Consider the following 108,074-nt stretch of genomic DNA (forward strand, 5'->3'; position numbering starts at 1 on the left):
AAAAAAAAATGTCAAGCTTTAAACATCTCATGGAGCACTGCTCAATCCACCATCTGAAAATGGAAAGATTATGGCACAACTGCAAACCTACCAAGACATGGCCAACCACCTAACTGACAGGCCGGGCAAGGAGAGCATTTAACAGAGAAGCAGCCAAGAGGCCCATGGTAACTCTGCAGAGATCCACAGCTACTGAGCTGCAGAGAACCACAGCTAAGGGGGGAGAATCTGTCCACAGAGCAACTACTAGTCGTGCAAATCTGGCCTTTATGGAAGAGTGGCAAGAAGAAAGCCGCTGTTGAAAAAAAGTCCATGGGAAGTCCTGCTGGCAGTTTGTGAGAAGCCATGTGGGGGACACAGCAAACATGTGGAAGAAGGTGCTCTGGTCAGATGAGAGCAAAATTTAACTTTTTGGCCTAAAAGCAAAACGCTATGTGTGACGGAAAACTAACACTGCACATCACCCTGAACACACCATCCCCAGAGTGAAACATGGTGGTGGCAGCTAAGCATACAGCCGGAGATACAATGGAGTGGCTTAGATCAAAGCATATTCATGTGTGAGAATGGCCCATTAAAAGTCCAGACCAATTGAGAATCTATGGCAAGACTTGAAAACCCCTGTTCACAGACGTTCTCCATCCAATCTGACAGAGCTTGAGTTTTTTTGCAAAGAAGAATGGGTAAAAATGTCCCTCTCTAGACGTGCAAAGCTGGTAGAGACATACCCAAAATGACTTGCAGCTGTAATTGCAGGGAAAGGTGGTTCTACAAAGTATTGACTCAGGCGGGCTGAATACAAATGCATGCCACACTTTTCAGATATTTATTTGTAAAAAATTGTGAAGACCATTTATCATTTTCCTTCCATTTCACAGTTATGTGCCACTTTGTGTTGGTCTATCACATAAAATCCCAATAAAATACATTAACATGTTTGGTTGTAACATGACAAAATGTGAAACATTTCAAGGGGTATGAATACTTTTTCAAGGCACTGTATATACAAAGCATTGTCTTCTTAGATCAAAAGGTTTCCACACATTATCACTTCCATCACAAATCCCCATAGCAATGAGTTTGTTTCATTTAAGCATAATGGGTTGAGATGTGCAAATTCTTTATTTCTATGCATCCCACACCTGATATTTGCATTATCACCTAGAACAGCCTTAACCGCTTGCCGACCACCGCACGATTATTTACTGCGGCGGTCAGCCCCTCACAGGCAAAGCGACGTACTACTACGTCGCTAGCCTGTGAGGGTCTCAGGAGCGAGCGCGCGCCGCCGGAGGCGCGCTACCGCACGGTCACAGACCCACCCGCGCGTGTGACCGGCGGACCTGATCGCCCGCCGGTCACTCGCGATCGTCAGTGGAGAGGGAGAAAGGCAGGCGGCTAATGTAAACAAGCCGTCTGTCATTCTCCCCTGTGTAGAAACAGTGATCATACGGTTCTACTATGTAGGACCGTTGATCACTGTTCCTACACATCAAGCCACAGCCAATCACAGTTAGAATCACGCCCCTAGGGACACACATAGCCCTCCCTTTCAAAAAAAGTTAACCACTTCACTGCCAGTGTAATTTTACAGTATCAGTGCATATTTATAGCACTGATTACTGTAGTAATGTCACTGGTAACCCCAAAAGTGTCAAAAAAGGGTCCGATCTGTCCGCCGCAATGTCGCAGTACCGCAAAAAAATCGCAGATCGCCGCCATTACGCGTTAAAAAAAAAAAACAACAAAAATGACAAAAATCTTTCCCTTTTTGCGATTTTTATTTTACCAAACATATGTAGCATAAAACAGTTTGGCCGAAAATGTTAAAAATTTTTGATTTTTACATTTTTTGGGGGGGAATTTCATATAAAAAAAAATGTGAAAAATATTGTTATTTTTGCAAAATTTACGCACTTTTTTTGTTTATAGCGCATGATCAAAAAATCGCACAGGTGATCAAATACCACCAAAAGAAAGCTCTGTTTGTGGGGGGAAAAAAGGACGTCAAATTCGTTTAGGTACAGCATCGCACGACCGCGCAATTGTCCGTTAAAGTCACGCAGTGCCGAATCGCAAAATAGGCCCTGGTCAGGAAGGGGGTAAAATCTTCCGGGGCTTAAGTGGTTAAAGCGGCTCCCTCGCTAAATAAACATGTTAAAGGCAGCCTGTTAGGCATCTTCCAGGTGAGCTTTCCTGAAAAACTGACAGGCAGACCTAATCAGAATCCAGACTTGTGTCCTTTTACATCGCCCAACCTCCAGGTGCGTCCTTTTCCATTTTTCCCAGACCTAAATGTTACAGTTTGGAGGTAGCCTGATCTAAACGGACACATTGGGGTTAATTTACTAAAGACAACTAGACTGTGCACTTGGTAATGTGCAGTTGCTTCAGAGCTTAGTAAATGAGGTAAAGCTTCACTTTACAAAGAATACCCAATCACATGCAAGGAAAATAAAAAAAAAACAGCATTTTTGCTTGAACATAATGGGATGCTGGAAGTCAGCAGAGCTTCTGCTCAATTAATAAGCTTTGGATTGCAGAGTGCAACTATACCTTCCAAAGTGCAATGTCTATTCGCCTTTAGTAAATCAACCCCATTCTGTTTACATTTGGCGGTCCATAGTTCCAACATGCCTCCACCATAGTCCACTGTCAAAATGAGGACAAAAATTACTGAATTGGCATTTCTTATCTCAAAAGTGACCTCTACCCCACCCTGCTTCAATTCAGCAGGAGATTTGCTTACAAGTCCTCTGCTGAATAAAGCAGAGTGCGCCCATGTGAAAGGAACCTTGGAGTATATTTATAGTACTTACCAGTCCTTCCAGTGGTAAAGTAGTATTTTAAGAGCAGCGTTTAGAGGCATTAAAGAAGAAGTAAAGTCTGTTTTGTTTTTTTACCTGCAAAGTAAAGGCATAATGTGCTAGTATGCATCACATACTAGCACATTATATGACACATACCTGCAAACGAAGCCCTCATTGCCCCTGCTGGAGGCAGCATGCATCTTCAGCCATCTTCCTTCCGGGTCCATGGACTCCGGCTGTGCTTCTGCCTGGGGCCGCGTGACGTCATTCCTACGCATGCGTGGAAGCAGCTGGTCATGGCACAGGGCTCTGAAGAAACAGCAGGGTCAGCCGTTCCTCCAGAGTGCATGTGCGGATGACGTCAATGGCGCAGTATACAGAAAATATCTCCTAAACGGCGCAAGTTTAGGAGATATTTACAGTACCCATAGGTAAGCCTTATTATAGGCTTACCTATGGGTACAAACATAAAAGGGAAGTTTACAACCACTTTAAAAAAAATGCAGCAAAGCTGCGTTCTGGGAGGAGCTTACAAGCATAATTTATATGTGTACGCATATAAACATTCAGAAACATAAATCGGCATGTAAGCGTAACTCTATTTCAATGGCCAGAATAAATTGATATTTTGGCCAGTAGAATGCATTTAAACGCAACATCATACGTGCTAAACGCATGTACATATGCACATAAAAGCGCATACATACACAACATCAGAGGCCTTTTTTCTGCCAAGTTCTGGCAGAAAACATCCAGCGTATTAGGAACATTCATATGCCCGTGTGGATGAGGCCTTAAGAGTGGCACAAACACTCTTTAAAAGAGTGTCTGTGCCACCATATGACAAATGTAGGTAAATGTGACAAATTCATGTATGTTAGAAACATGTCCTATACATACTTCTTTTTCAAATCCAGCTATGTGCACAGTTTTCAAGGACGCTGTGCAGGTAATCTTCATTGGTTGCTAGGACGCTGGCGGCCTCAGGGCTTCCATCATTCTTGAATTCAGTGATGTTCGGCAGCCGAGTCTATTTTAGTTCCAACTCTGTATAAGTTCCATGTTGTTATTATGTACTGAAACAGAGCTCTCCTACCTTCTCCATGTCACAGTAATGGTGACGTGAGCGACCAATCACCACGCTCCAGCACTGACATATGGGAGTGAATCACATGGCCTCCATTCCCGCAAGTACTTGGTATTTCTCTTTGCTTCTGATCCTCAAATGGAATGGTGTGGGAATGAAAAGAAAATGGGCATGTGCAGTTGAAAAGGGCGGCAGTTAGGAGATCCTTCATATTGTACCCTGTATGAGCAAAGCGAAGAAATTTTAAAGAGGAGCTCCAGTTTAATTGGTGTTTATTAAAACTCAGCAGCTACAAAAACTGTACTAGCTGACTTTTAATAAACAGACACTCACCTGTCCCAGGATCCAGCATTGTGCTCACCGGAGCCATTCTTTCCATCCGTGTTCTATCCCCAGTGCTGGTAACTCAAGTGTGGGTACCTGGCGGTGACAGCTTGCAGCTTCAGAGCAGGTTGCCCGCTGCACAAGCCTGAGCCGCGCTGCACCTTGTGGATGGTCCCACAGTCTTCAGGGACCTGTGACGTGTCTTAGAAGACTGCAGTGAGGGAGAGTGGGGGGAGAACTTCCACTCCAAGCGGAAGTCGGTCGGGGATCGGTTAAAACCAGGTATCCACTCCCCCCCCAGCCCCAAAAAAAGTGCCATTACGTAAAGAGGAGGGAAGAAGGAGGCCTTAAAGCAGAACTTTCTCCCTTGGGTGGAGTTCCACTGTAATGGAAATAACATTTTTCAATCAAATAATTTTTTTAAAGAAATACCTCTTTTGAGAGCCAGTGACAACATCGCTGGGTCTGTCTACTGGTCTTTGCCAGCTCTTGCAAATGTTACAGCAACCTTCTTTCTATGCTATTATACAAAAGAACACATCCCTGACATCCCTTCAGATGTGCATGCTCCCAGTGGCGTAGTGGTAGGGGCAGCCGGTGTGGTCAGCCAGGGAACATTTACATACCTGCCAACTGTCCCGTTTTTCCCGGGACAATCCCGGAGCATGTCCCGGGTATTTTACAGTGTCCCTGTTAATCAGGGACAATGTAAATCACAAAAAAAATTTTTTTTTTTTTTTTTAATTTTGTGCCACACAGTGTCGCTCTCACCCCAGCTAGGAGTTGTAGTTCTGGCAGCAGATTGTCTCTCTCTCTGTGCCTGCTCACTCTTCCCGCCTGTCGCAAATTTAACGTGTCACCGAAGGCAGGGTGTCAGCATGGTGCACTTTCCAAAATCCGCCAGCAGGGGGAGGCAAAGCACCTTCCGACAAGCTGGAGGCCTCACACTACATTAATTACTACTATCAATAATGTTTTTTTATAGATATAATTTATACACCTGTTAATTGATACATATATATAGTTAAATGTGTGTACATATCCGTGTATGTGTGTGCATATATATATATATATGTATGTATATTGCTCAAAAAAATGAAAACAGACCTCAATCCTCAATGGGAAAAATCTCATGCTGGATATCTATACTGGTATGGACTTGGTATGTGCTAGGATAATATTGACTGGGTAATGTGTTAGGATCTATACTGGTATGGACTATACTGGTATGGACTCTGTAATGTGTTAGGATGGTATGGACTGGGTAATGTGTTAGGATCTATACTGGTATGGACTGGGTAATGTGTAGGATGGTATGGACTGGGGAATGTGTTAGGATCTGTACTGGTATGGACTGGGGAATGTGTTAGGATCTGTACTGGTACGGACTGGGTAATGTGTTAGGATCTATACTGGTATGGACTGGGTAATGTGTTAGGAAGGAAAGGATGCTACATTGTTTTATGTAAATGAAAATTATCACCCTACAGAGGGCTGAATTCAAAGACAGGTGAATAAAGTGTGAAATGTGCTCAGGTGTGGCCATACAAAAAATGTAATATGGAAATATAAATAAAGTGCAAGGTGTAAATAAGTACGATAAAACCTAATTATAGCAGATAGTATAATCATACTTATTTACACCTTGCACTTTATTTATATTTACATATTACATTTTTTGTACGGTCACACCTGAGCACATTTCACACTTTAGAATTGCAGGGAATTGTGATGAGAATTTTAAACTTTAGGCAGAAGTAGTGCAGCTGAATGGGAGAATTATTCCAACTCTGCTACTTTGGCCTTAAGTTTTCAATTTCCTGTAATTCTCTCTTTATGAAGTAGACCCTATAATCTGATAAGTAGGCGGAGATTAATTATGCGGAGTGGGCGGAGCTTCGGGGAAGTGGGTGTGGTAAGTAATTGATAACTGTGCTGCAAAGTGTCCCTGGAAATTTTTTTCAAATGTTGGCAACTATGCATTTAGAGGGACGCAGATAGGGCCAGCGGTGGGCAGATCCCAACCCAGGGTGTGTGCAGGCAGTGGGACTAAGGGGAGGAGGGGGTCAGATTGGGTGGCCGGCAGAGGAGGAGGAGCCTCCCAGTTGGTTGCTTCAGTTGCTGCCACCGCCCGAAATCCTGCTGGAGATATTCTCCTGCCTGCATGCCTGCATGGGACACAGCTAACCCTCCTGTCCCTGGTTCTGCAGTACCAGTGACATGTGGAGGAATTGTGTGCGAAGAGGAGGGGGGTATTTGGGTGGTGTGATCAAAGTGGAGGAATCTGTCAAGGTATCTGGAGGTGTGATCAGAGTAGGGGGATCTGTGAGGATCTGGAGTTGTATTTAGAGTGGAGGGATGGGGATGTGGGGATCTGGCAGTGTGATCAAAGTGGAGGGATCTGGTGAGGGATCTGGGGATGTGATTGAAGTGGAGGGATTTGGTGGGGTATCTAGAGGTGTGATCAGAGTAGAGGGTTCTGGGGGTATCTGGAGGTGTGATCAGAGTAGAGGGTTCTGGGGGTATCTGGAGGTGTGATCAGAGTAGAGGGTTCTGGGGGTATCTGGAGGTGTGATCAGAGTGGAAGGATGGAGGGGGGTATCGGTGTGTGTGATCACAGTAGAGGAAATCGGTGTGTGTGATCCTAGTGGAGGTAATCTGGGTGTGTGATCAGAGTGGAGGAATCTGGGGGAAAGAGGAATCTGGGGGTGTGCCCAGAGTGGAGGAATTGGGGATATCTGGGGGGTGTGATTAGAGTGTGGGGTGAGATATCTACAAGTGTGATCAGGGTGGGGGTATCTAAAAGTCCACGGGTTAGAGGGTACAAATTACTTGCCTTTCCCTGGGCGCTGACAACCCACGCTATGCCACTGCATGCTCCACCCTGCTGGCCACTGGGTGCTGCACATTTTAACAGTGTAATCTGTTTCTTTCAGTGTAGTGCACCCCCTAAAGAGCCACTGCAAAATGTAGGCATATTTCCCCCTTCAGAGCACACAGAGCCAGACACACAGTATTTTCAGCCTTTTTCTTCTGGCTTTAAAATCAGTTTAGGGATTTTCTTTTTTGGGGTTTCTGTTGGAGAACAATGAACTTGGCTGGGAATTGGGAGCATGGGATACCCTGGGACTGCAAAACATGAACTTGAACAAACTTAAGGACTGCTAACTTTTTGGCTGCTCCTGCCCAACACTTGAAATCTGTACAACCTCGGCTGCATGTGTACAACAGTCAATGAATTTCACCCCTACTTGGCTGTACTTGCAGAACTTCTGGCTGCACTCCCAGCAGAACGTCCCAAAGAAACTCTATGCTGCATGTGACCTGTCCTCTTCCTAGAGACTCAAGCACCACACAGTCACTCTTGCAGCACTGGAGTCTTGTACCTACTCAGCCACAGAATCATTGGTTGCCTCCTGCTGATTTCTACCAGGCTCTTCCCAATGCGGGAGATGAAGACTCACATTGCCTCTTGGACAACTTGGACTCTCTCCCACAGCTTCCCACTGGCTCATGTGAGCTTTTTCCTGACCCTCCGGAGTTTTGGGTTACTCTGCAAATACGCCCCTCAGCTAAGCCTAGCTGGGACCTCTGTGTCTTCAGACTGGCTTTCTTCCGTGCAGGAGGGCAGGACCCCTCAACAGGGGTCTGCTGGAGTAGACTGCACTCAGGAACACTGCCCTACACTTTAACTGCACTGCTTAAGAATATTTATGGACTCTCCTCCCACCTTCTGGGCACACACCTCCCCAGGGATTGGCTCTGTCCTCCCTTGCACTATGTTCTGGAAATCACCAGAAAAAGGAAAAGTAGCAGAGCAGCAGCCTGTGAAAAATTTAGCAGCCCAAATTAATTAGCCCCTGCTCTACTGGTTAGTGGAACCAAAGATACAAAATTGTTGATGAAGAAATCCAATAGCTGTGAGAGGTAGGCAATAACAGTACAGATAATGAGGAGATGGAAATGATAATAGAAGCTGATCAGACAGGAAATTAAGGTGGTCTCAAGAAAGCTGATGCAACTTCAAAGAGTTATATTTTGGAGATGCAAGTTTGCGGGAAATTGTAATCAGCTTTAACACAGGAGAGGAACACTTGCAACAAATGTGGGAATAAAAGGCATTGCTGAGAGTCAGCTTTAAAGTGGTTCTAAAGGTTGGAGTTGCTCTGTGCAGTGGTTTTACACAGAGAAGACCCGATCCTCTTCTTTTTGAATCTGCTGAATGACCCCATCTGCTGACTGACCCCATTAGCAAGCCTCTTCCTATGGGGGCACTCTAACAGGCTCGATCCAGAGCTGCGCTTCTGTGATAGGACATTGTGCATTCACACACGGAGCGTGGCTTTGCCCCGCCCCCACTCTCTCCTCATTGGCTCACTGACTGTGATTGACAGCAACAGAAGCCAATTGCACCTGATGCTGTGTGAGCCAATGAGGAGAGAGAGACCCAAGAGCTTCTGGCTCTCATGCACATCACTGGTTTGAGATGGAGCTCAGTGGGGCTAAAGGGGGGCTGGGGGGACTGTGGCACCCAGAAGGTTTCGGCTTTTAATGCGCATCACTGGTTTGAGATGGAGCTCAGGCGTACTAAAGGGGAGCTGGGGGGGCTGTGCCACCCAGAAGGTTTTTTTTACCTGAAAGCGAAGTTCCGCCTTCCCCTCCACCCCCTCCAAAAATTAAAAATCAGTAGCTACACATACTGTAGCTGCTGACTTTTAATATTAGGACACTTACCTGTCCTGGAGTCCAGCGATGTCGGCACTGCAGCCAATGTTTCCATTTCCTTGTGGCTTCACGAGTGGGTCCCTACTGCGCATGCGTGAAGCATGCTGCGCATTCCTATTGGCTCAGCAGCAGGGGAAGGAGGAGTGGGCCAAACTTCCGAGGGACGGTGCCGTGGCACCATATCCTGGAAGTGGGGAAGGGTACCTGTCAAAAACAGGTACCCATTCCCCCCTCCCCCCTGAAAGGTGCCAAATTTGGCACCGGAGGGGGGGAGGAAGCAAAAGAGCGGAAGTTCCACTTTTGGGTGGAACTCCGCTTTAATGCAAAGAGTGCGTTTAGGTAAAATACGTTCTGCCTTTAGAACCACTTTAAGGCAAGGTAGTCAGCTTTAAGCATGCTTGTCATCTCGTGCTGCTTACCACTGAACCTGAATGCTAATCACAAACCAGGCAATACTCTTTCTGCTTGGTTGCAGAGTGCTAGATCACTATGACACACTATCAGCAGGGAAAGGATAAAGGTGAGACAATATGCAATATAATATTACTACAGTACTTATAAATCAGTGGCTAACTTCCTCATTGACTCCTTCTAACAATCTATATGCTTATGCAGGTTTTGGCAGGAATCCTCATATGAAATGCACAATTAAAACTACCATAAAATTCCATAAGTAGTGCATTGATAATGTGCCAAGGTGTCCTCTCTTAAACTCTGTATCTTTTTTTGCTTACAGCTTTGCAGTCAGTGTTTGGCCCGGCTGCCCGCAGGATATTTGCTGTGTCACACTCCCATGGTCCTCCACCTCAGCTGACGACTGTGGGACCTGAAACCCCACCATGCTATGAAGAGGCCTTGCGGATGAGTCGCTTCACTGTCGCCCGCAGTACTCATAAGCCTTGCATTCTTGCCCCTGTCCCTGAAGAAAGAAATGAGATACCCATACCATAGAGGGCATTTTTAATATAACAAAACCATGGCTTTATTTCTAGCAAAAAATAAATAAAAATCTGAGAGCAGGACTGTATTAGCCGTAATTTCTGTACCAGAAAGTACAGAACGTATCCCTGGGCCTGCTCATCCTCAAATCCTGATTTGATTAAAAAAAAAAAAAAAAAAAAGTTATCTTTATACACATTTAACCACTTAAGCCCCGGAGGATTTGGCTGCCCAAAGACCAGCCCCTATTTTGCGATTCGGCACTGCGTGACTTTAACAATTGCGCGGTCGTGCGACGCTGTACCCAAATGAAATTGACGTCCTTTTTTTCCCACAAACAGAGATTTCTTTTGGTGGTATTTGTTTACCTGTGCAATTTTTACTTTTTGCGCTATAAACAAAAAAATAGTAACAATTTTGAAAAAATAACAATATTTTTCACATTTTTTTAAATGAAATTCCCCCCAAAAAATGTAAAAATCTAAATTTTTTTACATTTTAGGCCAATTTGTTTTCTGCTACATATGTTTGGTAAAAAAAAATCGCAATAAATGTATTTTGATTGGTTTGCGCAAAAGTTATCGCATTTACTAACTACGGGAAAGATTTTTGTCATTTTTATTGTTTTTTTTTTCAACGAGTAATGGCGGTGATCTGCTTTTTTTTTTTTTTGCGGGACTGTGACATTGCGGCGGACAGATCGGACCCTTTTGGGGGTACCTGTGACATTACTACAGTAATCAGTGCTATACATATGCTCTGTTATTGTAAAGGGAAGGGGTTATTTTTATTGGTGATGCAGGGGTTAAGTGTGTCCCTAGGGGCGTGCTTCTAACTGTAAAGGGGTGTGGCTAGTGATGTAACCACAGAGACATACGATCCTACATAGCAGGATCGTATGATCTCTGCAGTTACACCAGGGAGAATGACAGGCAGCTTTGTTTACATCACCCGCCTGCCTTTCTCCCTCTCCAGCGGGAGATCGCGAGTGACCTGCGGACATCGGGTCCACCGGTCACACGCGGGAACGAGCGGGGGCGGGAGCGCGCCTCCGGCGGCGCGCGCTCGTCCCCTAGAGGCTCTCAGGCTAGCGACGTAGTACTATGTCACTTTGCCCGTATGGGGCTGACCGCCGCAGAAAATATACTGTGGGCGTTTGGCAAGTGGTTAAAATGTTTTTTAATTCTTAGAAATGTTAAAAAAAGTTTCATTTTTTTTGTTCAATGTAGTCATTTTTAGATTGACCTGTAGGAGGAGTTCCTAAATTAAAAAAAAAAAAAAAGGATCTTTGATAAGAAGTGATCAAGACTGCTCAACTATGTCCACCCTTTCCATTCAGCTGCTCCATTCATAGAAGCCAGTACTAAAGTTTCTATGAATGAGCAGTGTTCTATGAATGGAGGGGGGGTGAACCTTTCAATCGTCTGAGGTTAGTCGTTTATGTAAAAAATGTATCCCAAAAAAATGTTGCAATAACTGCTTAACCACTTCAATACCAGGGACTGTTCCTGCCCAGGCCAATTTTCAGCTTTCAGTGCTGTTGCGCTTTGAATGACAATTGCGTGGTCATACAACACTGTACCCAAACTACATTTTTTTCACACAGCTAAAGGATTATTTTGGTGGTGTTTATTCACCACTGGGTATTTAAATTTTTTGCTAAATAAACAAAAAAAGACTGATTATTTAAAAAACATGTTTTTCTTCGATTCTGTTATGCAATTATGCAAATAAATAATTGTTCTTCATAAATATAGGCCAAAATGTATTTTGCTAAATTTTTTTGTGAATTTCTTGGGTGAAAATAACCAACATTAGTGTATATTATTTAGTCTGTAGGGTTTAGTCCACAAACTATTGTATACAGCAGCAGTGGCGGCCGGCCCATAGGGGGCGCAGGGGCGCCGCCCCCCCCCCCCCCCAAAAAAAAAGAAAAAGAAAAAAAAAAGATTTAAAAAAAAAAAAAAAAAAAAAATTTTTGCCCACAAGGGGCGCCCGTCTCATTGGTGCCTATGGGGGTGGGGTTTTCCACCCGCAGAGGCGCCGATAGACGGCCTTCTGGGGCGTAACTGTAGCGCAGAGCTCTGCGCTCCACCACCCCTCTTTCGGCGTCCGCCGCATTGGTGCCGATGGGGGTGGGGTTTTCCACCAGCAGAGGCGCCAATTGGCGGCCTTCTGGGGCGTAACTGTAGCGCAGAAAAATGCGCTACACCACCCCCTTTTGTGATGTCTTGGATCATGATTGGTCCAGACTCCAGCCTGGACCAATCATGATTCAGGACATCCATGGTGACCTCGTTGGGGGCGGTGCCGGTGCGTGCATCAGTCACTCACCGTCACCGCCCGGTCACTTTCCCGCCGCAGCCCGCGAAGAAGAGGAGTCGCGAGGAGGGGAGAAGCCGCCGCCAGGAGCCGAGCAGAAGAGGACGGACATCAGAGTCGCGAGGAGGGGAGAAGCCGCCGCCGGGAGCCGAGCCGTCGCCAGGTAAGTGCCTATTCCACCACCTGCGCCATGCCTGTGCCATGCCTATTCCACCACCTGCACCATGCCTGTGCCATGCCTATTCCACCACCTGCGCCATGCCTGTGCCATGCCTATTCCACCACCTGCACCATGACCTTACCACCACCTGTGCCATGACCTTACCTCCACCTGTGCCATGCCTGTACCATCTGTGCCATGCCTATTCCACCACCTGTGCCATGCCTGTACCATCTGTGCCATGCCTATTCCACCACCTGTGCCATGCCTGTACCATCTGTGCCATGCCTATTCCACCACCTGTGCCATGCCTGTACCATCTGTGCCATGCCTATTCCACCACCTGCGCCATGCCTGTGCCATGCCCATTCCACCACCAGCGCCATGCCTGTGCCATGCCTATTCCACCACCTGCGCCATGCCTGTGCCATGCCTATTCCACCACCTGCGCCATGCCTGTACCATCTGTGCCATGCCTATTCCACCACCTGTGTCATGACCTTACCATCACCTGTGCCATGACCTTACCATCACCTGTGCCATGACCTTACCATCACCTGTGCCATGCCTGTACCATCTGTGCCATGCCTATTCCACCACCTGCGCCATGCCTGTGCCATGCCTATTCCACCACCTGCGCCATGCCTGTGCCATGCCTATTCCACCACCTGCGCCATGCCTGTGCCATGCCTATTCCACCACCTGCGCCATGCCTGTACCATCTGTGCCATGCCTATTCCACCACCTGTGCCATGACCTTACCATCACCTGTGCCATGACCTTACCATCACCTGTGCCATGACCTTACCATCACCTGTGCCATGCCTGTACCATCTGTGCCATGCCTATTCCACCACCTGCGCCATGCCTGTGCCATGCCTATTCCACCACCTGCGCCATGCCTGTGCCATGCCTATTCCACCACCTGCGCCATGCCTGTACCATCTGTGCCATGCCTATTCCACCACCTGTGTCATGACCTTACCATCACCTGTGCCATGACCTTACCATCACCTGTGCCATGACCTTACCATCACCTGTGCCATGCCTGTACCATCTGTGCCATGCCTATTCCACCACCTGCGCCATGCCTGTGCCATGCCTATTCCACCACCTGCGCCATGCCTGTGCCATGCCTATTCCACCACCTGCGCCATGCCTGTGCCATGCCTATTCCACCACCTGCGCCATGCCTGTACCATCTGTGCCATGCCTATTCCACCACCTGTGCCATGACCTTACCATCACCTGTGCCATGACCTTACCATCACCTGTGCCATGACCTTACCATCACCTGTGCCATGCCTGTACCATCTGTGCCATGCCTATTCCACCACCTGCGCCATGCCTGTGCCATGCCTATTCCACCACCTGCGCCATGCCTGTGCCATGCCTATTCCACCACCTGCGCCATGCCTGTACCATCTGTGCCATGCCTATTCCACCACCTGTGCCATGACCTTACCATCACCTGTGCCATGCCTGTACCATCTGTGCCATGCCTATTTCACCACCTGTGCCATGCCTGTACCATCTGTGCCATGCCTATTCCACCACCTGCGCCATGCCTGTGCCATGCCCATTCCACCACCAGCGCCATGCCTGTGCCATGCCTATTCCACCACCTGCGCCATGCCTGTGCCATGCCTATTCCACCACCTGCGCCATGCCTGTACCATCTGTGCCATGCCTATTCCACCACCTGTGCTATGACCTTACCACCACCTGTGCCATGACCTTACCATCACCTGTGCCATGACCTTACCATCACCTGTGCCATGCCTGTACCATCTGTGCCATGCCTATTCCACCACCTGTGCCATGCCTGTACCATCTGTGCCATGCCTATTCCACCACCTGTGCCATGCCCATTCCACCACCAGCGCCATGCCTGTGCCATGCCTATTCCACCACCTGCGCCATGCCTGTGCCATGCCTATTCCACCACCTGCGCCATGCCTGTACCATCTGTGCCATGCCTATTCCATCACCTGTGCCAAGCCTGTGCCATGCCTATTCCACCACCTGTGCCATGCCTGTACCATCTGTGCCATGCCTATTCCACCACCTGCGCCATGCCTGTGCCATGCCTATTCCACCACCTGCGCCATGCCTGTACCATCTGTGCCATGCCTATTCCACCACCTGTGCCATGACCTTACCATCACCTGTGCCATGACCTTACCATCACCTGTGCCATGCCTGTACCATCTGTGCCATGCCTATTCCATCACCTGCGCCATGCCTGTACCATCTGCGGCATGCCTATTCCATCACCTGTGCCATGCCTATTCCACCACCTGTGCCATGACCTTACCATCACCTGTGCCATGACCTTACCATCACCTGTGCCATGCCTGTACCATCTGTGCCATGCCTATTCCATCACCTGCGCCATGCCTGTACCATCTGCGGCATGCCTATTCCATCACCTGTGCCATGCCTATTCCATCACCTGTGCCATGCCTATTCAATCACCTGCGCCATGCCTGTACCATCTGTGCCATGCCTATTCCACCACCTGTGCCATGACCTTACCATGACCTGTGCCATGCCTATTCCATCACCTGTGCCATGCCTGTAACATCTGTGCCATGCCTATTCCATCACCTGCGCCATGCCTGTACCATCTGCGGCATGCCTATTCCACCACCTGTGCCATGCCTGTACCATCTGTGCCATGCCTATTCCACCACCTGCGCCATGCCTGTGCCATGCCTATTCCACCACCTGCGCCATGCCTGTACCATCTGTGCCATGCCTATTCCATCACCTGTGCCATGCCTATTCCACCACCTGCGCCATGCCTGTACCATCTGTGCCATGCCTATTCCATCACCTGTGCCATGCCTATTCCACCACCTGCGCCATGCCTGTACCATCTGTGCCATGCCTATTCCACCACCTGTGCCATGACCTTACCATCACCTGTGCCATGCCTGTACCATCTGTGCCATGCCTATTCCACCACCTGCGCCATGCCTATTCCACCACCTGTGCCATGGCCTTACCATCACCTGTGCCATGCCTATTCCATCACCTGCCCCATGCCTGTACCATCTGTGCCATGCCTATTCCACCACCTGTGCCATGACCTTACCATCACCTGTGCCATGCCTGTACCATCTGTGCCATGCCTATTCCACCACCTGCGCCATGCCTATTCCACCACCTGTGCCATGACCTTACCATCACCTGTGCCATGCCTATTCCATCACCTGCGCCATGCCTGTACCATCTGTGCCATGCCTATTCCACCACCTGTGCCATGACCTTACCATCACCTGTGCCATGCCTATTCCACCACCTGTGCCATGACCTTACCATCACCTGTGCCATGCCTATTCCATCACCTGTGCCATGCCTATTCCATCACCTGCGCCATGCCTGTACCATCTGTGCCATGCCAATTCCACCACCTGTGCCATGACCTTACCATCACCTGTGCCATGCCTATTCCATCACCTGTGCCATGCCTGTACCATCTGTTCCATGCCTATTCCATCACCTGCGCCATGCCTGTACCATCTGTGCCATGCCTATTCCACCACCTGTGCCATGACCTTACCATCACCTGTGCCATGCCTATTCCATCACCTGTGCCATGCCTGTACCATCTGTTCCATGCCTATTCCATCACCTGCGCCATGCCTGTACCATCTGTGCCATGCCTATTCCATCACCTGTGCCATGCCTGTACCATCTGTGCCATGCCTATTCCATCACCTGTGCCATGCCTATACCATCTGTGCCATGGCTATTCCATCACCTGTGCCATGCCTGTACCATCACCTGTGCAATGCCTGTACCATCACCTGTGCCATGCCTGTACCATCACCTGTGCCATGCCTGTACCATCTGTGCCATGCCTATTCCATCACCTGTGCCATGCCTATACCATCTGTGCCATGCCTATTCCATCACCTGTGCCATGCCTGTACCATCACCTGTGCAATGCCTATTCCATCACCTGCGCCATGCCTATACCATCACCTGTGCCATGCCTATACCATCACCTGTGCCATGCCTATTCTACCACCTGTTCAATGCCTATACCATCTGTGCCATGCCTATTCCATCACCTGTGCCATGCCTGTACCATCTGTGCCATGCCTATACCATCACATGTGCCATGCCTGTACCATGACCTCAAAGTCATGCAATTTTTTTACCTTGTTTTTTGCCGCGAAGCAATACCTATTACATTTTTGTTTTTGCGCCCCCCCAAAAATTTTGAGCACCAGCCGCCACTGTACAGCAGGGGTCTTCTTCAAGCTATGGCCCTCCAGTTGTTCAGGAACTACAATTCCCATCATGCCTAGTCATGTTTTGGGCATGTCAGAGTTTTACAATGCCTCATGGGATGTGTAGTTCTGCAACAGCTGGAGGGCCGTAGTTTGAGGATGCCTGGTACAGTATAACTGAAAATTGATCAATCCTGATGTAATGACAGCCTTATGAGGCCCTAAAATGCCAGTACAAATACCCCACAAATGACTCCTTTTGGAAAGTAGACAGTCCAAGGTATTCAGTATTCAGTATGCAAAGAAATGCCTAAAAAAATGCCAGAAAAAACGCCTGAAAAATGCCCCAAAAAAAAATGCCTGAAAAACGATACACTCAGGCGTCAGCTAACAAAAAAGCTTGCAATCTGCCAAAAAAGCTCATGTACTTTTTTGAGCTTCAGGTGTTTTGTTTCAGGCGACAAAATGCTCATATATGAACAGGGGCCATTGAAATGAATAGGATTTTGCTTGTTGGGCTTTTTGGGACTTCAGAGATGAGCGTTTTATGAGCTGAAAACCACTCAGGTGTAAACGGCCTAATACAGGAGGTGCGCCACTGGCCAGATCCCCAAGGTAAAACTCATGAAAAAAAAAAGAGAAAACCAATGCAATCACCCAGTACTGGGACAAGGTCATCCAATGCCCAGGGCAAAGAAGTCAAACTGCGCTCCCCCCGCTCCTTCTTCATTATGTATGAGCTTAGTGGATGATACTCCCAGCAGTCATCCACTTGTTAAAATGCCTTGCACCAGAATGAGCTCACTGGTGGCTCTATCCATACAGTAAACTGCTGTGCCAAGGGCAACTGTCCCTCCTGCCCACCCCTTGTCCCAGGCCCTGCATTCACCACATCTAAAGATTAGTAGGGGCAATGAATTACATTTTTGTTTTTCGGTTTAATACTGCTTAAGTGTGAACTTGTGAGGACAAAAATATAAACTGAGATTTCTTAATTGGTTTTTAAAGGTAAGGTCTTCATGAATGGTTATTATGATGGTTGCTTTCTACCAAGTGTGTCACTAACCTGGAAAGAGGAATACAGCTACTGACATCTGAAACATCTCCTGCTGCATGCTTCTTGCTGGTCAATGCCTCATTAGAGATCAGAATGAGAATCCAAATCTGCCTCTTCATCTGTCTCTTTGTAATCTACTTTTATTTCACCATGATGATACTAACTAGTATCTTTAACCACTTAGGGACCGGAAGGTTTTACCCCCTTAATGACCAGGCCATTTTTTGCGATATGGCACTGCGTTATTTCAACTGTTAATTGCGCGGTCGTGCGACACTGTACCCAAATAAAATTAATGTCCTTTCTTTTGGTGGTATTTGATCACCTCTGCGATTTTTATTTTTTGTGCTATAAACAAAAAAACAGCGACAATTCTGAAAAAAAAAAAACAATATTTTTTACTTTCTGCTATAAAACATTCCCAATAAATAAAAATTCAAAAAATAAATGTTTTCATCAATTTAAGCCATTATGTACTCTGCCACATATTTTTGGTAAAAAAAATCCCAATAAGTATATATGGATTAGTTTGTGCAAAAGTTATCGCGTCTACAAACTAGGGGATATATTTGTCATTTTTATTTTTTTACTAGTAATGGCGGCGATCAGCGGGACTGCGACATTGCAGCGGACAGATCGGATACCTAACTGATACTTTTGACACTTTTGAGGGGTCTAGTGACAATACTACAGTAATCAGTGCTAAAAATATGCATTGTTACTGTAATAATGACACTGACCAGGAAGGGGTTAACACCAGGGGTGATAAAAGGGTTAAGTGTGCTCCTAGGGAGTGCTTTCTAACTGTATGGGGGATTGACTCACTGGATAAAACAGAGACCTGTGTTCCTAAATAGGAGGAATACAGGATCCCTGTGTTCATCTCTGACAGAACGGCGGTCTGCCTTGTTTACATAGGCAGACCACCGTTCTGTCTCCATGGGAAGCGATCTTAGGTGGCAGGCAGACATCGCATCCACCGTACTTGCTGATTGGCTTCCCCTCTGGCTAATCAGCGCGTGTGCGCTCCCACTATCTATTACACGAAGCGTTGTACAGGTACATCGCTTCATGTAATAGAGCTGAACTCTCGCCATAAAACTATGGCAGCCTGTCGACAAGTGGTTATAAAACAAGAGGAAGTGTTAAATCTTGCTTGATGATTTTTAGGAAGACATAAATCATATAAAATACTGTTGTATATCTCAAATAAACCATTTAGAACAGGGTTCTAATCTAGCTTAAAACTGATAATAAAGAGCTACCAGCACAGTACAGACAGGGTAATTATGTTAAAGTAATTATAAAGGAAATATTTAAAAAAAAACTAACAAACATGTTTACTTGCTCTGTGCAATGTTCCCCCACCAATGGTCCTGGCCCCTCGACCCTGTCGAGTGACCCAAATAGCAGGCCTCTTGCTGTGGGGGCACTTGAGCAGGCTCGCTTCTGAGCCATGCTCTGTGTGTCCATTCACACACAGAGCATGGCTCAGCCCTGCCCCCACTCTCTCCTCATTGGCTCACTGGCTGTGATTGACAGCAGCAGGAGACAATGGCTCCCGATGCTGTGTGAGCCAATGAGGAAAGAGAAATTGGGTACAGCGGCTACTCTCATGCACATCACTGGATCAAGATGGGTAAATATAAGGGATGTTGGGGGGAAGCTGCACTAATGTCAATCAAATCCAAAGAAGAGCGGGCAGGGCGGCGGCTTTTGATGACGAAACGTTGGCGATTACAGACGTAACGTCCACACGCCCCCTTACGGAGCCGGCTGCTTTACATTGTTTGATGCTGCTTGGGACACTGGCGGGACGCCGCTACCTGATCCTGGAAACAGCCCTTTTTATGTACTTGTTTAATATCGTCTCATTGTGAGTAGTGCTCTTTTTAATAAATTGGATTTTATATGTTACGGAATTACGCTATGGGCTTTTATTCTTTTCATATACTCATACATGTATGATGGAGTGATTAAGAAGCACCTGAGCTTGACAACCGCTGGTGACATTGGTATAACATCTTGCTGGGAGAGGCTGTCTCATTAAATTGAGTAGCCAAGGAGCTCTGGTAAGCTGCTTGTGATACTTGTGCACAGAGGTGTCCCCACCCTTCACTTTCCCCCGGGTGTCACTGAAAAGGATTGCTCTTCTCAACACTTTGCATGTGGATTCATTTTCATTTGCATTTTTTGGGACTTTATTCAGTATTTTGGACACTATCTTGTTTATATTTTACATGTATTTTGTGGTTTTCCACTTGTCACATTATTATTCAAATCTTCATTATTTTAGCGCTGCACTTTTGGAAAGAATAAATATATATATATATATATATATATATATACACTATGGTTGATCTGAAAAATGCTTAAAACAGACTAGATATAGTGGATATAGACTAGCTTATTTACCATTTATTGCAAATAAATCTGCACATAAAATTAAAACCGCTGCACAGTTACACATAAAAAGAACATCAAAACCATTGGATAAACATGTGTTGCTTCCAATATGCCTAATGGTGGTCATACAAGCTTCTATAAAGTATTGATTTATTTTCCAATAGTAATAATCAATCTATAGTTGATAACTATTCCGATATGCCACACACAGGGAAGTGGATACCGCTGCAACTTACAATCGAAAGTTACAATTGCATCTGTTTCCACCATGTAATGTCAGCATCCGATCTATTGAAATATGATCGTATTCATGAACAAAGTATCTCAGTGCTGCTAATTGATGCAAAGCGATCGATAATATTTCACCTTAGCCGATTGACTTTGTTTTGAGTCTAAATCATTTGGAAGGGAAGTTTTGGCTATTTGATTGTTTGCATTCTTGATTGTCTTGTTTGAATCTCCCATCAACTGGATGAAATAGAAATCGAAGTATGGTTGGCTTCTATAACAGTGACAGTAAAATTAGCTGTGTAACATTCCAAGCTACCAGCAGATGGTGCACTAACGTCATTCCACTCATTTCTGAGCCATTTAAATTCTCATTAATGTGGAGATAAATGTGAATCCCTCTAAATAAACCAATGAACAACATTACCATGGGAATTCTGAGTAAAGTACAAATGTGATCACATGCCAGAGATATCATTTCATTATCGCCTAGTGCTCCCTCAGGTGCTTTCCAGTCACTGCTGGCAGTCTCTGGGTCACTTTAGGGAGATTAATTGTCATTTTTTGGAATAATGAAGTCAAAGTAACTGCTAACATTTAGTAAGTAAGTGACTCAAAGGCAAGCAGTGTTATAGATTAGATATACTGTAGTAGTAGGCAAATACAGCAGAGTGACATTTTTTAGGTAATGAAATCGGCTAACAGGCTGATTTACTAAGGGGGTTGAGGATTTTCACATAATAAATTGTGTGACTATTTACTTATTCTTTTCAAATTATATCTTTATTTCTTTAAGTTCAGTTACATACATTTATAATCATTATCTTTTACATTTTAATTTCCAAAATCATAATATATACAACATCTATTTCCTATTTACTTATTCAACCACGTCCAAATAAAATAAGAAAACACGAATTTGCTTTTCACATGACTGGATAATCTAAATCAGTGATGGCGAACCGATGTTTTGGAACTACATTTCCCATGATCCTCATGCACTCTGCAGTGTAGTTGAGCATCATGGGAAAAGTAGTTCCAAAACACCTGGGGTGCCAAGGTTCGCCATCACTCATCTAAATATTCAATCAATTTATTATGCAAAGGTTCTCAACCCTTTTAGTAGATCAATCTCTATATGTCTGCTAAAGGGTGCATAGAGTAAGCAGGAATAGATTTCTGCAATATAGGCTCTGGCCTAGGGTGCCCAGCGAATGTGGTATGAATGACCATAGAGTGCTCTTCAGCACTTATAGCAGAAAAAAAAATATTGTTTTTTTTTTTTTTTTTAGAAATGTTGCTCTTTTTTTGTTTTTAACGCAATAAATAAAAATCGCAGAGGTGATCAAATACCACCAAAAGAAAGCTCTATTTGGGGGGAAAAAAAAACATTGATTTTATTCGGGTACAGCGTCACACGACCACGCAATTGTCAGTTAAAATAACGCAATGCCGAATCGCAAAAAATGGCCTGGTCATTAACCACTTGCCGACCGGTCACGTTGACCATACTGCGGCAAAGTGGCTCAATATCGTCCAGCGACGTAGACCTACGTCGCTAGACTCCTCCCCTTGTGGGCGGCGCACGCGCGCCACCAGAGGCTCGCTCCCGCTGTATTCAGTCACAGCGGGAGTCAGGCCAGGGGAGGAGCGTCTGTGATCACCGCCGCTCTTCCCCGATCGTCAGGGATCGAGTGTGGAGATCCGCCCCTTGTGTAAACAAAGCAGGCAGATCTCCTAAGTGACAAACAGTGACAGATTGCAGGGTTCAGCATAGCTGAACATGCGATCTGTGCTTGTGTCACACAGTCCCCTCCCCCCACACACGTTAGTAAGCACCAGGCAAACATTAACCCCTCCCTGTCCAATAAAGTTAACCCCTTCCCTGCCAGTGTCATTTTTACAGTAACAGTGCATATTTATAGCACTGATTACTGTAATAATGTCACTGGTACCCCCAAAAGTGTCAAAAATGTCAGTCAAGGGTCCGATCTGTCCGCCGCAATGTCGCAGTCCCGCGAAAAAAATTGCAGATCTCCGCCAGATCGCCGCCATTACTAGTTTAAAAAAAAAACAATAAAAATTACATAAATTTCCCGTAGTTAGTAGCTGCGATAACTTTTGCGCAAACCAATCAAAACACGCTTATTGCGATTTTTTTTACCAAAAATATGTAGCAGAAAACAAATTGGCCTAAAATGTTAAGCAATTTTAGATTTTTACATTTTTTTGGGGGGAATTTCATGTAAAAATTTTAAAAAAATATTGTTATTTTTTCAAAATTGTCACTATTTTTTTATTTATAGCGCAAAAATTAAAAATCGCACAGGTAATCAAATACCACCAAAAGAAAGCTCTATTTGTGGGGGAAGAAATTACATAAATTTAATGTGGGTACAGCATCGCACGACCGCGCCATTGTCCGTTAAAATAACGCAGTGCCGAATCGCAAAGTATGACCTGGTCAGGAATGGGGTAAAATCTTCCGGTCTTAAAGCGGTTAAAAATACGCTCATTGAGAATTTTTTTGTCAAAGACATGTAGCTAAATACATTTTGGCCTAAATATATGACAAAAATTGAATATATTGGATATTTTTTAACTTTCAAAGTAGAAAAATATTGTTATTATTTCAAAATTGTCGCTTTTTTTTATTAATATCGCAAAAAATGAAAATCGCACAGGTGATCAAATACCACCAAAAGAAAGCTCTGTTTGTGGGGAAAAAAAGAAGGTAAATTTCAGCAAAAAAAACTAGGGCAGAGCAAATTGCACACATAATTAACGATGATGGGAGGATGGTTACAGAGGACACTGAAAAAGCAACCATGCTTAATGCTTTTTTCTCGTCAGTCTTTACACAGGAAACGGAGGGGTACACTGACCATGACTGTATGGTTAGTAGTAATACACAGGTCTTGCCACTATGGCTTACAGAGGGTGAAATCAGGGAAAGGCTGGATAAACACAAACAAATCACCAGGCCCGGATGGCGTACGTCCGAGAGTACTCAAGGAACTCAGTAAGGTTATATCCAGACCACTGTTCCTGATCTTTGCTGACAGTATTAGGACAGGAGATGTACCAGGGGAGTGGAGGTAAGCCAACGTGATTCCGATATTCAAAAAGGGGCAGAGGTATATCCCGGGAAATTATAGGCCTGTCAGTCTGACATCGATAGTATGTAAACTTCTGGAGGGGATGATAAGGGACTATATCGTAGAGTTTGCTAAAGACAACAACATCATCAGCAGTAATCAGCACGGGTTTACATATGGGCGTTCTTGTCAAACCAATCTCTTAGCATTCTACGAGGAGTTGAGCTGTGAGCTAGATAGGGGCAGACCAGTGGATGTGGTGTACTTGGATTTCGCAAAGGCATTTGATACAGTTCCCCACAAGCGCTTAATTTATAAAATAAGGTCTGCAGGTATCGACAGCAGGGTTTGCTCTTGGATACGGAACTGGCTAAAAGGGCGTGTCCAAAGGGTGGTAATAAACAGCGCATACTCAGACTGGTCTGAGGTAGTAAGCGGGGTGCCCCAGGGCTCAGTCCTGGGACCAACCTTGTTCAATTTATTCATAAACAGCATTGAGGACGGGATCAGTAGTTCGTTATCAGTTTTTGCAGATGACACAAAATTGGCCAGGGCAATAACTACACAGAATGAAGCAGATATCCTACAGAATGACCTGGACAAAATAACGGAGTGGGCAACGACATGGCAAATGAGGTTTAATGTGGAGAAGTGTAAGGTTTTGCACTTGGGGACTAAAAACATAAAAGCACAATACACGTTAGGGGGGGAACCCTTGGGGGAATCAAAAATGGAGAAGGATCTGGGAGTCTTGGTTGATGATAGATTAGGCAATAGCATGCAATGTCAAGCGGCAGCTGCCAAAGCCAGCAGAATATTAGCATGCATAAAGAAGGGGATGTATTCCAGAGATAAGACTATAATCCTTCCACTTTATAAAACTCTGGTCCGACCGCATCTGGAGTATTCGGTCCAGTTCTGGTCGCCAGTCCTCAGGAGGGATGTGTTGGAGCTGGAGAGAGTCCAGAGACGGGCAACTAAACTGATTAGGGGATTGGAGGACCTTAATTATGAAGAGCGTCTGCAATTGCTTGATTTATTCTCCCTGGAGAAGAGACGCCTGAGGGGGGACATGATAGCAATTTACAAATATCTCAATGGGGATCTCAGCTTAGAAAAAAAGCTGTTCAGTCGAAGGGATTGCACCAGGACTCGAGGGCATACAATGCCATTAGAGGAGAAGCGTTTTAACCTCAGGCAACGTGGGGGGTTCTTTACTGTGAGGGCTACAAGATTGTGGAATTCTCTACCACAAGAGGTGGTTTCTGCGGGAAGTATGGTGGCTTTCAAAAGACTCTTAGACGTACATCTCCAGGATCAGAACATTCAGGGCTATGTGAGATGATTACAGCCACACACGCCTACACAGGTTGAACTGGATGGACTATTGTCTTTATTCAACCTCATCTACTATGTAAAATTTCGTTTGGGTACAGCGTTGCATGACCGCGCAATTGTCAGTCAAAGTCGCACAGTGCCGAATCGCAAAAAGTGGCCTGGACGTAGGACAGCAAAATCCTCCGGTGGTAAAGTGGTTAAGGGGGTAAACCTTTCCGGTCCAGAAGTGGTTAATGTTTGCCTATGTTTCAGGTTAAGCTGGTGTCATGGTTTCCTATTTTAGGGTGGCTGCTTTCTCTTGAAGCATCCTATGGAGCCACCATGGCATGCAGGGACTAGAGTTGTGTCCCCTCCCCTGTGTTTATCAATAGAAACACACAGACTCATAGCCTAGAATGGTAAGGCCCCCTCCTGCTTCCATCCCCACCAAGCTAACAGACTGGCTGGTCACTGCGCTGTCCACTGTTAACTCTTTCCTGTGAAGACTGAAAGTTCATGGAAGGAGCACAGAGAGAGCATGAGCCAACAGCATTGAAAGTTCTAAACTGCATGTCGTGGGGTAAGAATTTTAACCAATAGTTTACTGGGGAATGTTTTTTTTTTTATGGTGCTCAATACGCTAAAAAAACGCTGAGGGTTTAATACTACTTTCAGGAAGTACATTAACCACTTGCCGACCGCCGCACGACTATCTACGGCGGCGGTCAGCCCCTCACAGGCAAAGTGACGTAGGTCTACGTCGCTCGCCTGTGAGGGTTTAGGGAGCGAGCGCGCGCCGCCGGAGGCGCGCTCCCGCTCCCGCGTGGTCACGGACCCCCCCGCGCGTGTGACCGGCGGACCCGATCGCCGCCGGCCACTCTGCGATCGGCGGGGGAGAGGGAGAAAGTCAGGCAGCTTGTGTAAACAAGCTGCCTGTCATTCTCCTCTCTGTATGAGAGTTGATCACATGGATCTACTATGTAGATCCATTGATCACTCTGCATACAGTTGAAGCCACAGCCAATCACAGTTAGAATCACGCCCCTAGGGACACACACAGCCCCTCCCTCTCAAATAAAGTTAACCCCTTCACTACCAGTGTATTTTTACAGTAACAGTGCATATATATAGCACTGATTACTGTAGAAATGTCACTGGTAACCCCAAAAGTGTCAAAAATGTCAGTCAAGGGTCCGATCTTTCCGCCGCAATGTCGCAGTACCGCAAAAAAAATCGCAGATCGCCGCCATTACGCGTTAAAAAAAAAAACAACAAAAATGACAAAAATCTTTCCCTTTGTTAGTAAACGCAATAACTTTTGCGCAAACCAATCAAAATACGCTTTTTGCGATTTTTTTTACCAAACATAGGTAGCATAAAACAAATTGGCCGAAAATATTAAAAAATTTTGATTTTTACATTTTTTTGGGGGGGAATTTCATATAAAAAAAAGGGAAAAATATTGCTATTTTTGCAAAATTTACGCTCTTTTTTTGTTTATAGCGCGTGATCAAAAAATCGCACAAGTGATCAAATACCGCCAAAAGAAAGCTCTGTTTGTGGGAAAAAAAGGACGCCAAATTCGTTTAGGTACAGCGTCGCACGACCGCGCAATTGTCCGTTAAAGTCACGCAGTGCCGAATCGCAAAATACCCTCTGGTCGTTTAGCAGCCAAATCCTCCGGGGCTTAAGTGGTTAATACAGAGCTGTAATCATTTGTGTCTTTTAGATATGGTAATATCAGCTTAAAGCGGTTGTATCCTCACAACAAAAATAAAAAACCTCCAGGACAAAGGCATAATGAGCTAGTATGCATCGCATACTAGCACATTATGAAATACTTACCTTAGAATGAAGCCCCGACATGGTCGCCCAGACAGCGCTGAGGGAGCTGTCATGTTACCTCGGCGTCTCTTCCGGGTTTGGCGGCTCCGGCGCTGTAAGTGGCCGGAGCCGCGATGACGTCACTCCTGCGCATGCGTTTTTTTGGATTTTACTTTCCGGCAAAGAGCTCTGAAGGTCCCCCGGACCTTCAGAGCGCATGCGCCGCTGGTGTCAGTGGCTGCATGCATGGCGAATATCTCCTAAACCTTGGAGATATTCATTTTACCTACAGGTAAGCCTTATTATAGGCTTACCTGTAGGTAAAAGTTTAATGGCGGAGTATACTACCGCTTTAAGCCCTGGTTCACACAGGTGTGGCTTTGAAATTGCGATACTTTGGCACGATTTCAAAGCTGCACATCAGTGCAATTTGCACTGCCGATTTCATTGCGGCTTGCGACCTCATTTAACAGAAGTCTGAGCAAGTCGCAATGAAATTAGTAAAAGGTAGTGCGGGAACCTTTTTCATAATCACTGCGACGTGAGTCGCACCGACATATATACGGTTCCATTGCTGGCAATGGGGCCGACTTGTTTTGTGATTTGGAACTGTCAAATCACATGACAAGTCGCACCGGTTAGAACGGGGGCTTAGGGCAAAAGGGGATGGCAAGGAGACTAATCATATGGAAAATAACTGATCCATAACCATGATTAAAGCCTTGTAAGAAAACAACACAACACAATGCACAATGGAGACTTTTCTTTCCTCTATAATGAGAAAGGTTCTTTAGGACTGAGTCATGTGACATAAACGCAGAATTTGGCAGCCAGAGAGAAGGAAAACAGGAACTGTGCTATGATGTTTTTATAACATCTGCTGACTCATGTGTCCAGTATAGCAGCTTCTTCCTTATACATTCACAGAGCATTATATAATCCACTCATAACGGATAACATCACACATATGATCCTACATAGTCATTACTGTCACATGATTGTTACACACGTATAGCAAGGATGACTGCGTACCTTATCTATGCATGGTCAGAGGTAATATTCACCATATCTGATTATACATCAGGCACGCACAGAGGCTTCCTGGGTGTGCAGGACTGATTCTATCAAGGCACAGGCTTAGGTGCAGTGTATGTGTGGGATTTGATCAAGTCTACTTTTTCAGAAAGCTCCCCAGCATTGCAAGGGTTAAATGCTTGTTTAATCTAGGGGAGCAGGGATAAGGCGTCATGCACACGGGCACTTTGGTCCCTGTTTGTCTAATCGGGCACGCAGGAGGTACAGATGCAGCACCAGCAACCTGTAAAAATCTATGAAAGGCTGGAATGGGCATCAGATGCTGTATCCAGCAGTACTCATGTTTAGGGCGCTATGCCTCCAAAGCAGTGCTTCTCAACCTTTTTCAGTCAAGGCACCCTTTAAATGATGTAAAATCTCAGGGCACCCTTTAAATGATGTACAATCTCAGGGCACCCTTTAAATGATCATGTACAATCTCAGGGCACCCTTTAAATGATGTACAATCTCTGGGCACCCTTTAAATGATGTACAATCTCAGGGAACCCTTTAAATGATGTACAATCTCAGGGCACCCTTTAAATGATGTACAATCTCTGGGCACCCTTTAAATGATGTACAATCTCAGGGCACCCTTTAAATGATGTACAATCTCAGGGCACCCTTTAAATGATGTACAATCTCTGGGCACCCTTTAAATGATGTACAATCTCAGGGAACCCTTTAAATCATGTACAATCTCAGGGCACCCTTTAAATGATGTACAATCTCAGGGCACCCTTTAAATGATGTACAATCTCTGGGCACCCTTTAAATGATGTACAATCTCAGGGCACCCTTTAAATCATGTACAATCTCAGGGCACCCTTTAAATGATGTACAATCTCAGGGCACCCTTTAAATCATGTACAATCTCAGGGAACCCTTTAAATCATGTACAATCTCTGGGCACCCTTTAAATGATGTACAATCTCAGGGCACCCTTTAAATGATGTACAATCTCTGGGCACCCTTTAAATGATGTACAATCTCAGGGCACCCTTTAAATGATGTACAATCTCTGGGCACCCTTTAAATGATGTACAATCTCAGGGAACCCTTTAAATGATGTACAATCTCAGGGCACCCTTTAAATCATGTACAATCTCAGGGCACCCTTTAAATGATGTACAATCTCAGGGCACCCTTTAAATGATGTACAATCTCAGGGCACCCTTTAAATGATGTACAATCTCTGGGCACCCTTTAAATGATGTACAATCTCTGGGCACCCTTTAAATGATGTACAATCTCTGGGCACCCTTTAAATGATGTACAATCTCAGGGCACCCTTTAAATGATGTACAATCTCAGGGCACCCTTTAAATGATGTACAATCTCAGGGCACCCTTTAAATGATGTACAATCTCAGGGCACCCTTTAAACGATGTATAATCTTAGGGCACCCTTTAAACCATGTACAATCTCAGGGCACCCTTTAAATGATGTACAATCTCAGGGTACCCCATTGTAAAGTGTAAAAAACGAAAATAGTTTTTCATATTGTAGCTACCTCTACACACATGGGACACCTAACATTAGAGTTGATTTTTATAAAAAAAATGAACTGTTTAGACCTGTGCACTGCCGAAAAATTTGTTTTGTTTCCTTCTGGTTTCATTCATTTTTGTTTTTTTTTCCATTTATCAGATCATTCGTTAGGATTGGCATTCGTTACTTCAGATCATTCGTAACTTCGGATGCATTCATATTCGTTCCGTTCCATTCGTTTAGATGCGGCATTCGTTACTTCTGATAATTTGTAATTTTGGATGCATTCGTATTCATTCCATTCCACTCGTTTAGATGCGGCATTCATTACTTCAGATAATTTGTAACTTCAGATGCATTCGTATTCGTACCATTCCATATGTTTAGCTGTGGCATTCATTACTTGGAATAATTTGGAACTTCGGATGCATTGGTATTAATTCCGTTCCATTGGTTTAGATGGGGCATTCATTACTTCGGATTGTTCGTAACTTCGGATGAATTCATATTTGTTCCAATCCATTCCATTCATTTAGATGCGGCATTCGTTACTTCGGATAATTCGTAACTTCAGATGCATTCGTAATAATTTATCTCTCACTCTCTGTGTCTCAATAGACTCACAAATCCAACAAAACAGTACCACTGGCCCACCACTAGTGATGAGTCGAACACCCCCCGGCATTCGTTACTTTGCATAATTTGAAGCCTCAGATGCATTCATATTCATACCGTTCCATTCGTTTAGATGCGGCATTCGTTACTTCAAATAATTCTGAACTTTGGATGCATTCGTATTAATTCCGTTCCATTTGTTTAGATGCAGCATTCGTTACTTCTGATAATTTGAAACTTTAGATGCATTCGCATTCGTACCGTTCCATCCATTTAGATGCAGCATTTGTTACTTCGGATAATTTTTAACATCAGATGCATTTGTATTCAATTTCGTTCCATTGGTTTAGATGTGGCATTCATTACTTCGGATTGTTCCTAACTTCGGATGAATTCATTTTTGTTCCGTTCCATTCCATTCATTTAGATGCGGCATTCGTTACTTCGGATCATTCGTAACTTCAGATGCATTCGTAATAATGTATCTCTCACTCTCTGTGTCACAATAGACTCACAAATCCAACAAAGCAGTACCACTGGCCCACCACTAGTGATGAGTCGAACACCCCCCCTGTTCAGTTCGCACCAGAACATCTCGAACAGGGAAGAATTTCTAGCGAACATGCGAACATGCGAACATGCGAAAGTCTATGGGACACGAACATGAAAAATCAAAAGTCCTCATTTTAAAGGCTTATATGCAAGTTATTGCCAAGAAAGTGTATGGGGACCCGGGTACTGCCCTGGGGGACATGTGTCAATGTAAAAAAAATGTTTTTAAATCAATTGTTTTTACAGGAGCAGTGATTTTAATGATGCTTAAAGTGAAACAATAAAAATGAAACATTCCTTCAAATATCGTGCCTGGGGGGTTCCCTTAATGTACCTGTAAAGTGGCGCATCTGTACAGTATAGGGAGCCTGCTGCAGCAATACTGACATTCCTAAAGGAAAAAATGTCATTTAAACTTGCTCGTGGCTGTAATGTATTGTCAGCTCCCGGCAATACAGGTAAATAAAAAATGAAAAAAAAACGGCATAGGGTCCCCCCCAAAATCCATACCAGACCCTTATCCGAGCATGCAGCCTGGCAGATCAGGATAGGAGGGGACAAGCATGCACCCCCCCCTTAACCATACCAGGCCACATGCCCTCAACAGGGGGGGATGGATGCTGTGGGGCAGTGGGGGCTCTGCCCCCCCCACCACCACCACCACAAAGCACCTTGGAATGAAATCGCATGGAAGTTCACAACTATGCAATCCAATGCCTGTACCATTGCACTGCGATCTGCAAACTGATCTGGGGGTGTCATTAACTTTACACTGACACCCGCAGCGGCTCACAGATGTCAGTGTGAACACCCTGCAATTCAGGTGCAATACGGGAACCCGCCCAGGAATGGCGTATGAATCCAACCTTAGAAATAACAGCCTGCTAAATACCATGCCAAAATTAGCTCGCTAATGATGCCCATAGGCGTGTAGATCTCATGAAGTACCAGCTTCCACTGTTTAAAAATTACTTTAGGCTACATTCAGACGGACGATTAGCTCACCCTCTGATTTCTTGCATCTGGAATGACAGGTGTGCGTCCAGGCACGATCACCGCAGTTAATTGCTGGTTGTGTGAACAGTCACGAATAGCAGCTGCTTGCACACACCTGTCATTTTGAATGCAGGAATTCGCAGACTCCTGCCGCTGGAAATCGCAAGGTGTGCTGATCGCCCCTGTGAATGTATCCTTATCTACTTATAGGGCTTTATTTACTAAAGCTGGAGAGGGCAAAATCAGGCTCACTTCTGCATCCAATCTCAGCTTGTTCAATAAAAAGCAGAAATCCACCCAAACGTAGAAGTTCTGCTTTAAAGGGTTTGTAACCCTACACTATGATTCACTGCCAGACCCCCCTATTTTAAGCTGCCATCCTGCACTGTGTAATTGTTTCTTAAAAACAAAGTTTCAGGGCTACAGCAGGAGGGGCCGAGATCTCCCTCTGATGTCAGCCTGGAGGTCACGTGACGGCCCCTCCTGCTGTAGCCCTAAATCGGTGTAAGAGAGCGACTGGGAGTCACCTGACTGTCCTAAAGAGGGGGGGCAGACACATCTCTCATAGACTCCCAAGCTGACAGGCAGGGAGGGGAAGGGGGAGAGCAGAGAGAAGAGCTGCGGAGTCACATAAACTGACCACAGCGTAAGGGCTCAGCAGCCATGATAAACCGTGGTCAGTTTTCAGGGGGAGGTCAGAGCCCGCAAGGATCAGCCAGGTATTTTACAGCTTCCAGAGGGTCAGGTTGGACAGCACTGTGCTGTTTAACCTGCTATAAGGGAACAGAATCCCCTTTTTTTTTCTTTTTTTTTTTAGGGTTACAACCACTTTAGGGACTCCTCATCCCCTTACATGCCACCTCTGGCATGTCATTTTTGTTTGGGGGGGGGGGGGAGTGGGTACCTAGTTTTGACAGGTACCGACACATAGCAGGTCCCAGATGATTGCCTGGCCATTGAGGAGGCGCAGCGTGACTCGTGCATGCGCAGTGCGCACCCAGCTCTGAAGCTGCAAGCTGTCATGGCCAGGTACCCACACTTGTGATGCTGGCACCAGGAAGAGGTGAGAGAGAGAGCCAAGGGTTCAGACGGTCACATCGCTGGATCGTGGGACAGGTGAGTGAGTGCTTATTAAGGCCTATTTCACACATGCTCTCCGTTTGAAATGAATGAGCACTGATGAAAAACTAATGAGCACTGATGAAAAACGGATGAGCATTGATGAAAAATGAATGAGCACTGATGAAAAACGAATGAGCACTCATGAAAAACGGATGAGCATTGATGAAAAATGAATGAGCACTGATGAAAAACGGATGAGCCCTGATAAAAAATGAATGAGCACTGATGAAAAACGGATGAGCACTGATGGAAAACGGATGAGCTCTGATAAAAAATGAATGAGCACTGATGAAAAACGGATGGACACTGATAAAAAATGAATGAGCACTGATGAAAAACGGATGAGCACTGATAAAAAATTAATGAGCACTGATGAAAAACGGATGAGCACTGATGGAAAACGGACGAGCCCTGATGAAAAACGGATGAGCTCTGATAAAAAATGAATGAGCAATGATGAAAAATGAATGAGCACTGATGAAAAACTCTGCTTAAAGTGGAGTTCCACCCAAAAGTGGAAGTGCTCCTGACCCCCTGATATGCCACAATTGGCATGCCATTTTTTTGTTGGTGGAGCGGGTACCTAGATTTGACAAGTACCCGCTCCCACTTCCGCTCGGCCCGCCTAGGCAGCTTGAGTGGATGTTCTCCTCTCCTCTCCCTCTCCCTCTCCCTCTCCCTCCCTGCAGTCTTCTGGAACACGTCACAGGTCCCAGAAGATTTCCCGGCCACTAAAGAAGGGCAGCACAAATCGTGCATGCGCAGTGCGCACCTGGCTGTGAAACCCACACTTGTGATGCCGGCGCCGCAGGGAGAAGAGGGAGAGAACCGAGGCTCCTGTCAGCCGCATCGCTGTATTGTTGGACAGGTGAGTGTGCGTTTATTAAAAGTCAGCAGCTACACTTTTTGAAGCTGCTGACTTTTAATAAGCACAAAATGTCTGGAACTCCGCTTTAAAGCTTTGGCAATAAAACCTCAAATCTGATTGGTTTCTACACAGAAATGAGTCTGGTTTTTCACTCTCCAGCTTTAGTAAATAAACCCCATAGTGTCCAACCCAGTCTGATTTTATCAGCACGTAGGGGATTGGGAGCTGTGGTCAATTTCATTGATCTTTTAATCCATATTTAGCTTGAAAGGGTTCGTTTTCATCAACAATCAATTTTATTGATCAGGAAACAAATGGCCATATTTCAGCCTACTTTTCACACAACTGGTCGATTTAGATGGTCATTGGATCAGCGTTGTCGGGCATCAATCATGTTTGCATGGTAATGTTCTGCTTATATTGCATTTACAAATAATAGCATAATTAATGTAAGGTTTGCGTTAGTCCCATACAGTCGATGTAATGCCTCGTACACGCGATCAGATAATCGGACGACTTATCTTTCGCATTTTGTTGCATGATACTAAAATCGAATTCACCAATGCCTACTAAATGTATGATTTGTTTCCTACAATTCTGGAGAAGCTTACTGGTTGCGTAGCTACGTATTGGAAGTGATGTCATATAGATGTGACCCCTGTATGTCCGTATTGTAGAGGCATATCCATGTATTGCTCTCCGCACGTTTAATCATTTGCTCGCATTTATTCGCTCGTTCTCATAGTACAAATGGAGAACTGTACAGGACCCAGCACTTCCAATTGCCATCTTGGGGATACTGGTATGTTTGGCGGTTTGAACATTGTTTACATTTTCCCATCTCCTTTCGGGTTATTTTCGTGTTTCCGATCATGCGTGGTCTTTGTCTATCGATTTGTCCCCCTAATGACCAGGCCATTTTTTGCGATTCGGCACTGCGTTACTTAAACAGACAATTGCGCAGACGTGTGACGCTGTACCTAAATAAAATTGATGTCCTTTTTTCCCTACAAATAGCTTTCTTTTGGTGGTATTTGATCACCTCTGCAATTTTATTTTTTTGCGCTATAAACAAAAAAAGAGCGACAATTCTGAAAAAATAAAAATATTTTTCACAATCTGCTATATAACATTTACAAAAAAACTATTTAAAAATCATTTTTTTTCATCCTTTTAGGCCAATTTGTATTCTGCTATATATTTTTGGTAAGAAAAAAATCCAAATAAGCGTATTTTGCTTGGTTTGTGCAAAAGGTATCGCGTCTTCAAACTAGGGGAAAGATTTATGTCAATTTTATTTATTTTCTTTTTTTTTATTGGTAATGGTGGCGATCTGCGATTTTTAGCGTGACTGCGACATTGCGGCAGACAGATCGGACACCTAACTAACATTATTGACACTTTTGGGGGGACCAGTGACATTACTACAGTAATCAGTGCTAAAAAATGCACTGTTATTGTAATAACGACACTGAGAAGGGAAGGAGTTAACCTAGTGGGTGATGAAAGGGTTAATTGTGAGCTTAGGGGAGTGTTTTCTAACTGGGGGGAGGGAATTGTGAAATGAACATAGAGACCTGTGATCCTATATAGAAGATCACAGGCGCTCTGTGATCTTTTCAGAGACAAGAATAGGCAATACACACTATACAACTGTCTTTAGATTTTTTCCTTTAGATTTACCAAAACCATATAATATGAGATCAGACCTAAACACTTTCAATTTGTATGCAATCAGACAGGCCCTTGCATTACATAGTTGAAGGTAAATCTAAAGGAAATCAAACAACAAAATTTGTATAGTGTGTATCTAGCTGAACGGTCGGCTGTGTTTACAACAGCACACTGTTCTTCCCTCTCGGCAGGGAGCGATTGTGGGTGCCACCGATTGCCGCCGGTGGCACTGGCCCTGTGAATCCACATCCCTGCTGCCCAGTGGGGGCAGGAGCATGCTGGCGGTGGTGCGCGCTCGCCACCAGGACCGATCCTGCGAATCGCTGTACAGGTACTGCGATTTGTGCAGCCGAGCCAGCCTGCCACAGTATATATGCGGCGGGCAGTCGACAAGTGGTTAAACGATTGTCATTCGCTAGGCTATCGTATGAGAAAAGTGTTTGTCCCTTCGGATATTGTTGGGCGAACTGTTGTGGTCGGCTGTAGAAAGCTGTATACTAACGATCAGATTATCGTGCGATCAATTCCAAAAATATTTTTTTTTTCTTATGAGAATCTGATTGCATGTACGAGGCATAAGTATTCAATATGCAATATTCTTGTACAATTTTCTGTTAGGTTTACCACAAACCACATAATATGAGGTCAAAGCTAAACAACACTTTCACTTGTATCCAATTGGGCAGGCCTTTGTACTACATAGTTGAAGATAAAATTGTAAGAAATTTGTATAATGTATGGCCAGCCTTATGGGCCATACACACTATAAGATTTTCTGAAGACTTTTTCCATTAGATTTACCAAAACCATAAGTGTTTAGGTCTGACCTCATATTATGTGGTTTTGGTAAATCTAAAGGAAAGAATCTAAAGACAATTGTATAGTGTGTATGGCCCATTGGTCTACGCTGTCCCTGTGGACTGGTGCAGACACAGACAGTACACACCTGCTCCTTCATACGGCCTGAGTCACCTGTTTACCTTGCTGAGTCCTCATGTGATTCACAGTCACAAGACTGGAGAGCACAGAAACCACAACAACGCAGTCCTTACCTCCTCCCACAAACACTTACTGAAATACCGCCGCTATTAACCCCTTTGCTGCCTGCACAGGAGCCACAGGCGGCGGCACTTCACTATGCTGCATAGCTTTTCCCTGCCATCATTTCAGACAAGAAATGAAAAGGTATTATAATAGATGTAAGCCCTAGCAATAAACTTCTCTTATTAATATCTTTATGGACTGCTAAAAGCATTTCCTTAGATGGCCTCATGCACAAGGATGAAAAAAATGCACTAGCATGAAATCCCAGCGTTTCTCCATGCCCAGAGAGTCGCAGAGGGTGCATACAGCCGCCCAGAGAAGTGAATGGCCGCACGCTCTTCTATTAATGCTTTGGTGCATCAATATAAACGTATATAACTTATTTCCCTATGTGGAATACATCAAACGCATATACGCGGCGTGTTCATGCTGATGCCTGTATGATGCGTTCCATGAGCATTGAAAATGTCATATATGCCTGCGCATAATAATGCAGATTAATAAGGTAGTAAAGGCTTTAACCTCTTCATGACCAGGCCATTTTTTGCGATTCGGCACTGCGTTGCATGGACGTGCGATTCTGTACCCAAATATAATTGATGTCTTTTTTTACTCACAAATAGAGCTTTCTTTTGGTGGTATTTGATCACCTTTGCGGTTTTTATTTTTTTGCGCTATAAACAAAAAAAAGAGCGACAATTTTGAAAAAAAAAATGAAAAAATGTTTTTCTTTCTGCTATAAAACACAGCCAATAAAAAAATGTAAAAAATCGAATTTATTCATGAGTTAAGGCTAATATGTGTTCTGCTACATTTTTGGTAAAAAAAATACCAATAAGCGTATATTTTTTGCTTTGCGCAAAAGTTATGGCATCTACAAACTGTGGCATATATTTATGGAATTTATGGAATTTTTATTTATTTATTTATTTTTACATTGCGGCAGATAAATCTGACACTAAGTGGCAATTTTTGGGGACCAGTGACACCAATACAGTGATCAGTGCTAAAAAAATGCGTTGTCACTGTACAAATGACACTGGCAAGGAAGGGGTTAACATCAGGGGTAATCAAAAGGTTAAATGTGTCCCTAGGGGGTGCTTTCTAACTGTGTGGGATGTGCTTTGACTAGGAGAAAGCAGAGATCCGTGTTTTTGCTTGGCAAAAACACAAGATCTCCGTTTTCCCCTCTGACAGAGGGGCGGTCTGCCTTGTTTACATGGGATTACACAGGATACATTCTATCTCTCCTGAGAACAATTGGTGGGTCCAGGCGGAAATCGCATCCGCTGGACCTACTGATTGGCTCCCGTTGTGACAAAGCACAGTGGGAGTGGTTCGCCAGCGGCGCATGCATGCCCCAGACCCTGTGCACACAATCACATACAGGTACTTAATTTCACACAGGAGGGCCGCCCTGCCACAGTATATCTGCATGGGGCAGTCCAGATGTGGTTAAAACAACAAAAAATGCACAAAGCTCTGCGCTTACAAAGGCGCATGCGCATATTAATGCTGATTAAAGCATTAGTAAAGTATTTTTAAAAGAAACAAAGCCTGCAAGGTAAAGGCATAATGTGCTAGTATGCATCGCATACTAGCACATTATGAAAGACTTCCCTTGAAATGAAGTCCTCCAGCAGCACGCTGACACCGCTACAGATGCTTCCATCTTCACCCGGGCTTCCTTTTGTGTTCGGGGGCTGCGGCCGCTTGAATGGGCAAGCAGACACAACACCGGAAGTGACGTTACGGAGCACGGAGGAAAAATCCCGCGGCACACAAGCGGATAACAGTGATTTTAAACTGTGAGTTGTTATATATTTTCCTTCAAATAAATATGTGAAATTACTACACTATGTTGGCCCCATTATTTTGAGATACGAGGAGGTACCGGAGTACAAGGCATAACTATACCTCGGAAAGGAGGAAATATACCAACACCCCCCACACTTGATCTAGCAGATCTATGAGAAGATTGGTAAATCTATGAGAAGAGAGGATCTGATCTTTAACCACTTAAGCCCCGGAGGATTTGGCTGCTCAAAGACCAGGGCCTATTTTGCGATTCGGCACTGCGTGACTTTAACGGACAATTGCGCGGTTGTGCGACGATATACCCAAATGAAATTGACGTCCTTTTTTTCCCACAAACAGGGCTTTCTTTTGGTTGTATTTGATCACCTGTGCGATTTTTACTTTTTGCGCTATAAACAAAAAAAAGAGCGACAATTTTGAAAAAATAACAATATTTTTCACATTTTTTTATATGAAATTCCCCCCAAAAAATGTAAAAATCTAATTTTTTTAACATTTTAGGCCAATTTGTTTTCTGCTACATATTTTTGGTGAAAAAAATCGCAATAAGCGTATTTTGATTGGTTTGCGCAAAAGTTATTGCAATTACTAACTACAGGAAAGATTTTTGTAATTTTTTTTTTTTTTTTTAACTAGTAATGGCGGCGATCTGCGATTTTTTTTTTTGCGGGACTGCGACATTGCGGCGGACAGATCGGACCCTTGACTGACATTTTTGACACTTTTGGGGGTACCAGTGACATTACTACAGTAATCAGTGCTATACATTTGCACTGTTACTGTAAAAATGACACTGGCAGGGAAGGTGTTAACTTTATTAGCGATCCAGGGGTTAAGTGTGTCCCTAGGGGTGTGATTCTAACTGTAAAGGGGCGTGGCTTTTGATGTAACCACAGAGACATAGGATCCTACATAGCAGGATTGTATGATCTCTGCAGTTACACCAGGGAGAATGACAGGCGGCTTTGTTTACATCAGCCGCCTGTCTTTCTCCCTCTCCAGCGGGAGATCGCGAGTGGCCGACGGACATCGGAGCCGCCGGGTCACTCGCGTGGTGATGGCAGTGAACGAGCGGGGGCGGGAACGCGCCTCCGGCGGCGCGCACTCGCCCCCTATTGGCTCGCGGGCGAGTGACGTACCGATATGTCACTTTGCCCAGGAGGGGCTGACCGCCGCAGTATATGTACTTGCGGCGGTTGGCAAGTGGTTAATAGATCTAAAAGCACATTGCTTACAGCATTAAGGTGAGCAGGTAGCACACCTAAAGGTGATGAGCACTGAAGAGCAATCCTAATTCACAGAAGAGGAAGATTGGATTTATTTATTTTACTGATTTGGACACTTGAGCACAATATATTTTTTATTTATTTATTCATATTTTATTAATCCCATTTATAGAATATTTGAAAGAAGAATCATGACACTTTAGGTTCCGTTCACATGTCAGCGTTTGGATCGCGGGCAGAACCACAGCGGTTCCGCCCGCGATCCGGAGATTTATTGCAAATCGCAGGACGCCTAGCGTTGCCCGTTGATTTGCAATAGCCCCCCAAACGGCGAACGATGTTGCCGCGATTTCCGCCTGCCGAATCGCGGCATCATCGCGCAAACAAAATCGCAGGACGCAATACGCTCCAAAGAAGCTCTTGTACTTCTTTGGAGCGTATTGCGTCCTGCGATTTTGTTTGCGCGATGTTGCCGCGATTCGGCAGGCGGAAATCGCGGCAACATCGCTCGGCGTTTGGGGGGCTATTGCAAATCAACGGGCAACGCTAGGCGTCCCGCGATTTGCAATAATCTCCGGATCGCGGGCGGAACCGCGGCGGTTCTGCCCGCGATCCAAAGCTGACATGTGAATGCAGCCTTAATGATATGCACAGTGCACTTTATTGTATCACTATTGTCACTTTTGATTCATTTTATACAATACACACCCACCATGAGCACTTTAATATTGATTAAAGAAATATATCAATATACTTATTTATTTATTTATTTTGGATGATATCTTATGATTTTATTTATATGGCACAGATACAATCGTATACATGTTTATTTTTTTGATTAACAAGTCCATATACTTCATACTATTGTTTTAGATTAATACACCTTTTGGAAAATGATTGATTTATATTTACACCATTAGACATTTTACTACATCAATCACCCTTGAAGCGCGGTATTTCCCCCATCAATTTTCATTTACGCTGTAATGACATCACTCTCGCGTATACACAATTAACGGCCGTGGCACAGGCTCTGAAGGAATGGCACGGGTATGCCGTACCTACAGAGCGCATGTGTCAGTGATGTCCCTGGCTGCTGCTCCCTAGAACAATGTTTCTTCACCATTTTTGATCAAGGCACCCTTTAAAATTAGGCACAATTTTGAGGCACCCCCAAAAAACGAAACTAATAGTTTTACATAATGTAGCAACATTCACACGTGTAGGACACCCAACGTTAGAGATAATTTATTGTTCCAAAGCAAATACACCTTTACACATTGGTACTGACTAGTGTTCCAATGTTTCTCTTCTCCCTCATTTCCCCTCCCTCATTCAGCTATTGTGACCCCAGTGCTGACAGAGGGACAGAGGAGGCAGTGCCGTGCAGGTGTCCAGCGTTCTCCTTATCAACTAATTATGCCATTGGCTGTTAGGACGCCAGGGGCTAGAAGGTTGTAATGTTACACAATGAAAACCTGTGGCTTCATGTAACTAAAAGGCAGACTTCATCCATCTGATGGCTTGTATGGCATATTTGAGGAATTGTAGGCATTTTGCCAAGGCGCCCCTGATGAAATCTGAAGGCACCCTTGTTGAAAAAGGCTGCCCTAGAATATCTCCCGGTGCAGAGATATTAACCACTTGCCAACCGCCCACCACAGATATACTGCGGCAGGCTGGCTCGGCCACACGGGAGGCGGTCATGCACCAATGGAGGCGCGCGCCTTCCCCTACTAGGCAGCACCTGCTGGCACTCGCGGCACCCTCAATCATTCCTCGCTGAGAGAGAACAACGGTCTGCTGTTGTAAACATAGCAGACCATTTTCTCTCTGGAATGAACACAGAGCATCTGTGATCCTTCTATTTAGGATCACAGGTCTTTGTGTTGATTCCACAAGTCCCTCCCCCATACAGTTAGAAAACACTCCCCTAGGCTCACACTTAACCATTTGATCACCACTGGGTAACTCCCTTCCCTGCCAGTGTCATTATTACAGTAACAGTGCATATTTTTAGCACTGATTACTGTAGTAATGTCACTGGTCCCCCCAAAAGTGTCAAAAATGTCAGTTAGGGGTTCCATCTGTCCGCCGCAATGTCGCAGTCCCGCTAAAAGTAACATACTTTACATACAGTGCCTTGCCAAAGTATTCAGCCCCCTTAAACTTTGCAACCTTTTTCCACATTTCAGGCTTCAAACATAAAGATATAAAACTGTATTTTTTTGTAAAGAATCAGCAACAAGTGGGACACAATCATGAAGTGGAACAAAATTTATTGGATATTTCAAACTTTGTTAACAAATAAAAAACTGAAAAATTGGGCGTGCAAAATTATTCAGCCCCTTTACTTTCAGTGCAGCAAACTCTCTCCAGAAGTTCAGTGAGGATCTCTGAATGATCCAATGTTGACCTAAATGACTAATGATGATAAATGGAATCCACCTGTGTGTAATCAAGTCTCTGTATAAATGCACCTGCACTGTGATAGTCTCAGAGGTCCGTTTAAAGCGCAGAGAGCATCATGAAGAACAAGGAGCACACCAGGCAGGTCCAAGATACTGTTGTGGAGAAGTTTAAAGCTGGATTTGGATACAAAAAGATTTCCCAAGCTTTAAACATCCCAAGGAGCACCTCCCGCCGCCTTCCGTGGCTTTGCCGGAAACGGCATAGATCGGGTCTCCGATGACGTAACCCGGAGGCGGCGTCCATGACGTCACTTCCGGGTTACTGTGCTGCAAAAGGAGGCAGTTTTAAAAAACGGCTGTATGCAAAAATGCCGTTTTCTGCGTTTTGCATACAGGGAACTGTAGTGGAGGGGTCTAGGGTCTTTTAGACCCTCGATCCCTCCATAAAGAGTACCTGTCACTACCTATTGGTGTCACAAGGGATGTTTACATTGCTTGTGACAGCAATAAAAGTGATCAGATTTTTTTTTTTTAAAAACCTGTAATAAGGTTTAAAAAAAAGAAAAAATAAGTAGGAAAAAAAAAAAATGTAGCCGCCCCCGTCACCGTTAGCTCGTGCACAAAAGAAAAAAGGAAAACGCAAGTCGAGCTGCGTATGAAATCGCTGTTCAAACCCCACATGTGAGGTATCGCCGTGATTGTCAGAGCGTGGGCAATAATTTAAAAACAAGAGCTACACTCTACCTCTAAACTGGTAACCGTTAAATAAATTTAAAGCGTCGCAGATTGAGATCTCTATTGACCGTAGTTTGTCGTCATCCCACGGGGGGGCGCAATTTTAAACCGTAACATGTTGGGTATCTATTTACTCGGCGTGACATCATCTTTCACAATTTACAAAAAAAATGGGCTAACTTTACTGTTTAGTATTTTTTAAATGCAGTGAAATGTGATTTTTCACATTTTTTCCAAAAAAATGGCGTTTTAAAGACCGCTGCGCAAATACCGCGTGACAAAAAATTTTGCAATGACCGACATTTTATTCTTCAGAGTCTTTGCTAAAAAAATATATATAATGTTTGGCGGTTCTAAGTAGTTTTCTATGAAAAAATACTGGTTTTAACTGGTTTAAACAAAAAGTGTCCGAAATAGGGCTGGGGCTTAAGTGGTTAATATCTCTCAGAAGAAGTAAACCTCTGTATACTGATTCCATTTCATTTCCTCATCCTCTAGTTGTGTTAAATTGGGGGGGGGGCGGGGCTTCGGCGGCGCGAGTGCCACCTCCCTGAAATGAGTTTTTGCAGGTTGGGATACCTGCATAACACCCCCCTCTCTTCTCCATAAGTGTCCGTTCACACTGATGCTAGAAACAGTCACACACACAATGCCTCCTGCGCTTAGGAAAATGGCCCCTCCGGATGGAAGTGCTTATGTCTTTATTGCCCTTAGAAATGGGTAACCACGGTCTTGTTGCCCTCAAAGACTTAAGGGGGTCTAACACTGCAACTATACAAAACACACAGAGAGTGCACTGACCTAGTGCATTATCCCGAGACAAATCATTTATTGAATAAAAACACAGTAAGTATTATACTCACAAAGGCACCTGAAGAAGAGGAATTCCCTGAAACGCGTCAGCCCACGGGGTCTTCAGTGACTGTTACACCCATACATGTTGATACGTTGGATGGAATTTACAGAGTTCTGTGATGCACAATTTTCTGTTGCCTTTGTAAGTATAATACTTACTGTGTTTTTATTCAATAAATTATTTGTCTTGGGATAATGCACTAGGTCTGTGCACCCTCTGTGTGATTTGTATAGTCCCACTGATACGAATTTGAGGCGCTACAAAAAGCTTGGATCCGCATGTCATCCAAAAACCGATTGTGTTCAATAACGGTCGTTCACATCTATGCGTTGTGATTGCTATGTGAATGTGATATGGCAACAAAAAGGGTCCTGTGCGAGTTTACTGCGTTGCAGTGCAATTTTCCTCTCCATAGACATCAATGGGAATGGCACATACTTCTTCTTCTGTGTAGATTTATACATATTTCCCCCCCCCCCCCCTCGCAGAAATCGCAGCTGCGCATATCCGCAGTTTAATGCAGAAACGCATTAAATTCACAATACAATCGCACTGTCTTTAGCACAAATTGCAATGCAAAATCGCAATGAACTCCAGGAAAAATAGGCATGAGAATCACACCCATTTGCTTTCCATAAGTTAGAACCCAGACTAACTGTGGGAGGTGTTTTGTAGTCCAGGGAGATAGAGAGCAATGGTAAGTCTGATAATATTTCAGAGGCAGGGAGCTCAGGAAGTTATCAGATCACGCGATTTCTGGCAGGATCAACTGGTATATTTTTGCAGATATAATAAACACTTTTAATAATGTATTTACCGGTTCAAATAAGAGAAGTTTATTGTCTGAGCTTACCACTACTGTGGGACTAGAAGTCCCAGCCTCTCCTGTCACCCTGCTGTAAGACTAAAAGTCCCAGCCTCTCCTATCATCACACTGCAGGACTAGAAGTCCCAGCCTCTCCTATCATCACACTGCAGGACTAGAAGTCCCAGCCTCTCCTATCATCACACTGCAGGACTAGAAGTCCCAGCCTCTCCTATCATCACACTGCAGGACTAGAAGTCCCAGCCTCTCCTATCATCACACTGCAGGACTAGAAGTCCCAGTCTCTCCTATCATCACACTGTGGGACTAGAAGTCCCAGTCTCTCCTGTCATTCTGCTGTAAGACTAGAAGTCCCAGCCTCTCCTGTAATCACACTGTGGGACTAGAAGTCCCAGCCTCTCCTGTAAACACTGCAGGACTAGAAGTCCCAGTCTCTCCTGTAATCACACTGCAGGACTAGAAGTCCCAGCCTCTCCTGTAAACACTGCAGGACTAGAAGTCCCAGTCTCTTCTGTAATCACACTGCAGGACTAGAAGTCCCAGTCTCTTCTGTAATCACACTGCAGGACTAGAAGTCCCAGCCTCTCCTGTAATCACACTGCAGGACTAGAAGTCCCAGCCTCTCCTGTAAACACTGCAGGACTAGAAGTCCCAGTCTCTCCTGTAATCACACTGCAGGACTAGAAGTCCCAGCCTTTCCTGTAATCACACTGTAGGACTAGAAGTCCCAGCCTTTCCTGTAATCACACTGCAGGACTAGAAGTCCCAGCCTCTCCTGTCATCACACTGTAGGACTAGAAGTCCCAGCCTTTCCTGTAATCACACTGCAGGACTAGAAGTCCCAGCCTCTCCTGTCATCACACTGTAGGACTAGAAGTCCCAGCCTCTCCTGTAATCACACTGCAGGACTAGAAGTCCCAGCCTCTCCTGTCATCACACTGTAGGACTAGAAGTCCCAGCCTTTCCTGTAATCACACTGCAGGACTAGAAGTCCCAGCCTCTCCTGTCATCACACTGCAGGACTAGAAGTCCCAGCCTCTCCTGTAAACACTGCAGGACTAGAAGTCCCAGCCTCTCCATTCATCACACTGCAGGACTAGAAGTCCCAGCCTCTCCTGTAAACACTGCAGGACTAGAAGTCCCAGCCTCTCCATTCATCACACTGCAGGACTAGAAGTCCCAGTCTCTCCTGTAAACACTGCAGGACTAGAAGTCCCAGCCTCTCCATTCATCACACTGTAGGACTAGAAGTCCCAGCCTCTCCTGTCATCACACTGTAGGACTAGAAGTCCCAGTCTCTCCTGTAAACACTGCAGGACTAGAAGTCCCAGCCTCTCCATTCATCACACTGTAGGACTAGAAGTCCCAGCCTCTCCTGTCATCACACTGTAGGACTAGAAGTCCCAGCCTCTCCTGTCACCCAGCTGTCTGGCAGGGCATGTTGGGACTGGTAGAACATGATGATTGATGATGATTGATGATGATGATGATGATTGCTCCCTCTCTCCTCCAGCAGCTGAGCAGAGAGTCGCAGCAAAGGAGGGGTTAAGGCGATCTGCTCTTTGTTTGGCTCGCTGGGTACCGCCCAGAGGCGTGCCCGGTGACGTCATCTGTCCCTCTCTGCCTGCTCCCTAGCAGACAGCCTGGCAGCGAGCTTTAAAGGAGCGGATCATCTGTTGTGCAGACAGCAGGACATCATAGAGGGCAGCCATGAAATTTCAGTACAAAGAGGATCACCCCTACGAGTACAGGAAGAAGGAGGGGGAGAAGATCAGGAAAAAATACCCAGACAGGGTGCCAGTGAGTATACCCCCCTCTGTGTGCATTCTACCTGCAGGATTAACCCCTTCCTGGAATCACCCAGCCAGGGGATGTGATTACTCATTGCCTGCTATGGGAGTGGGAACTGTACTTTCTTTGTCTTCATTTTATTGTAGGTTAAACAGACAGAATAGTGGGGATCCCCTGTGACCTTCCTATGGGGATCTAATAAGTGGGAGGTATGTGTTGGAACAAAGGCCATGGCGGTGTACAGAGCTGATGCAGGCGATCAGGGAGGGGGTTGCTTTCATTTTAATTTTTATTTTGAATTATGACACACTGACTTGGTCACTGGTGGTGACAGGTAAAATGATTAAAGTGATAATGGGATTTATTATTATACAGGATTTATAGAGTGCCAACAGTCTGTGCAGCACTTTACAAGATACAAACAAACAAACAAATAGTACAGTTATAATACAATATAATACAATAGCAATCAGTACAGTTATAATACAATATAATACAATAGCAATCAGTACAGTTATAATACAATATAATACAATAGCAATCAGTACAGTTATAATACAATACATTAGCAATCAGTAGAGTTATACTACAATAGGAATCAGTACAGTTATAATACAATATAATACAATAGCAATCAGTACAGTAATAATATAATACATTAGCAATCAGTACAGTAATAATACAATACATTAGCAATCAGTAGAGTTATACTACAATAGGAATCAGAGGGCCCTGCTCATTAGAGCTTGCAATCTAAGGGATCTTCTTTATGTGGGATTGTACTGAGGACAAAGGGGAGTTTATAGGCCCAGGAAAGGTGGCTGACATAATAACAAGATCTAAAATTCTCAAGGATCTCATTTATTAGCCCATTTTCATGCAGAGCTTGCGGTAATTGTTTTCTAAAGGAGACCTATGTCTCCCAACCACAGAGGTGCGCAGGAATAAGGAATTAATTATAGGCATTAAAAATGACCGATCGAGAATAAGAACGCTAGATATCTGCAGATTGATGTATAGATTGTGTGATTTTATTGGCAGGTGGATGTCCCCTTCCAGCTGTATGTGGACCCTGGGGAAGGATGGCGCTACTCCTTTCTCAGCACTGCAATGAGAGGGGAGGGCTTCTCTGATGCTTTATTTAACCCCTTCAGTATTGCAGGAACTGCTGCTGCTCCCTCTCTGTTCCTGAATTCCATGTGAACAGTAAAAGAGCAGGGGGGGAGAACATCAACCAATCAGAATCTAGCTGCTGTTATTGCAGTGCAGGCTAAAAGACGAATGGAAGCACCAGATTGGTGGCTGCACAGAGCACCCGCCCAGTGTTTAAAACTGAGCAACGTTTTATAATTCTTACAAATATTTAGACATTTTATCTGTACAGGAAAACAATATATACAAAATAACAACGCTGATTGCAGTCTGGGCACACCCGAGGCGTCACTATGCCATGCACAGTCACTCTGACATAAATAGAAAGCGGAAGAACATTGTGTCCTGAAAAGGACCAAATCTGGGACACCTTTGTGGATAAGGGAGATGGTGATATTGTGCCCTTGTTCTAATGGGGACAGGGATATTGCAGAGCTTCCATAAGGGAGGCTGTGATGGGACATACTAAAAGGAATGACGCTGTGATATTATAACCTGCATTATACGAGATATACTTTTAGATTGTAAGCTCTAACGAGCAGGGCCCTCTGATTCCTCCTCTATTGTAATTGTACCGTCTACCCTCAAGTTGTAAAGCAGTGTGCAAACTGTTGGTGCACTATAAATCCCGAATATTAATAATGATTTTAGAGCAATGTCATAAGAGGGCAGAGATATCATAGTACTGTCAAAAGATAGACGTGCCACTGTTATAAGGGCGACCATGATATTTAGACATTGTCCTAAAGGGGACTTTAGACTACAGCTCCTTCAAAAAGGGAGCGGTAATATTACATCCCTGTCACAGGGGGACATTATTGTACTGTCATCAGGGGGACAAGGATATTGAAACATTGTAATAAGAGAGCCAATGATTTTATGGCACTGCCATTACTTTGTGCCCTGGTCTTAAGGGTGGCAGTTATATAACAGCGCTATCAAGGGAGACTTTGAATTTATGGAACTGTTATTTTGACTAGAGTGTAAGAAAACTTTTATATATAAGGTGGCATTAAAGTCCATCTCCACGGATTGAAAGAAAGATATGCCCACTTCACCATCAGTGGGGTACCTAGGGTATGGCAGATATGGCATGTACCCTGGGAAGCACTCAAAGGGGGGTGCAATACGGCAGTAAGGGTACTCACCCACATTGCACTCTGGAAAGCACTCCAAGGGGGGTGCAATACGACAGTAAGGGTACTCACCATCATTGCACTCTCATCAATAATTAGTGTGTGCAGCTCAAATATGCAGCAGCCTGTGGTCTTGGCTCCCCCACCTAAACCAATCCCCCCCCCCCCCACTGCCAGCTGTCTCCAGCAGAAGGTTTCCCTCCCCCACCTATCATTGGTTCCTAGGACTGCTGGCATCCTAGCAACCATAGATATTCAAGCCTACACATTTGCAGGAAGATTTAACTTCCATCCCGACGTATGCTATTACGTTGGAGGAGGGGAGGGGGTTAACAAGGTGCTAGAATCTACTTTTAGTGAAAGCTGACTGTTGGACAGAATGTATCCAGGGTACAGTTAGTATACAGTATATTGTACAGCTTTAGGGTTACACAGAATGTATCCAGGGTACAGTTAGTATACAGTATATTGTATCGCTTTAGGGTTACACAGAATGTATCCAGGGTGCAGTTGGTATACAGTATATTATACAGCTTTAGGGTTACACAGAATGTATCCAGGGTACAGTTAGTATACAGTATATTGTACAGCTTTAGGGTTACACAGAATTTATCCAGGGTACAGTTAGTATACAGTATATTGTATCGCTTTAGAGTTACACAGAATGTACCCAGGGTACAGTTAGTATACAGTATATTGTACACCTTTAGGGTTACACAGAATGTATCCAGGGTACAGTTAGTATACGGTATATTGTACAGCTTTAGGGTTACATAGAATGTACCCAGGGTACAGTTAGTATACAATATATTGTACAGCTTTAGGGTTACACAGAATGTATCCAGGGTACAGTTAGTATACGGTATATTGTACAGCTTTAGGGTTACATAGAATGTACCCAGGGTACAGTTAGTATACAGTATATTGTACAGCTTTAGGGTTACACAGAATGTACCCAGGGTACAGTTAGTATACGGTATATTGTACACCTTTAGGGTTACATAGTTGGTCTGGTTGAAAAAAGGACACAAGTGACATAAATGGGGGGGCAATCCCTTATTCACAATACTATGCCCACAGTTAATCCAGAGGAAGGCAAAACCCCAGGGTGGGTTTAGGGGGGGGTATGTTTTTTTCATTGGTTTATATTGAAGAATGGCTTGACTAAGCATGGTTTTAATCTTTCCGAAAACTTCCCATCCTTTCTGAGATAAAAAGTGGTAGTAACATCTAGATGGAACAAAAGCACCTGTTTATGGCCACTGCTCCCCCCCATCCCCCCAGGCATGTTATAACTCAACACGTTTCAGGAACAAAAAAAAGCATTGTTCCTAGAAAAATGCTAATTATAGCTATATGGTTGGGTTTAGCATGCATGAACGATGCATAAAAAAGGTATCAGTTGAGTCCATTTGGCTGTAATGCATACAAAGCATAATAAGCCATTGAGGAGCTTATATGAAAATTGTGACAGCAAAATTCCTTATTGCCAATAGAGACCAGTTAGCTTCCAACTGTCATTTCTGCAGTGCAGGGTTTAAAATTAAACAAAGATTATGGTTGGTTACTATAGGCAAGGATACATTTCTGTTAGCAATTTTCACACATAATGCCCATAAATCTGTTAAATTGCAGCTTACCCAACATTCGATGTGGTGGCTGCATTCATTTTTTCTTTTCCTCTCTGTTTTCACCTGGTAATCTGACCAGTAACACACCTCCTGTATTAGAATGCCTCCACATTGGATAAAGGAGCACATTTGGACAGCAGCATTGGCAGTCTGGGGAAGGGAAGGGGAGGGGAGTGTTAGATGTACTAGAAGATTTAGATACACTAACAAATTGAGACCAAACTCCAGCTAAAACTTAAACTCCACTTTCTTGGGAAAAAAATAGCACATGCAAAAAAATAATATAGCATATACAATTGCTACACAAGTCAAATTGTAACTGAATATTAAAAATATACCTTTTCTTTTTAATCTGCAGCGCTGACATTTTCTGTCAACCTGGAGGCGTTCTGTACACAGATGGTATACAGAACGCTCCCCCAGAAATGTGATTGGCTTATTGATTTTCTTGGAAGTCTGCAGTGAGAATTTAAATCAGATTTTTGGCATCCCCTGCAACAAAAACATTTTTTGATGGGCTACTCCCAAGGAGAAATCATGTCTAAATTGATGCAGACCCTGCCACCTTCCTCATTAGAGCCCCCCAGGTGCAGCAGCTAATTGGTAACTATAAAATCATGTACAGGGACTCAGAGAATCAAACAGCTATTTCTTCAGGATATCAAAAGGCAGGACTCTCCAACAACGTTTGTTAAAATCTCTGTGAATAGATCACCCAGAGGGAGGTGTTTTTTTTTTTTTTTTTTTCTCATCAAAAGTGGAGTTACTTTTTATTAATAGTTAAAGTAAGCAGGTTTTCCCTTTTTGGGATGAAGGTTTTACATAAATAAAAGCTGATTATTGTAAGTACCCCTTTTAGCATTAAACAGTTTTTCTCATCCTTGTAACTGATCCATTCTGCTGGATAGCTTGTTCTTCTGAAAAACAACAGACTTATTGTCCGGATCACCAAGTGAAAAAAGAAGAAAGAAATCCTAAAAAAGAAAATAATTGCAGCTATCGGATCTAAGAGGATAAGCTGCAATATAATCATTGATTGCTTTTGGATTTAATGCCATTGGATTTAAATGAAGTGGCTGCATTTGTATTATTTTCACCAGGTGATGCAGCCAGTAACACACTTCCTGTATGAGGGTGTCTCCACTCCGGGTGGAGGAACAAAGGAGACCCCTTGGGACAGCAGCATTGTCAATCTGGGGTGAAGATAGTCTTAGATGCACTAGCAGATTTAGATGGGCTTGACTAACAAATTGAAGCCAAAATCCAGCTAACACTTTTTTTTAGCAGTTTCAGCAAACCGTTCCCCCTTCTTTTTTTTTTTTTTCTTTTGGGATAAAGGTTTTACATAAATTATTAAAAGTTGATGATCATAAGCACCCCAATCCATTCTGAAGTGGAACTAAAGCCATCGATAACTGTTTAAAAAAAAAACAGTTCTATTCTCTGAAGGCAGGGAATGATAACTGTCACGTTTGCTTGCGTTCTTAACTGTCAAACCATCGATTGGCTGGTGTCATAGATGATTACATTTGCAGCCACATGGCAGTTGCAGATCAAACACAGACTAAGATGGCAGCTTCGTTGGCTGAATAGGACAGGAGGGTTTAGTTCCGCTTAATAATTTTTCTCAACCCTCCAACTGCCACCTTTGATAACTAATTGAGCCACCACATGAAAGGCTGCTTTCACAATGCTCAGATGCAAAAACGCATATGCATTTTTGCCGCATTTCCAGTGCATTTTCTTAGTATCTTTTACCCAGCATGCACCGGTGACTTAAATGAACCAAAATTGCAATACAGGTGCATTTTTGATGAATTTTTTTACACGGGTTTTGATGCATTTTTCTATTAATTTCAATGGGGACCTGCTATTTTTGGTGCAGTTTTGAAAACCACAATAGGGTGCAGCATGCAGAACTTTTCAAAATGCACCACACCTAGTGCAGTGATGTGAAGAGTCCCATAGGATTTAAAGAGATTGCATTTTTGTTGCGTTACAACCCATCAGTGTGAAAGCAGCCTAAGAATTGGTAAGCTACAATAAATTAAACTTTGATTTTTGGGCTTCATTTGCCAATTAGCAGAACTTGTATGGAGAACCGTCATTTGTGTGACATGGTCCATGTTCTTTCGATTATTGAATAGGCCAGTGGGAAATCTGGCCATACGTTCTACCACGTATATAGGTTTAATATGACCAATTCCAAATATACCTGTCTAGGATGCCAAAATTTTGTGTGCATTCAGGGTAAGATATTTGAAACATATGTCTGCTTCTAATTTCTTATTATAAGTTATCTTGTTTGGCACCTTGAATGATTCTTCATACAGTATACCAAGCAAAGTGATGCTCATGTTTGTGCCTGTAGTAGAATTATTGGGATAGTATTGTCTACAATGGTGCTCCTATTTCTTTACAACTGTCAGGGCTCCAAAAAATGTAACCATAAGCTGTGGGGAAGAATGAACACTACTGATCTTCTAAACACCCAGATTTAAATCAACTCAAACATTTCAAGTCAAGTAATTTGCCATCATCACTCTGTGCTTCATTCCAGGTAATTGTTGAAAAGGCTCCTAAAGCTCGTGTCCCTGACTTGGACAAGAGGAAATATCTTGTACCATCAGACCTCACTGGTATGTGTCTCCCCACCCCTCTCATATGTTTCATATATTGCCACATCTCACGTCATTGACTTGCTATCTTCAGCACTTAGCGATGCCTAGAATTAGTAGTCTAGGAGTAACAGATTACAGGAGGTATTGCAATGCCTAGAATTAGTAGTCTAGGAGTAACAGATTACAGGAGGTATTGCAATGCCTTGAATTAGTAGTGTAGGACAGTGTTTCTCAACTCCGGTCCTCAGGGCACACTAACAGGCCAGATTTTAAGTATTGCCTTGGGGAGATGCAGACTAGAATACTGCAATCCTCCAGAGGACTCCACCCCTGCGTATATCTCCAAATGGGAACGGGACCTCCAACTGACGCTCTCGCCAGCTCAACGATCTAACCTCTACACCAGCGCTCTAAAGACTCCGACCTGTACGAAGTTACAGGAATCTAATTACAAAGTGTTGACCCGGTGGTATAGGGTTCCGTCTCTGCTGTGTAAGATGTTCCCGGGTACGTCCGACTTGTGCTGGAGGTGCCAAGAGGAATGTGGCACCTTACTTCACGTTTTCTGGTCCTGCCCTAAATTACGGGACTTCTGGTTGGCGGTGGGCTCTCTCCTAAGGGACCTCACGGGACATATCATACCTGATACTCCGGCTTTCTATATTCTGCAACTGTCCAGCATCCCAATGCGGAAATATAAGAAGTCTATTGTGCCCCATGTACTGTCGGCAGCGAGGTCTTGCATCCCACTATATTAGAAGACTACCCGGTCCCCCTCCATCGGGGATTGTATGCGCAGACTGGAGGACATCAACAAGATGGAAGACTTAACCCTCACGGCGCTTCACAAGCGAGACAGATACGAAAAGACTTGGGGATACTGGAATGTGTTTCTCATCTCTGATAGGGGGAAAGCTCTGATGTGCCCTTGAGACTCCGCCGAGTTGCCGCCCTTGCCTGGGGGGGCCTGTCCCGGCGCTGCGCCCACCATCTCCCTAACCCCTCCCCGTCCATTCTTCCCCACCTTTCTTCCCTCTCTTTCCTTTCCCCCTTGTCCTTTTTTCTTCTGTATTTCTCTATCACCTCCTCCCTCCCTTTCCTTCTTCTCTGCCCTCCCCTGTTCTCTCGCTACCATACTGTACTGCTTCTCTATCTCTTATTATGTCTCCTCTAACCATCCAGTGGTGCCCTATGTGCACCGTTCATAGGGGTTTATCTTCTCTCTATGCGGTGCCACTTGCATATGACTTGACTGGCTAAGGACTGTCATATCCTTCACTGTATTAACTGTTGTCTGTTGTTTAAGTTTACTGTCCCACCGTAGTGGGACCCACTTTGGATGTTTTTCTTCTTTTGTCTTCTTATGCCTACGAAAGTCTCAGTTATGCATTTGCCTTCTTGACGATATTACCTCTTTTGGTATTTTGCCATGCATTGCGAGAAGTTTGTCTACTGTGGATGTTTCATGTGTAACATGTTGTTATCCCTTTTTTGTTTATCTCAATAAACTTCATATTTGAAAAAAAGAATACTGCAATCACTGAGCAGCAAATTGTATCACCTGTGATGTATTTCAGTTTTCTTGCAAACCTGGCCTGTTAGTGTGCCCTGAGGACCGGAGTTGAGAAACACTGGTCTAGGAGTAACAGATTACAGGAGGTATTGCAATGCCTTGAATTAGTAGTCTAGTAGTAACAGATTACAGGAGGTATTGCAATGCCTTGAATTAGTAGTCTAGGAGTAACAGATTACAGGAGGTATTGCAATGCCTTGAATTAGTAGTCTAGGAGTAACAGATTACAGGAGGTATTGCAATGCCTAGAATTAGTAGTCTAGGAGTAACAGACTACAGGAGGTATTGCAATGCCTTGAATTAGTAGTCTAGGAGTAACAGATTACAGGAGGTATTGCAATGCCTTGAATTAGTAGTCTAGGAGTAACAGACTACAGGAGGTATTGCAATGCCTTGAATTAGTAGTCTAGGAGTAACAGATTACAGGAGGTATTGCAATGCCTTGAATTAGTAGTCTAGGAGTAACAGATTACAGGAGGTGTTGCAATGTGTTTATGTAGCTGTGTAGTAGGAGACCTTCAGTGCTCATCAAATATTCTAGGAGTTTGTTATTCTCTCCTTATTTGTTTAACATGACGTCCATGTTGATTAGCTGTGTTTGTTTTTCCCTTAACAACCTTCAGTTGGACAGTTCTACTTCCTAATCCGGAAGCGGATACACCTGCGACCAGAAGACGCGTTGTTCTTTTTTGTCAACAACACCATTCCCCCAACCAGTGCCACCATGGGACAGCTGTACGAGGTAAGAGGTTATTAGGTTAACATTACATAAAATGTTTGTGAATTCATCAAGTTTGACTGATGGAGAAGATATACTTGTCAACAGCACAGGAGACAAGTGAATGATCAAGACAAATTGCAATTGTCCACATGCAGTAATTTACCATAGCATTTTTGGGAATCCAAAGAATGGCTGTTTAACTTCGGGTCATAGGTCTACTGCAGGGATATGCAAACTGTGGCCCTCCAGCAGTTGCAAAACTACAAGTCCCATCATGCCTCTGCCTCTGAGTGTCATGCTTGTGGCTGTCAGTCTTGCTATGCCTCATAGGATTTGTAGTTCTGCAACATCTGGAGGGCCACAGTTTGCATATCCCTGGTCTACTATATAAAATCAGTGCATTCTGAGATAACTGGGACTCAACAGACTGGTGAAATAAGGAAAAATCTACGTATAAACCTGGCTATAGACTTTCAAGAGCAGTTTGGTATAGAGGCATGATTCAGAGGCTAATCTATTGTGTAATAAAAGATGAGCGTACCTATATGTCTGTAGGGTAGCCAGCAGCAACTGGACCTGGTGTGATATCTATGAGCAATCAATATTTAATGGCTCTTATTAAGATGTGTCATCTTGTGTCTGTGTGTAGCTCAATTTTGTCACCTTAACAAGGAAAACAAATAGCTGCTGAGGTACAATGAGCAAGCACCTAGTGGTGCTGGTACATATTGCTACAGCTTTTGTTGTCCCATTCCACCCCAGTGCCAGGCTGTTCTGATCATGAGAAACTATGTCACTTCTTGCTAGTGTTAAAGTTTCCTTCCCTACATACATTTCTATTTGGCCATCACCATGATGGGCTTCCTCTCTATGGCATGGGATGGCTAACCTGCATAAAAAAATGTGCTCAGTGGTGATGAGCAAGCTGGTAAAATCCTTATAAATCCACATGAAATATATTAAATGTAATTTAACGGTTGGAAAATGTAACATAGAGGCAATGGCATACAGTGGGGGCATAGACTGCAGAGACACCCGATGCAGAAGATGTTTGCTTCCTTCTACCAGGCCCAATATAGGTGCCTTATTGTCAGGATACCCCTTCTTATATGGGGGCTACCTAGCACAGCTTTGAATTTTACTTCTGTTTGCCATCACATTCTGCTCCTATCCTCTACATGAGTCAGATGTGTATTTTCTGTGAAACTGCTCATGAGCTGCCAAACCCCTAGGATAACATACAAATCTTAAACTGGTCAATTTAAAATGAATCCCCCCCCCCCCCCAACCAAGTGTACGTTTGTTTGTTTGTTTTTGTTTGTTTTGTTTTTTTTTCTACTTTTTTACATTTGGATAAAGTAAGAAATTGATTCTGGTTTGTTTATGCTTTATTTTGTTGAGTGTGTGTTTTTATTTTTTTAGCTGTCTGTTTCATTGATTTGTCTTCGCTTCCTGTCTCAGAGACACACCAAGAAGGGAGAGGGGATATCCCCATAGACAGTTGCCCCAATTAGGGACATTTCCCCTCACGTCCTGTTTTTTTACAGTTCTAATCTAAACTTTTTGAATTTCCTGTACCCGAGACGGTAGACAAAAAAAAAAAAAAGTTGAACAATTGGGAGACAGAAATAAAAACCTGACAGGTGTTCTAATGCTTCCCACTATTCAAAACTAAAAATGTGTTTTGGATTTTTATACACGTAAAACAATATATCAGAGACTTGTTTTCAAGTATGTTAGCATTGTCAGTCAGATAGTGGGACATAGCACATACCTGTTGGTTTTGCAAAAAAATAAGGACTTTGTGGACTTTATTAATCTTTAATCTGTCAGCAATCTGTCTAGATAGCTGTTGAATATACAGACAATTAAAGTGATTTGTAGTCACATATTATACTTACCTGCTCTGTGCAGTTGGTTTTGCACAGAAAAGCCCAGATCCTCCTTTTCTCGGGTCCCTCTTCGGTGCTCTTGGCCCCGCCCTCCTCTTGAGGAGTGCCCCCACAACAAGCAGCTTGCTATAGGGGCACACAAACCAAGCCACAGCTCCCAGTGTACATTTAGACATGGAGCCGTGGCTCGGCCCCGGCCCCTTTCTTTCCTCATTGGCTGACTGATTTTGCCCGCAGCGGGAGCCAATGGCACCACGCTGCTGTCTTAGCCAATGAGGAGGGAAGTCCCCGGCAGCTGAGACACTCCTGCAACATCGCTGTACCTAGAGGGACCTCAGGTATGTATGAGGGAGGCTGCTGCACACAGAAGGCTTTTTATCTTCATGCATTGGAGAAGACAACAGCTCCGAAGGAGGGTTCCCACCATCAATACTGGCTATAATAGCCGCTAGCATTGATAACATGTAAAATCTGACAAGCTGGTTGTGCCCAAGTTAATCGATCGATCAATTTGGGTACATTCAGCCTGCCCATGCAGTGACTGGCCATGATTCGAGCTGTCAATAGCTGGCTTTAGTGTTCTAATGTCAAGCCAAAATCTGGAATTTTCTTTTACATTCCTTTTTGGTGATAATGGTTAAACAGGAGAAATATAGAGGATGAAGGGCAATAAAAACTTGGCAGGTGTTCTCCCTCCCCACTCTATCCAAAACTAACAGAAAAAGTTTTGGCTTTTTAGTTACATTTTAAATAATGACATTTCAATTGAATGGGGTTGTGAATTTTTGTACTAACATAAGGGGTTTTAATATAACTGGTGGAAGTTGTTGATAGATATTCAGATGTATAGAGATACAAAGTTTTTTTTTTTTTTTTTAGCTCCTACATAAGAAAAATTATGGATCGTGAATGTTTTAAAATGTGGTTTCCCACCCCCCCCCCTTTTTTTTTTCTGTATCCTATCCTTGTGATGGTCAAATTAGAAAAGAAGCAATTGGGTCAGAAAGATGTACAGCCATTGTTAGCGAGCCTTAAAATTCTATCTATAGCCATACTTCTTTTTTTTTTTTTTTTTTAAGATGTAGATAGAGAGGAATTTTTTTAACCTCCTTTCAGGCTTCACAGGTTTTACAGTTGTCCTTGTCCCTATTGGTTAAACTTGTCCTCTTTATTTGTCCTGGTGACCATTGTCTGAAGGATAGAAAGTGTTGGAAAATCCAAATTTTGCTGTTACAAGAACTAGGGCCACTGATAAGGCAGTACAGCCAACCCTCCTGTACTGGGCCCAGGCACGATCAGCTCAAAAGGGGGGGCCCAGGCACCTGCTGAGTAGGGGGGCTGGCTGTACTCTCATATTGCAGCCACCATTCCTCTTCTGCCTCCCCCTGCAGTGCTGCCAGCTTCTCTTCCTCCCTCCAGGGGGATTGGTCTTAGCACATGTGCTCCTCCCATCTGCTGTCCAGCCCCCCCCCCCCCATTTTCCCCTTTCCCCCACAGCACTTCTGGCTTCCCTCCTCTCCTTTCCCTCCGGCAGCTACTGCAGACACAAAGGGAGATGTTCCAGGATAGAGGGTGGGAAAAGGGGCTGATAAATATGTCATTTACTGGCCCCGTCCTTTTTTGAATGAACACAGTGAGTGATTGGTACCAATCATTCCTGTGTCCAATCATCACTGAAGCATAGTAAACTGTTTATTATGCCTCAAATTGTGAATGAGCAGGAAGTCTCAGAGTGTTTTATATTCATGAATCTGTGCTGGGTGAGGCTGCAAAGAAAGGGACTGATAAATCTATGTCCTCAGTCACTTTTGGCAGGGAAGCGGCGGGCCCTGTCAGGTAGGCTGTATGGGATTCTGTGATTTCTAACAGCAGCCCTGATCAGAACAGGAGGGAAGGGTAAAATCTTCCAAAATAGGCACCTCTCTCAGTGACAGCTGTCTAAACTCGCTATAGAGAGATTTCCTCTGACTTTCTGCGGCCGGAAAAAGGAGGAAAAAAAAAAAAAAAAAGACATTTTAGGCTTTACTTGTATTCAAAACTAAAATGTTTTAGCTATAAATATACCTTTTTAGATGAGCAATGTATTAAATGATTTATCATTATTTAACTATTATTTTTTACTGTATTTTCAATGTCCTCAGTATTGCTAGTAACCATTAACCACATTCAGCTGTAATGTGGAAAACATTTCCCAGCTTAATGAAGCAGCTTCTTCATTGCTATTCAAAACCAAAGAAGCTGCATGAATAAGCAGCAGAACAGCTACAAGATTCTAAAACAGTGGTTCTTAACCTTGTTGGAGGTACTGAACCCCACCAGCTTCATATGCACATTCACCGAACCCTTCTTAATTGGAAAAATAAAATATGATTTTATGAGTCTAGTCTCGGGAGGGGAACTGCCAGAAAATAAGGTGTTGTTTACAGAACTGAATTAAACGTATCATACAAAGTAAAATGTACAGAGGTCAGTAGGCTGTAGGGCAGCGTACAGAGGTCAGTAGGCTGTAGGGCAGTGTGCAGTAGTGAGTAGTTTGTAGGGCAGTGTGCAGTGCTCAGTAGCTTGTAGGGCAGTGTAGCGAGGTCAGTAACATGTAGGGCAGTGTATAGGGGTCAGTAGTTTTTAGGGCGGTGTAGAAAGGTCAGTAGGATGTAGGGCAGTGTACAGAGGCCAGTAGCATGTAGGGCAGTGTATACGGGTCAGTTGATTGTAGGGAAGGATAGAGTGGTCAGTAGGCTGTAGGACGGTGTACAGAGAATAGGACAGAGGACAGAAGTTGACAGGACAGAGGATAGGACAGTGTACAGGGATCAGTAAAGCCACACACCAGGGGGCTGGGAGGGCACACACAAGGGGAGGGTCAGGAGGGCACACACTGGGTGGTTATGAGGGCACACACTAGGGGGTTGGAAGGGCATACACTGGGGGGGGGGGTCAGGAGGACACACACTGTGGGGGAGGGTAGTGAGGGCACACACCAGTGGAGAGTCAGGAGGCCACACACTGGGTGTCAGGAGGGCACACATCAGTGGTTGGGAGGGCACACACTGGGGGAGCCAGGAGGGCACACACTGGGGGGGGGGGGGTTGGGAAGGCATACCATGGGGTATCAGGAGGGCACACACTGGGGTGGGGGGTTGGGAGGGCATACCATGGGGTATCAGGAGGGCACACACTGGGGGGGTTGGGAGGACATACCATGGGGTGTCAAGAGGGAACACACTGGGGGGAGGTGTTGGGAGGGCATACCATGGGGTGTCAGGGGGGCACACACTGGGGGGGGGGGGGTTGGGAGGGCATACCATGGGGTGTCAGGAGGACACACACTGGGGGGGGGGAGGTGTTGGGAGGGCATACCATGGGGTATCAGGAGGGCACACACCAGGGGTCCATTTGTCAGCTAACAGCACCTCTATGCTAAGCTGCAGTAACTCAGCAGACTTAGCATAGAGGTGCTTGCAAACTAATCCACCATGTACAGCTAGCTTAGCCTACCTCCAGGAACATTCACTCGGCTCCCTCTGCTCAGCTGCTCACACTTCCCTCTTCCAGGCGGGCGCGATCTCCGTGGTCAGGTACATCCCCATCCCGCCCACTCAAGCAGTAAGCAGCCTGCAGGAGATAGGCTGGAAACCTGCTGGGGGAGGTACAGGGGGCAGAGCGTCAAGTGTCTATGTGTAATGGCTGTGAGTCGTCCCGGCCGCAGCTCTGATTTCCCTGGGGGGGGGGGGGGTTGGCCTCACAATCAGTAATATTTTCTCGGGGGGAGCAATTGCCCTGTTGCCCCCCCGCCGAACCCCTGAGACTGACTCACCGAACCCCTGGGGTTCGATCGAACCCAGGTTAAGAACCACTGTTCTAAAACAAATCCAAGGGACTAACTACTAACAACTGTACCATGACCTGAATAATTACAACCTTACTGCCCAACTCCAGGAACAAAACAAAAGCTAAAGTCTACTGCGAGGGTATCCTTGGACCCAAAGTCCTGTTTGTTAGGTCTCTTACCAGACCCTGACAAGGATACATTTCAAACGATATTCTTACATGAAACATTATTCACGGCCCGCAATATTCTAGCAAAAAACTGGATGGAGGCAACCCTTCCCTCACTTGAGTCTTGGATAAGGGAGGTGAACCTGACTCTCCCCATACAAAAAGCCAGAGGTGGGGGACTTGAGTCACATGACTTGACTTAAGTCACCAGTTTGAGGACTTGAGACTTGCTTGACTAAAATTAATAAAAGACTCGACTTGACTTTGACTTGATATTCGTGACTTGAGACTTGACTTTGACTTGAGACATATGACTCGAAATGACTTTACTTTTTTAAGTTATTAAATATTTGCATTTTCTCAAGATGTGTTAAAGCAAAATGAATGTGCCTGTTATGTTTCTGACACCACAGTCACTTAAAACACCTCAGTGTGTTCTGATTTTTAGGACACTGGCTGTTTAACAATGGAAATACTTAACACGTTTTTAGTGACTGTGGTGTTGAAACATGACCGGACGAAGGATTTTGAGCTGTTTGGGCATTCAAAGTGTTTCTTTAATATGCCAAGAAAAAAGCACTAAGCAGTTTTGTTAATGTTGAAAATAAAACAAAACCTTTCCTGACCACTGATTTTGAACTTAATTAAAGGTGAAAATTGGGGTAGATCAATATTTTGACTTGATTTGTGACTTGACCAAAATAAATGACTTGACTTGACTTGCTTGACTTCTAGCAGGGACTCGACTTGACTTGCTTGCTTTTCACCACAGTAACTTGGGACTTGCTTGAGACTTGAAGGTTAAGACTTGAGACTTGCTTGTGACTTGCACATGTGTGACTTACTCCCATGTCTGCAAAAAGCTCATCTATGTTCACAGAGGCTTTCCCACTAATATAATTAGGTATTGGACAGATGGCTGGCTATATCGGCCACATGTACAGGTTTATAATATGTTTTCCCTACCAGTCCTTGATCGTCGGCTTGACCTGATTACAAACCTATTCGTTACATGAGTATGGCAAGATGTCTGTATATTGTGACTACCTTCAGTACTTTCTTATCATCGCTTAAATAGACACATGATTAACAATTGGCCTCTCTGTTCCTCTTAATGTATGGATTTATGAGATGTTTGTGTACATTGCATTTAATTTCTTAATGAAGTTGTTTTTTGAATGTGAAAGGTCTACTGCAAGGGTTAACTGATTATTCATTCTAGGGGTTCAGGAATAAGGAGCAATTCATACTTTTATTCCTAGCTCCAGCATTTTACAGTAACTGGTGCCTTAAAGCCTCCTCTCTAAGGTGCTTCCAGCCACAGTCTTGCTCATACATCCCCTATGTACAATGCAGATTTAATAGCTCTTTATTATACGTGAAGATGCTGAGGGACCACCCAGAGCACCAGAGGGAGAGGAGGAGATTGCTGGAACCAGCCAAAGCAAGAGAAAGTAATAAAATGCGTGTGTGTGTGCGTGTGTGTGTTGCTAGCATAGTTGGTAAAAGACCAAGAAGACATATGCAGACTTATTCAGTATTTGTGTAAGAAGTCAATAAAGCAGGAGTGCAAAGTCCTTTAATCACAGACCTGGATTACTGCACTTAGCGTAATTATAGCTTTGCTCCTTGAATTGTTTTAATGAATCATGTATTAATAGAAAATATCTACAATGGATTCCAATGTGTATATTTGTGTCTTTCAGGATAACCATGAAGAAGATTGCTTCCTGTATGTGGCTTATAGTGACGAGAGCGTGTATGGCAAGTGAGAGCAAGTGTGGATTTTTCCAACCCAACGCCATCACCACCCTCACCTACCATATCACCAAACACTTAACTTCTAGAACTGCACAGCTCATGGAACCCAGCTGCTGGGCTGAATGTGTTGGGCAGCTTGAAAGTCTACATGGAGGGGGTCGTGGTGGGAAAATCACTACGTTTTAGAACCTGGCAGGACTAGGATGAAAAAAACTTGACTCGCTAAGGATCAAAGGTGTTAAACGACCCATATTTAAATTGTTAAGACGAGGCATCTCAGGGGAAAAGGGTGAAAACTCGAGGGCCGAAGGGTTCCATGGTGCTGCGCTTGCCACAATGAGAATTGAGTAGCCTAGTTCCATTCTCACATGTCAGTCAGTGTGTGAACATAAGAATTTCTTTAGTGGTCACTAAGCAACATTTCCCATCGGCCCATGGCACTACATGATATCCCACTACTGTTTTCTGTCTGTGACACTCAACAGCTTTCTCCATACGATGTAATACAGGGAGTTAAGGACCTTTTGCTGACTGTTCAGCTGTTCCCATGCTTGTTCTTTAACCGTTCGAAAAAAGCTATAAAATACAGCTTGATGTTTCTGATGTTCAAAGCTTTTATTTAGTAAGAACCAATTGAATCTACCTGACTACAGGTAAACTTGGATTGAAAGCTGTGAGTTACTGCACTTTGCACATACTTGCTGCTTGTAATGCTTAATAAGTAGGCCTAACGCTGGCTATACACATGGCAAATTCAACCAATACCAACCAGCTAACAAAACCTATCAAATCAACCAATGACCAACAGGTTTGATTATTGCCATTGGCTTGCATTAAAGTGTATGTCAAGACAAAGTAAAAAAAAAATATGTTTAGTACATTTCTACAATACATACACATTACCCCATGTTTATCCTTTTTTAACATTCTGCAAGTACAGAAAAATAACTATTGATGTGCCAGAAATATAGTATGCTTCTGCCTTTATTCTTTCACATGATAGCAAAGTGTAATTTCAGCTCTGAATTCCTAGCCACATGGTGTCAGCCCTGCCTATCTCATTTTTGATGGATTACAAAGAACACCAACCTCGCTTCTCAATAATCATCTCCCTTCATTTCCTTATCCCCACAACTCCACTTTTCCATAATTCCTTCATCTACCTCCATTTTCTTATACATAGGCAGAGAGTACAGGAAATTATCAGCACACCAGTTTTCTGGCAAAATCAGCAGTTGTTTTTTTTTATACTTATTAAAAAGATATAACAAGCAGACTAAGGCTCGGTTCACACTTGTGCGATGCGGGAACGCTGCAAATATGCAGCTTGTTCCCGCATCGCATCCGCACCTCTGGCAGTTCACACTGCCATATGCGATACGCAGGGGGATCTGCAAGTACGCATAGAATGGGATCGCACAAGTGTGAACCACTGTGCAATCCGATTTTGATGCGGCTCCAAAAATGCCTCCTATGCGTCTTTGGTGCGGATGCAACCTATGTAACCTTTTCAGTTCTTTTTGCAATCAAAGCTGGTTACTATTGCCTAAAAATTGCATTGTATATAGCCAGCGTTATAGTGCCATACCCCACTACAGCTCCCACAGTTCTGTTGCTCGTCACCATCATTGTTGGCACAGTATAAAGTAATGAATATTATTTTGTTGGGTATCACGTTTTAGTTTAACCTTGTCAGAACGTGCAGTTAAATCTCATGGATGTGTTCAAAATGACCTAGAGGCAGCATTCTGAAACCACACAATTTTCATCTAGAGGTAGTTTGTAAGATCCACAGATGATTTACTGATGTACTATTATTATAAGAATAAAAATCTTGATCTTTTATGCTCGGTTAAATCTATTTTTGTTAAGAAATCCTATATAGAATGCTATACAGCAAGTGTCCTTTAGATGGCAGCATTGCAAGATTTAAAGAGAGTAATGAGTCAGCAGAATTTAATGGCCTGTTTTCTACCTTTTTTTTTGTTTCAATCGTTATTTATTTATTTTTCTTTTGCTAGGATGTGATATATGATATTATGTAAGCTGTTAATAATATTAGAAATATTTAGTAGCATTTGTAGAGGTTGCTGGCGGTAGAAAGGTCTAGACCTTCTTCTTTTCAGGACCCGTTAATTACAGTATATCCAATAAGAAAATCCAGGACTTGCCTTTAAGTAGTGATGCTAATGGGAATCGATATTTCTTTGTTTGCCAAAAAAACAAGCATTGGACTTGGTGCCCCCTTACCAAGTTTTTGGTTTATTTTGAGAGAAGAAATGGAAAATACTTTTTAAAAGCTTTATGTGTAGCATAGGCTAAAGTTTATTATTATTAATTTTAATTTTTTTTTTTTAAATCCACACTAGGGACAGTACTTGTGCTGGTAGCTGCTGTGTTAAATCTTCATTCCTCTGCCCCCGGCCCCTCGTTCTCCAATTACCCCTCAGCAATGATCTTCCTGTGGAGCCACTGGACCTATCACAAGCACTCATCAAAAGTGCCAACTATGCCCGCCTTTTCCAACCCCTGATCCATTCATAATAGCTGTACTATCTCTTCCTACAATAAAAATAGAGAATGGGTGGATTCATTCATAGAGTGCTTTTCATTGCTAGAAGCGATAGTGCGGCTTTTTTTGAATGAAAGCTATAAAGGAAAGGCATAGTCAGCACTTTTGATAGGTCCAGTGGATCGTATTAACCCCCGCAGCCCCAGAAGATCACAGCTTGCGGGGGCGGCAGAGGACTCGATCTTTTAACCAGAATAGCAAGCACCCGCACAATGGACATTTCTCATTCAGTGTAAGTACCGCTCCCTGGGGCTAATTTTTGAAAGAAAAAAAATTAATTAATTTGAGCTTCAGCATTTTAGTTATATTCATGTTTTAGCTTAATGAGGAGGTACAATTAATTTATTATTAAAATAAAATAAAAAAAGACACCACAGGGTGAATTTACAAAGAGCAGGGCAGGTATGTCCTTGCAAAATATGCACAAATGTTGCACATGAAATTGCATCATGTGGCTGCTATAGTAAACTCTGTGCACCTTCGGGGAAAAAATGACAGGATTTTCCTCCTAATCATTTTTAATTTGCAAAGACCCCTAGTTAAAGTATGTGGTCATCAAACAACCACCTCGCTGTTTTCTCTTACCTGTTAAGGGAAAAAAAATGAAAAAACATTTCTGGTATTATCTAATTTTGTTCTTGTATTTTTGTTCATTTAAGGGTTAGTTCACCTTCACCAAAAAACTGCCTGTGCAAATAAGATGTTCGTCTCCAGTGCCCTAGCATTGGACATAAAGAAAGGAGAGGTTTCAAAACATTTTCTGGCCTTTTTACCATGCTAATCTCTCCAGAAGCACATGCATTACTATGTCCAACGTACACCTTATTTTAATTAAGAACCCAGTGATTTGAGTCCAAACATAAAATAATGTCTGAATTGAGTTGCCAATTTTGCCCTCTAGAATTGGCATATAATAAGGTTTATACTTTGTCTCAAAGTCCCCAGCCAACTCCTGCTAGTATGAATACCGGCATAGTGCTGATACTATCCAACCACTTACAGAGGGGAGAATCCTCCAGTGCAGAGAGGCGACTCAAGCATCATTGGACCATTCCTGGGTTTATAAGCATACAGTCTATAAAACCTACACAGCCTAGGTACCAATCACATGGATCGCTATATCATTACTCCTAAAAAGCAAGTTTTTGGAATTTTACTTCTTGGATGTATGGCAATAGATCTATATTTTCTCAATGAAAGACATGTGAGCCAGTCCTGGTTATTGTGATGTATTCTGCGTAGCTTTTATTGCTATGTGTGAAGATTTCACTGTGACCAAAGTCATTCCATCTCTTGTCATTTTAAACTGCATAATTGAGTCTTCTGTTTTTTCTTTTTTTTACACTTTGTTGTTAATAGGTTCCATTTGATTCAGTGATGTATTATAATCTTGACTGTAGCCCTATATTTAAATAAAATGGTAAACACATCCACTTTGTATCCCGTGGCTTTGATTCAGTGTCCGGCATTTATATGTATGGATGGTTTCACGAAAATCAGTTGGTAAAAATTGTTTTATTTTTAATTTAAAAGCAAACATGACAGAGAAATGTAAAAGTTGGATATGGATCAAATGTGAGCCAGGAGCACCATAAAGAAAAGCCCAGAAAGCTTGTGATCCTTATAGATCTTTTTTTTGGAAACCTGTATACAGAGAATAGGTGACACGTGTTGGCAGGGCCACCATCAGGGGGGTACAGGCAGTACTCCTGTATGGGGCCCAGGTCCATAGGGGGGCCCGAGCAGCAGGAGGATTGGTGGGGGGAAGGATCAATGACAGAGCGATTCACTGTCTGCCTCTTCCTCCACCAGCTGAAAGCCAGGTTTTCCCCCTCTCGCTCTTTCAGCTGTTTGTCCCCGCCCACACTCAGAGCTGGGACACGGGGACGGCAGTCTGGAGAAGTGGTTGAGTCGTGGAGAGATAAGACCTGGGAGGAGGTGCGCTGTGTGGGCTCTCCCCTCCTGTCTGAACAACACTCGTCCATGCAGCATAAGAGACAGGATCGCTCTTACATTGCATCGCACTGTACACACACACACACACATAGTTTGATTACCACCCCTTACCTCCTTCACGGCTGCTCATCTCCAGACAGCAGGAAATGTGGGTGGGGGGGTAATCAAACTGTGTGTGTGAGTGTACAGTCCAATGCAATGTAAGAGCGATCCTGTCTCTTATGCTGTGTGTTGTTCAGACAGGAGGGGAAAGCACAACACAGTGCACCCTCTCCTGGCTTAGTAGTGGTTTCTCCCTGTCGGTTTGGGGGGCTTACAGAAATAATAATGGGAAAATAATTTATGCCTGGGATGTTTGAGGGATTGGCAGCTCTCGTTGCTAGAAAGTGTAATGGGGATTTGGGGGGGGGCATTTGGTAGAAGGAGGAATGGGGGGGGGGGGGTAAGTGCTTGTAGGAGGGTTTGGGGGATTTGAGCCAGAAGGGGAGATTGTGGGAAAGTGTGTGCTAGGAGCGGGGCTGGGGCATTTGTGCTAGGAGGTGGGAATTTGTGCTGGGGGGATGGGGTTGTGAATTTGTGGAGGGATTGGGGGGGTTGTGCTGGGAAGGGTAATTGGGAGGGATTTGTGCTAGGAAGAGAGATTGGGGGGGGGGGTAATCATTTTGATATTTTTGCCGGAAGTGGGGGGCGGGGCCCTGTCAAATTGGCTGTATGGGGCCCTGGGATTTCTAGCGGCAGCCCTGCGTGTTGGCCTGCAGCCCTAAATATTAGTTTTTAACTTTACCTCTTAAAATGTGTTGGAAATGATTTTCCATACAAGTTTTCAGTTAAACAAGATTTATAACATTCGTAAGCTTTTGAGATCTTTCTTTTTGGCCACAGCCACAATCCTTACATTTTAAAGGGCTCGACAGACCCTAGGTCCCCTCCTTGAGTAGAACAGCCACTAAGACCTCCTTCCTCATGCATCCACACCAATGAGACAAATGTCTAATATAGGTTGCTATTTTTGACCCCCCACTTTTCTAGAATTCTAATTGTCCAACTGTTGTTCCAACAATTTTGGCTTTTTAAATTGTTTTGGATGCTTTCTTGGTCATTGACTCCCAACAAGTATAGAGCTAGGTAATTATGACTTGCATCTAATGCATGCTTGTTTTCAGGTCTGTGACTCTGTAATAATGAATCCAGAAGCGGAATCTTCAGAAGGAGACCAGCAATGACACCCCTCCTCGTTCTTGTGTTAGGTTTTGCATAGTAATGACATAACATGAGCCATAAAATAAAGAATAGGGCCTGTACTGAAAATAGGATTAGACACATGAACCCCAGACTGAGTAATCTTCAAATTTATGTCTGGACTTGTCAAGGCATCCTACGTTGCAGTCTATATGATTTTGGGATAGTGACTGACATCCATCAAACACATGGGACCAATGTCTTTTTTTTTTTTTCTTTCTTTTTTTTTTTCCTTCTTCTGGATGTTAAGTTGGATATGCAGGGTACAAATGTAGCCAGAATGGCCTCTAAACCACCATAGTCAATTACACATAGGCATTCTTGTCAAATTGTTTAGGCAATCCCCTCTGTGTGTTGTGGCTGTTGTTGCGGGCTTGGAGGTTTGTGCGCGCTGATCTTACAGATGTGACTCCGTTGTAGGAATAGGTCCTCCTGTAATACAAATATGTATTATTAAATGGCACTTCCATGAACAAGTAAATGATAAATACATACTGTATATAACCTCGCTAAATATAATGTCGTTTTAAACTCTTAACTTTTTTTTCAATAATAAATCCAGATAGTTCTAGATTACACATTGCCCAGCAAAGTATTGCTTTAATTTCATGCCCAAGCACTTACAGCCATTTCCAAACAGCTGTCTCCACCTCTATGAATGTATTGTTGGGTATAAGATCACAAGGGACAGCGCAGTCTACAGCAGCTGTCCATCTACTAGCTTAGAGGAGGGAGGAAAAGGAACGTGGTTTGCCTCACCGTTCCTGTGTGCTTGACGAGGCACACATACCCACAAACACACATACAAGGGTGGCTCTATAGGAACAATCGCAATGTTCCTATAGAGCCACCCTAAAACAGGATATCGGGGCCACTGCTCAGAGGACCAGGTCATTCTAAAGGAAACAAACTTGTAAAGCTAAATTCTAGGTATGCCAATTTTACATTAATTCAGTTTTGACCAATATAAGTATGTGCCATACCTGTGGGATCTCCATTTAAGCTGTTAATCACTGTAGTAGGCACTGCTACTACAGTAATCGCCACTAATTTCCAGGAGCATTGTCAAACACAAGAGGCTACTAGTTTGGAAGGAGCGCCATCCAGGGAACACTTGGTGAATTTTTTTTTATCTATTCAAATTGTTCCCCAATTGGAGATCGTGACGTCAGCAACCCACATTTCTACCTCATCCAATCAGGAAACGTGCATTCTACAGCGATTTCCAGCTTCCACAGGGATCCCACAGGTATGGCACCAGTGGCGGCTGGTGCTCAAAATTTTTGGGGGGGCGCAAAAAGAAAAATGTAATAGGTATTGCTTCACGTCAAAAAACGCAGTAAAAAATTGCGTGACTTTGAAGTCATGGTACAGGCATGGCACAGGTGATGGTATAGGCATGGCATAGGTGATGGTACAGGCATGGCACATGTGATGGTACAGGCATGGCACAGGTGATGGTATAGGCATGGCACAGATATGGTATAGGCATGTCACAGGTCATGGTACAGGAGATGGTATATGCCCCATTTCAATGCAGTGACCAGCGTACATGCCCCCTTTCAATGCAGAGACCAGTGTACATGCCCCCTTCAATGCAGAGTTCAGCGTGCGTGCCCCCTTCAATGCAATGAACATTGTGCTATGCCCCCTTCAATGCAATAAACACTGTGCTATGCCCCCTTCAATGCAATAAACACTGTGCTGTGCCCCCACAATGCAGAGTTCAGCGTGCATGCCCCCTTCAATGCAACTGTGCTGTGCCCCCTTCAATGCAATGAACAATGTGCTGGGCCCCCTTCAATGCAATAAACACTGTGCTGTGCCCCCTTCAATGCAATAAACACTGTGCTATGCCCCCTTCAATGCAATAAACACTGTGCTGTGCCCCCACAATGCAGAGTTCAGCGTGCATGCCCCCTTCAATGCAATGAACAATGTGCTGTGCCCCCTTCAATGCAATGAACACTGTGCTGTGCCCCCTTCAATGCAATAAACACTGTGCTGTGCCCCCTTCAATGCAATAAACACTGTGCTGTGCCCCCTTCAATGCAATAAACACTGTGCTATGCCCCCTTCAATGCAATGAACACTGTGCTGTGCCCCAACAATGCAGAGTTCAGCGTGCATGCCCCCTTCAATGCAACACTGTGCTGTGCCCCCTTCAATGCAATAAACACTGTGCTGTGCCTCCTTCAATGCAATAAACACTGTGCTGTGCCCCCTTCAATGCAATGAACACTGTGCTGTGCCCCCACGATGCAATGAACACTGTGCTGTGCCCCCTTCAATGCAATAAACACTGTGCTGTGCCCCCTTCAATGCAATAAACACTGTGCTGTGCCCCCCTTCAATGCAATAAACACTGTGCCCCCTTCAATGCAATGAACTCTGTGCTGTGCCCCAACAATGCAGAGTTCAGCGTGTATGCCCCCTTCAATGCAACTGTGCTGTGCCCCCTTCAATGCAATGAACACTGTGCTGTGCCCCCACAATGCAGAGTTCAGCGTGCATGCCCCCTTCAATGCAACTGTGCTGTGCCCCCTTCAATGCAATAAACACTGTGCAGAGTTCCGCGTGCGTGCCCCCTTCAATGCAACTGTTCCGTGCCCCCATCAATGCAGAGATCAGCGTGCGAGCCCCTTTCAATGCAGAGCGCCACAGCATTGTCCCCAATCACTGCAGAGCGCCACAGCATTGTCCCCAATGATTGCAGAGCGCCACAGCATTGTCCCCCAATGATTGCAGAGCGCCACAGCATTGTCCCCCAATGATTGCAGAGCGCCACAGCATTGTCCCCCAATGATTGCAGAGCGCCACAGCATTGTCCCCCAATGATTGCAGAGCGCCACAGCATTGTCCCCCAATGATTGCAGAGTGCCAGCACTGTCCCCCAATGATTGCAGAGTGCCACAGCATTGTCCCCCAATGATTGCAGAGCGCCAGCATTGTCCCCCAATGATTGCAGAGCGCCACAGCTTTGTCCCCCAATGATTGCAGAGCGCCACAGCATTGTCCCCCAATGATTGCAGAGCGCCACAGCATTGTCCCCCAATGATTGCAGAGTGCCAGCATTGTCCCCCAATGATTGCAGAGCGCCAGCATTGTCCCCCAATGATTGCAGAGCGCCACAGCATTGTCCCCCAATGATTGCAGAGCGCCACAGCATTGTCCCCCAATGATTGCAGAGCGCCACAGCTTTGTCCCCCAATGATTGCAGAGCGCCACAGCATTGTCCCCCAATGATTGCAGAGCGCCACAGCATTGTCCCCCAATGATTGCAGAGCGCCAGCATTGTCCCCCAATGATTGCAGAGCGCCAGCATTGTCCCCCAATGATTGCAGAGCGCCACAGCATTGTCCCCCAATGATTGCAGAGCGCCACAGCATTGTCCCCCAATGATTGCAGAGCGCCACAGCATTGTCCCCCAATGATTGCAGAGCGCCACAGCTTTGTCCCCCAATGATTGCAGAGCGCCACAGCATTGTCCCCCAATGATTGCAGAGCGCCACAGCATTGTACCCCAATGATTGCAGAGCGCCACAGCATTGTCCCCCAATGATTGCAGAGCGCCACAGCATTGTCCCCCAATGATTGCAGAGTGCCAGCATTGTCCCCCAATGATTGCAGAGTGCCAGCATTGTCCCCCAATGATTGCAGAGTGCCACAGCATTGTCCCCCAATGATTGTAGAGCGCCAGCATTGTCCCCCAATGATTGCAGAGCGCCACAGCTTTGTCCCCCAATGATTGCAGAGCGCCACAGCATTGTCCCCCAATGATTGCAGAGCGCCACAGCATTGTCCCCCAATGATTGCAGAGTGCCAGCATTGTCCCCCAATGATTGCAGAGCGCCAGCATTGTCCCCCAATGATTGCAGAGCGCCACAGCATTGTCCCCCAATGATTGCAGAGCGCCACAGCATTGTCCCCCAATGATTGCAGAGCGCCACAGCTTTGTCCCCCAATGATTGCAGAGCGCCACAGCATTGTCCCCCAATGATTGCAGAGCGCCACAGCATGGTCCCCCAATGATTGCAGAGCGCCAGCATTGTCCCCCAATTATTGCAGAGCGCCAGCATTGTCCCCCAATGATTGCAGAGCGCCACAGCATTGTCCCCCAATGATTGCAGAGCGCCACAGCATTGTCCCCCAATGATTGCAGAGCGCCACAGCATTGTCCCCCAATGATTGCAGAGCGCCACAGCTTTGTCCCCCAATGATTGCAGAGCGCCACAGCATTGTCCCCCAATGATTGCAGAGCGCCACAGCATTGTACCCCAATGATTGCAGAGCGCCACAGCATTGTCCCCAATGATTGCAGAGCGCCACAGCATTGTCCCCCAATGATTGCAGAGTGCCAGCATTGTCCCCCAATGATTGCAGAGTGCCAGCATTGTCCCCCAATGATTGCAGAGTGCCACAGCATTGTCCCCCAATGATTGTAGAGCGCCAGCATTGTCCCCCAATGATTGCAGAGCGCCACAGCATTGTCCCCCGATGATTGCAGAGCGCCACAGCATTGTCCCCCAATGATTGCAGAGCGCCACAGCATTGTCCCCCAATGATTGCAGAATGCCACAGCATTGTCCCCCAATGATTGCAGAGCGCCACAGCATTGTCCCCCAATGATTGCAGAGCGCCAGCATTGTCCCCCAATGATTGCAGAGCGCCAGCATTGTCCCCCAATGATTGCAGAGCGCCACAGCATTGTCCCCCAATGATTGCAGAGCGCCACAGCATTGTCCCCCAATGATTGCAGAGCGCCACAGCATTGTCCCCCAATGATTGCAGAGCACCAGCATTGTCCCCCAATGATTGCAGAGCGCCAGCATTGTCCCCCAATGATTGCAGAGCGCCAGCATTGTCCCCCAACGATTGCAGAGCGCCAGCATTGTCCCCCAATGATTGCAGAGCGCCAGCATTGTCCCCCAATGATTTCAGAGTGCCAGCATTGTCCCCCAACGATTGCAGAGCGCCAGCATTGTCCCCCAATGATTGCAGAGCGCCACAGCATTGTCCCCCAATGATTGCAGAGCGCCACAGCATTGTCCCCCAATGATTGCAGAGTGCCAGCATTGTCCCCCAATGATTGCAGAGTACCACAGCATTGTCCCCCAATGATTGCAGAGCGCCAGCATTGTCCCCCAATGATTGCAGAGCGCCACAGCTTTGTCCCCCAATGATTGCAGAGCGCCACAGCATTGTCCCCCAATGATTGCAGAGCGCCACAGCATTGTCCCCCAATGATTGCAGAGTGCCAGCATTGTCCCCCAATGATTGCAGAGCGCCAGCATTGTCCCCCAATGATTGCAGAGCGCCACAGCATTGTCCCCCAATGATTGCAGAGCGCCACAGCATTGTCCCCCAATGATTGCAGAGCGCCACAGCTTTGTCCCCCAATGATTGCAGAGCGCCACAGCATTGTCCCCCAATGATTGCAGAGCGCCACAGCATTGTCCCCCAATGATTGCAGAGCGCCAGCATTGTCCCCCAATGATTGCAGAGCGCCAGCATTGTCCCCCAATGATTGCAGAGCGCCAGCATTGTCCCCCAATGATTGCAGAGCGCCACAGCATTGTCCCCCAATGATTGCAGAGCGCCACAGCATTGTCCCCCAATGATTGCAGAGCGCCACAGCATTGTCCCCCAATGATTGCAGAGCGCCACAGCATTGTCCCCCAATGATTGCAGAGCGCCACAGCTTTGTCCCCCAATGATTGCAGAGCGCCACAGCATTGTCCCCCAATGATTGCAGAGCGCCACAGCATTGTCCCCCAATGATTGCAGAGCGCCACAGCATTGTACCCCAATTTACATAGTTACATAGTTACATAGTAGGTGAGGTTGAATAAAGACAATAGTCCATCCAGTTCAACCTGTGTAGGTGTGTGTGGCTGTAATCATCTCACATACCCCTGAATGTTCTGATCCTTGAGATGTAAGTCTAAGAGTCTTTTGAAAGCCACCATACTACCCGCAGAAACCACCTCTTGTGGTAGAGAATTCCACAATCTTGTAGCCCTAACAGTAAAGAACCCCCCACGTTGCCTGAGGTTAAAACGCTTCTCCTCTAATCACATTGTATGCCCTCGAGTCCTCATGCAATCCCTTCGAATGAACAGCTTTTTTTCTAAGCTGGGATCCCCATTAAGATATTTATAAATTGCTATCATGTCCCCCCTCAGACGTCTCTTCTCCAGGGAGAATAAATCGAGCGATTGTAGACGCTCTTCATAGTCAAGGTCCTCCAATCCCCTAATTAGTTTAGTTGCCCTTCTCTGGACTTTCTCCAGCTCCAACACATCCCTCCTGAGGACTGGCGACCAGAACTGGACAGAATACTCCAGATGCGGTCGGACCAGAGTTTTATAAAGTGGAAGGATTATAGTCTTATCTCTGGAATACATCCCTTTCTTTATGCATGCCAATATTCTGCTGGCTTTGGCAGCTGCCGCTTGACATTGCATGCTGTTGCCTAATCTATCCTCTACCAAGACTCCCAGATCCTTCTCCATTTTTGATTCCCCCAAGGGTTCCCCTCCTAACGTGTATTGTGCTTTTATGTTTTTAGTCCCCAAGTGCAAAACCTTACACTTCTCCGCGTTAAACCTCATTTACCATGTCCGTGCCCACTCTGTAATTTTGTCCAGGTCATTCTGTAGGATATCTGCTTCATGCTGTGCAGTTATTGCTCTGGCCAATTTTGTGTCATCTGCAAAAACTGATATCGAACTACTGATCCCGACCTCAATGTTGTTTATGAATAAATTGAACAAGGTTGGTCCCAGGACTGAGCCCTGGGGCACCCCGCTTACTACCTCAGACCAGTCTTAGTATGCGCTGTTTATTACCACTCTTTGGACACGCCCTTTAAGCCAATTCCGTATCCAAGAGCAAACCCTGCTGTCGATACCTGCAGATCTTATTTTATAAATTAAGCGCTTGTGGGGAACTGTATCAAACGCCTTAGCGAAATCCAAGTACACCACATCCACTGGTCTCCCCCTATCTAGCTCACAGCTCACCTCCTCGTAAAATGTTAATAGATTGGTTTGACAAGAACGCCCATTTGTAAACCCGTGCTGATTACTGCTGATGATGTTGTTGTCTTTAGCAAACTCTACGATATAGTCCCTTATCATCCCCTCCAGAAGTTTACATACTATTGATGTCAAACTGACAGGCCTATAATTTCCCGGGATATGCCTCTGGCCCTTTTTGAATATCGGAATCACGTTAGCTTTCTTCCAATCCCCTGGTACATCTCCTGTCCTAATACTGTCAGCAAAGATCAGGAACAGTGGTCTGGATATAACCTTACTGAGTTCCTTGAGTACTCTCGGATGTACGCCATCCGGGCCTGGTGATTTGTTTGTGTTGAGTTTATCCAGCCTTTCCCTGATTTCATAGTAGGTGAGGTTGAATAAAGACAATAGTCCATCCAGTTCAACCTGTGTAGGTGTGTGTGACTGTAATCATCTAACATAGCCCTTTATCTCCTGATCCTTGAGATGTAAGTCTAAGAGTCTTTTGAAAGTCACCATACTACCCGCAGAAACCACCTCTTGTGGTAGACAATTCCACAATCTTGTAGCCCTAACAGTAAAGAACCCCCCACGTTGCCTGAGGTTAAAACGCTTCTCCTCTAATCGCATTGTATGTCCTCGAGTCCTCATGCAATTCCTTCGAATGAACAGCTTTTTTTCTAAGCTGAGATCCCCATTAAGATATTTATAAATTGCTATCATGTCCCCTCTCAGACGTCTCTTCTCCAGGGAAAATAAATGGAGCGATTGCAGCCGCTCTTCATAGGTAAGGTCCTCCAATCCCCTAATTAGTTTAGTTGCCCTTCTCTAGACTTTCTCCAGCTCCAACACATCCCTCCTGAGGACTGGCGACCAGAACTGGACAGAATACTCCAGATGCGGTCGGACCAGAGTTTTATAAAGTGGAAGGATTATAGTCTTATCTCTGGAATACATCCCTTTCTTTATGCATGCCAATATTCTGCTGGCTTTGGCAGCTGCCGCTTGACATTGCATGCTGTTGCCTAATCTATCCTCTACCAAGACTCCCAGATCCTTCTCCATTTTTGATTCCCCCAAGGGTTCCCCTCCTAACGTGTATTGTGCTTTTATGTTTTTAGTCCCCAAGTGCAAAACCTTACACTTCTCCGCGTTAAACCTCATTTACCATGTCCGTGCCCACTCTGTAATTTTGTCCAGGTCATTCTGTAGGATATCTGCTTCATGCTGTGCAGTTATTGCTCTGGCCAATTTTGTGTCATCTGCAAAAACTGATATCGAACTACTGATCCCGACCTCAATGTTGTTTATGAATAAATTGAACAAGGTTGGTCCCAGGACTGAGCCCTGGGGCACCCCGCTTACTACCTCAGACCAGTCTGAGTATGCGCTGTTTATTACCACTCTTTGGACACGCCCTTTAAGCCAATTCCGTATCCAAGAGCAAACCCTGCTGTCGATACCTGCAGATCTTATTTTATAAATTAAGCGCTTGTGGGGAACTGTATCAAACGCCTTAGCGAAATCCAAGTACACCACATCCACTGGTCTCCCCCTATCTAGCTCACAGCTCACCTCCTCGTAAAATGTTAATAGATTGGTTTGACAAGAACGCCCATTTGTAAACCCGTGCTGATTACTGCTGATGATGTTGTTGTCTTTAGCAAACTCTACGATATAGTCCCTTATCATCCCCTCCAGAAGTTTACATACTATTGATGTCAAACTGACAGGCCTATAATTTCCCGGGATATGCCTCTGGCCCTTTTTGAATATCGGAATCACGTTAGCTTTCTTCCAATCCCCTGGTACATCTCCTGTCCTAATACTGTCAGCAAAGATCAGGAACAGTGGTCTGGATATAACCTTACTGAGTTCCTTGAGTACTCTCGGATGTACGCCATCCGGGCCTGGTGATTTGTTTGTGTTGAGTTTATCCAGCCTTTCCCTGATTTCATAGTAGGTGAGGTTGAATAAAGACAATAGTCCATCCAGTTCAACCTGTGTAGGTGTGTGTGACTGTAATCATCTAACATAGCCCTTTATCTCCTGATCCTTGAGATGTAAGTCTAAGAGTCTTTTGAAAGTCACCATACTACCCGCAGAAACCACCTCTTGTGGTAGACAATTCCACAATCTTGTAGCCCTAACAGTAAAGAACCCCCCACGTTGCCTGAGGTTAAAACGCTTCTCCTCTAATCGCATTGTATGTCCTCGAGTCCTCATGCAATTCCTTCGAATGAACAGCTTTTTTTCTAAGCTGAGATCCCCATTAAGATATTTATAAATTGCTATCATGTCCCCTCTCAGACGTCTCTTCTCCAGGGAAAATAAATGGAGCGATTGCAGCCGCTCTTCATAGGTAAGGTCCTCCAATCCCCTAATTAGTTTAGTTGCCCTTCTCTGGACTCTCTCCAGCTCCAACACATCCCTCCTAAAGGACTGGCGACCAGAACTGGACAGAATACTCCAGATGCGGTCGGACCAGAGTTTTATAAAGTGGAAGGATTATAGTCTTATCTCTGGAATACATCCCTTTCTTTATGCATGCTAATATTCTGTTGGCTTTGGAAGCTGCCGCTTGGCATTGCATGCTGTTGCCTAATCTATCATCAACCAAGACTCCCAGATCTTTCTCCATTTTTGAGTCCCCCAAGGGTTCCCCTCCTAACATGTATTGTGTTTTTATGTTTTTGGTCCCCAAGTGCAAAACCTTACACTTCTCCACATTAAACCTCATTTGCCATGTCGTTGCCCACTCCGTAATTTTGTCCAGGTCATTCTGTAGGATATCTGCTTCATGCTGTGCAGTTATTGCCCTGGCCAATTTTGTGTCATCTGCAAAAATTGATAACGAACTACTGATCCCGTCCTCAATGCTGTTTATGAATAAATTGAACAAGGTTGGTCCCAGGACTGAGCCCTGGGGCACCCCGCTTACCACCTCAGACCAGTCTGAGTATGCGCTGTTTATTACTACCCTTTGGACACGGCCTTTTAGCCAGTTCCGTATCCAAGAGCAAACCCTGCTGTCGATACCTGCAGACCTTATTTTATAAATTAAGCGCTTGTGGGAAACTGTATCAAACGCCTTAGCGAAATCCAAGTACACCACATCCACTGGTCTGCCCCTATCTAGCTCACAGCTCACTTCCTCGTAGAATGCTAAGAGATTGGTTTGACAAGAACGCCCATTTGTAAACCCGTGTTGGTTACTACTGATGATGTTGTTGTCTTTAGCAAACTCTACGATATAGTCCCTTATCATCCCCTCCAGAAGTTTACATACTATTGATGTCAAACTGACAGGCCTATAATTTCCCGGGATATGTCTCTGGCCCTTTTTGAATATCGGAATCACGTTAGCCTTCCTCCAATCCCCTGGTACATCTCCTGTCCTAATACTGTCAGCAAAGATTAGGAACAGTGGTCTAGATATAACCATACTGAGTTCCTTGAGCACTCTCGGATGTACGCCATCCGGGCCTGGTGATTTGTTTGTGTTAAGTTTATCCAGTCTTTCCCTGATTTCCCCCTCTGTTAGCCATAGTGGCAAGTCCTGTGTATTACTACTAACCATACAGTCATGGTCAGTGTACCCCTCCTTTTCCTGCGTAAAGACTGACGAGAAAAAAGCATTCAGCACGGTTGCTTTTTCAGTGTCCTCTGTAACCATCCTCCCATCATCGTTAATTATGTGTGCAATATGCTCTGCCCTAGTTTTTTTGCTGTTGATATATTTAAAGAATTTCTTTGGGTTTTTTTTACTATCCTCCGCTATTTGTCTCTCAAAGTTGATTTTAGCCATCTTGATTTCGTGTTTACACTTCTTATTTTCCTCCTTGTATTGCTGGAAGGCCGATACTGTGCCCTCTGATTTATATTTCTTGAAGGCCAATTTTTTTCCCCTAATAAGTTTTTTAACGCTACGGTTTAGCCAGCCAGGTTTGGCTTTGTCTCTTCTAAATTTATTCCCCATAGGAATGCACTGCAAGATGCCTTTGCTTAATATGTTCCTAAAGCATTCCCATTTTTCCTCAGTGGTCAGGGATCCCAGGGTTTGGTCCCAGTTTACCCTTTCCATCATTGAGTACAATTTTGGAAAGTCTGCCCTTCTGAAGTTTAGGGTTCTTATGTTCCCCACTTGCCTTTTTATATTGTTATTTATACTAAATGTGATCATCCTGTGATCGCTAGAGCCCAGATTGTCCTGGACTCCTACCTCCGAGATTATGTCTGGGTCATTAGTGATCAATAGATCCAGGATTGCATTCTCTCTAGTAGGGGAATCCACCAACTGTGACATGTAGTTATCCTGTAAGGTTTCCGTGAATAGACGGGCCTTATGCGAGTGTGCAGTCCCCTCTTCCCAGTCAATGTCGGGATAATTGAAGTCCCCCAATATGATGACTGATCCCAGTTTTGCCGCTTTACCTATTAGTGCTAAAAATTCCAGCTCTACCTCCTCCCCTTGGTTAGGTGGCCTATAGCAAACCCCCACAACTACTTTTCCCTTATCTTCTTCCCTATCGAGTTCAACCCACACAGATTCTAAATCCATGCTCATCCCATCCGTAATGTCACTCCTTTCTAGCACCTTTATATTGTTCTTGACATAGAGACATACCCCTCCCCCTCTTTTTCCTACCCTGTCCTTCCGGTACACAGAATACCCTTGGATATTTGCCAGCCAGTCATGTGAGGGGTCGAACCAAGTTTCTGTTATTCCCACAAGGTCTATGTCCTCCTAGACCTTGTGGGAATAACAGAAACTTGGTTATTTCACCCTCTGTTAGCCATAGTGGCAAGTCCTGTGTATTACTACTAACCAAACAGTCATGGTCAGTGTACCCCTCCGTTTCCTGTGTAAAGACTGACGAGAAAAAAGCATTCAGCACGGTTGCTTTTTCAGTGTCCTCTGTAACCATCCTCCCATCATTGTTAATTATGTGTGCAATATGCTCTGCCCTAGTTTTTTTGCTGTTGATATATTTAAAGAATTTCTTTGGGTTTTTTTTACTATCCTCCGCTATTTGTATCTCAAAGTTGATTTTAGCCATCTTGATTTCTTGTTTACTTTTCTTATTTGCCTCCTTGTATTGCTCGAAAGCCGATACTGTGCCCTCTGATTTATACTTCTTGAAGGCCAATTTTTTTCCCCTAATAAGTTTTTTGACGCTACGGTTTAGCCAGCCAGGTTTGGCTTTGTCTCTTCTAAATTTATTTCCCATAGGAATGCACTGCAAGATGCCTTTGCCTAATATGTTCCTAAAGCATTCCCATTTTTCCTCTGTGGTCAGGGATCCCAGGGTTTGGTCCCAGTTTACCCTTTCCATCAATGAGTACAATTTTGGAAAGTTTGCCCTTCTGAAGTTTAGGGTTCTTATGTTCCCCACTTGCCTTGTTATATTGTTATTTATACTAAATGTGATCATCCTGTGATCGCTAGAGCCCAGATTGTCCTGGACTCCTACCTGCGAGATTAGGTCTGGGTCATTAGTGATCAATAGATCCAGGACTGCATTTTCTCTAGTCGGAGAATCCACCAACTGTGACATGTAATTATCCTGTAAGGTTTCCGTGAATAGGCGGGCCTTCTGTGAGTGTGCAGTCCCCTCGTCCCAGTCAATGTCGGGATAATTGAAGTCCCCCAATATGACGACTGATCCCAATTTTGCCACTTTACTCATTAGTGCTAAGAATTCCAGCTCTACCTCCTCCCCTTGGTTAGGTGGCCTATAGCAAACCCCCACAATTACTTTCCCCTTTTCTCCTTCCCTATGGAGTTCAACCCACACAGATTCTAAATCCATGCTCATCCCATCCGTAATGTCACTCCTTTCTATCACCTTTATATTGTTCTTGACATAGAGACATACCCCTCCCCCTCTTTTTCCTACCCTGTCCTTCCGGTACACCGAATACCCTTGGATATTGGCCAGCCAGTCATGTGAGGGGTCGAACCAAGTCTCTGTTATTCCCACAAGGTCTATGTCCTCCTCATGTACCAATATTTCCAACTCATCCATTTTATTAGCTAGGCTCCTGGCATTGCAGAGCGCTTGCAGAGCGCCACAGCATTGTCCCCCAATGATTGCAGAGCGCCACAGCATTGTCCCCCAATGATTGCAGAGTGCCAGCATTGTCCCCCAATGATTGCAGAGTGCCAGCATTGTCCCCCAATGATTGCAGAGTGCCACAGCATTGTCCCCCAATGATTGTAGAGCGCCAGCATTGTCCCCCAATGATTGCAGAGCGCCACAGCTTTGTCCCCCGATGATTGCAGAGCGCCACAGCATTGTCCCCCGATGATTGCAGAGCGCCGCAGCATTGTCCCCCAATGATTGCAGAGCGCCACAGCATTGTCCCCCAATGATTGCAGAATGCCACAGCATTGTCCCCCAATGATTGCAGAGCGCCACAGCATTGTCCCAAAATGATTGCAGAGCGCCAGCATTGTCCCCCAATGATTGCAGAGCGCCAGCATTGTCCCCCAATGATTGCAGAGCGCCACAGCATTGTCCCCCAATGATTGCAGAGCGCCACAGCATTGTCCCCCAATGATTGCAGAGCGCCACAGCATTGTCCCCCAATGATTGCAGAGCACCAGCATTGTCCCCCAATGATTGCAGAGCGCCAGCATTGTCCCCCAATGATTGCAGAGTGCCAGCATTGTCCCCCAACGATTGCAGAGCGCCAGCATTGTCCCCCAATGATTGCAGAGTGCCAGCGTGCATGCTCCCTTCAAACTTACCTGGCGGTGGCGCGGCTCAGCTTCTTCCTCTTCTGCGGCGGGTCCTTCTCCCTCGTCGTCTCGGCGGCGGGAACCGGCGGGCGGGCGGCCTCTCCTCTTCTCTGAGCGGCGGTGACGGTGAGTGACTGACGCACGCACCGGCACCGCCCCCATTGTGACGTCAGCGATATCCTGGATGATGATTGGTCCAGGCTGTAGACTGGACCAATCACAGCCAGGATATCAGAAAGTGGGGGTGTCCAACCGCAAAGACTTGCGCCCAGGATACCCCCCTACCCCCCCAGAAGGCAGCCAATCGGCGCCTCTTCTGGGACGTAACCCCCCCCCCCCCCCCCCCCAGCCACCAGTTCCTTGGGTTCAGGCCGGCGAACCCAATTTTTTTTTTTTGTTTGTTCGTTTTGTTTTTTTTTTTTTTCTTTTTTTTTAGGGGTAGGGGGGCGGCGCCCTGGCGCCCCCTATGCACGGGCCGCCACTGTATGGCACATACATACTAAGGCCCCTTTCACACAAGCTTTCGTCCCACGTCCATCTGCCAGTTTTTCACGCGGACCTGATCAGACCCTCCATGCACCTCTATGGAGCAGCGGATGTCAGTGGTGACATGTCCGCTGACACCCGCTGCAATCGGATCTGATCCTGTCTGTAAAATCCTGTGAGAAGAGAGATACAGGAAGCATCGGCTCTACGGGCTTTCTCCAGCACCGCTCCTCATACTCCAGTGTTGATGCGTCTCAGAGGAGCCAGCAGTAACCATCAGCAGTAACCACCAGCAGTACTGGTCAGCAGTACCCACCAGCAGTACCTGTCAGCAGTACCCACCAGCAGTACCCACCAGCAGTAACAGCCTGCAGGTAAACCGCAGTGCATCCATGTGAAAGCAGCCTTAGGCCCCTTTCACACGATCGGTCTGTGCATTAGCGTGTGTAAATTGTTGCAATATGTTTTTTAATAACTAGTTGTGTTCTGTCATAATCAAATGTCACGTCCTTGTTCATACATGTATGAACAAGGACATGACCTTGTTCATACATGTATGAACAAGGACATGACCTTTTCTGGCTGCCTAAGTCACATGTGCTAGGGGTGCAACTAGCCCTCAGCACATTACTGTAAATATCTCAGCATGTGCAGTGTTTCTGACTCCTAAATTTTCCTGCCCTATCAATACAGAATCATCCGTATCGATACGAATGCATCACGATACATTGCTGTATTGATATTTTGAGCACAACCCTATTTAAGGCCCTGTTCCATGTGCCCCTTTTATATTTTAAGCACCTGCCTTTCCAAATGTCTCTGCATGGCCCTTATCAGACGTTAGTGAGAACAGCAATATTTTTCCAAAAAAAAATCCAGGAGTTGATACAGTGCCATATGAATTTAGTGAGTGAGGTGTTCACATGCTCAGATATTACCTTGCTGCCTTGATGCTTTCATTCAGAGACAAACAGAGAATAGAACCTCCAATAATGCTGAGTGATGATCCCCCCCATCCGATAAACAGTGCAGCTCCTAGTTCATACCTATGTAAAGGAATCACAGTATTCAAACAACAATGTTCGTTTACTAGAAGATTGGTAAAATTGTTCTGACAGTTTACTTACTTCTGCTCCACAAAGAACGGATCAAAGAACTCTGAGGTTATCTTGTGAGCATAAAGGGAGATTCCAGTCATGGCACACAGACCTGGAAACATAGATGGCAAAGAGTTCATATGTGTAGGGATCTGCTGCCCTCTACTGTCTGCATTTGTAAGTGGCTATGCTACTCAATGTCAAGTACATCACTTCCTGTCCCAGGTGGCTGGGTTTAAAACCCTGGAGGAAGAAAGTAAATAGAGAAAGAGAGCTTTGGAGACCTCATGTCCACATGAAGGAGCTGCTGCTGTATTTTATGCAAGATAGAACCAGAGACTATTAGGTCATTTATTGTGTGTTCTAGCTGTTTAACTTGTAGCTGCCCATAAATTCTTGATCTGAATCTTTGTGACAGACATATATCAATATTTCACATACATAATGCTAAATAGCTAGGTACTGTATGTGTGCAGTGGTCACCTTCCAGTATATTAGTTGATGAACTTGTTTATTGCAGTAGAGTTTATATGTAGCTCCTGTTATTGTAGTTAAACAGTATTAAACCCAAAGTCAAACATTTAATTAATTGCAGCTTACCAACCATGTGATGACTGTATTAGTTTTCTTTTTTGGCTTTCTTTCTTTTATTTTCATCTGGTGATATAGCCAGTATGTGTGTTGTTTTACAAAAGAACAAGCTCTCTTGCAGTTACTTGGGTGGGACAAACCATTTACCACTGACAGGGGTGCTTACAATGATCAGCTTTTATTTATTCATGTAAAATCTTTATCCCAAAAGGAAAAAAAATTTTGCGTTAAAAGCATTTAACGTGTTAACTGGAGTTTGGCTTCAATTTGTTAGTGTATCTCAATCTGCTAGTACATCTAACTTTCCCTCTTCCCAGACTGACAATGGTCTCCAAATCTGCCCCTGTGCTCCTTCATCCAGAGTGGAGGCACTCTAATACAGGAGGTGTATTACTGGCCAGATCACCAGGTAAAAGCAGAGGGAAAAAAAGCCTAAAAAAAAGAACATTAATGCAGCCACTACATCTAATGATTTATAAGCTGCAATATATTGCATTTTTGGTTTAACCCTGTCCCTTCTGGTCTCGGATTCTATAGCTAGTATTAGCTCAGGGCTCAATAACCAGCATAGCCTAGAGAGCCAGGCTAGGCATTTGAGGGCCACGTGTGTTAGCTTATTAAATCATTAGGGACTAAGCGCAGAGTAGATTGACTGACTCTTAGTTTCAGTGTCACACCATGATTTCTGCTGGAAAAAGCTGCATTCCAGGCTGGTTGGACAAAGATTAGGGGGTGTCCCAGCACGGCAGATCCTGTCTTCAGGTCTCTGACACCAAGATGAAGACTGCATCGTGATTATCATCGGGGCCCCTGCAACTGAACTTCGCTACAATAGTCAACTAGCGGTATCTCTATTAATAACTATATATACTCGGGTATATGTGCACAATTCTACTAAGACTCTTGTTGGGCCCTTTGCTAATAATACCCGTTTTTACATTGGATGTATGTATTATTATTAAACTTTCCTTATATAAAGCTTATATTATTTCTTTACTGGTGTGCATCTATATACTTATGGTCAATGTTATATGCAGGTTCCAATAGTTCTTCTGCTTCCAATTATTTTCTATACAGTCAGGTCCATAAATATTGGGACATCTACACATTTCTAGTCTTTTTGGCTCTATACACCACCACAATGGATTTGAAATAAAACAAACAAGATGTGCTTTAACTGCAGACTTTGAGCTTTAATTTGAGTGTATTTACATCCAAATCAGGTGAACGGTTTAGGAATTACAACAGTTTGTATATGTGCCTCCCACTTTTTAAGGGACCAAAAGTAATGGGACAGATTAACAATCATAAATCAAACTTTCAGTCAATTACAGCCTGAAGTCTGGAACGCATAAACATCACCAGACGCTGGCTTTCATCCCTGGAGATGCTCTACTGCCTCTACTGCAACTGTCTTCAGTTCCTGCTTGTTCTTGGGGCATTTTCCCTTCAGTTTTGTCTTCAGCAAGTGAAATACATGCTCAATCTGATTCAGGTCAGGTGATTGACTTGGCCATTGCATAACATTCCACTTCTTTCCCTTAAAAAACTCTTTGGTTGCTTTCGCAGTATGCTTCGGGTCATTCTCCATCAGCATTGTGAAGCGCTGTCCAATGAGTTCTGAAGCATTTGGCTGAATATGAGCAGATAATGTTGCCAAAAACACTTCAGAATTCATCCTGCTGCTTTTGTCAGCAGTCACATCATCAATAAATACAAGAGAACCAGTTCCATTGGCAGCCATACACGCCCACGCCATGATACTACCACCACCATGCTTCACTGATGAGGTGGTATGGTTTGGATCATGAGCAGTTCCTTTCCTTCTCCATACTCTTCTCTTCCCATCACTCTGGTACAAGTTAATCTTGGTCTCATCTGTCCATAGGATGTTGTTCCAGAACTGTGAAGGCTTTTTTAGATGTTGTTTGGCAAACTCTAATCTGGCCTTCCTGTTTTTAAGGCTCACCAATGGTTTACATATTGTGGTGAACCCTCTGTATTCACTCTGGTGAAGTCTTCTCTTGATTGTTGACTTTGACACACATACACCTACCTCCTGGAGAGTGTTCTTGATCTGGCCAACTGTTGTGAAGGATGTTTTCTTCACCAGGGAAAGAATTCTTCAGTCATCCACCACAGTTGTTTCAGTTGAGCTCACCAGTGCGTTCTTTCTTTTTAAGGATGTTCCAAACAGTTGATTTGGCCACACCTAATGTTTTTGCTATCTCTCTGATGGGTTTGTTTTTTTTTTTTTTTTTCAGCCTAATGATGGCTTGCTTCACTGATAGTGACAGCTCTTTGGATCTCATATTGAGAGTTGACAACAACAGATTCCAAATGCAAAAAGCACACTTGAAATGAACTCTCGACCTTTTATATGCTCCTTGCAAATGGGATAATGAGGGAATAACACACACCTGGCCATGGAACAGCTGAGCAGCCAATTGTCCCATTACTTTGGTCCATTAAAAAGTGGAAGGCACATATACAAACTGTTGTAATTCCTACACCTTCCACCTGATTTGGATGTAAATAACCTCAAATTAAAGCTGGAAGTCTGCAGTTAAAGCACATCTTGTAAGTTTAATTTCAAATCCATTGTGGTGGTGTATAGAGCCAAAAAGATTAGAATTGTGTTGATGTCCCAATATTTATGGACCTGACTGTAGCTATGCTGACCAATGATTGCTTGCCATTGTGGGCATTATGAGGGATACTCACTTTGGGGCTGTGTATTATAGCGTTCATTCAGATATACCAATAGTGCAAGGCATTACAGCAGCTATGTGCAGTGGGGTCCTGAGGGGTGGCCAGGATTAGGGATGGGCCGAATACCCCCCTGTTCGGTTCGCACCAGAACATCTCAAACAGGGAAAAAGTTCTAGCGAACATGCAAACTCCATTAAAGTTTATGTTACACGAACATGAAAAATCAAAAGTCCTCATTTTAATGGCTTATGTACAAGTTATGGCCATAAAAAGTGTATGGGGACCCGGGCACCCCGGGGGAGATGTATCAATGCAAAACATTTTTTTTTTAAAACAATAGTTTTTAAAAGAGCAGTGATTTTAATGAAGCTTAAAGTAAAACAATAAAAATGAAAAATTCCTTTAAATATCGTGCCTGGGGGGTCCATTAATGTGCCTGTAAAATGGCGATTCTGTACGATGTATGGAGCCTGCTGCAGCAATACTGACATTTCTAAAGAAAAAAAATGTAATTTAATCTTGCTCGCAGCTGTAATGTATTGTCAGCTCCCAGCAATTCAGATAAAAAAAAACCATACAGGACCCTTATCCGAGCACGTAGCCTGGCAAGTCAGGTAGGAGGGAGATGAGCGAGCGCTCCCCCTTCATGAACCATACCAGGCCACATGCCCTCATAATGGGGGGGTGGATGATTTGGGGAAGGGGGCTCTGCCCCCCCTACCCCAAAGCACCTTGTCCCAATGTTGATGGGGACAAGGGCCTCTTCCCGACAACCCTGGGCTGTGGTTGTCTTGGTCTGCAGGCGGGGGCTTATCCGAAACTGGAAGCCCCCCTTAACAAGGGGTCCCCCAGATCCCGGCCCCCCCTATGTGAATGGGTATCAGGAACATCGTACCCCTACCCATTCACCAAAGAAGTGTACAAAAAAAATAAACACATGAGACAGTTTTTGACAAGTTCTTTATTAAAAAATAAAAGTAAAAAAAAGTGTCCCCCAATGTAAATCTATCGTCAATCATGCCACCCGCCGCACCCGTCTTAATAAAAGACTTGTCAAAAACTGTCTCGTGTGTTTATTTTTTGTACACTTTTTTGGTGAATGGGTAGGGGTATGATATACCACCCATTCACATGGGGGGGCAGGATCTGGGGGCCCCCTTGTTAAAGGGGGCTTCCAGATTCCGATAAGCCCCCAACTCGAAGACTCCGACAACCACAGCCCAGGGTTGTTGGGAAGGGGCACTTGTCCCCATCAACAGGTGTGCCCCAAAGCACCCTCCCCATGTTGAGAGCAAGCGGCCTAGAATGGTTCAGGAGGGGGGGCACTTGCTCGTCCTCTCCCTATCCTGGTCTGCCAGGCTGCATGCTCGGATAAGGGTCAGATGTAAATTTTGGGGGGGACCCCATGCTGTTTTTTTTTTAAATTTTGATATGGAGTTCCCCTTAAATCTATACCAAACCTAAAGGGCCTGGTATGAATTTTTGGGGGGGACCACATGCTTTTTTTTTTTAATTTTGGCATGGAGTTCCCCTTCAAATCTATACCAGACCCAAAGGGCCTGGTATAGATTTTGGGGGGGACCCCATGCCATTTTTTTCCTAATTCTGTCATTGGGTTTCCCTTAAAAGCCATACAAGACCCAAAGGGTCCCCCAAGCCATTTTTACCCCATTTTTTTAAAGTTAAGTTTGAGAAGGCATGAGATTCTGAGTCCTCTGGGTCACTAAGAATGACATTGTCAGGAACTACCTCTCCCCAGCCACATACAACTACTGGGGTTTCTGGGGAATGAAAACCATCCCTTGAAGACTGTTGTATGTTATCCTCTACATCCATGCTGCCACAATCCTCCTTTTTCTCCTCTTCCTCCTGTGTGTTTTGCGGCCCCAGAGGAATAGTATCTGCATAAAGGGGGCCATGTGAGGAAAGGAAGTCCTTTTCCTCCCACTGATCTGTTTCAAGTGTCCTGTCCATGATTCCATGAAGTGTGTGCTCCAGCAGGAAGACTGGAGGGATAGTGTCAATGATGCATGCATTGTCATGGCTCACCATTCTTGTGTCCTCCTCAAATGGTGACAGGACAGTGCATGCATCCTTTTTCACTGGCGTGGCGAAAAGAAGCCAAGCTCCCTGAGCCTGTCCTTGTGCCATACTCACACAGGTACTCATTGATGGGCCCCTGCTGCATGTGCAGCCACTATAGCATTGCCAATGTTGAGTTCCACTTGGTGGGCATGTCACAAATGAGGCAGTTGGTGGGCAGGTTAAATTCCATTGCATGTCAGCCATGCTTGCATTGTATGACCGCCAGGAATGCCCACCTGCCTCAGAAGATCTTGGAAGCCCAGGTACATGTTCAAGAAACGCTGCACCATCAAATTCAGTACATGTACCAAGCATGGAACATGTGTCAAGTGTCCCTGTCGGAGGGCGGAGAGAAGGTTGGTGCCATTGTCGCATACAACCATTCCTGGCTCAAGCTACTGTGGCATCAACCACCTCTGAGCCTGCCCCTGCAGAACTGACAGAATCTCTGGCCTGGTGTGGCTCCTGTCCCCTAGACAGACCAACTGAAGCACTGCATGGCATCTTTTAGTCTGACTGCTTGCATAGCCACTTGAACGCTTAGGGAGCACTGCTGGTTCAGAGGACAGTTCAGCAGAAGAGCAGAAGAGGCCATAGAAGAAGAGGAGGGGGTGGAGCAGACAGATGTGGCAGAATTACCACCAGTTTTTTGAAGGCGTGGTGGTGGAACAAGCTCCAGCACTGAACCCTGTCCTGCATCTTCCCAGCTGCCAGCAGAGTTACCCGGTGCGCTGTGAAGGAAATATAACCTCCCTGACTATGCCTGCTGGACCATGAGCCAACAGTAATGTGAACCTTCGTGCTGACCGACCTGTCCAACGAGGCCAAAACATTGCCTTCCACATGATGGTACAGAGCTGGAATGGCCTTACGTGAAAAGAAATTTATTTTTGGAACCCGTCACTGTGGTACAGCACATTCTGCAAAATCAGGAGTCTACCAGATGAAAAGGCAGCAGTTGAAGTGCTAGCAATTTGGCCAAGCTAGCATTTAGACACTGAGGATGTGGTTTGCTGGGACAGTATTTTTTTTTTTGGCTCAGGAACTGGGGTAACGAAATTTGCCTGGTGTGGCACCCCATGCTATACCACAATTCCTCTCAGTGCAGGTTTTTGAGAAGACTTGAGGTATAGTAGGGGTAGAGATCCCCGATGAGGAGCAAGGAGAAGTTGTTATATTGTGGCTCTTTCAGGTGCTGTTGCCAATGGACTGCATGGCAGGTTGCCATATGTCTTGTCAAGCATGTGGTGCCCAAGACAGAGATTGCAAACAGCAATGCTGCAGTCTGCTGCACATGTCTTGCAAAAAGCCCACACCAATGAACTTTTGGAAGTCAGCGAGGAGTTAGCAGCACCCTGCACCTGTGGAGCTCTGTGGTATGATGCAATAGGGTGGCTGTCCTTAAAGGAGATGTACAGCCAAAGCTCGTTTGGCTGTACATCTCCTATGGATCACAGGAGTGCAGTTCATTCTGCACTCCTGTGACCCATTTTCAGCAGGGAGCGGGCTGAAGTCCACTGTCTGCTGATGTCACAGATGTCGGTCCAGGCACTGCGTCAACACGACCACAGAGTCAGGATCCACCAGGTGCCTGGCCCAACACCCGGCTTACCCTCTCAGCGAGCTGCTGAGAGCCTGAGCTGGCCGCTCCCCGCCCCTCCACAGGCCAGGTCTCCAGTGAGCGAGGAGGGGGCAGAGCGAAGAGCTGTTTACTGACAGTCAATAGCTCTCTGTTTGGGGAGCAGTCAGAACCAAGCGATCAATGGTGTTCAATCGCTCGGTTCTCAGTTCAGAGGCACCGGGGGAAAGATGCTACATCCACCTAGGTAAGTATAAATAGGGAAAAAAATACTTTGCTTCTCTTTTAAGCCGGCCCCTGGAGGACATCCTGCCTCGTTGGAGTTGCGCCTGTTCCCCTTCCTCACTTTCCTCCTCTGTTCTCTCAGGCACCCAGGTACAATCAGTGACCTCATCATCCCCTCCTTCATCGTCAGTGAAGCAAACTTGGCAGTATGCTGCAGCTGGGGGAACATGACTGCTAGTTTCTTGTCTGTCATTGGCACCCCCTCTCTCTAGGCTCATGTTACTCCCTTACTCAACCTGGGAACCAACATTGGAGCATTCAAATGGTTGCGCATCCTCCAGCAGCATGTAGCTGACACTATGATCGAATAATTCAGGTAACTCCTTCCTGCATGATGGTGGGGCTATGGAAGGAGTAGCTGTGGACAAGGAGCCTGTTGAATAGGCACTTTGGCAGCTCAGCTGCGGTGGAAGGCAAACTAGACAGAGGACTAGGAGGATGAGGACGGTTTATTCACTCTATCAAGTCTTCTGCATGTTGTAGCTCAATAGCACGGCCGGCACTGGAAAAAAAGGACAAGCGTGCCCCACCTGCAAATGATGCACCATGTCTGTGACCACCACTTTTCACTGTGGACACAGAAGCTGCTTGCCCTCTTTTAGTGGCCTGTGAGCATCTGCCTCTCCTTGTATAACTTTTTATTAGAGTGTTGGATGGAAATAGGGTGCCTGGTGCAATACTTTTGTGCTTGGTGCACTATAAACCGTTTTATTAATGTTTTTTATTTTTATTTTTTTTTTGGGGGGGGGGGATTTTTATAACTTTTTATTATAGAGTGTGGGAAGTGAATATGGTGCTTAGGTGCAATACTTTTGTGCTTTGTGCACTATAAACTGTTTTACCATAGTTTTTTTTTTTTTTTAATAAAAAAAAATTAATAAAGCCAAAAAAAAAAACCACTGCTGACGGAGAAGGAGTAGCGCCTGCGATACAGAAGGGGGGACAGCAATTATGCCCTAAATATTATTAGTGCTGCTGCACCACAAAAAAATCACTGCAGTGGAAGAAGGAATAGCACCTGCGATGGAGAAGAGGGGACAGCAATTATGCCCTAAATATTATTAGTGCTGCTGCACCACAAAAAAAGGAAACCACTGCTGAAGCAGAAGGAATAGCACCTGTGACACAGAAGGGGGACAGCAATTATGCCCTAAATATTATTAGTGCTGCTGCGCCACAAAAAAATTACTGCTAACGCTGAGGGAATAGCACCTGTCATACAGAAGGGGGAGTACTAATAATGCAGCAACATAACCTGATGCTGCAAAAAAAGGAAAAACTAAATATATTTATCAATGAAAAAAAAGGGATCAGTGGGGGGACACAGGCCTGTTGTTTTCACCAACACTTCAGTGGTACCACTACACTTTTGTTACAGAAGAAGCAGCACAGCACTACACTACACTGACTGCACTAAACTGACTGAACACACACAATCCCCTAACTACCTGCCTAATCTCCACTCCTAACACAATATACACGGTTGCCTTGGAAGCAGCCTTATATAGTATTGGCCATGGTCATGGTTCTGACAGGACATTGTGCTGTGATTGGCCAAAGCAAGCAGGTTAAGTGCATGCTTTGGTCCTTAACCTCGCAGTGTATTATGGGGCGATCATCGGCAAGTGAACTTACCGCCGAGCGCTCCGGGTGTTTGTGTGTTCAGCGAACACACGAACACCCGATGTTCGAGTCAAACTCACGTTCGACTCAAACATCGAACATCCAGCCCATCACTATCCAGGATATTTGAGTTAGTTCACCTAATCATTTTCAGGTGAACTTAGCCCTTAAGGCATTTCAATAGCAAGATGACTTAGATATGTTCCCTCCACTCTAGCAATTATTTAATGTGATAAAAAAAGAAATTGGCTGCACACCATCACCGATCGAAAAGATGGATTGAACATGTAATGGACTGCCACCACGACAAGGACACAGACGAGGATGACGCATTTCACACTGACATTCAAAAGAAGCACAATGTCAGTATGAAATGTGCCACCTCCATCCTTGTCTGTGTCCTTGTTCTGGTGGCAGTCCATTACATGTTCAAAAAATCTGTTGGATCAGTGATGGTGTGCAGCCAATTTGTTTTCCTTTGATCCCATGCTTACAGACGTGAGCCAGGGCTAGCACCCAGTCCATCTAGCCATTTCGATTACAATACTCACCTGGAACAGTGGGTTGATTTTTGTTTTCTTAATGTGACAAAAGATATAAGATGACAGACTGGACATTTCACTACTGTAGGTTCCACCAAATGCTGCCGACCACTTGTTAGTGGGTGGGGGGATGGGAGTAGCAAAGGGGATACAACCTGTCCCTCCTCTCCCTTTGAAAGGCCCCAAAGGGCAGTTTTTCCCTGGTCCTCCCTTCTTTTTCCTTCCCTAGACATAGAATGAAAAGCTTGTAAAGTTGGCAGTCAAGATCTTGCAAGTTTTAGGACTACTTCTGCAGGATTTGGTCGATTTTTTGCAATCAGTGTGGTCAGTTTGTGCCTGCAGCAAAGTAATTCTTCTGACATTATTTAATACAAAAGCTATGTTTAAGATGCGCCCAGGTGACCACAGACTTTACTCTGTATAGAGCTCACCACTGAGTATGTAGAGCAGGCCAGAGAAGAAGGTGAGTTTTCCTTTGGTGTCTTCTGAGCCTCCAATTTTGGTGCATTTCATCCCAACAAGTACAAATATCGAACCAAAAAATCCCAGACTGACTGCTGCTATCATCAAACCACGACAGGCTTGGATATACCCTAGGGAAAAAATAATAATGCAAATATATTATTTTCACATGGCTCACAATGAATTTCATAGTTATTATTTCTATATTTATCTCTGCCATGATACAATCAAATATAATGTAGCCAAGAATAATAACTATACAAATATGTACTGTATGTGAAAATGCCAGTTGCTATTCAAAGAGATATTTAACTTACACACCTTTGCAGCTTCATGGAAACGCTATTGTAGACTAAAACAAGCAGTTTGGGTGTATCAGCCAAGATTTTTTTTCTTTTTTTTTTATAATCAGCAGTGACATATAAAAAAGAGGAACTGTTTCAGAAATGAATTCACACTAAGCAAAAGTTTAAAGTGTATCTATGCACAAAACCAAAAATTTAATATAATGCAGATTACAAGTGCTTGGAGTCGTGGCTGCATTTGTTTTTCTTATTTTAACAAGCTTCATTTGCTTTATTTTCACCTAATAATTCTGCAAATAACACACTTTCTGTCCCTGGGATGCCACATCACTCCTCCACTGTATCTATGGAGGTAGCCATTATAGCTCCTAGGCTGCTCTCATGATATGGACTCCAAGCATGTCCTTATCGCTTCGTCTCCATTACATGGAAAGTAGAGCAATTAGTAGTTTAAAGAGAGATAGTCATTGGTAAAGCTCACAAGGACAAGGACATGGCATTTCTGTCTGGCAAGATAAATATATCTTCTCTGTTTTTGCCAAAAATGTTGTTAGCCTGAAAAAAAAAAAGGAAAACGAATGCAGCCACCACATTTAGGACTGTAAAATGCAATGTATTACATTTGATTCTTGGGTTTAAAAGAGTTTCCAGAGGTACTATAGTGCCTAAAGTGTCATTAAACCCACATAATAAAAAAAAACATCAATAAATGGTCTAATACATGCTGTTCATACTCACTCTGTCACTATGGGATTTGTTTTCTGTATTCTAAAACCTGGTTGATCCTGCTGTTCCCTAACCCCCCTTTTTGATCGTGACCCCTTTGCAGCTAGGGATTTTGCAGAACAGTGTTGGCAGCTCTGCACATGCTCAGTTTTCAGTGAGTTTTTAATGCTGAGCATTTCCTCCCTGTTGGCTCTCAGTGATATGTAGACTTGTTGACCTGACCTGGTTGACCCCCTCCATCTCAGCAGGCCTGGAGACCCTTTCCGAACAAATAGACACAAGTCACAGTGCAATTGCTCAGAAATTATCTGATCTCAGTTTATTTCTCACAGACTATATAGAAATAATTTACCATTGAGAAGCACTGAATAATAGGTTACGCCTATAACGACTCATGGGACCTTCCACAGTAATAACATAGACTATACATCAGGCGCCTTGACCCAGATCTAAACCTTGTCTGGAAAGCACATGAACGTCATTTCAGGGAAATCACATTATTTACAATTAAAAGGAACTGGACTCCCTATCACATCTTAGCAGCCCTTGTGACTACAGAGTCACACATGTAGGCGTATACACAGTGGAAAATGAAAGACCACCCCCTCCCTCCTTTTCCTCCATGCCCACCAACCAGCCAAGCACAATAGGGGCAGGATATAACATGTAGAATAATGGAGGCTTTACCTCCCTGGTATTCTAAGACACAGGCTGGATGGGTGTGAAACAGCCTGTGGCTAGCAGAAATACTCTCACACCATGTTATGACCAAAATATAATAAAGACTTGATTTCAGATATATATTTGTATGACAATTTAAAACTATTTAACCACTTAAGCCCCGGAGGATTTTCCTGCTTAAAGACCAGGGCCTATTTTGCGATTCAGCACTGCGTGACTTTAACGGACAATTGCGCGGTCGACAGAGCTTTCTTTTGGTGGTATTTGATCACCTGTGGGATTTTTAATTTTTTGCGCTATAAACAAAAAAAGAGCGTCAATTTTGAAAATATAACAATATTTTTCACATTCTTTTATATGAAATTCCCCCCAAAAAAATGTAAAAATCAAAATTTTTTTACATTTTAGGCCAATTTGTTTTCTGCTGCATATTTTTGGTAAAAAATCGCAATAAGCATATTTTGATTGGTTTGCGCAAAAGTTATTGTGTTTACTAACTAAGGGAAAGATTTATGTCATTTTTATTTATTTTTTTTTAACTAGTAATGGGGGCGATCTGCGATTTTTTTTCCGGGACTGCGACATTGCGGCGGATAGATCAGACCCCTCACTAACATTTTTGACACTTTTGGGGGTACCAGCGACATTACTACAGTAATCAGTGCTATACATATGCACTGTTACTGTAAAAATGACACTGGCAGGGAAGGGGTAACATTATTAGTGATCAAGGGGTTAAGTTTGTCCCTAGGGGCATGATTCTAACTGTAAAGGGACGTGGCTTGTGATGTAACCACAGAGACATACGATACTACATAGCAGGATCGTATGATTTCTGCAGTTACACCAGGGAGAATGACAGGCAGCTTTGTTTACATCAGCCGCCTGCCTTTCTCCCTCTCCAGCGGGAGATCGCGAGTGACCGGCGGACATCGGAGCCGCCGGTCACACGCGCGGGGATGGCCATGAACGAGCGGGGGCGGGAGCTTTGCCCAGGAGGGGCTGACTGCCGCAGTAAACATACTGTGGGCGGTCGGCAAGTGGTTAATAATATTAATTATTTATTTCTACTCTGTAACCCAAAGGCTGTTTTTTTTTGAACATGTGACCAGTACTAGACTAGAAGCTCCTCCTGCTTATGTTTCCGTACAGAAAGGCTGGGAAAAAGTAATGAGCAGCTGTATATCATTTAGGAAAAAGGTACTTCGATTTTTTTAATTAACCACTTCTGGACCGGAAGGATTTGCCCCCTTAATGACAAAGCCATCTTTTGTGATTCGGCACTGCGTTATTTTAACTGACAGCTGCGCGGTCATGTGACGCTGTACCCAGAAAAATTGATGTCCTTTTTTTCCCCACGAACATGGCTTTCTTTTGGTGGTATTTGATTACCTCTGTGTTTTTTGATCATGCGCTATAAACAAAAAAAGAGCGACAATTTTGAAAAAAAAAAACAGTATTTTTCACTTTCTGCTATATAACATTTCCAATAAAAAAATTTTAAAATCTAATTTTTTCATCATTTTTGGCCAATTTGTATTTTGCCACACATTTTTGGTAAAAAAAAATCCCAATAAGTGTATTTTGATTAGTTTGCGCAAAAGTTATCGAGTCTACAATCTAGGGTAAAGATTTATGTCATTTTTTTTTTTTTTTTACTGGTAATGGTGGCGAACTGCGATTTTTAACGGGACTGCAACATTGTGGCGGACAGATCGGACCCCTAACTAACATTTTTTACACTTTCGGGGGGGGGGGGGTTCAGGGACATTACTACAGTAATCAGTGCTAAAAATATGCACTGTTACTGTAATAATGATACTGGCAGGGAAGGGGTTAACACCAGGGGCGATCAAAGGGTTAAATGTGTACCTAGGGGGTGATTTCCAATAAGGAAGCGGGGAAGTCGATCCACGGGACCGGCGTCCGCGATTGCGGCCGGGCACCCGCAATCGCTCCCCGCTGAGAGAGAACGACAGTCAGTTGTTGTAAACACAGCAGAATGTTGTTCTCTGGAATGAACACAGAGCGCCTGTGATCCTCCTATTTAGGATCACAGGTCTCTGTGTTGATTCCACAAGCCCATCCCGCTCACAAGTAGAAAACACTGCCCTAGGCTCAAACTTAACCTTTTGATCGCCCCTGGGTTAACCCCTTTCCTGCCAGTGTCAATATTACAGTAACAGTACATATTTTTAACACTAATTACTGTAGCAATGTCACTGGTCCCCCCAAAAGTAAAAATATATTTAAGTTAGGGGTCCGATCTGTCCACCACAATGTCGCAGTCCCTCTCAAAATCGCTATTTGCCGGCATTACTAGTAAAAAAATAAATAAATAAGTAAAACTGACATAAATCTTTCCCCTAGTTTGTAGATGTGATAACTTTTGCGCAAACCAATCAAAATACACTTACTGGGATTTTTTTTTTACCAAAAATACGTATAAGAATACAAATTGGCCTAAAATTATGAAAAAATTTGATTTTTACATTTTTTTTTATTGGGAATGTTATATAGCATTCAGAATTTTCGCTCTTCTTTTGTTTATAGCGCAAAAAATAAAAATCGCTGAGGTGATCAAATACCACCAAAAGAAAGCGCTATTTGAGGGAAAAAAAAAAGGTCATCAATTTTATTTGGGTACAGCGTCGCACCACTGCGCAATTGTCTGTTAAAGTAACGCAGTGCCAAATCGCAAAACATGGCCTGGTCATTAAAGGCCCGTACACACGATAAGAAAATCGGAAGTAAAATTTCATTTGACGAACGATCTGCCGATTTTTGGATTGTTAGTATAGTGCTTTCGACAGCCGATTACGGATTTTCGTACGACAAAAACTAGATGTGCAGGTTATAAAATTGTTATCGTACGTGAAATGTCCGATTTTCGTTTAATTAGTACAGTTTTCCTCTGAAAAAAATCATAAGAGCAAGACTTGGCATGCTCAGAAACGAAAGAATACATACAAAACAATTCAACACATGACATCACTTCTGAAGTTGAATTCTGTCGTACGACAATTTGAAAGTATGAAAGTAACCTCTTCACTTTCCATATGAGACTAGCATGCACAAAAAAAATTTAAGAAAATTCGTCCAATAATCTGATCGTGTGTACGAGGCTTTAAGGGGCAAAACCTTCCGGTCCAGAAGTGGTTAAAGGTTTTATTGTACTGATCATTTACCACATACAGTAAGTACTGTAGCTGTCATGTTACGAAAACGTTATTAAACAGGATTTTGGAATAAAGTGAAGTCAATGGAACTCACATTCACTTAAAACATCCAGTTATATGCAGGAAAATTAGGAGCAGAAAAACAGATCTTCCCTCAATTGAATGCTTGCAGTGAATTGTAATTTACTTTATTCCACATTGCTTTTCACATTAGTAAATCATTTTATTTTTCTCATTTATTTAAATCATTATAAGTTTTCATACATGCTTTTGTAAATAATAAGTGCTTACATGTTAAAATAGAAACGTAATTTTAAATAACAATAATTGCAAAATGGCTCATGCGGCAATTATTGGGGTTAAAAACATTTTTTAAGAAAAGTGTAGGTTTTGTTTAAAGCACCACAGAAAACGTTTATTGCAATTCCTCGTAGTAAGCTTAGGTGGTAATATAATATTGATTACGCTCTGTTCATTAATTCATCTTTTTAATAAAATAAATTAACCCATAGACCACTATAGAGTGTTGCCTGATGCCATCCATATGTTATGGGTGAATTATGTATGATTTTAAATGTGAGTGAATTTCTTTTAATAAAAAGCTTGTGATTTGAAGTTATACACCATTGGAGGAATTTCTCTTTTTCTTCTGCATGTGTTTACTAAAATGAGAATTTGATAAGCGTTGGAGGTTTTCCTTGAAATTCCAAGGTGGAATTGATCATCATTAAGCGCCATTGCCAGTCATGAGAATGATTGGCAATTAGGTCCGGGAGTAGGACATGCACTTTCACTTTGGTGGTGGATTTACGGTGTGTTGTCTTCAGTGAGAAGACTGTGGAATATTATTAGTTTACTACTGATGATCTTTCACCCTTTTGGGAATAATACAAACATGTTACCGAAAACTCATACAGGCATATATATGTTTGTCTCTGAATGTTCTGTGACAACATAAATTATTAATAATAAAAAAAACAGTTGAGCACGGTGGCCAATCCTAAGATTCCAATTTCCAAGATAACATGTGAATTGTAATGAGAGACATCGATCTCCTACCTGACACTACCAAGATGTGCAAAACTGGAACATGAGAATCAATGGCTAGATCTCAGGTAGCAGAAGTACCGCAGGATGGAACGCAGGGTGACCGTGTTGGCCCTCCACAGGATCTTCCGGCGAGAGTCATCACGCCAGAAGATCCTGTGGACGGCCAACATGGTCAGCCTGCGTTCCATCCTGCGGTCCAAGCCTCAGTTTCACGGCCGTGACACCCTCCATTTCCTGCCGGACAGGAACAGGGAGAGCTGAGATGATAACAGACCCCCAGCGGTGACCCCAAGCCTCCATACGGACACCGGAAGGACCTACCTTGCCTACTATCACTTACCTTGATGTAAGTTTTACGTACGTTTTTTACTATTGTTTGCCAATTAAAACTACAGTCTTTACTCGGGGGCGCCTATTTTCTCTCTTTGCTTTTGTTTCATGTCTGGAGATCGCTTCCGCTCTCTAATAGGCTGGCCCTGAGCGTATGAACTGTTCCCTGAATTCATCTAAGACTTTATGATAGCCCCAAGGGCTACTATATGGACTACCTTTTAATTTAGTGCTATTAGCTTTGCACCACTTGTCCTTTTTTTGATAACTTTTTACATCAGGGTCCATAGTGAATTTGTTGCATCAGGTAAGTATATTTGTAGATTTCATAGCTCTTCTTGGGGTTTTAGGTCTATTGGTCACTTCTGTCCTGTAATGGCTGGGTGTCCAGTACGAAAGAAGCCATTCAAACAGTAGGAAGATAAAACAAATAGATATGTTTGCTGCAGTTAGAAATTAACAGACCTATTAAATGACTCACTGACTTCCATTAAACAAACATTTTGTCTGGACACTGGAAAAATCACCTGAATCTACATTGAAACAATCCACAGAAATAATAATAATCCCATTCAAAGTTCAAAAAGATTTGATTTTCTGTCTAATTTTCTGAGCTTTATTTATTTGTGTCATTTGAGACTAAAATAATTTGCAATTAGCTCTTATATTGTACGGCAGTTTTAGAAAGCTTATTTCAACACAAAGTAATGAAGCACTGTGTTTGTGCTTGCACCACATCAATTTCAGCAGATGGCTCTGAAGATTAGGGCAGTAATAAACATGATGACACTTGTGGGCCAACGCCAAGCTAAAACTTGTTCCTTATTTTGGTTTTCTCTTCTGTCCACCTCTGAACATTAAAGTTCAAAGTCAACAAAAGAACTATAGGCAGGAGGGGGTGAAACAGATTTAGAGAACGGCCAATAGGCTCTATAAAGTTCAGGAAGCATTAAACCATTTTTTATAAAAGGAGTAAACCTATGCATTACCAGTAGGTATAAGACGTGAAGAATGAAAAAGATGTAGAAACGAAATTAAAGTGGAACACCACGGATTAAGCAGCTAATTCAGTAGTGTCACCACATACCACAATAATTTACGAAAATGAAGAGAATCAGCGCTCTGATCCTTTAAAGTGATGGACCACCCAATAAACAAATAAATATGTTGGACTCAAAGAAGCAAATATTAAGAGGAATAGATGATGCGGTGTTAAAATCAGATCACAATCACTATCCGCAGTGTAGTGTAACAGATGCAAAATGTAAAAACTCTAATGATTAAAAATGTATATAAAAATATGTCAAAACTAGCGTGATAAAGTCACAATAAATATCCAAGATGTGGTAAAAAAACAATAAAATAATCACTCAAATATTGATGAATAGTGGAAAGAATATATAAATAAAAATAATGATATTGAAGTGATAAAGTGATAGGTGCAGAAGTGGTGGTATAATATTAGATACCAGTAACTGGAAAATGTGGTAGTGATTCGACTTCTAATAATAGTAGAAAATAAAAATGTGCAAATATAATGAGAATAATGAGAATGAGATAAGTAATATAAATCCAGAGAATCTCAATAGATAATATATATATAAATAAATATCCAAGTGCCAATCAAAAACGTGAATAGATAAAATGCTAAGAAGTCCATAAAAAAATTAATGGCTATAAAAAGATGATTGCAGTGAATAAATAAAGTGCTCAAATGTCCATTTTAAAAGATCAGGTGATTAAAAAGGTGAAGTCAAAATATTGGTGACAGCCAGGTGCATGAGTAGATGAGCTAACAATCCAGCATTAGGTTTAATGGCCGCTCACCTCCATTCTCACTCAGATGAGCGTTTAAGTACAATCTTTCACCATATAGGACCTCTTGGTCTTCTCCAATGGCTATAATACTTGTATCTGTCGATAATCTCCAAACCATATGCAGTACTTCAGGATATATGTATACGGGTCTCAGCACTGGTAAACTATATACTCCTTTCCTTTTTGGGCGATATCCTCAATTACCCACGATATGTCATTCAATCATTCCGATTGAGATATAAGAGAGAAACTCTCATAGTGCAGTAAATCAGGGTTAACTTTAATAAAAAAAATGCAGGTCCCTTACAGTTTAGTACAAAATGATTCGTGGAACCATTTTTTCGTTTTGATTTTTGGCCTATACAGTTAAAACGCAGCTTAACATTAAAAAATAGATCTCGTTCTGTCTATGATAGTATGTTCTAGCAGTAGTTTTTATTAAAGTAATAACAAGACACAAGGGGTGAAGCTTGTACAGAAGGGCATGGTTCAATTTAATTTTTATAATAATAAAGAATAAATATTATTTTCACATTTATTTGTTGCTAAAAAAAATTACCACCACCCAAAAATGCAGATTTTATATGATGTTTGATGTGAAGCCCGATTTTTTAACCACTTTAGCCCTGGAGGATTTGACTGCTCAATGACCAGGCCCTATTTTGCGATTCGGCACTGCGTGACTTTAACGGACAATTGCGCGGTCGTGCGACTCTGTACCCAAATAACATTTACGTCCTTTTTTTTCCCACAAACAGAGCTTTCTTTTTGTGGTATTTGATCACCTGTGCAATTTTTATTTTTTTGCGCTATAAACAAAAAAATAGCGACAATTTTGAAAAAATAATATTTTTCACATTTTTGTATATGACATTCTCAAAAAAAATTTAAAAATCTAAATTTTTTAACAGGGGTTACTTTTATTGGTGATCAAGGGGTTAAGTGTGTCCCTAGGGGCGTGATTCTAACTGTCAGGGGGCGTGGCTAGTGAAGTAACCACAGAGACATGCGATCCTATATAGCAGGATCGCATAGCCTCTGTGCTTACTTCAGGGAGAATGACAGATGTCTGTGTTTACATCAGCCGTCTGTCTTTCTCCTTCTCCTGCGGGAGATTGCGAGTGGCCGGCGGCCATCGGAGCCGCTGGTCACACGCGCTGGCTCCCCAGGGAATGAGCAGGGGAGGGAGTGCGCCGCCAATGGCGCGTGCTCGCCCCCTACAGTCTCATAGGCGAGCGACATAGGTCTACGTTGCTTTGCCTGTAAGCGGCAGAGTGCCGCAGTAAATCTACGTTAGGCAGGGCGGAAGTTGTTAAAGCTGTGTTTCGGAAAATGTGGACCACAGATTATTGAGGGTCTACCAGCTTGTGCTAACCAGTCTGATACTGGTACTTAGTTACAGCACTGAGGACAAGGGGGATGTAGCACTGAAAACAAAGTAAAAATGCAGCACTGAGGACAATGAGCAAATACAGTACTGAGGGCAAGGAGGATTACAGCACTGAGGGCAAGAAGCAATTCAGCACTGAGGACAATGAGGATTACAGCACTGAGGGCAAGGAGGATTACAGCACTGAGGGTAAGGAGGATTACAGCACTGAGGAGAAGGAGTATTACAGCACTGAGGACAAGGAGGATTACAGCACTGAGGACAAGGAGGATTAGAGCACTGAGGGCAGGGAGGATTACAGCACTGAGGGCAAGGAGGATTACAGCACTGAGGACAATGAGGATTATAGCACTGAGGACAAGGAGGAATTGCAGCACTAAGGGCAAGGAGGATTACAGCACTGAAGACAAGGAGGAGTACAGCACTGAGGTCAAGCAGGAATTGCAGCACTAAGGGCAAGGAGGATTACAGCACTGAAGACAAGGAGAAGTACAGCACTGAGGTCAAGGAGGATTACAGCACTGAAGGCAAGGAGGATTGCAGCACTGAAGACAAGAAGGATTACAGCACTGAAGACAAGGAGGATTACAGCACTGAATACAAGAAGGAGTACAGCACTGAGATCAAGGAGGATTACAGCTCTAAAGACAAGGAGGATTACAGCACTGAGGGCAAGGAGGATTACAGCACTGAAGACAATGAGGATTACAGCACTGAGGGCAAGGAGGATTACAGCACTGAAGACAATGAGGATTACAGCACTGAGGGCAAGGAGGATTACAGCACTGAAGACAATGAGGATTACAGCACTGAGGACAAGGAGGATTACAGCACTGAGGACAAGGAGGATTACAGCACTGAGGACAAGGAGGATTACAGCACTGAGGACAAGGAGGATTACAGCACTGAGGGCAAAGAGTATTACAGCACTGAGGACAAGGAGAATTACAGCACTGAGGACAAGGAGGATTACAGCACTGAAGGCAGGGAGGATTACAGCACTGAAGACAAGGAGGAGTACAGCACTGAAGTCAAGGAGGATTACAGCACTGAGGGCAAGGAGGATTACAGCACTGAAACAATGAGGAATACAGCATTGATGGCAAGGAGGATTACAGCTCTGAGGACAAGGAGGAATTGCAGCACTGAGGGCAAGGAGGATTACAGCACTGAGGATAAGGAGGATTACAGCACAGAGGGCAAGAAGCAATGCAGCACTGAAGACAAGGAGGATTACAGCACTGAGGACAAGGAGGATTACAGCACTGAGGACAAGAAGGAATTGCAGCACTGAGGGCAAGGAGGGATTGCAGGGCTAAGGGCAAGGAGGAATGCAGCACAGAATATACAGCGGACATGCAACACTGAGGACAAGGACAAATGCAGTACTGGGGACAAGTGGGAATGTAGTACTAAGGGCAAGGTGGAATCCAACACTGAGGACAAAGAATAATGCAGTACTGAGGACAAGGGGGGTGCATACCTGAGGATAAGGGAAGATTTAGCATTGGGGATAAGAAAAAAAAAAGATCAATGAGAACAAGGGGAAATGCAGCACTGAGTACAAAGGGGGTGCAACATTAAGGACAGAGAGGAATGCAGCATTGAGGACATGGGGAAATGCAACAAAAAGGACAAGGGTGGGTAGCATTAAAGGCAAAAAGGAATGCAGCAATGAGGAAATAGAATAGGGAAAATGGCAGATAGAAACATAACCCATACTTCCCAGATGTTGATCCTAAGACAAACGGGCCTTATATTATTAGAAAACAGTGTATCTAACATCAACACTGTTTATAATCTCTTAACGTTACAGTTCCTATACCTGTCATTGTGAAATGTGCTTGTGTACCATCTTTCTGTGACAATAAATAAAGATTAAAAAATCTACAGGTACGGCCAGGTGATAGAAAATCAGGAAAGCTGCAATGAGAACAAGAAGAGAAGCAGTAATTAGAAAGAGGGGGAAACAGGATATTAGGTTTAAAAAATCAACAGAGAGAAAAATGAAAACTAAAGTAACAAAGAAATCAGCTTAGGGTGGAGCCCTCTATTAATTTAGGTTGGCTATCTGGAAAACCTCTTTGAAAAAATAGTAGCTAATCAATGTAAGGCAGGCCATACACTATACAATTTTCTTGTTCAACTTTCCTTTAGATTTACCAAAACCATATAATATAAGGTCAATCCTAGACATTAAAATTTAAATTCCATCTCATGACTTTCAAAATGGTGGAGGCAGTGAACGTCACTCAGCTGTGTGCTTTCCCTTTACTAAACTTTGAGCCCCAGATTGTAGTTGTAGTTCAAGTCAGCCTTGGGATCCCACTACCTATTATAGGAGATGTTGGTTGAAAAGTTCCTACACTTAGGCAAAGGGAGTAAATATGGCAGGACCTTGGAGTGGTAGGGGACATACTGTAGACTGAAATCAACTCTATGCTCAAACAATTAAGCAGTCCTTTAATTTGTATAAGTGCAAATGTTTACTCTTGAGCATAATCCCTATGAAGATGAAAACATCTTAAAATGCGAACATAGGACTATTTATCTGTTTTCCTTGGCAGTGTGGAATACATTACTACACTACACTATCATCATCATGAATTCTATTTAAGCTTTTTGCACATAATGCAGCTACCTATGACTTTTGGTCTATATAATATGTTAATGTAAATATCCCACTGACATGCATTGCCACATGGTTTTCTAATGCAATGGTAAATTAAAACAATCCCACCTAAGCTTTACACAAGCTCCAGCCAAAGGGTCTTTGGTTCTTACCTTCCAGGGCCAGCATAGACGGGAAGTCCTTACAGTTAGAGACTCCAGTTGAGTCGGTAACACACGTTTTCCAGAGGTTGGACCAGAAGGTTGCAGTAGTGATGACAGTGCCATCAATACTGGAGACCTTCCAGTAGTCAGTTGGTAAAGTAGAGCTTACCAATACCCATCCTGACACTGAGAGCACAAAGGCTATAATCTCAGTTGCCATGTGTGGCATGGTGACACGCAAAATCAAACCAGAAAATTTAAAACGGACAGACTTGTTAAAAAACAAAAAGGGAAATTGTTAATAAAAAAAAAATAGATGTTCAGATAAATGTGATTCGAAGAAGAAACAATCAAGAAAAAAAAGTTTAGTTATAATGAAAACAGACTGACACGGTGACAGTCCAACAGAATGTCCCAGAAGGAATAACAGTCCACAAATGTCATGGTCATGAAAATCCCTCCTTGTTCTCTAGGTGGCCCTCCCTAATTAATTCACTTCATTTCCAGGCAGAATGTAAAACACACACATGGTTTCATGCTACTGCCAACTTCTTGGATTAATGCCTCTCACGGCTGTATTGTTTTCATTAGCCCTTATGAATCTTGGGTCCTTCCTTAATTGACATCTGGAATAGCCATGGCTTGACTAAATGGTGCATTTAAAAGCTGCTAAGTACTAAAAAATGTGTTGCCTTTCTTAGATATATCCATCAGTTCAAGAGCCATTAAATTGTATAGGACAATTCATTTTAAATACACAATGCATTGCTTTGGTTGCATGATTGTTTTATTTTGTCCTTTCATAATTGGATGGCAGTTTGGTGGCAGATTAATAAAGCATATAAATGTATTATTCATGTTTTTTTTTTTAATTTATACTTTAAAAATGTTTAGGTAGAAGCTGACTGTGGCAAATAAATTGTTTCACTACATTGACCTGTGATACATGTACAGTGTATATATTTATTTATTTACTATGTAATCCTTATGTCGCCAAACTTCTAATTTTACCCTAATTTTTAGGCTGCCCCTAAACCTTACAGAGCTCTCTTACTAAACCCAAAAATTTGTCATAATCAGACTATATAACAGCATAAAAAATACAGGCAATTTAACCGCCAAGAAATTTGTATTTCTGTCTATCAACTCCTGAGATTTACAAAACTCTACATACCATAGTCTCGTCTGGCAGGACAGGAGACCTTAGTTTGCTCTACTGAAACTTCCCATTCACTTACAGGTCTTCTTCCCACCCCCCTACCTATGACTGGCAGTGAGACTCTGTCCTCCTATCAGCATGGGCTGGCCACTGCTCACACCCGTGTGCTGCTTCTCCCCCCAATTTGAGCTTTGTACAGTAGACTGCAAATGGCTGATACCAGAGAAAATGTAGGTACTATAAAATGCTATAAATGCTTACATTTATAAAATACATTTAATAATAAATGAATGATTACTGAGCTGATTTAATGTGTAAGTTGTTTTTTAAATCTTTCTGGAGGTTAGCTTTAACCTCAAGATAACAAGTTACTCTTCCATCTATAAAAAGTCAGCACCACAGCAGGTCCTTCCAAAATTACAGCAATTAATTTATTTCCCAGCTATGACTAAAGCAAGTATAGCTGAAACTCGACAGCCAGTCTAATATGTTGGATTTTAACCTGATGTGGCAATAAACTGCTATCATTTTGGAAGATCCTGCTGAAGTATAGACCTTTTTGAATGGATTTGCTGTTGGGTGGTTAACAAGGGTAGCAGTCTGAGCAACCGGCATCTTTTACTTGTGAGATTGGTTGGAGGGGTTGAGACATCTAATTTCAGTAATACCAATTGCTCTTAAACTTAAGGCCCGCACACACGATAAGAAAATCGGAAGTAAAATTTTGTCCGACTAATGATCTGACGATTTTCAGATTGTTAGTATAGTGCTTTCGACAGCTGATTACGGATTTTTGTACGACAATAACTGGATGTGCAGGCTATAAAATTTTTATCGTATGTGAACAAAATGTCAGATTTTCGTTTAATTACTACAGTTTTCGTCTGAAAATGTCAATGTTATGTAAAATTGTATTTTTAATAGATAGAACTTTGCACATATATGTACATTCCTGCGTCTTATATGCCCTCCAGTGCGATGCAAGTTAGAGTTAAAGGTGGGCTGTCATATAAATCTTTTTTATGGATTCCTGTTGACTAATGATCCTAGAACTAGCACATTAACAAGTTAATTAGCGACTAGAAGGCGGTGTAACTTAACCTGTCTGGAAAAATAAATACTTCTTTAACTTAGAGAAAATAGCAAAATGCAAAGATTTTTAGAAATGGCCTTTCAAAGTTCTTACTGCAGATATATATAGAATGGGGGAGGGGCATTTACAAGCAGTGGTATGGTCTTATTACATATATACCACTACTTAAAATAAAAATAAATATACAGCACATTTATTAAATACAGTGATGTGCCTTGGGACTCCTAAGTCAGTAGAGGAAAATTAAAATAAGTGAGCAAAAAAATAAATAGCAAAATCAACAGAGGAGTCCAATTATGTGATCTGTTCATGGTGGCTCCTTTCTCTTGTAACATCCTATGTATCCACCCTTGTATCCACAGCCCTGTAGCCTAGGATGGCAAGCTACTCCCCTGCTACTCCTACCCCCCCCCCACCTCACCCTGACTGAAGACTGCATCGTCCAC

At 43.9% G+C, this 108,074-nt stretch overlaps 3 protein-coding genes across 4 annotated transcripts in view; 2 read left to right on the forward strand and 1 right to left on the reverse strand.

The window, feature by feature from the left end:
* Positions 1 to 9,914, forward strand: part of TMEM52B (transmembrane protein 52B) — a 40,507-nt gene extending 30,593 nt beyond the window's left edge. For both annotated transcript variants that reach the window (XM_082269544.1, XM_082269543.1), the window contains one exon: positions 9,683 to 9,914. In XM_082269544.1, the coding sequence (XP_082125670.1) occupies positions 9,683 to 9,897 (215 nt within the window). In that variant the 3' untranslated portion in view covers positions 9,898 to 9,914. The remainder of the gene's footprint in view (positions 1 to 9,682) is intronic.
* A 35,550-nt stretch (positions 9,915 to 45,464) lies between these two features.
* Positions 45,465 to 62,904, forward strand: GABARAPL1 (GABA type A receptor associated protein like 1). Its single transcript, XM_082268450.1, has 4 exons — positions 45,465 to 45,649; positions 52,120 to 52,198; positions 54,377 to 54,495; positions 62,069 to 62,904. Exons 1-4 carry the CDS (start codon positions 45,560 to 45,562, stop codon positions 62,132 to 62,134), a joined length of 354 nt encoding a protein of 117 aa, XP_082124576.1. The 5' UTR covers positions 45,465 to 45,559; the 3' UTR covers positions 62,135 to 62,904.
* A 4,988-nt stretch (positions 62,905 to 67,892) lies between these two features.
* Positions 67,893 to 105,788, reverse strand: LOC309564576 (claudin-10-like). The gene is made up of 5 exons (XM_082269220.1): positions 105,386 to 105,788; positions 93,092 to 93,253; positions 83,274 to 83,355; positions 83,085 to 83,192; positions 67,893 to 68,322 (listed from the first exon to the last, which is right to left on the reverse strand). The coding sequence occupies exons 1-5, from the start codon at positions 105,603 to 105,605 to the stop codon at positions 68,196 to 68,198; spliced, it is 699 nt and encodes a 232-aa protein (XP_082125346.1). The 5' UTR covers positions 105,606 to 105,788; the 3' UTR covers positions 67,893 to 68,195.
* Between the last annotated feature and the right edge of the window lie 2,286 nt (positions 105,789 to 108,074).

This window comes from Pelophylax lessonae (assembly GCF_965119305.1).
Source record: "Pelophylax lessonae genome assembly, chromosome: 9".
Taxonomy (NCBI): Eukaryota; Metazoa; Chordata; class Amphibia; order Anura; family Ranidae; genus Pelophylax; species Pelophylax lessonae.

Excerpts from the sequence above, each read along its gene's own strand:
- GABARAPL1 (XM_082268450.1), top strand. The coding sequence starts at position 45,560 with ATGAAATTTCAGTACAAAGAGGATCACCCCTACGAGTACAGGAAGAAG. Across the intron at positions 52,199-54,376 it reads TGTACCATCAGACCTCACTG|TTGGACAGTTCTACTTCCTA; the intron begins GTATGTGTCTCC and ends AACAACCTTCAG. Across the intron at positions 54,496-62,068 it reads CCATGGGACAGCTGTACGAG|GATAACCATGAAGAAGATTG; the intron begins GTAAGAGGTTAT and ends TGTGTCTTTCAG.
- LOC309564576 (XM_082269220.1), bottom strand. The coding sequence starts at position 105,605 with ATGCCACACATGGCAACTGAGATTATAGCCTTTGTGCTCTCAGTGTCA. Across the intron at positions 83,356-93,091 it reads CCTGCTCTACATACTCAGTG|GTCTGTGTGCCATGACTGGA; the intron begins GTGAGCTCTATA and ends CTATGTTTCCAG. Across the intron at positions 83,193-83,273 it reads CCGTTCTTTGTGGAGCAGAA|GTATGAACTAGGAGCTGCAC; the intron begins GTAAGTAAACTG and ends TCCTTTACATAG.